At 46.7% G+C, this 143,798-nt stretch overlaps 2 protein-coding genes across 5 annotated transcripts; one reads left to right on the forward strand and one right to left on the reverse strand.

Annotated features, from left to right (window-relative positions):
• The first annotated feature begins 16,536 nt into the window (after nt 1–16,536).
• ATP2C2 (ATPase secretory pathway Ca2+ transporting 2) lies at nt 16,537–83,226 on the forward strand. The gene is made up of 27 exons (XM_016165925.2): nt 16,537–16,737; nt 32,451–32,561; nt 34,526–34,642; nt 40,776–40,865; nt 42,587–42,622; nt 42,727–42,788; nt 46,182–46,290; nt 56,645–56,794; nt 56,883–56,951; nt 57,274–57,349; nt 61,033–61,099; nt 66,480–66,604; nt 66,753–66,850; nt 67,719–67,820; nt 68,910–68,999; nt 71,074–71,175; nt 72,929–73,085; nt 74,402–74,572; nt 75,353–75,450; nt 75,552–75,602; nt 76,660–76,826; nt 78,124–78,192; nt 78,287–78,403; nt 79,771–79,918; nt 81,287–81,385; nt 81,540–81,681; nt 83,078–83,226. Exons 1-27 carry the CDS (start codon nt 16,639–16,641, stop codon nt 83,194–83,196), a joined length of 2,841 nt encoding a protein of 946 aa, XP_016021411.2. The 5' UTR covers nt 16,537–16,638; the 3' UTR covers nt 83,197–83,226.
• MEAK7 (MTOR associated protein, eak-7 homolog) lies at nt 79,722–114,036 on the reverse strand. 4 transcript variants are annotated; one of them, XR_004954254.1, is made up of 12 exons: nt 110,608–110,718; nt 106,905–106,938; nt 102,860–103,037; nt 100,825–101,055; nt 100,326–100,470; nt 96,823–97,248; nt 92,884–93,002; nt 92,312–92,491; nt 84,085–91,816; nt 82,363–83,407; nt 81,337–82,263; nt 79,722–79,999 (listed from the first exon to the last, which is right to left on the reverse strand). XR_004954254.1 is itself a non-coding variant. In XM_016165928.2 (9 exons), exons 3-9 carry the CDS (start codon nt 103,010–103,012, stop codon nt 91,691–91,693), a joined length of 1,380 nt encoding a protein of 459 aa, XP_016021414.1. In that variant the 5' UTR covers nt 103,013–103,037; nt 106,905–106,938; nt 113,850–114,036; the 3' UTR covers nt 87,823–91,690. The 4 variants fall into 4 exon arrangements, 3 of the variants coding, with proteins under 3 accessions (XP_016021414.1, XP_016021413.1, XP_036087419.1); XM_016165928.2 differs by lacking the exons at nt 79,722–79,999; nt 81,337–82,263; nt 82,363–83,407; nt 110,608–110,718 and adding an exon at nt 113,850–114,036 and having other exon boundaries at nt 87,823–91,816; XM_016165927.2 differs by lacking the exons at nt 79,722–79,999; nt 81,337–82,263; nt 82,363–83,407 and having other exon boundaries at nt 87,823–91,816; nt 110,643–110,737.
• Between the last annotated feature and the right edge of the window lie 29,762 nt (nt 114,037–143,798).

Genomic DNA, 143,798 nt, shown 5'->3' on the forward strand with positions numbered 1-143,798 from the left:
ATTGGGACAGTTTGGCGACCCCCTTTGAACTGGATGCCCAGGTTCCTGTCCCAGACCCGGTTACCATGTAAACGGAACCCCTGGCGGGTCCACGCCACAGTGTGGGGCAACCGCTGAGGCTCCTAAGTGGCCAGCCTGCCTGTGACCACCCGCAGGCCTCGGGCTCAGGGACCCGCACACGCAGCCTTTCCGCCCCACAACCACACCCGCTCCTCCTGCTCCCAGGTGGACAGGCTTGTGCCAAGTAGCACACTCAAGCCAGGAACTTGTTGAACAGGTGACTTGAGATGGGTGAGTCGCCTACCCCTCAGGCACTGCCCTGGCAAGGCCTGGGCTGGAGAATGTGTAAGATAGGAATAAATGGGGGCAATTATAATTTCATGAATCATGTACCAAGGTGAGTGCTACGTGTCTAACATCCACTGTCTCGACAGCCCGGTTGGAAAGATGCTATCATCTGCATTGATAGCAGAAAGAATTGGGACTCGAATACTGCAAGGTTCTAGCTCAAATTCATATAGTTACTAGGCAGGGGACCCAGAACTTCTTTTCTCCATGAAATCATCAGGGTTAACTATTAACTCTTTCTAACATAAACAAGGCATAGGAAGTGGCATAACGAACTTCTTTGGACTCCCTAGCCAGCTGCTGTTGTTTCATTTACACCATCGACTTTTTGGAAGGGGAGAGTCTGGAGTGCTTTAAAGTGAATCCCAGTCATCATATACATCACCCGTGAAAACTTCGGAATGCATCTGTAACAGATGAAGACTTATTTTTTTAAAAAAACATAACGATAAGGTCATTATCGCGGGACCACCTGGGTGGGAAACCGTATGGGAACTGCCACTCCACGTGTCCTGGGTGTGAGCAGAGAGTCGAGTCCTGTCCCTCCATGGCGTGGGCAAGTTCACCAGAGCAGTGGTTCCGTAAAGGGTCTCTGGACCAGCATCATTAGCATCACAGGTAACTCATTAGAAATGCAGATTCTCAGGCAGGCCCCAGACCTACTGAGTCAGAAATTCTGGGGTTGGACCCAGCAATTGTGTTTTAACACCCCCTCCTGGGGATTTCGATGCCAGCTCAAGCTCAGGAACTGCTGCTCTAGAGAAAGACGGTCAGTCCAGGAGGCGATTCCATTTTCACATGCTGTCGTTTTAGGTTTTGGCTTCTTCCCGGAAGGATGCTGAGGGCTGGTCTTAAGTGGTATAGTATCGTCTTCTGATTAGAAGCACCAAGTCTGAAGCCCCAAGACAGTGGGTGAGACCCAACTCCACCTCTCACTTCCTAGTAACCCCAGAACTGAAGTCTTTTCACCCATGAAATGTGCAGGGGATAGCACCTGCCTCTTATGCTTGGCTGCGAGGTGGAAACCGGTTAGGGTATACAAAGTCCTTAGAATGCTTCCTGGTGCGTAGCAAGTGTTATGGAAGGACCAGCTCTTCTTACTAAAACAGAAGTGACAGGGCCAAACTGGGTGACCTAATCTATATGCCATTGTAAGACACCTGGGAGTAAGCTCCCAGGATGTTACCAGGGGCCAGATTCTCGGGGGGTGGGCCTCCAGTGGGAGAGCGTGGTAAGGGGATTCGAGGAGAGCAGGGAATTCCACGGACTAGGTGAGGAGGCTGCGAGACAGACCTGGCAAGAGATGGTGAGGGAGGAGCTTGTGGTAATGGGCTCCCCCAAAGTCCCAGAGAGAGGACTGGATGGTGGCCTCTGAACTTTGAACTGCAAGAGCTGTGACTCCTCCAAAGACTCACAAAAGTTCTTGTCCCCTGGGGCTCAAAGGAAAGAACAATCAAGGAGTTGGTCGTGGGGTGGATACTGGGAAGGCCTGGAGGTGGGGGCTGGGTTCCTAGCTAACACCCATGTGACACTTGCCCCAAGTCGGGTTGTTCCCAAAGCTCGGGAAACATGAGAAATCTAACAAGAGTGACAGCTGGTCCTTCCGTAACACTTGTGCATGTATGTGAGGGAAGCATCATAGGATTTACACCTTTGAGAGGATAGAAATGCTAATCAAATAGCACCATCGGGAAAATAAGCTTTGAAGGGAGATGATCAATTGATCCACATGTAGGCATTGTAGAGGTTTATGGTATGAATTAGCCAAGAATTTCATTTTAAAAAATACACTTATATTAGCCCTGCCTCTTGAAAAGGCCTAGAGCCTCATACACGAGGCTGGTCTTGAAATGTCATTTCCCTTTTTTTTTTTTAGTTTTTTAAATTAAAAGCAGAGTTTCTTGTAGAAACAGCTGATTCCAGGCCTGAAAATGTACAAAAAAAGGTTGGATTCTTTTGTTTTCCCAAAAGGCAAGGGCACTGTCAAAGGAAGACTACTCAGATTTTGCCAAAAGAACTGAGAAGTAGCTTGAAGAAACTCCCCGGGCCAAAGACATTTGACAGTTGGAGCTTCAGTAAGGATACTATTGCGATGGGTCGAAACCCACCTACATTTCAATTCACGAGCTCACAAAAAAATGTTTTTAAAAACTAGCAGATCTCCTTCAGAGGATGATGTAGAACTAGTTGGGTATCTCGAAAACTGGTAAAGGGGAGGAATCGAGCAGTGATTCTGCCTTTCCTGTACCAATTGATAACAAACTGTAGATGAGGAGAACATCTCTGTATGGAAGTATTCCAACTAACGAATTAAAAGGAGATGATCGAATTCAAATATCACGGTTTGGCAATCCCCCGTGAATCAGTGGATCTGGACACTGAGCCTCAGCGAGTACTAACACCACAAAAGCAGACCACCGGACATTAGAAGCCTCCTGATGGAAGAGGATGAAGGCTGAGCCCTATCCAGCCTCCGCATCCCACTGCCAGTTCACGGGAAATTCTGAGGACAGAAGCACGTGCAGAACTGCGCCTGGAGTGCTCAGTTAGCAAAATTCCCCAAACGTGGGGAATGCTAGAGGTCAAATGGCCTGGGTTTCCCAACAGATAAGTTGGGGATTGGGGAGAGGAGATGGATGGAGTGGTCAGCAAAATAATGGCCCCAAAGCTACCTCCGTCCTAATACCTGGAATCTCTAAATATATGTCCTGATGTGGCAAAAGGGACTTCGCAGATGTGACCAAGTTAAGGATCTTGAGATGGGGAAATGACCCTGTGTTATCCGGGTAAGCCCAAAGTCATCACAAGGTCCTTGTGAGAGGGAGGCAGGAAGGTTGAAGGCGGGCTGAGGCAGCAAGAGAAAGACTCAACTAGCTGAGGCTGGTTTTGAAGATGGAGGAAGGGACCCAAGGAACGCAGGTGGTTTCTAAAACCTGGAAAAGATAAGAGAATGGATTCTCCCCTGGAGCCTCTGGAAGTAATGTAGCCCTGAAATCCCATGACCTCAGTCCAGTAAGATGGTTTCAGACATCTCACTTCGTTTTAAGCTAGTAGGTTTGTGAACATCTGGTACAGCAGCAATAGGAAATGAATACAGATGGGAAACCTGTAGGTTAAAGAAATGTAAAGGACATATCAAGGGAACAAAATGGGCCAGACCCAACTGGAGAGCCATGTAAGGAAATGACGAACATAGGAATGAAAATGTCAGGAGAATGGGTACACTTAGAGGGAGGGCGAGTGGTGGAGCCCCGGGGGAGGGTGACCAAGCTCCACTCTGTCCCAGTTAGTGGTTTCAAGGGGTTCACATCTGATGATAATTCATTAAACTGTACCTTTGTTTTGTGTAGTTCTCCGAGACTGATTTGTTTTACATTTAACGAGGTGAAAACAATAACAATCTCAAAGACGGTTTCGTGGTGTAGTACCTCATTCTTCACAGCTGTGGAAGACAGAGCCGTTTTTCTTCTGATCTAAGGTTTCTTTCACCAGCAGCACAGGAAATGGCTCGAAGAGAAAAGAAAGACAGGTCTGGGGAGATCTTAACTTCTATATGCAAAGGACGGGCAGAGCAGATTTATCAACAAAGGGAGCATGGGTGTGAAAGTGTTCTGCGTGTGTAATATAAACCTCAGTGTGATAGACAGTCAGTGTCCCTGCCCCTGACCTCAGCATTCAGCTCTCCTGCAAAGAGCTGCTTCCGGAGAGCTGATGAGCCCCCTGGCAGAGCATCTTTCTGGCAGCGTGAGCCTGCTCAGCCCATGGCGTGGGAAACTGGAAGCCCTGCAGAGTTCATGCCCCAGGAACAGCCCTCGCCCAGGAAGGTATGGAGGTTGGTGGCTCAGTATTCCAGCTGCCTCTCTCCTTGGTGGGGACGATTCTGTTCTGCGCTGTCTCCGCAGATGGTTCCCTAGCAAGACTGAGCTCCAGGTGCCAGGATGGTCGTGGCTGGACGATGCCCCCTGTATTTGTTCCCTCCCGCCGCTGTTTCATTGCCCCGCTTCCTCTGCCAGTGTTTCCTGTGGTCACCGCCCAGGTAAACCACTCGCATTCAAATCTTTGTCTCAGGGTTTGCTTCTGGGGGAACCTAAAGCAAGACACTAAAAAAAGCAATTGTTGGGAGACGATGATTAATCTAAACCCCTGGTTGCAGAGAGCACCTGTGGTAGTTTCGCTGGCAACTTCTAACCACCGCCACCCCATCCCTAGCTCCTTACATAGTCTCTGGCACATAATAGGCACTCGATAATTATTTGCTGTGGGGAGAGGTGGATGGACGGGGACCAGTGTCCCACCTCCCATTGGGGAAGTCGAGAAGGACAGCTCTCTCTCCCCTGGCATAGACCTGACAAACCTGTTATCCTTCCACTAAATTCTCTTTTTGCTTGAAATAACCAATCATTTTCTGCTGCTTGCAGCTGTGTGATTTCTAACCGATACAGCCAGATGACGCTCAGCATTCACTGGATGCTAAACACAGCACTGAGTTAACTGACAGCTAAGACAAAAAATTTAAGACCAAGAAAATAATGATATATATATTTTTTTCTTTTTAGAAAATATCCCATGATGCTGGACAGGCTCTGAAGAATAAATAGAATTATGGCTTTAATTTAAACAAATGTAGGAAACATTTAAAACTTGAACAAAATAGAAAGACTAATATGATAACTTTGAGAAGATGGGATTTCTATGGGAGAAGAAGTGTGGTTGGATGTTCAGCTCAAAGTCGCCAGCAGGCATTGGACTTGATGCTTTTGCCTCACCTTGGTTCAGACCATCCTTAATAGCCCTGGTGGTGGGCATGCTCCTTCGATTCTCACTTGTAGGAAATGAGGGTCAGGAAGTGAGGTGCTTTGTTGAGGACTCCCGAGAGCCAGTGGTAGAGTGAGAATTGGCCCAGAGTGAATTTTTCCCCCTGAGTGTCTATGCCAGTCCTTCTGTCTCCTGAAATCCTTCCCACTCTCCCAACCGTGTCCTCTCTACTGCCCAACTTGGCCCGAAGACCCATAGAAGAGTGTGACGCTCCAGGCCCTGCCGAAAGGCACTTGAGTGTGGGGCTCACGCGTGGGTACCAAAGATCCCCTCCCCGAGGCAGGGCTCAGCAGTGGGACCCTATGAGCAATATCAGCTCCCAGAGGCGGCACTGCTACTTGTCCAACCCCCAGCTTTGCAGGGGTTTGAAAAGGACCCCTATTCTCTGCCATGAGCAACTGCAGGCGTGTGATGGGTGCCCCTAGACCTCTGCCCAACTTGCCCAAGCCCGCCTAGCAGCCCTGCTGGATTCTATCTGGGGCTCACTCAGGGCCAGGTAATCCTCCTGCACCCTTCGTGACCACCTGCAAGGTGTATGTAATTGTTCCTCTTTTAGAGATATGCGCGGCCCAGGCTGAGAGGGTGAGGGATATGTGGTTCAAAGTCTCCGAGAGATGGAGAAGCCATCACACTGGGGCCCGGGTGCTGGCGCCACCTCAGGGCCTTCCACGGGAGGAAGTGACTGATGCAAGGGCCAGCGCTGTGGGCGTTTTCTCCGGAGCTGCGACAAGAGCCTGCTTGCCGTGATCACGAGTCCTCCTTCCAGCCCCAACCGGACGTTGTGCAACTGCCCCTCTCCTAGACTGTGTCTCCGTCCCTCCTCCCCAGCCGGGCTCCTCCGTACTCTCTGGCCCCGGCTCTGCATCAGCTCCCTGCCGTCTGAGTCTCCCGGGGAGGCTGACACGTGCTCCTTTGTGCCCCGATTGAGTCCTGCATGCCAGATGACATTGCGACACACGCCACGTGGTTTGCTCCTTCTCCACCAGCCCCAGAGCTCTTGGAGATCAGGGACCATGTCTAAGTCCTCTCTCTCCCGACACTTAGCATGGTGCAGGCACGTAGCAGATCCGGGATACTGAATTGGCGAATGCTCAAATAAACGAGGCTAAGTCTGCCTTCGGAAATAGACTGAGAGCTTCTGAGGAGGGGTCTGAGAATCCTACTGGCCGTCATCGGCTCTGGGCCTGGCAGCGGGGCATGGTCAAGACAGGTTTGTGAATGAGGCAGTGCAGCATGTGGGCTCTGGCATCGGGCTCCAGGGACACAACTTCTGGCTTTCATTCTTCTCTTAGCTGTGTGGCTGTGGTCAGTTACTCAACCAGTGGTGCCTCCCTTTCTGTCCCTGGTCGGGTTCCCCAGAAGCAGAGCCTGAGATATGACTCACGGGCAAGTGGTTTGTTAAGGACATCTTTCTAGCAGCAACTGGTGAGCAGTAGAGGCAAAGGGATCATTTCAGGCCAGGTCCCAGGCTGAGCCTGGCCAGCAGGGAGCTCTGATGGGTGAGTTCCCACTGAATTCTCCTTCCTTGGGGCAAGGGGCTGGGCTTCTTGAGCTCCAGTCCTGGGAAGCCCTGGGGGTAAGGACAGTTCTAGGTACAGGCACTGCCAGATCTGGCCTCCAAAGACCTGTAGCAACTGGATTTTATAAGGGGGAGCCCTCTCCGCATAAAAGATCTCAGGGGATCTGAATGGAAGACCACATCATCTACGATATTCCTCCTTCTGTGATATAGGGTGATGACAGTAAATATAGTATGTGTTATGAGGCTCGAGTGAGATCAGAAATCTGAGCATAGAGCCTGGAGCCAAGTCAGCAGTATTTTTTTCCTAGTTTTGTTATTACCCCGCAGCAAGCAACCCCTCTCCTGTCTGCAGGCTCTTGGTAAATATTAGTTGAATGAATGAACTGAACTAGCTTTCCTACTGGTTAAACTAAGTTCACAGTGGCTGCTCCTTCACTACCCAAACTGGTTCCCAGGAGTCTCTTTGTGTCTGGGCTGGTACAAATGGCAGCAAGACCCAGAGCAGGGAGGAAGCTGACTACTGCAGGAGTAGCTGCAAGATCGAGTCCTGCCACCCTGGGGGAGCCCTGTCTTCCCTGAGGCGCCGTTGTGTGTCAAGGTGGTCATTGTCCCTGGTCTTGCCTCCCTTCACTTCACTGTGGCCAGGGCACTCAGTTGCCTCTGGCTATGACTTATTTATTTATCGATTTGGCACCTACTATTTGCCAGCACTCTTCTAAGTGCTGGGAATAAAGCAGAGAAGATACAGACAGATTCACTGCCTGCCCTCATGGGGCTGATAATCAGGCCAGTGGGGGGAGGGGAGGGCCTGGTGGTCACCATAAACAAATCAATGAAGTCGGTGAACAAAAGCTATAGAGCAAAACAAATCAGGATAGGGGAATGTGGCGTGACAGAGGAGAGCTATCTCTCTTCTTACACTTTTTATTTTGAAATAATTAGATTCACAGAAAGCAACGAAAATTGCCCAGAGAGGCCCTGCGCGCCCTTCACTCAGGTTCCCCCTACGCTTACATCTTACGTTACCACAGTGCCCTGCCGAAGCCAAGGAAAGCGACGCGGTACAATGTGGGCGCGTGGTTTCTATGTCATTTGATCGAGATGCAGAACCGTTTCATCACCACACAGGTCTTTCTCGCTGCCTTCATAGTCACACCCACCCTCCTCCCTGCACCTTCCCTAACCGCTGCCACCCACTCACCTGTTCTCCATCTCCATAATTTTGTCATGTCAAGAATGTTACACAGTGGAGTCATATAATACGTGACCTTTCCAGATTTGCATATATTCGCCAGATTCTCCAAGTCCGTGCACGCATGTGTGTACTCTCTCTACTCCCTTCCCCGCTGTACCCCTAAAGCCTTTAGGGTGCATTTTCTAAAAGGGACATTCTCTGACATCACTAGAGTACAATGATCGAAATCAGGGGATTCACATTGATAGAATGCTAGAATCTGTAGACCTTACTCAGCTCCACCATTGAGCCACGAGTGTCCTTTATAGCAAAAGATAACATTTTTTCTGGGTCCAGAATCTGATCTTGGATCACAAGTTGCATTTGATTGTTAGGACTCTTCAACCTTTTTAAATCTGGAACATTCCGTGGCCTTTCCTTGTTTTTCCTGATGTTAACATTTTTGAAGAGTATACGCCATTTGTTTCCTAGGATGCCCCTCAGTGTGGGTGTGACGTTTCTTCGGGATGGGATTTGTTAAGCACTGTGCCAGGAATACCCCAGAAGTAATGCGGTGTTCTCTGTGGCGCATCGTTTCTGGGGCTACACAATGTCATCTGTCCCATCACTGGTCACGGTCATGCTGTTTCCTTGGTTAATGTGGGATCTGCCACGTGTCTCCACTGTAAAGGGACTGTTTTCCCTTTGTAGTTAATAAGTATCTTTGGGGGACATACTTTAAGACTGTGTTAATATCTTGTTTCTTATTAAATTTACATCTGCTTTTAAATTTTTTTTTAATAGAATTTTTTTATCGAAGCAAAATTTACCTTTAGGAAAATACACAAAGTACACGTTCTGCTCCATGGATTATTGCAAAGTGAACACCCAGCAGGGCAGTGTGAGGATCCTGTGCTGGCATCGGGATGCACGGGTAAGGCTTCCCTTGGGAAGGGTCACTCAAGTCGAGGCCTGACTTGGGGGGACCCTATGAGTCACCAGGGAGGAGAACATTCTGGAGGAGGGATACCTGAGGTTCAAAGGCCAGGCGGCTTGACGGAGCTAAGTTGTTTGACAAACAGCCAGGAGGCTGGTGGGGGTGGGGCTGGCTGGGGCAGGGGGAGTGGGGTGGACAGACAGGGCCAGGTAGCCGCAGGGCCTTGTCGGCCACTGTGAGGAGTCCAATTTTCCTGCGAGTGCTCCCGGATCCCAGGGTGAGATCCCAGTGTTCCTCGGAGTGATCCCAGGAAACAGAAGTAGTGGAACAGGGCAAGTAAGGGCTGTGTTCTCCCAGTAGTTACCCCGGTAGGTGACCAGATCCTGATCCTTTGGGAAAGTCTTGGGACACAGTGTAGACCATGCCTCAGACTACGAACCCCATATTTCTGGCCCAGGGTGCCAAAATACAATCCTTTAAGCAAAAAGCCATAGTAAGCACCCTTCACTTCAGGGTGAGTGTGGATAGGATGTGTGTGTGCAAGCGCGTCTGCCGTGGGAAGCCGTGAGGGCTTCGAGCAAGGGAGCCGCATGCTCTGTTCACTTTTGTGGGTCACTCAGGCTGCTGCATGGGGACTGACTTCAGGGGGAGCCAGGAAGGAGACCACCACCTCTCCGCTTCCTTGCTTGAAGGGATTCCCAGCCCCGTCAGAGATTCTCGGCCCCAGGGAATTGAGAGTGGCTGGGGAAGGCTGCACCAAACCAGGGTGAAGGAGGTCACACCCCATCCTACCAGCTGCCTCCCCCAGAGCTAACCCCACCCCTTCAGGCACAGCCTAACTTGGGAGTCCTGGGGCTCTAGGAACTTTCAAAGGGGGTAACTATGAACTTTGAACTCTTTTTATTATATTAAAAAGTCAACAGAAATTGTACATACAAATTCTGATCAAGCTTCCTGGTTTAACTAAAATAGTAACTCATTCTCCATTCGACAAATACATATTCATTACCTACTTTTAAAATATATCATTATTGAGATAAAATTCACGTAGCACAAAAGTCAACATTTTGACCATTTTAAAGTATGCAGTTCAGTGGGTTTTCATATAGTCACGAGGTCCTGTAATCATCCCCTCTTAATTCCAGAACATTGTCATCACCCCCCAAAAAGAAACTCGATACTTCCAAATTTCCCCATCCCCCAGCCCCTGGTAACCACCAGTCTGCTTTCTGTCTTTATGAAGGTGTCTATTCTGGACATTTCACGTGAATGGAATCCTACAATATGTGGCCTTTTGTGTTTAGTGTCTTTCACACAGAATAATGCCTTCGAGGATCATCCGTGTTGCAGTATAATCAGTACTTCATTCCCTTTTATGGATGAGTAATATTCCACTGCATAGATGGACCGCATCCTGTCGATTCATTCACTGCTGATGGACATTTGAGCTGTTTGCACTCAGCATCTTCTTTTAAGCTCATAAGTGCAATAAATTTACTGTGACTTTATGGAACCCATAGGGACAGTGGGGACCCCCTTTGTAGGATATCCCGTTTGGTCCAGGGATCAGGGGACACTTCTCAGGAGAAGCAACAATTCAGCAGGGAGTTTGGGTGAGGGGGTCGCTGGGGAGCCTTGCAGGCAGAGGGGACAGCTCAGGCAAATGGGGAGAGGAGGGAGCACAAACCTGGGGCCTTTGAGAAGGGAAGGGGTTTGGTATGGCCAGGGCTCTGTGGCTCTTCTGTGGCATGTAAAAGTGTCTGGACTTTAACCCGAAAAAGAGAAGGTAGCAAGGGGGTGACACAAGCAGTCACGGATCTCAGAACAGTGCTGGGTGCGGGGAGGGGCCGCTAACTCTGTTGGAATCGAGGAATTTTCCAGGATGCTAAGACTTTCGGTGACTAGAACTGTCCCGGCTGAACTGGGTGGTTGGTCACCTCCAACAGACCATGGGGAGCATGAACTGGTGAGTTTAAATGAGAAGGTCTTGGGCTTCTTGGCTTTTGACTGGAATTCTCTTGACCCTGGGCAACAGGTCTGGATGCTTTTGAATTTTTAAAATGAGAGTAGATTTCCAAAGGGAATCAAATCCCCAACCATATGACAGCCTGGAAATGGCAAATCTATAGAGAAAAAAAAAGGATAGTGGTTGCCAGGGGTTCGGGATAAGGAAGTGGAGACAAGAGGTTCTCAAGTAGTGAAAGTATTCTGTATAATATGATAATGGTGGATACAGGAAATCGGGATTCGTCAAAACCCACAGACTATACACCACCAAGAATGAATCCTCGTATAAACTATGGACTTTACATATGAAGATCTTGTCCTTCAGCCACATTGCCACTTTTTAGAAGGTTCCATAATTTCCCCCATCCCAAGATCATTCCTTCCTCTTCTGAAAACCTTTTGGTAAATAGGTTTATTCATGTGCCAGGTCCAAAATATTGTTGGTAGCTACTTAAAGTGTAATAAGGCAAAGGATTCCCAGGCCTGTCCCGGCCAACAGGGTAATGTCACCCCCTGCATGAACGGTGATGTCTGCCACAGGTGTAAGAGGACAGGGCAATGGCATCTATGCTAGGCGGTTACCTCTTGAGATTTAACAAATCCAAGGGCACATTCTTGGCGCAAGGTGTCATGTCCCACAGGGCCATGCCTTGTCTTCCAGGTAGATTAAGCCCATGGGAAGCCCAGAAAGGCCCAGAGCTGTAGGAAGTGCTCAGCCAATGTTCCCTCATCATTTAGCACACAGTGACTGACTATCGCAGAAGTGACAAAGAGAGAATGACCCAAATAGTGCCTGGAAACAGGCTCTGTGTGCAAGTGTGACCGTAGTTTTGGTGCAAATGTATGAATTGCTGCCCAGAAGTGGGAATCACTATGGTGATACAAGCTAAGCACATTTTCACCTGGGACCTTGGCTCTTTCCCTTCTCTGTGCATGGAATATTGTCCCGCCAGGTATCCACAAGGGTTACTTCGCCTCTCGTTCAGGTCTCTGCGCAAATGTCACCTCTCTTGACTGCTTTAGCTACAAAAGCGCCACTCACTCTCCCGTCCCCAGTGTGTTCACGTTTCTTCACAGCGTTACTCACTCCACTAGGTTCCAAGCGCCACTGAAGCAGTGGCCACGAACCAGGTGGCTTAAAACAACAGAAACCTGGGCTTTCCCAGTTCTAGAGCACGGAAGTCTGAAATCAAGGTGTCAGCAGGGCCGCGCTCCCTCCAAAGTGTCTAAGAGAGGGCCCTTTCTTACCTCTTCCAGCTTCTAGTGGCTTTGGTGGTCCTCGGCTGCGGCTGCGTCACTCCAGTCTCTGCCTCTGTCTTCACATGGCCTCGTCCTGTGTCCGTGTAGCTCCCCTTCCGTCTCTTATAAGGCAGATTTAGGGCCCACCCAGTTAATCTAGGATGAGCTCATATTGAGATCCTTAACTTAATTATATCTTCAAAGGTTATTTTTCCCGATAAGGTTACATTCACATTTTCTACGGATTAGGGCATGGGCATATGCTTTTGGGGGCCATTACTCAACCGACTATATTCACTGTCTGATGCTGCAGTACACACTGATTTGTTTGCAGCCCATGACCCCCGGTAGGAGATAATACATAAGGGTGCAGAAAAGAGTCTACTGTGTTCAAGGGTCTATCTCCAATGCTACATAGCAGATGCTTCAAAATATTTGCTGAAAGACTGTAAGTAGCTTTACCTCCCTAAACTGCATTTTTACAGTCTAAAAATGATTATATTATTGCCTGTGTGCACAGCCATTAAAAAAAACAAACAGAATCAAGGGTTTATGTAAAGAGCCAAACTTCATAATAAGCTCTAAAATTAAACACACACACACACACACACAAAATATGCCCTTTGTATATTATACCCATTCTGAAAAGGATGCTTTCAAATGCCAACTTACTAATTTGTGAGCGAGGTTTATTGCCAAATAAATTTCAGGTGCTTTGGGATTGCACAGAGTGTATTGCTGGGAGATAATTTATGGGAAATGAATGACACCACTTTCCTGTAGAGAGTGAATGGCAGTTGAAGAGGGTGACCTCATTGCTCAAGGTGCCCAGAGCAGATTTTCAGGAAAGGCTGGATGCTTTTGGCTGAGTCCCACCCTTGACTCTTGACTCTCATGCTGGCCAAAAGCACCATCAGGATCACTCTGAGCAGCAAACTTCAGAAGTTTTCCCAGCAATTGTCTTGTCTGAATTGATTCCTTGAGAGTAGACTCTTGAAGGAAAAAATCTTGAAGTCAGTGGTGGTGACTGTGGGATACAAAGTAACAGAGCTAAGAAAGGATGTCGAAAACAAATATAAATAGCAGGGTATAATTCTGGAAGAAAGTGCGGAAACACAAAAAAAAAAGACAAAAAAAATAAGGGTTTGGGTAGTTAAACTAAATTAATAAGAATAGGAAAAGCAGCAAAAGTTAGAAAAAGAAAAATGAAAATTACAAAATCCTTTACATCTGTAAGAGGACATAAAAGGAGATGCTATAGATATTTGTGTCTATTTCTGAAATGCTTCCAAATAGTTCCTGATAGAATTTTCAATGAGCTATTTATTCTGAAGTCAAAAAGACGACAGCAAATAGCAGAGTGCTTACCTCAGAAAGCATGGAAAAGAGACTCGAATGAGGATGATGGTAACCAGTCTAATGGTAACAACTATTAGAATGTAGACACAATACGTTTCCCTATTATAAAGCAAATACTCTCAAATTAGATGAAAAACAAATGTCAATGATCTGTTGTTTATAACATAAGAGAGACATGTTCAATAAATATTTTTGTCTACTGTGACAGACACTAAGTAGATGCACGACAATGAAGATGCAAGAGTTCCCTGCTCTCACATAACTTACGGTCTGGTAGCAGATGAAGCAAGACAGCTAAAAATAAGATTAAGTACAGATCACACAGATTTAAGACATGGGCAAGAAACAGTGGCAATATTAACTCTACAAAGTAAACTTTAAGGAGTACATTTTAATGAGATACAGGTGGCATTAACCACAAGCGTTACAATGAACAAGTATATCCTATGTACTAACCAACAATGAAGCATAATACAAAAAGCAAAAACTCAGACATACGATGGAACAATGAACAGGAAAGCAATTAAACTGAGAAATATTAAATTCTTCATTATCTTTCTGTGTCAGATCGAGTAGTCAAAAATAAAGACAATACAACTAAAATGTAAGAATAAATATATACAGAACTAATTTACAAAAAGAGTACAGCTTACCAATACCCTTACAAAAAAGAATATGACAGCTTTTCTAGCGCTGTTGAAATATTTACAAAACTTACATACAAATCAGGGACAAAGTATTAATAAATTAAGAAAATTAATTTATCGTAGGCACAATATAGACATGTGTGAAGACTACATCTTCTGATCACAATGCAACAAAAACAAAAATGAACGTAAGCCTAAGGGTGCCCATTCAGCTGTTTCCAGTCATATAACTTATCTCTTTAATTGCTTTCTCTGTGGTCTATTCCATTTTTTTTTTTAATCTCAACAGATCCAGGTGTTTCACAATATCCACTACCCAGAGTTTTCTTCCTGAACGCCCTGGGCGTTCTCAAATCTGATCTGTGAATTCCAGCCTTGACATCTCTGAGTTGGACCAGAGGCTAAGGTGATCAGATCCAAGAGGCTGGGCTTTCAAGGGAGAGAGGGCCAACACATCACTCCCTGGATGTGCTGCACCACCTGGAGAAATGGTACCTGATTAACACCCTTGGGAAAGCAGGAAGGTCTATGCTAACGAGGCATGTTTCTTCTGTGGATCCAGCACTATCTTAAAATAACAGAATGCCAGTTGGAAAGAACCTAAGGAATAATTGAGACTGATTCACATGTATTCTTTTATATTATTAATAGTGAATTTCCTTAGGACCTACTAATGTCAGGTTTTAGTAGGTACTCTAACTATACAAACGTTAGCTCAGTACAACAGGACTGGAGGCGGGTTCCAGATAGCTCCTCTTTGTTCCTACAGACTCACTTGCCACTCTCCTCCCTTCTCCTTTGGGTTTTTGGCCCAGGAGCCTGCACCTGTGGCTTCCGTTCAGAACCTTTTCCCTCTATTAAGTTCTCAGCTCTACGCACCTACCTCCCCCAAGTAACTGCCCTCTCCTCTTGCCTTCCAGGTCTTGGACGGTAGCATTTTTTTCACCATTGCTAATCTTGGGCAATTGCACAATCCCTTCTGGTTTCACTGCATCCTGCCCACACTTTTATAAATAGTCTTTGTCAAACTCTCCCCAAATCACTTGGTTTGAGGGTGCCATCTAGTCTCTACAGGGATCCTGATCAGGTGGGTAGTGCTATCCCACTTTGTGGATGAGTAAACCGAGGTGGAGAGGGGTAAAGAAAGTTGCCCAAGGTCACACAGCTGAAAGGAACAGGCCTGAGATTCAAATCTGGACTGACTCACACCAGAGTTTTGCTTTTTCCATTATTCCTGGGCCTTCGTTGTAATTGATAGGCCCAGGCAGCATGGTGCTGGTAGCCTCTTTTGTTTCTATAAAGGGGAAAGACGTAGGAGAGATAAGAAGGGCCACTAGAACTGCTCATCGGGACAAATGGGGCTGAGTTGGCCGCCCCTTGGGGAACAGTTGAGGTAGCTGGTAAATATTTGCTCAAATGGGCAGCACAATTTAATGGATAAATACACACACCATGTCCTGTAGTCCTTAAGTAACTCCACTCTATAGATGAGGTAACTGAGGCACAGAGGAATGGCGCAGCCTTCCCCAAAGCCACCTCCCTACTAAGCATTAGGTCTTGTTATGGATTCCAGTCCCGTGGGAAGCCGAAGCCCTTATGCTTTTCAGCCCATCCATTTGGAGGCTGGGCAGCTCCTACACTGCACATTCACTCATGTATTTGGGAGGCATTTGTGCCCAGCAGCTTCCCAGCGATGGTGCTGATACCACCAACATACAGTGTGCCACACCCCGCCCTGAGCCCTTCCTCTGTAACACCACCATTAAATCCTCTCCATTTCACTATGAAGGAGGTGCTCTCACGGTGGCCGTTTCACAGGTCAGTAAACTAAGGCTCTGACAGCTTACACCTGGCCGAGGTCCCATGATTGGCAAGCGCAGGAGCCCATTCTAGAGATGAGACTAAAGGGCTCAGAAATCATCCAGGACCACACAGCCTGCTCCTGGATTTCATTCCCGGGGCGCACCCTGGAGGTGAGGTCTTGGCTTTCTCCTTTCACTACAGACTAGGGAACCGCTGCTCAGAGAGGTCAGGTGGCTTATCCAGGGCCGCACAGCAGCGATAGGAGTCTGACTCCGCTGCCCTTCACCATGCTCCCAGCACCTTGGGATTGACGACTCAGCTACCTGAGAGAATCACTTGGCTACTTTAGTCCAGCTTCCTGGCCCAGCCTTCTCCAGACCCAAGGACTCAGGGCAGGGAGGAGTCTGGGAATCAGCATCTTAAACGAGCGTTTGCTTCCCACCTCTTCCCCATCGCCCACTCCAGGTGACTCTCATGATCCGGCAAGTTTGGGAAACAGCCTGAGCTCTGAGATGCAGCTGCAGCCTCCAGCGCCTCACCGGGCCACTGCTCTCCCTAGAGTCCCGGGTGAGCTCGCGGGGCGGGGAGGAGCCAGGTGCTTTGAGTGCTGCCGGGGGCGGGGCCTCACCTGCGGCGGGCAGGTAGGCGGCTCCCTAGTAACCTGGACCTGGCCCAGGAGGTTTGGGCGGGCTCAGCCTTCCCTGGCCTTGCCAGGGACCGAGACACGCAAGCAGGGGCGACCGCCGGCGGGACAGGAGGCTGGGCGAGGGGCCTCCGCCCGCTCACCATGGTCGAGACACGCTTCTCCAGGTTCCTGCAGAAACTTGGCTTCACGGGCGCGGGCCACCAGTACGAGCCGCTGGAGAGGGGCGAGTTGGAAACCTTGGTGAGTCTGGGCGACCCGGCTCGGGGCAAGCGACTGGCTTTTCCCGCCGCCCCCCGCCACCCTGCCCTACCCCACCACACGACCGGGTCCGCGCACTGCGCTCCTCCAACCCGCCCTCCTCCCCCTGGTTCTAGAAAGAAGCCGTCTGCATAGCAACGCCAACTCGCGTTTCTGCTCTGGGCCAGGCGCGCCTGCCACTCAACGCTCCTCCGCCAGCCCATTTTGCGGAGTCGAAAGTGAGACCGAGACAGGTTAAACATGTCCTTCAAGGAGCACACAGCTAGCAAATGAACTTGCTAGGAACTTAACCAAGGGTTCTCCCACTCCGGAGAATTTTAACTTGTCGGATCTTCACGCCTAGACTGCTAGATGAGTTTTTAAAAGCTACGTGAATTGGGGAAAGAAAAAAAAAGGGCAATGTGATAAAGAACAGCAACAGAAAACTGTTGTGCGCATGTTTTAGCAATAATAGCAGCAATAGCGGTGGAAATGAAGGTACTTTTAGTCTGGCTTCCCACATCTCCAGCGCCTTTTTTTTTGAAAACCACTCAGATTTATGTGTGTTTGACTTTGCAACCTTTAGGGGACCTCTAGGATAAACCAACAGGGTTCTCAGGCAGGGAAGTTTTTACCAGCAGACAAAATGTGACAAAGTTGTCCCCAAAACGCCCTTGGAGAAGCCTAATGTGAAGGTGGTGACCGGTGGTGATCCAGCAAGTTTCTCCTTGGCTTGTAAGCAAAACTCCAAGGTTATACAAGAGCAGAGGGCACTGAATTTCTGCAAAAGCATCTCTGGTTCATTGCAATTTCTTTTTCTTTTTAAATCTTAATCAGTCGTTCAAAAATGCAATTCCTAAAGCAGTCCTTTGGAAGTGCTCATGAGACTACATTCCTGCCTTTTGGTGTAGGGAAACTTCAAAGTTAAATTTATTTTTTAATGAAAAAGATCAGCTGGAAAAAAATTTGATTTAAAATATTTAATTTTCCTTCTAAAGAACGACAGCAGTCAAAACATTTCAGTTATATAATTCATAAATATTTGTGCATTTAAAAATAGTAGTTTATAAATGGATGTTAATATGGGAATTATGGCACTAGGGTGGTGGACCACAGGGCTGTAACTAGTCGTTCTTAAATAACCTCCATTTTTCTGAAGTAACGTGTGTCAAGCATGGATTGGACATAGGGTTTGATTATTTTGCCAAAATTCATTTCTCTGCTTATACGCTGTGCAATGTATTCTGTTGAGGGAGTTTGAAGTTAGTTCGCCAACGTGGTTGCCTTTTCTAGGTAACTTTTTTTTTTCTTTCCTTCTTTTGATTTTTGCATTAAGCTGCGTATTTTTCAAACACCCCTGATGTGTAGTTGGTTATGATCAGATTTTATGGGACGTCCACATGTGCCAGGTAGCCCAGAGTGCCAGGTAGCCTGGTGTGCTAGGTACGTGGATGAAATAACATGAATAGAGATGCTGGGGTGAAGTCTACACCAAGTAGACTTCATGCCCCCAAGGCTTTTCAGGGGGGCCCTCTGAAAAAGGGTGAGACGGGTCTTCAACTGTCTGTAGGTATTGGGTGGAAGGGTCTCGCCCACCTGGTTATGGACCAATGTTCTTAGCTGAATCCCTAAGGGGTGTGTGACGGCTTGGCAGTATGGAGTGACAGGGAGACAGGTGACCCATGGAAGTCAGCAGCAGAGGCTGGCTGAGACACAAAGTGTCCTGTCTCTGAAGGTGGCCTTGTGCAAACCCAGGAAATTACAATACAGGCAAATGAGGAGTGTGACGAGGGAGGGAACCTGCTTCCTGCCAGCTCAGCTCACAGCCCGGACTCCTCCTTTGCTCTCACACTACATCCTCTGATCTGAATTTTTTCTTTCAAGAAAAGTTGAGAAAGAAGCAAAATTTGCCCCAGTGACTGTTTCCCCAATAGTCCTCTTCTATGAGCACTTGTCGTATGCAGCATCCTGGGCAGCCTCCAAACCTCCCGATCACTTTGCTGGGTCGCCCCAGTTATAACGATAGTTATTACTATGTCTCCTCCTGGGGCTGTTCACGCTGAGGGAAGTTTTATTGTTATATGAAATAACGATGTCGGGGCTCACAGGTAGGGCCAGGCATGAAGGATACAGTTGCATACAAAACAAAGTTCATGGGAGAGGCCAACAGGCAACGGAAAAATCAAGAGTTGTTTACTTAAAGATCTGTCGGCCTCAGGTATGATGAAGAATAAAGAGTAGTGTGACTGGGCAGGGGGCAGGTGGTTGAGACCGGGACCAGGGTGGACCCAGAGTTAGAAGCATCGGAGGTTGAACCTAAGCACAGTTCTCATGGCTCTGAAGACACCTCATTTTGGCTGCACTTTCAGTGTAATGAAAAGAAAGATGTTCGAGAAACCCCCTTAATTACTGGGAAAAAAGCTTCTCTCTGCTGACCTGAACATTGGTTGGGTAAGAAGAATGTTAGACCAGAAATTCCTGCTTTCAGAATGACTCTGGGGAAGTTATATTGGACCCTCAGGGCTCCCCTCTCTTAACCGAGACTGCCATAGCTCCACCCTGCGCTGCCTTCCTGGTTGGTGAACTGATTCATCTTCCTGGGGCTCTGCAGAGTGAAGACTGGGTTCCAACAGACTTGGTAATGGCAGGGAGAAGGATCCGCTTACAAGCTCTCTTCCTTAGTTGTTTGCAGGCCTCTGATCCCGGCTTCATGGACCGCTCCATAGGGCTGCCTAATGGCTCAGCAGCTGGCTTCCCCAAAGATAAATGATCTAGGAGAGACTGAGAGCACCCATGAAAGCTTGGAAGCCATGGTCTTTTTATAGTCCAATCTTGGAAGTGACATCTCATCACTTCTGCCATATTCTATTCATTTGAAGGAGTTTAGGTCTAGTCAGTTCTTAAAGGGAGGGAATTACAAGGTGTGAATTCCTGCAGGCTGGGATGATTGGTGGCTGTTTTAGAGGCTGCCTGCTATAGTGATAGAAAGAAATGGTTTCTTAAACAAGATCATTTACATAAAAACCAGAACCACACCTGGCACATAGTCTACTCCAGAGTTATCTATTTTTGTTAGCGTTTTCATTAGATTTGAGTTCTAGTCTTTATTTAGATTCTTTTTGATTTGATTTTGATAATGCTCATGCCAAGAACATCTAATTGCATGTGCCTGTAAAAAATGGCATTTAATATATCAAGATTTGTTTGCTAGTTTGGAACAATGAGCCTCGTGCTTAACCACAATTGCCAGGAAGCAGCCTGTAAATGCCAATTTGAAAGGCTATCACTTGATAAACTGTAGAACTGGCTCGATCACTTGAAGATAAGGTGAGCATTGGGCATTGTGGAGAGAATATTTCTTCACTTTGTATTGATTACCATACTTGGTGCTCATCAGCTATGGCAAGTAGCTATGTACAGAGACCGAATTCATGTTAAGTTCCTAGCTAGCAACGTGACGACACTTCTCGATGGTTAGACATTTTAGAGTTGACTTGATGATACCTCAACCATGTGCTGTGTGATGACTCTGTTCTCCTTCCAGTTTTTCTCTCTGAGCCACTGAGAAACTCTCTCCCCTTCAGTGTGTCATACAATCATTTTCACAGATGCAATTGTAACTGTCCCTTGCCCTGTACCTCCCTCCCCCGACACTAGCAGATAAGCATTTGAGGGACAGTTTTGCCTTCATTGACCATTGTATTATAAGATTAGTTGCTGTTTATATACTATTATGAGCCAGAAACTATACATATATTTCCTTCTTTCCATTTCTTTTTCCTCTCATCATAATTTTTTTTCATAAACGGCAATAAAAATTTGCACGACATGAAATTCTCCTTCATTCCTTAAGTTCTTTGCTCCTCCCTTAGTGTGTGCATGTATGGGTAGGCAGGTACTATTTGCATCTAATCAGTTTGTAGTAAATCAGATTACTATTTGGACATTCCTGGACCCTTTTATATACAGTTCTGGAGATGCTGTGGTTAAGGGCACTAGAGTCTATGATCCAGGCTGCCTAGATGCATAGTCTAGCTCTGCCACTTGCCAGAGGTGAGACCTTGAACAAGTTCCTCTCTTTTCTGTATAATGAGGTCATAACCATACACACATCAGAGATCTGTTGTGGAGGGGCATGGTTGCATGAAGCATTTAGGGTAGCACTTGATCACAGTAATTATCATCACATCCAGTTACATAAGTGTCTCTTTTTAAAAAAACATACATGAGGTCATTGTGCATAACTGCACCCTCCCCACCTCTGCAGTATGTACAGATCAAGAGCATTCTTTAATGGCTGTATAGACCTTCTAACCCACCCCAACTGATGGACATTTAGGTGGTTTCCTGTTTTTAATGTTTAGAACAATGTTCCAGTGAACATCTGTGGATGTACCATATTGTTTTGAATCCCTGCAGAAATCCGAGGCTTAGAGAGTATAGTGATTGGCACAGGGTCACATTGTTCTCCTAGGAATTCAGACCCGGGCTACCTGAGTTCCGTGCTTGAGCTCTCTCCTCCTACTGGCCAGGTTTCTCTTCTATAAAATAGTTACTGTTTTCCCTGTTGTAATTAATAAGTATTTCTATGAAGAGACCCATCAAGGCTATGTCAGTAGCCTGTTTCTCAGACCGTTTTTCACTCTTCAGTTTTAGCATCCGCTGATGATCCTTGCCAAGGATCTTTGCCCAAATCAATTACTCTTCCAATGTGCGCTCACTGGTGGTTTTCTGATTCTGTCATTCCTCCTTTCTTTGTTACTTGGTGTTCTGGTGTACGGAAGAGCTGCCCCTTGCTCTTCGTTTAGTCATTTACTTATTCATTCATGTATCATAATGAACTCATGGATTCCTATTTTACTAAGTGTATGAAAATTTGTTACTGTAATTTTTTATTTTGATGCTCAGTTGTCCCAGATTTGGCAGCAGGAGCCCCTTCACATGACGTTTGTGCGTTCTGGACATTTGTTCCGTCATTCTTTGAGCATGTTCCTATTTTCTGGCATAATAAAAAAGTCCAGGCTCATTTGGTACCTTTCTTGCTCCAGCCCTGGAATCAGCCATTTCTCCCAAAGGTTCTTGGCTTTTTTTTTTTTTTTTTTTATTGGAAGAACGGTACTGAGAAATCCAGAGCTGGTGCTAGTTATGCTTATGCTACTGGGGCACTATGGCTTCTGGGCCCTCTCAAAGGAGGGGCGTGTGCATAAAACCATAGATTCCAATCGAATAAATACCACAGGGTCAGTGCCAGCTCTTTCTATATTTGAACTTCCTTCACCAAGTGAGGACGGCAGCTCCATTATCCTCAGTATATTTACTTATTGCACAATCTCCATGTACATAACCCGCCTCCTCACCTTGCCAACCTACTGTTGGCCCTGAGTTGCACTGGTCACCACCTAGCTTGGCTGTCTCTTCACTTGGCCCTGACTGTACTAGCTGCCCATGAACAAGATATGTAGTCTGTATGTCTTTTCCTATTGATAGTTCTTTGCCGCCTGGAGTCACAACACCATTACACACACACCCCCCACAAACAGTACCTAGATATAATTTCAGGGACTGGGAAACACCTCTGAAACCCATCTTGACCTGAGGCTGGAAGTGAAGAAATCCTGCCTTGGCAGTCCTTGGTGTGGGTCTAATTATTCCCATTTTACAGAGGAGAAAGCTGAGACTCAGAGAAGTCAAGAGACTTGCTGAGGATTGCACAGCTGGTAGCTCAGGGAACTGGAATACCAGCCCAGACCAGTAGACATGGGCCTTGTGATGCTCCTTCCATCCAGTTTGCTGCATTTAGAGGTTTCCCTCCTAACATTAAAAAGTACTGGGCAAGTCCTCTTGAGTTCATCTGCGATGGTTTTGCCTGGGATCCAAGCCTCCTGTTCTGTGTGCCCAGGGTGCCGGCCTCCTCTCGGACCCCTCTGGGCATGGCCTTTGCCCACACTGTGCCCTGCCCGGGGGCTCTACCCCTCTCTCACCTTCTTGAATTAACACCTCTCATCTTTCATTTTCGGAGCATCCATTTTTCTAGGATGCCCTCTCCCTTCCTGTACGAGCTCTGCCCCCAGGCTTGGTCAGGACTGGTTTTTCCGTCTTCGAATCATCAGTTCTAACTGTGGCTCACAATTCAATAGGAGTCTTACTGCCTCTGACTTCCAGCCCTGAAGGCCACTCCAGCCCAGTTTGAGGTGTGCCTTATATACAAACAAATACATAGTCATCGTCGTCTTTTTTTTCTTTTAACATAGGCTAATGTCTTACAATATTGTGCACTTTTTTTTCTTCTCACTCTATTAGTCGTGGTGCTGCCCCTTGGAAAAACTGATTGACAGTGTCTACTGTAACTATCAGGCATATATACCTGGGGCCCAGCTGTTCCGCTTCTGGGTGTGTGCCCAAGAGAAACGGGGACTCATGGCTGCTCGAAGATTTGCATGTAAATGTGCAGAGCCATGTAAAATAGCTCGACCTTGACACAATCTAAATGCCCAACCATATGCAGATAGTTGAATAAATCGAGGCACATCCATGTGACGGAATACTTGAAATACTCCATAGCAACAAAAGAGAATGACTTACAGATGTGAAACCATGTTTACGGAACTTGACAGATGAATCTTACTAAGATGGCATTGAGTAAGAGAAACCAGGTGCAAGAATACCTAGGTGTGATTTCATTTACATGGGATTCCAAAACAGGCAGAACAAATCCATGTTGATGGAAATCCAAATGTTGGCTGGCTTTCGCAGTGCTTCAACTAGGAAAGGGCACAAGGGAACCTGCTAGAAGCTGGAGAGTTTCAGTGCTGCATCCGGGTGGGGGCTACTCAAGTGTACATGTGTGCAAAAAGGTACCCAGGTACACACTTAAGATTTGTGCACATGATTGTTATGTAAGTTATACTTCAATATGTATTTAATGTTTTCCATATAGGTAAATAATTTTCATGATCTTATTTTAATGGCAGCATAGTATTTCATGTTATGGCGGTACCATAATTAACCAGACCTTTATTAGTAGACATGTAGGTCCTTACCAATTATTAGTTATAGATAATATTGCACTAAATGACTTTGAACAGATAGCATTCTGCAGGAAGTATCTCTGAAAAAGAAACCACTAGAAGTGGTCCATTTTCAGCTTTGATAGTGCCAAATTGTCCACTATTAGAGCTTGTCCCAAGTCACCTCCCCACCCCAGCCATGAATGAGAAGCTCTCCCTGCCCCACCTCTCCTCAGCACTATAGGTTACTACCTGCTTGAACCTTACCTATCAGATAGGTAAAGTACGGTAAGCTGGAGTCTTAAGTGTGCATCTCTGATTTTAAGTGAATTTGATTATTTTTTTCATGTTTCAAAGCTATGTATCATTCTCTTTCTATATCCTTGGTTCATTTTTTAAAAGTGTGAGCTGGTGGTCTTCATAGGAAAGAGCTCTCATTTGGGGAGAGTCCTCTTCATCAGTGTTATGAGCTGCAGATATCTTCCCCAGTGTGGTTTCCATCTTCGGTCTTCACATGCAGTGCTTTTTTTTTTTTTGCAGAATTCAACCCCATTTTTATGTAGTGAATTTATCAGTCTTTTCCTTCATGGCAACTGGCTTTGTCTTACGCTCAGCAAGTCCTTGCTCATCCTGAGATTAAAAAAAGAGTCCATGTTTTCTTTGGTGCTTCTGTGCCCTTTTCCCCACCCCACTCTAGTCCTAATTATTCTTTTAAATAAACTTGTTTGTATAATTTTTCGATTTAGAACAGGGACTATGCTTTCGTGAGGCAGCAGGCATAGCTTCTTGTACACAGTAAGAAGCCGGTGACCTGAAACTATTATAATATTGAATGTCAACTCTAAATGAAAAATTAAATAAATAAATAAATAAGTAAAACAGTCTTGCAGTTAATAAATACTCAGGTGTCAGCTAAAAAGAAAAAAAAAAAGTTGGCAAATGGATGAGTGAACCACAAAGGATGTTCTAGTGAGAGAAGGCTGTGCAAGGACGTGGGCCGGCTGCACTGGGCACAAGGGACGTTTGCTCAGCTACCTGCAGGAAAAACAGTGTAGCGTGAAGACGCATGTGCTCCGTAACCCACGTCCGTGCCGTCTCATGGCTGCCCCTTGGCTGCCTGTGCATGTGGCCGTTTTTGGCAATGCACCTGCAGCTTACTGCTCCCTCCAGTTCAGATGTGGCTCCAGCACCCATGGGCATTGAGACCTTCTAGGCAGCTCAGCACTTGCTTGTCTTCCATTCTTCCCTCCCTTCCACAAAGCATGTTTAAGCATCTTCTATTTGCCAAGCACTGTGCTGGGCACGTAGGTGTAAGCTAGGCAAGACCAGCCACTGCCCGCTGAGGAAGATGATCCAATGCTGGAGGTGAACAAGTGCAGCAGCAGTGAGCTGGGCAGAGAGAGGACTGGGAGCCTGGGAGCTCAGAGAGTTGGATTCCTTGCCAGGGCCGACGGTGGATGGCGTGTCAGTTTCCTTGGGAGGCTGTAACAAATGACCACAGACTTGGCAGCTTAACGCAACACATATTTATTCTCTCACAGTTGTAGAGACCAGAAGTCTGACATGGGTCTCACTGGGCTGAAATCAAGGAGTCAGCAGGACTGCATTCATTTCGGAGCTGCTAGGGGAGAATCTGTTTCCTTTCCTTTCTTCCAGCTTCTAAAGGCCGCCTGCATCCTTTGGCCTGTGGCTCTTCCTCCATCTTCAAAGCCAGTAACCGTATCCCTCCAGCTTCTGCTTCTATTGTTACATCTCCTTCTCTGACCTTCACTCCTCCCTCTTATAAGGCTCACGCAGATAATCCAGGATCATTTCCCCATCTCAGGGTCCTCAACTAAATCACATATTCAAAGTCCCTCTTGCCATGTAAAGTTAGATATTCATGGGTTTTGGAGATCAGGATGTGGATGACTTTTGGGGACATTCTTCAGGTTCAGCTTTTCTCTGCTCCCCCATGCTCTCCCTCTACTCTGCTTGGAAGACCCAAAAAGTCATGTTTCTCTCTTTTCTACCACCCGCACAAGGCAAAGCACACAAACAAGCTTTCTCATGTTTTTATAGAGTGGTGACTAAAGGTGCTGGCTGGGGAGTTGGCCGGTTCAGCCATTTCTTCATCTGTCAGATGGAGATAAAAACTACATCCGCCTCAAAGGACTTCTGTGATGATTGAAGGACATTGCACAAGTCAAATGCAGAGCAAGATGGCTGATATCAAATGGTAGCTATTATATCTGCTATATCATTAGCATTGATTTCTGTAGCTAGGGTTATGTTGTTTTATCACCATTATTATCCGTTAGCTGTTCTCCACCATCCCTTCATTGTTCATCTCTTTCTCTTGACTGTCCAACTTCTAGAAGGACTTGGGGGCACCTGTTGCCCCAGGCTCCGCCCTTATTTCTCTTCCAGGAAATGGAAGGACCCCATCCTGCCTGGACTCTCACAGCTCTCCTGGGCCTCCGGGCGTTCCCTGCTTGGTGCTTGGCCTGCTGGCCACCAGCCTTTTCTGTCCTCCAAGATGGTGGTCCCTTAAGAGCAGGATCCCATGGAGTTTCCCTTTGAATGCATCTCCCAACCACATGTCCTCAGCTCAGCTCTCACTGCATATTAGAATCACCAGGGACTTTTAGGAATCCTGATGGCTGGGCCCCACTGCTCAGTTAGACTGGGAATAGGCCATAGCAGGTGTGTTTTTACAAGGTCCTAGCAGTTATCCAACTTTTGAATACATCAGAATATCCCAAAGACCTTTTCAAAACACAAATTGCAGGGCCTTCCCTCAGAGCTTCAGATCTATTAGGTCCAGGGTGGAGCCTTAGAATCTGCATTTCCAGCCGAGCCAAGAACCACACTTTGAGAACCACCCGACTTACGTATATCTAGATAATTTACAGATACATGCCTTGGGGAAGAAAGGTATAGGAGTCTTGGGAAGAAGGAAGCCTTTGCATTGAATGGGACTCTGGACTCGAATGTGACCTTAATGATGCCTTCCCAGTTATTCTTGGGTTACCATGATCCTTACATTTTTCCTCTCCAATTGTTTTGATCCTAATAACCGCATCCACCCATATTGTAAAAATTCTCCAAGGGTAGGGACTGTGTGGTTCACTGGCTTTTTCTCTGGCCCTATCCCTCCCTCTAAAACCCCCCTGGCCACATGTCTTGTCACCTCATGGCACTTGGACTGCCTCAGAAGGGCCATTTGCTCACTCTTCTCGCCCTCCGCCCTCCTGTTCTTCCCGATGCCCAAAAGGCCACCTCTCCACTGCCTGGGAATTCACTCCTGCACCCTCTTCAAGACTGCATTCTCACAATTCCTGAACCCCCGCACTCTGAATTGGGGCCCCCACCATCTCCTTTATAGTGAGAGGTGTCCCCACCATGGCATTGTCACATGGTTATGAGTGTCTTTTGGCTCATTCCTTCCCAGTGTTGCCAGATTCGCACAGGATGCCCAGGTGCATTTGAATTTCAGATAAACAGTGGGTCATATTTTAGTATATGTATGTCCCATGCAGTATTTGGCAAGCACATACTGAAAAATGATTCGTTGTTTATCTGGAGTTCAGAGGTAACTGGATATCCAGCCTTTTTATCTGCTAAATCCGACAGCTCTATTTGGAGCGCCGCCCCCTATCCTGGTGTTTTCCGAGATACTGGAGAAATTGGACCCCTGCTGCCCCCATCAGGTGTCACCTTCATTCGTCAGTTGTCACCTTCATCCGTCAGTTGTCACCTTCATCAGTGCTGTTGCTCATGTTTGATTAGTATCTCCTGGGCACTGTATCAGGACTCTCTGTCCATGGTCCTATTATCCCATGCCATGGTATGGAGTCCCTGAAGGGAACATTGAGGCAGTCACGGGGAGGTTTGGGATAAATATGTTGAAGAAATACATGCTTGTATCAGCGATTTAATGGGGAAGCAATCACTGGGGTCTAAGCATTTGAAATGAATCACATCCCTGAGTTGGATGGGAGGGCAGAGAAAGCCAGGTTCTGCCTCAGGAGGCTGGTCCACCCCCAGGGGCCACCTGCTCACTTGCTCTGGGACGAGCTCATGACCTCAGCCAGCTTATCCCTCAGCAATGCCATGTTTTCCTATGTGGTTCCCTCGGAAGCCTCCACTGGGTTATATCAGTGTCAAAAGCTGCCTTTGCTCGGTGAAAATAGTTTAAGATGTCCTTACATTTCATGCTATTTCCCTGGGGCTCTAGAAAGCCCCACTCATCATTGCCAGCCCTGGTACACCAGCGTGGGTCTGTTTGCCATGGGCAAAAGTACTTGGGGGTTGCAAAGCAGGCCCAAAATGTTCCATATAGTATGATTCCATTTGTATGAAATATGTAGAGCAGGTAATCTGTAGAGACAAAAAGCGGACTGGTGGCTGCCAGGGGCTGGGGAAGGCGGAATGGGGAGGGACTAATAATGGGGATGGGGTCTCCTTTTGGGGTGATGGAAATGTCTTAGAACAAGATGGAAGTGGTGGCGACACAACGTTCGGAATGGACTGAGTGTCTCTGAACTGTAGTCTTTAAAATGGTTCACGTGAATTTCACCTTAATCAAAATAATTTTTTAAAAAAAAGACACAAAGGAGAAGGGAGGGGTGGCTCTCCCTGAATCAGGTTTGACAGGAAGTAAGAATCGGGGTTGCCCCGGAAGGCCCCTGACCTCCATCATTACGAATGAGACATACTGTGATTTGGACTGGCAGATGTTTACAAAATGTGTTCTTAAGGAAGTGAGGGGAAGCCCCCCACATGCAGGTAGGGACAGAGGCCACGTGCTCAGTCCCGGATCCAAGGGCTCTGCTTTCCGAGAATGACAACCTCGCAGTGAGATGGAGTGAGCCATCGCTGCTGATGTTTCAGGTCCCAGCAGCCCTGGAACCTGGGAGGGGCTCGGGAGACCTGGGGAAGTGGGTTGAGAAGTGGATGGGGGGTTAAAAATTGCAGACGGCAAGTGCAGACAATTTCTTACCAAGCCTGATTGTGGCACAAGAGAGGAGTGAGTTTGCACATCTCCAGCGAGTAGCCCAGATAGAAGGCTCTCTTTAGGGTGGGAAACCATACCGAAATGCTCAGGGGAGAGAGTGAAGACGAGGAGGTGGGAAGCCACCAGGGGCGGGGCAGGCTGGAGATCGGAGACCTCCAGTTAGTTCAGGGTCGTAGAAGGAGTTCCAATCTGTGGCTTGTAAATGGCTTAAAATGTTTTCTTTATTTTTTTATTTTTATTTTTTAATTTTATGAGGTGAAATTCACATAGCATAAAGTTAACCATTTTAAGGCGAACAATTAAGTGCCATCTGAGTGCCATTACTTCTAGAGGCTTCTAGAATATTTCTGTCATCCCTAAAGGAAATCTCACGTCCATTAGCAGTCACTCCTCCTTCCTCCTCCTATAATATAGCATGTATCAGGACTTCGTTCCTTTTCGTGGCTGAATACTATTCCGTTGTATAGATAGAGCACATTTTGTTTATCCATCATCCGTTGATGGGCATTTGAGCTGTTGTGAATGGTGCTGCTATCACCATCCGTGGACATGTTATTTATTTGAGCCCCTGTTTTCAGTTCTCTTGGTCACATACCTGGGAGTGTGTAAATAGCTTTTATTTACAGAGTGCAGTTGGAGGCCATATACCCTCCCACTTTGGGCTCAGACTCTGCCCCCAGGGTCATGGAACACAGGCGGAGGGTAAGAGTCTCAGCCAGACCCTCCCCTTAACCACACAAGCCTCTTCCAAACACTTGGAAGGGCTCCCAGCTAGTCCTGACCCACAGAGGCAGGGAGGTGGGTTCTCTGATGTTATTGTTCTGGAATTTTGTGCGTGTGTGTGGTAAAATATACATAACGTAACATTTACCATCTTAATCATTTTTTAATGTGCAGTTCAGTGACATAAAGTACATTCACATTGTTGTACAATTATCACCACCCTGTCTCCAGAAGCTTTTCATTGTCCCCAACTGAAACTCTGTCCCCATTAAACACTAACTTCTCTTCCTCCTCCCCAGCAGCCACCATTCTACTTCCCGTCTCTCTGAATTTGTTTATTCTAGGTACCTCATTTAAGAGGAATCATACAGTATTTATCTTTTTGTGACTGGACTGTTTCACTCAGATAATATCCTCAGGGTTCATCCATGTTGTAGCATGTGTCAGAATTTCATTTCTTTTTAAGGCTGAATAATATTCCATTTATGGATGGACCATGTTTTAAAAAACATTAATCTGCTGATGGACTTTTTTTTAAAAAAAAAAAAATAAAATATAGAGAAATTACTTGAGATCAGTGTCAAATGCAAATCAAGGAGGGGTTTTAAAAAATAGAGTTCACTTTTTTCCCGTCTGTAGTTACAGTATTTATTAAAAACACACAGATTCGAGCATTTATGCATCTTCTAGACCCCCTTATAGAATCTGTAAACCCTCAGAGAAACTCGGGGAATATCAGTCCCCAGCAAGACGAGGCCACAGAGAAAAGCCACCCCCTCCAGTGCTGGGGCCACCAAAGCCCCTGGACCCCTTTGATTCTTTAGGTTGCTGGCCCTTTGTGGAATATTTACTGATGCGTCTTCCATGTGTGAGGCCCATTTACAGAACTGGGTGGTTTTTTGTTTTTTTGTTTGTTTTGTTTTGTTTTGGATCCTTTAAAACTACCTGGGTACATACAGCTTATCATCCCTGCCCACAGGGCTAGTCAGTGACAGAACAGGATTTGAACCCCGGCCCGTGCGACTCCAACCTCTGTGCTCCTTTTGTTGCACTGTACTGCCTGCGGCTCTCGAGTTTCCTACACATAGCTGAGCTGTACAAAAAGTGAATCAGGTGTGGTCACAGCAGGAAAGCAGTGGCAAGACCGCAAACAGCTGGACGCAGAAGGTGGTGCAGGCGGGGACAGGTCCTAAAACCCCAGGAAGCCTCCATCTGTGGTCTGAGCAAGAACTGAGAGCACTTTATCAGGTAAAAGGCACCAGATCTTGAGAGCAGAAAAACAAAAACATTCTCTTAAAAAGCATTTAAGAGGAATGTTGTGATGCACAATTCTCCTAAAGGTGGATCACACACAGTGAACATAGTGGCGGCTTAAGGAAAGCTTGTGATGATGACGGAGGAGCCTGTAGAATGATCTGCATTGTCCCTGCCATGTCCTCTGGTCACTGGCAAGAGTGAGGCACACCCCCAGGGATGGGTGTGGTTGGAGCATTTCAAGCAAGCGAGGCATTTGGGAGATTACCTGTTTGTGTGTCTTTGCGGAGGGGGCTGACAAGAAGGGAGAGAGGAATTCGCCACCTTAATTCCAGCTGAAGGAAGAGGTTAGCCAATGCCTCGCTCCCCTTCCTCCTTCCCAGTGCCCAACAATGGGTGGAAAAGGAAAAGATGATTATCATGTCCTGGGTATAGGAATACTCAGAAGAATTTTGCAAAAATACTTCATGTTTTCCTGATTCTGAGGGCTCCTCTGTGTTATCATGTCTTCTCATACCCTCCAGCTGTTTCATATGGCTTCTTCCTAGGCCTTCAGACACTCAGGCTTGGCTGGGCTCTGCTGTGTTCTTGTGTTATTCAAACAACTCATAGAACAAGCTGGGATACCACAGGAGGCACTCTCTCAAGCTGCACTGCATGCTTGACTGAAAATCCCAGAAGTTCAAGGTTCAGGGTTCTAAATATGTACATTGTTGCCCGGCTCTGTCAGCTTTACAAGTTTCTATTCTGTTCAATAAGATCTCTTAAAAACAGATGTATCAGTGTTAGCCAACAACTGGGAACAACCCAAATGTCCATCAATCGTGATATATGGTAGTCCCCCCTTATCTGTGGAGGTACATTCCGAGACCCCCAGTGGATGCCTGAAATCCTAGATAGTACCAAACCATATATAAATATAGTTTTTGCCGATATGTACATACCTTTTCACTTAAAGGAAGCACTTTACAGCTTCTCTTTGGCATATCCGAACTGTGAGCATCCCTACTCTTGCAGTTAGGGGCCATTATTAAGTAAAATAAGGGTTACCTGAACACAAGCACTGCTGCTCAGAGCAGTTGATCAGATCACTGAAACAGCTACTAAGTGACACATCAGTGGGGAGGGTTTGCAGCCTAGAGACACTTGGCAAAGGGATGATCGAAGTCCTGGATGGGAGGGAACAGGACGGTGTGAGAGTTCATCACGCTACTCAGAACGACGAGCAACTTAAAACCTATGAATCGTTTATTTCTGGACTTTTCTATTTAATATTTTTGGGCCACAGTGGACTGTGGGTAACCGAAACCATGGATGACTGAACCAGCGAATGGGATGGGGGCTGCTGGACTAGCAGCCATGAAAATTAGCAAACCATCGCTATCTATAGCATCGTGCATAAACCTCAGTACAAAGTCGAGTGAACGAAGCCAGACATGAACGAGTACGTATTGCACGTGACTGTTTATATACATTTCAAACTCCAGCAAAACTACTCTGTGGTGACAGATTACGATAGGCAGTACTCTTCAGGTGGGCGGGTAGCAAATGGGAGCATCTGGGGGCCGGTATTGTCTGTTTCTGAATTTGGAGGCCAGTTATGTGGACCAGTTGGTGAGCATCTGAGCTGTGCACTTATGATACATGCACTTTCTACATGTGAGTTATACTTTAAAAAGATGCATGAGTACAAAACCTCAACTTGCTTAACAGCAACCTTGCTTTTTCCGCAGTTCGATGAACAATGTGAGTTGAAAGACATCGAAAGAGAGAAGGCAGTGGTCGCTCTACCACCCAAGGAGGCAAGCAAATGTCACAGAGAGGATTTGGCCAAAGTGTTTTACGTAAGAATTGAATCTGCATTTGATGCCAGTTGTGGGAAGATTTTTTAGATGAAGATGAACACAAAGTCGTGAAAGCTGCTTTAGAATTCTGTGCTATAATCGTTTTATCATCATGGTTAAAAGATCCTGTTGATGTTGAACCATTCTAATTCCCCACATGGAATATCATCATCGTTGTTGTCAACAGAGCTCACCCTCATGAGGATTTTACCAGAGGACAGACGCCCCCCCAAACAGTCTATTACATGTTTCTCTTGATCAGAGACGTAGAGAAGCGGTAACCCACGCAGTTACAGGGTAGCATAGCCAAAATCGAATCCAGGCGTTTCAACATCAAAGCTCAAACTCTTACCCATCCCCTATTCACACCCTGCATCCTTTATAAACCATGGTGTTAGCGAAAACAGATTCTCACAAATTTCTCAAGTGAATTTGAATTCCTGGCTAGTTCAAGACTAAAAAAAACCTAAAAAACCTAAAAAATACCCCCACTTCATGAAGTCTTCCTCCGAAGCAAAAGGATGTTGCTTGCTTTATGTTTTTCATTTTCTTTACTTAGAAAACACAAAACGATGTGTTTGAGTGCGTGTGCATTCACTCATAAGCCACCGCACTTGGGGAGAGCAAATAAAAATTCACTAATAAAAGGGCACATGTCGCAATTTCAAGGAAGTTGGACAAAAGTATTTCGTGAATGTCTTTTTTTTTTTGAGAATAATTCAAAAGTCTGTTTAAATTTAAGTCCTGCTCATTAGTATTTGGAGAGGGGGAGAAAATTTTTTTTTTTCCTGTGCGTAGGAATTTTATCCTGCCTAGAAAATGAGCTCGATTTTCTTTCTGTGTTGCCGAGAATCTAGAAATCAATCCAGCTTTCTCTGTCACCTCTACCACCTTTCTTGACAGCTTTTTAAAATCAAGGATACCTTTGCTGCAACCAGGACAAAAAAAGTTTCCTTACATAATTACTGATTCAAATTAGATATATTTAATGTTAGTTTGTATAAAGAGCTTGAAATTGTATCTAGCACAGTGTATGCACCATATAATAATTTTAGCTATTATTGATTCCAAGGACAGGCCTTTTTTCTGTTTTTGGTTTTTTTGTTTTTCAATTTTATTTTTTTACCTGGTAAAATGTACAACATAAAATTTACCATCCTAAGCATTTATAAATGTGCGGTTTAATAGTGTTGAGCGCATTCACGTTGCTATGCAGTCAATCTCCAGAACGCTTTTCATCTTGCGAAAGTGAACACTCTGTACCCTTTAACAATAACTCCCCATTTCCTCCCAGCCCCTGGCAGCCAGCCACCTTTCTACTTTCTACCTCTGTTTGACTATTCTAGATACCTCAAATAAGTGGAATCATACAGTATTTGCCTTTTTGTGACTGGCCGATTCATCCATGGATGGATACTTGAGCCGCTTCCACTTTTCGGTTGTTGAGAATAATGCTACTGTGAACATGTTTTTGCAAATATCTCTTTGAGATCCACTTCCAATTCTTTTGGTATTTCTACACCCAGAAGTGGAGTTGCTAGATCATGTGGTCATTCCTTTTTTTTTTTTTTTTAGGCACCTCTATACTATTTTCCATGGCAACTGCACCATTTTACATTCCCAAGGCCTATCTTTTTTTTCAAGAAGGAAAAGTGTTTTTGCATTTCAGGAATCCCATGTGACATTTGCATGGGTTGAAATTTAGGCCCAAGCTTGTTTTTTTTCTGCTGTAATTGTAGGGCAGAAGTATGGTCTAATTAAAAAAGAATTGAATTGTGGGTTTTTCTCCTCTTTCTGCCCCGATTTGATTGGGGTCTTTGATCAAGGCCCCCCTCCTTTGTGGACAGCCCAATTTCCTTGTCCGTCATAGAAGCAGCTGGCTCCCAGAGTATGAATTCTGTGACTTGGGCTCCTCATTCCTTACTAGCCTGCCAGTTAGCTTGTGCCTGACTGTCTCCCTCCAGGTGGACTTACAGAATGGGCTGTCAGAGTTCTCGGTGACGCAGCGCAGGCTGGTCCACGGCTGGAATGAGTTCGTCGCTGACAATGCTGAACCCATATGGAAGAAATATCTTGATCAGGTAGGTCTGTAGGTGTCATTCTTGCATTAAGCAGTATAACTGGGTAGGGCGTGACAGTCATTCATTCTTTAAATATTGACTGAAGGTGTCCTTGGACCAGTCCTGAGCGTGGGTTGGCTGCACTACAAAGATAAAGAAGGCTCCGCCTTCATTCAGTCTGCTCTTGGCCAGCAGGAAGGGATGGCCACGAGTAGATCAGTACCTTCCCAGGCAGCCATGATCATGACCAGTAGTAGTAGTTCCATTCACGGAGTGTTTTCCTCCTGCCAGGCACCATGCTAAGTAAGTAAGTAAATAAGTAAGCATTAACTTACTTATTGGTTCTCTTAATCCCCAGTCTCAGATGAGGAGGGTGAAGTACAAAAAACTGAACTATTTTCCAAGGCTGTGTAGGGTTGCCTGATTTAGTGAACAGAGATGAGAATGTCCTGTTAAATTTAAATTTCAGATGATAAACAAGAAACAATTTTTTAGTACAAGGATGTTGCCAATGTTGCATGGGACCCACTTATACTTAAAATGTCCTGTAGTTCATCTGGCAGCCGGAGTCCAAATTCACACAGCAGTAAGTGGCAATGCTGGGCAGTGAAGCCAGGCATCCGGCTGCAGAGCCCCTGTCCTTCTTAACCACTGGCATCGACTAGCACTGGTGCTGGCACAGCACAGTGCTCAAAGGAGGGCACACGAGTCAAATGCCCGGAAGCCACCGAGAAGAGGAAAGAGAAATTTGAAGTAGACATGGCTGCAAATTCCAGTCTAGAAGTCAATACCCCCATCATTCACCCAGTACCAGTCCAGAAAGCCCCAGTTAACGGGCAGACTTTCCCAGATACCTGTAGATATTCAGATGACCGCCGTTGCCCTTCCCTGGCCTTCTGCACCCCTCCCTCCATTCCTGACACCTCCCTGTCCAGTCTCTGCCCCGTGTCACCTACAGCTGCTTTGCACTGGCTCAGTGTTTAAAGCCTTCTTGATTCGTCAGTTCAGGGCCCAGTCACAGTGCTCCTCGCAGTATCCTCACCCTCCTCCATTCCCCACCCTGGTCTCTTTGGTCAGTTGTCAGTGCACTGGGGATGTCATTCACTGATGCACTTTGGCAGCAGAATAGACTTCTGGGTATGCAGGTGGCTCTGGCTAGCCCAAACGCTTCCTGTAATCCTAGTGCTGGAAGGAGGCAGTGGAGGTTCCTGGAAGTTGAAGTTCAAAGAAGGAGACTGACACACTGGCTGTGGACTGGCTGTGGGGAACATTCTCCTCCTTCAGCTGGGCCTCCTCAATTCTGCCCTGCCCGAGCCTTCCACCAAGACCCGCTCCCCCATTTCCCTGGCCATTCTAATTCCTACCTCTGCCCTGTCAGAACCTCACACCAAGGGCTGTCCTCCAGCCTCCAGCCAGGGCTTCCCAGAAATTAAATCTCTTCCATTTCTATGAGTGGAGAACATGTTTATTCATCTTATTCTTGTCAGTTCAGGGATCCCTCTCTGGGAATCCTTGCAGGTGTGGAAGGCAGCTCCTGATGGCTGTGTTCTGCCCCCCATCCCCCACTTGATAGTACATCCCTTATTCTTTATGTTCACCGAGCACCTGCCACATGCCGGATGTAGTGCTTCTCCTTCCTGTCTCCTCCAGCGATGGGGGACTCACCCCCTCGAGAGGCAACCCTACTTCTCCATCTCGGGAGACTCTCCGCTAGGAATTCTTTCTACTTAGCACGACCCAAGACACGTGGCCCTGGAATCATATCAGAGTCAGGCCACCAAGTTTCAAATCCCGCTTTCCAGCCTCGTGACTTTGAGCAAGTGACTGAACCTTCTTGAACCTCAATTTTCCCTATGTAGGGAATCGGAGTAATAAACACTTCTCAGAGTTTTACCTCAAAAGAAGAAAACTTAGCAAATATTAGGTGCTTAATAAACATGGTCCCTCCCACCCTATAGCTACAAGTTTGCCCTAATTGGAGCGCAGCAGTTAGGTGCACAGATTCTGGAGTCGGCCTGACCTAAATGAATCCTTGGGCAATTCAGTTTTTTTCCAGACCTCAGGTTGCTCATTTATCAGGCAAGAAAAATAACAGGTATGTGTGCCCAGTAAACACTGGTTGTTTTTATTGTTATCGTTTCTCCGGTGTATCGCCTGTTCCCTTGCACAGTAAGGTTTCGGCAAAACCCTTGCTGCCTGTCGCCTTGACGCCAGGAAGACTCTGATTATTCGTGGCCAGAGCACCACTAGTGGCATGTGGCGTGTTCTTCCCATTGGGCCTATCACCTGCTTGCCGTGTCTCATGGTGACTCACTTGTGTTGGATAGGACAGGACAGGTGCTGGGGACTGTCTCAAGTTGGGGAGGGCAGTGGCATCAGGGTCAGCCTGGAGAGCTGATCAGCTCCAGCCTCAGAAGGGCAAGACAATGAGATAGAATTGAGGTTCAATGCGAGACTCGGTCTGGGCTGGATGACAGACCCGTACCTGGCCCCAGCTCTCAGAGTGCGCCTCTGAGCTACTGCTGAGCCCATGGCTGTAGGGGTCCCTGATCTGGAAACAAGCCCACTGCTCCCAGGGTCATGAGTAGGTACAGCAGGGAGGGAGGAAGGGAGATGCTAGCCAAGGCTGGGAAAGGCAAGGGTGAGGAGCTGGATGGGATGATGGAAGTGACCTGGACAGGTAGACGTGCACCAGAGGCAGGACAGGCCCAGTGCTATCTCCACTCTGCTGTGTGGCCTTGAGCAAGAGTCCTAACCCCACCAAGCCTCGAATTCCCCTAACTAAACACGGGCACTGTTCATTCATTCATTCATTCATTCATTCATTCCAAATAAAAGCCTTTTGCACTTCTTGCCCTGGTCTAGGCACTGTGCATAGAGCAGCAACAAAACCAGGTTTCTGCTTTCGGGGAGAAAGGCAGAGAGCAGCTCCATGTGTAATGCCCAGTGAGGGTGGTGAGGAAAATGAGTCAGGACAAGGAATTAGGACGTGATCACAGGGGTAGCTGTTTTGGACTGGGTGGTCAGGGGAGGCATTTGACTGGTGCTCAGAGCAAGTGATACGTGAGCAGAGACCTGGATGAAGTGAGAATGCAAGGCACGCGAGGATCTGGATAAAGGATGCTGCAGGAGAGGAAGTGCAAAGGCCCTGAGGTAGGAGCGGTGTGGTGCGTGTGAGGTTAACTAGGCTTCAGAAGGCAGCCTGGAGAGTAAAGGTGCCCAGCGCCTGGGGTGCTACGGGTGTTTGGCACATGTTCGTACATCTCTCCTCACTTCTCGATCCAGTCAGACGGAAAGTCTGTGATGGGCTCGAGGCTGAAATGAAATCTTTTTCTCGACTCCACTGAACTGAGGGGTTTTTCTCTCTGTAATAAGTTAAATAGTGTCCCCCCAAAAGTCATGTCAACCTGGAACCTCACAATATGACCTTATTTGGAAATAAGGTCTTTGCAGATGTGATTAGTTAAGATGAAGTCATAATGGATTGGGGGTCCCTAAATCCAGTGACTGGTGTTCTTATAAGAAGGAAAGAAACTCAGACACACGCACACAGGAAAGGACCACATGACAACAGAAGCAGAGACTGGAGTCACATCCACAGGCCAAGAAGTGCCAAGGATGGCCAGCAACTGCCAGCAGCTAGAAGAGGCAGGAAGGATTCTCCCCTAGCACCTCCAGAGAGAGCGCGGCCCTGCTGACACCGTGATTTTGGACTTCAAGTCTCCAGAAGTGTGAGAGAATATGTCCGTGTTGTTTCAGCTGCCAGGTTGTGGTCGTTGGTTATGGCAGCTCCAGGACACTCACTCATTCAGCTGGGCTTTCCTGAGCAGTTTTCCTCTTCTCTGGCACTTGGTCCTCCCTGCATTTACAAGGAAAGGGCATGTCTGCCTTCAGGTGGCGTTTGGCCTTGGCTGTGAGCTCTGCCAGGCAGCTCTGAGTCCAGCCCAAGGACGCTTGATAGCCCCTTTCCTCTACAAGCTGGCCCAATCCACCCAGCTCCAAGCACTTCCAGATCCTCTCAGAACCAACACTGGGACTTCTCTGACCAAAACCTTTTAAAAGATCTTTTATTCAGGAAAATTTCAAAACTATATGTAAGTGGGGAGAATAATAATATGACCTCTGCATATCCATTGTTTAGCTTCATAATTATCAACCTGTTTTGACACATTTTCATCCCCCTTTTTTTCTCTGTAGCATTTTAAAACAAATTTTAGATACTAAATCATTTTACCATCTATACTTTGGTATGTACCTTTACAATTAGAGAACTTTTTTCTCTTTTTCGTCTTTTTTAAAAAACATAACAATAATACTGTTACCTCACTAAACCATGAACATGTCATTAATATCATCCAGAAAACTGGTCCAGAGTCAGTTTTTGTCATGTTAATTTGCTTAAATTGAGGTCTGAACAAAGCCCATCCTTTGATTTTGGATGATGTGTTCCTTAACTTGTTTTAATCCGAGCCCTTTTTCTAATCTATGGATTTATGCCTGTGGAATGGCTTACAAGACTCCCCAAATTAAAAAATGGTTTATTTGAATATTGAAGGCATCACCTTTGGGGAGAAACCTGTAGCTATTTGAATAAAGTCCACCTGGGAAACCTTAGTGCAGGTTTCACCTTTTTGTGGGATGCTCTTCTGCAGGCCTCCCTGGGTTGATGACCTATCATTGTGTCTCCGACCCAAGCACTGGTGCTCACAGGCAAGCTGGCTTTGGGGTGCGGTTCCTTCTGAAGGTGAGATGCCCCCCACCCAGCCTGGGCTCAGCAAGGATCAGTGGGGAAGCTGCCCCGAGGGCCAGCTATTGGATCAAGAGCCCTGATGGGGGGCTGTTTTCTAGACCTCAGGCCACAGTTCCTCCCTTCAACTAATTTTTATTGAGTGCCTTCCATGGTCAGTCTTGCGGTCATCATGGCTACAATGTACTGAGCACCTGCTGTGTGCCAGGCACTGGGCAATTCGCTTTACCCTTTAGTCTTCACTTCAACCAAAAGAAAGCAGAGTCTTGGCAAAGTCAGAAGCTTGCTGGCAGTTTCTCAGTTGGGTACTGATGCAGACAGACTGGAATTCTCAGATTCCCGAGCTCTTGCCTGTCACTCCATGTAGTCAGACCCCGTTCTGGGTCCTGGGAGGCTTGGGGACACCAGGATAGATGTGGTCTGTATCCTTGGAAAGATTACATTCTAACAAAGGATAGAAATAAATAACTTGATACAATCAGAAAAATCGATTGTAGTAGATAGTGAAATCCCGTCTTAAGGATTCAAAATAAATGCTGTGGCTAACTCTGGGCTGCTGGTGAGCTGGCTGCGAAGTGCTCTGTACCTTGTTCAGAGGAGATAAAGCACAGCAATCTTGGGACGGGGGTAGGGGTGTTAAACCCCTCATGCACCGTGCTGGCATGACATCAATGTGCTTCTTTTCGTGAACATAATGAATCATTCATCTGATCACATTTGTCTTTTTGCCTTGACTGCTGGGAAGCTCAGGGCCCAATGTGCAGCCCCATTTTAAACAACCACGACTTGCTTGTTGATATTTTTACTGTCACCTTGATCCTGATCTTTGATCTACTCTTTCTGTTCCTGTTTTTATGTTTGTCCTTATGCTTCCTTTTAATCGCCTGTAACATGAGCTACTCTATCTGTGAAAAGAGAGGGCGAATACCTGTTCTCATCAGGGGTGCCACTGGAGCTCCTAGAAGTAGTTACAGAAAGAGGTTGGTGTGATTGGGACACACAGGATTGGGGAACTGGTGTGGCAAGAGGAGCCCCCTTGGCCGTGCTGGACCAGGGCCAGTGTGCCACCACAGGGGATAGGTCCTGACCTGGACTGTATTGGAGATGGGGCGAGTTGAGACCAAGAGCTCAAAGGCAGAGCCAGGGCTGGTATCTTGACGGGGACAATGCCAGGATGATCCCTAGAAAGCCAGTGTAGCCAGTGTCAGTGCAACCGCAGCGGGGAGATTTCAAGCAGAGGAGGACCGTTGCAGGGTGGTGGCCTTCCTCCCCTCGACCGCTGTAGTTGCTGGCTTGGAAGCCTGGCTCTGAGTGAGGAACTACATCACACATGCTGCACGGCAAGAAGCCCAGCCTGGTCTGTGAGAGACTAAAGAAGAACCCACCCGCCCTGCTTTCGTTTTTCAGTTTAAGAACCCCCTGATCCTGCTGCTTCTGGCCTCTGCTTTGGTGAGTGTCCTCACGAAGGAGTACGAGGACGCCATCAGTATCGCCATGGTGAGTGAGCCTGGGAGCGGCGCCCCCACGCCTGGCTGTCCCAGACTTTCTGAGTGTTTGCCTATTTATTATGCAAGGAAAAAGGAGTTTGGCTGTAGACAAAATGATGATGATGATAATAATAATAATAATGCAGAAAGAAAGGAAAGCAAATCCACATTCTTGTCTGCTCCCACATGGAGGCGTCCTGGTTTAGTCGACCGTCACTCTCCTAGTGGAGACCCAGGTGGCTTCTGTTCTTCGCTGTTGGGAACACTGTTGCAGCGAACTCCTCTCCCTTGACCCTGGATGGAATTGCTCAGTCCTGGCTGTGCATTCGGTACAAAGAAAAATCGCTCGTAACCCGTTACCCAGAGAGAACCACTGGGCACCTGTTTATTTTTTGTTTCGTTTTGTTTTGTTTGTCAATTACAGTTGCATTCAATATTTTATATTAGTTTCAGGTGTACAGCATAGAGATTAGACATTCATATAATTTACAAAGTGATCCCCCTGATTAGTCTAGTACTCATTGGCACTATACATAATTATAATGTTATTAACTATATTCCCTATGACTATTTATAACTGCCTATTTGTACTTCTTAATCCTTTTACCTTTTTCACACATCTCCCTCACCCTACTCCCGTCTGGCAACCATTGTTTTTTTTCTCTGTATCTATGAGTCTGTTTCTGATTTGTTTGTTTATTTTGTTCTTTAGATTCCACTTATAAGTGAGATCATATGATATTTGTCTTTGTCTGACATTTCATTTAGCGTAATACCCTCTAGGTCCATCCATGTTGTTGCAAATGGTAAGATTTTGTTCTTTTTTTATGGCCAAGTAATGTTCCATGTATATATATACACACCAGCTTTCCTTTATCCAATCATCTATTGATGGGGATTTAGGTTGCTTCCATATCTTGGCTATTGTACATAATGCACTGAGCACCTTTAAAAATTGTTTTTATATTTAGGTGCGAATCACATAAAACATCAATCAGTTTTAAATGATCAATTCAGTGGCATTTAGTACATCCACAATGTGGTATAACCGCCACCTCTATCTAGTCCCAAAATATTTTCACCACCCTAAAAGGAAATCCTATACCCACTAGACAGTTGCTCCCCATTTCCCCTCCCTCAGCTCTTGGCAACCACCAATCTGCTTCCTATCTCTGTGGGTTTACCAATTCTGGATATTTCATACAAATGCAATCACAATACATTACCTTTTATATCTGGCTTCTACCAAACACCTTTTGATGGCTATCATTCTGGCTTCCTTCTGTCTGTCAAATACTTTTTTAAAATATAAAAACTGACTCATTCCACACAGTGAAATTCACTGCTTCTGTTTAAAAGGCTGAGATTAGATCCATATCTTCTGATGTGGAATGATATTTACAATATGTTGTTGAGTGAAAAGTCAGATTGTAAAAGAATATGTCTGCATTAGAGAATCCTGTGTTATAAGTGTGTCTATGCAGAAAAATCTAGATTGGTACCTTAAAATGTGAACGTCTGGGTGGTAGAATTTGGTGTGTTTTTTTTTTGTTTTTTGTTTTTTGGTTTTTTTGGCTCATCCCTTTTCTAAGTTTCTGCACAGCACACTTGTTTTGCAAGAAGAAGGAAAATGTATTTTGAAAGACAATGTCATGCCCTCCCCTTGCCTCTCATGGGCTCGCCCACTCACTGGGCAGCTGAGTATTAAAAGCTCTCTCATTTGCGCCCTAGGCCGTGCTGATCGTGGTCACTGTGGCCTTCATCCAGGTGTGTATTTATTTCCTGAGTTCCTGGGTGGGGTAAGCCAGGTGTGATGGGAGCTCTGTGAAGTTCCCACCTTTGAACAGTGTGTTTGATGTGCTTCTTGCCAGGAGTACAGGTCGGAGAAATCTCTCGAAGAGCTGACCAAGCTGGTTCCTCCTGAATGTAACTGGTAAGTCAGAGATCCCCTGGGACCTTCTGGTTCATCAGAGGAGCTGATAGGCTGAAGAGTTTGGCAAAATTTGTATCCCTTTTAGTTTGATATAGGAAAACCATGTCTTACCGGGGTTCTGATTAGTAAATGGATTACTTGTGTCCTCGGGCCTGTTATTTGACCTCTCTGGGCTCCCATTCTGTCATTAGTGTCTAATCAGGGTGCTTAGCCTGTGGGCCATGGATGATGGAAATGACTTTAGCAAGAGGATGGCCCATAAAATCTATCATACAGTGTACAAAGCCGTGTGCATTTGTCCTAGGGAGAGCTTTCAGAGGTTTTATTGGACTCCCAAAGGGTGGTCTCAGAAGAGGCTGAGATGCAGGGCGCTGGGCAAAGGGCGAGACAATGAGAGAAGGAACTCCAGGCATTCGCTCAGCAGCCTCTCTCCTGCCCAGGCATTTCCACGTGGCTGCTTGTTATTACACAGCCTTGGCCAAAGATGTTTTTTAAAAGGTAGAAGAAAAGACAAAAATGTCTGCCAATACCTCATGGGCATTTCAGCTTAGCATAGTGCTGTGCAATAAAACTTTCTGGAACATTCCATAATCTGCACTGTCCAGTACGGCATCAGTAGTCACATATAGCTACTGAGGACTTCAAATGTGGCTGGGGTGACTGAGGAATTGAGCTCTTCATTTTACTTAATTTTTATTTTAAATAGCCACATGACGTATGTGGCTATTGTATTAGACAGCTCAGGCTTAGAGTGTTTGCAAAGGTCACTGCCAAAGGGAAAGAAAGCTGGCAGACGCAGAGGGGAAAATGAGTTAGGCCTGCCTTTCTCTTGATTTCATTTTTATACCAGTAATCTATACATTTATTCTCCTTGTAAAAATTATTTCAGAGAAGGCCAACATCTTCTCCCTTGCTCCTACTGTGATAGGTTGAGGTTGTTTCAGAGTCCTGGGTCTTTCCTAAATATGCATTCCTGCTCAAAATAACGTAGTTAAAAGTATTGTATGATCTGCATTTTGGAAGGACTTAAACATATAGCAACTATTTTCTGAAGGATAATTTAACATGTATTTGGGTATATATGGCACAGTTTAGCCACAGGCTGGGGGATAGAATGATCTAGTAAGATAGTCTCTCCTCTCAAGGAATGCCCATCTGTGTGTGTGTGTGTGTGTGTGTGCGCGCGCGTCTGTCTGTGTGCGCGCGCGCGCGCACGCGCGCGTGCGTGTCTGTGTGTCATAAGGCATAAAATAGTGAATAACAAAATAGAGACAAAAAGAGGATTTTATGGAAGCCTGGGACAGAGTGGGTTCATTCTAGAAGAGTTATTTGTAATAGTAAAAATGTCCAGGCTTAATCATTAGATGACTAAGGATGTCACAAGTCCAGGTGTATGATACGTGACTTAATCATATGAGCAAAAGAATGCATAAATGATTTATGTGGTTCAATGATCTGAGCTTAAGTTTAAATATCAAGTCTCGGCCTTTCAGGTGAATAGTGAGCATCATTGATGTCCTCAGAAGTTTTACTTCTAAAAGATGTTTTATTTTTAAGAACGGCGGTGGCAGGCAGCCTGGTAGAGTTGAAAGAGCATTGCAGGCATTCAGCCTCACTCTCTGAGTCTCTAAGACGTGTTTTACAGATCAAGAGAAACACCTGTGATACAGACCCTTCCTGCATTACTTCCATCTTTTGTGCCGTCATTAAATATTTATTGAGCACCTACTATGTGCTGTGAGAAATAGTGCTAGTCAGTGAACAAATTTTGGAATGCAGCAAGGGCATTAAAGCCAAAAAGAACCCCCCAAACCCAAAGCCACAGAAAACAAACAAACAAGCAAATAAAAACTCCACAGAGATGTAATAGTGACCGGTAGAAGAGTAGGTACAACTTTAAATAGCTAGCAATCAGGCCACCCTAATCTGACATTTGAGGAGGAGCTAACATTTAAGTTGAGGCCTGAGAAAAGGAAGGAGCCAGCCATGGAAGAGCTGAGGAAACAGCAAGTATATATCTGATAGGTGCTCTTGGCTATAAGGAAAGAAAACTCAGCTTTACAAACCATAAGGAATTGTGTTTTCTCATGATAAGGGATCTCAGGTCAGGGGTCAGTGGGGTTTGTTAATTCAAGATGGCACCAAGGACCTGGTCTTTTTATTTCTTTACTCTGCCATCCTCAGCTTGTTGGCTTTGTTCTCTGGCTGGTTCCCCTCATGGTCCCAATATGGCTGCCACAGCTCCAGACATCATAGCCAGAGATGAAAGATCAAACAGAAAAAGAGACTCTGTGTGTGTGTGTGTGTGTGTGTGTGTTTATAGTGTGAGGAAACCTTTCTCATGAGCCCCAGCAAACGTCCACTCATGTCTCATAGGCCAGTGAATGTGCCTAAACCAGTCACAGGCAGAGGATGGGATCACCACAGTGATCTCAGCCAGCCATGACCCAATCCCTAGAGCACATGGTTGTGGAGGAAAGGGCGGATACCCGAACAAGAATGAATTCTGTTGTCAAGGAAGAGGGGAATATCTGCTCTGGCATTCAAGGTCAACAAAGACTTTGACACTAGAAAGAGCTAGGTGTGTTCAAGGGCTGGATTGTATGAGGAGGGAAGAGCAGGCGATGGTGTGAGGAGGCAGGCCCAGGTCAAGGGGGCCTTAGCAGGGCCTCTGAGTTTGATTTCAAGGTCATCGGAAAACCTCTGAAGGATTTGGAAGAAAAGAGAGTTGAGATCTGATTTTTGTATTTTAAGAGCTCTCTACCTACTTCGTGCAGTATGAATTGAAGGAGGCCAGAGGGGTGGCAAGGGTTCAGCTGGGAGCCACTGCAGTGTCAGGAGGAGGGGAGGTGGGCGGTGGGATTCCAGCCAGAGCCTGCGCACAGAAGCCCATGCGATGTCCAGAGGCAGACAGCCATGGGGAACAGTCATGGCCCTGTGGGAAAGGAGGGCTCCTCGGGCATTGAAGATATTCCTTCCGGCTCTGACGAGGCTCTGCCATCCCTGCGTTCTTGAGATGGACTCTGCCCACCAGAGCGGTGTCTCCTCTTAGGACAGAAGCTACTGGCTCCATTAAGGATTAAGGAAGCTTTAGAACTGCGAATTTAGACCTGCAGAAGCTTCCAGAGGCCATGTGGCCCAGCCTTGTTTCCAGGCAGGGTAAACAGTAGGAGCCCCATATTTCTGATGAATCCCAATGTCACCCAGAAGCCACACTCTTCCCAAAAGTCTTGTAGGATAAGAGAATTTAAAAAATAATAAAACCATAAAGGCACAAAAGTTGGTTCATAACTGAAAGAGAAAGCATTTCTATAATCTTTGCTCAAATTTATCAATGCATAAAAATGAGATGCCAACCATGGGTGCTTTTGCCTTTTACTTTTTCAAATGCAGCATAAGAGAAGGAAAACTGCAGCATCTGCTTGCACGAGATCTGGTTCCCGGAGACATTGTGTGCCTCTCCATTGGAGACCGAATCCCTGCAGACATTCGTCTCACTGAGGTGAGGGGCCCCAGACCCTGGTCTGTGGACACGCAGACATTCAGCTTATTGGAAGCAGGCATTCTTTCTCTCATGCACGTGTGCACACAACCAAGTCAGGGAGTTGGCAAACAAGCTAATTTTAAGCACAAAGCCCCTCAAATCATATCATAAATTATTTATTCTTGTTTTAAGTATAAGCCTAACAAATTTTGGTTGTGTAATTTCCTAGTTTCCAGCAGACAGCAGCAGCAAATTAAAGCGGGGCGAGGTTGAGGAATGAAGCAAATGTTCCTTCTAGAAACAGCTGCACTGATGTCAAAAAGAAGTGATAATCGGACTACTCAGGAATGTGGAGAGAATCAGAACCAGGGAAGACATAAAAAGTAGCCCGAGCTTTTACAATTGCTCGGTTTGGGGACATTAGATGTGGGGCAAACCGTTTCCTCAACCTTTGTGGGCATCAGGGTATCACAGCTTCACAGAACAATACCTGAGGCTCTCTTAGGTAATCCTGGATTCTTGACAAAAGGTTGAATTAAGTTCAGAGGGATCTGTTGATTGGAATGATTTATTCTATGATTCCTTCCAAGGATACTTAAGGATTAATCAAAGCTTTTAGTGATAGAGGATTAATTCCTCAGGAATTAATTAATTGTTAAAGGGTGGGGGAGGGGTGGAGAGAGGCGAAGAGGCCAGGAGCCACCCCTGGGCCCTACTTCAACAACATCCCGGCCAGTCTTTGAAGTAGAGGCAGGGGCCGCAAGGTCACTCAGGCTCTCCCACCCCTCTGCCCTGACTTACAGACCTCCAGGTAGGACGGAGACCAGGGTGACGGATTGGGGGCGGGGCACTCCCTCTCAGGTTCATGCTGGTATTCCTTCCCGCACCAGAATAGGTTCCTCACCATCCGCTCCTCCCCGCACCAGCATTCAGCGTCCAAGTCTCATTAGAGAAACCATTGTCCTCAGAGAAGGCTGAGGAAGCCGGTCTGACATTGCCCACTTCTCCACTGAGAGGGCCTCTGCCTCCCAATGTAGGGGATTCCAAAGGACTTGGGTCCTGATGCTGGGTGGCCAATAAAGACACCACTACAGGTGCTATGGAGAAGCAGCGTAGTCCAGTGGCCAGTGCCCTGGGCCTGGGTGTTAGCCTGAGTTTGAACCCGGGGCCTGTCATTCACAAGCCGTGAGACCTGCCCCAAGTTACCTAACCTCTCTGTGCCTCAGTTTCCTCATCTGTAAAATTGGAGAGGAGGGTGATAATGCCCATAGTGTGGTTGTAAGGGTTAAATGACTATATAGCTGCAAAGTGCTCAGAACGGTGTCTGGCACGGGCGAGTGATGGGCACATGATCGCAGTTAGAGGGCCCGGGGTTTCAAATCTCCACCCAGCATCTCCCAGCATGTGCTGTGAGGAAGGGATTGGCCTCTCTGAGGGTAACGTTCATTCCCACCTCGCAGGGTTACCGTGAGGAGGGAACAAGTGAGACCGGCAGCCTGCTTGGCGCGATGTCCGACGTGGGTTAGCAATCAGCGAGTAGCCGCAACTGACCATATTGTTTGTCATTACCTGTCTCTACCACAGTTCTTTGAGATTTTTTAAACCCAAATAACTCCTTTACTCCTTAACTGGTTTTCTTCCTTCATTGCTTATATTAAATTAAATTGTACCTGGTTTTTGATACCACAGGGCTTTTTTTTTTTTTTCCCCCAAGCTACCAGCTCAAATGTTCTACAGATTTTCTTTTCGGTATTTTGCAACTCCACTGAACAATCAATAGCTTTCTTTATTCGCAGTGAACTCTTTTTATCAGCTCTGGAGCTCTGAGATCCAGGAGAGCTTTGTATACATTTTGAAGCCACTTAGGGTTGGGAAATAGCAAGTTCAAAGAAGTTCTTAAAATAAGCAACCCAAGCACTAGCCATTTTTGCATAGCGTGTGGGGGTCACAGAACATTATTTTCTGTTGCCACAGAAAGGCCAGGGCCCCGGCCAGGGCTTGACCCGAGACGGCCGGCAGAGCAGGACCACTGCTCTTTCTTTCGTCCTCCCCTTTCTAAATGAAAAGGGGGCTAGAATGGGATTTGTCAGGACTCCAAGTACTTGGAGTGCTTGGTCTTGGGGGCGGGATGCCTGCTGGTGTGAGGAGACAGGAAGAGCTTTCGTCTGCACCTGAGTGGGAAGTGACAAGGTGCTCCTGAGACCTCAGTTCTGCCCCTGTCTTCAGACCTAGCCACCTCCTTGGTGGCCTCTGGTACTGTGCAACTCTGAACAAATATTTCTTGAGCACCTGCTAAGTGCCAGGAACCGTGCTGGGTGCCGAGGAGACAGTGGAGAAAACAGACCTGAGCCCTGTGCTCATGGGCTTGTCACCCAGACTGACGGACAGACGTCTCCTCATGACAGGTAACTGTTCAATGACTTCTGGGGGGGCTTGAGGAAAAAGTACAGTGCATTCCGTATGTCCCAAACAGGACAGACTTGCATAGGCCCAATGCAGTCGCAGAGGGCTTCCTGGAGGCAGTAGCTTTTGAGCTGACCTAAAGTGGACACAAATCAGCTGTTGCAGGCAGAGGAAGCCCAAGGTGCATGCCTAGCCCTGCCCTAGAAACCAGATGCATTGCTGCTTTCAACTGCCTATGGTGTGTCTCCACGTGGGGGGCCACCGCACAGTAGGACCGTTTCTGCCCCCTGAAACCTGCTCCCAGCATCATGACTTAGCCTGTCTCATTCTTGAGGTCTCAGCTCACTGTCTTCTCCTCACTGAGTTTCCCTGAGCTCTTCCCTAAGGGGCCTCCGCCGTGCCCCGCCAGCCCTGGTATTCGATATTCCGATGTTTGTTTGCTTTCTGTTTATTGCCAGCCCCTCCGCTTCCTCCTCGACTAGAGTATAAGCTCCATGAAGGCAGGGAGTCTGTCTTCCTCGCTCATTGCTAGATTCCCAGTGCCCAGAAGAATGCCCGGCCTGTAGTTGGAGATGGATGGGCAGACAGCCCACCTCCGATCGAATATGTCCAAACCCACACCCACCTCGCCCACCGGCATCCTCTTCTGTTCCCAGCTCCCCCTTCCACCCTTTCCTCCCGCTTCTCTGGCTAGCTTTCTTGAGGGGGGTCACCTTCATCTCATTTCTCTCTTCCTCTCCTCATTTTAAGAAAAATCAACTTAATTTTTTAGAACAGTTTTAGATTTACAGAAAAATTGAGACAATAGTGTAGAAGATTCCCATATATCCCTCAAATGGTTTCTTCTGAGTTAAGGTCACATATTAGTATGGTACATTGTTACAATTAATGAACCAATAATGATTCATTAGTATTATCAATAGCAATTATTGTTAATCATCAATATGGTTGTTACATTACTAATTAACATCTTTAATGTAACATACTAGTTATGACATATGTTTAAATATAAATATATGTAAGGTTCACACTTTTTACACATTACTGTAGTTTTTCCCTACTGTCCTTCTATCCCAGAATCCCATATTACATTTGATCATCATGTCGCCCTAGGCATCTCTTGGCTGTGACAGTTTCTCAGACATTTTTCATTTCGATGACTTTGACAGATTTGAGAAGTGCTGGTCAGGTGTTTTGTAGAATGTCTCACAATTGCGATTTGTCTAATTTTTTTTTTTTTCCTGATTAGATTGGGGTTGCGGGTTTGGGGGAGGAAGAGCATAGAGGTACATACAGCACCCTTCTCCTCACATCATATCAAGGGCGCATGCCATCACCGTGACTTATCACTGCTGATGCTGCCCTTGATCACCTGGCTGAAGGATATTTCCTCATCTTGCACTGCGTTGCCAATTAATAGTGGTTCTTTCTGTGAAAGATGCTCTTGCTCGGGCGACCGCTGCTGTCACTCCAGCCAAATCTCCTCCCTGTCTCATCCATCCATCCATCCCGCCCTCCCTCAGAGGGTCTTCTTCCCAGGCTGCTATGTTCATTGGGCCTCTTACTACCCTGGATCCTGCAATGGCTCCCTGCTCCGCATGCATCAGAAGTAAACTCTGCCTCTGACCACTCACAGCCTGGCCCGACTCACTTCTCCAAGCCAGACTGTGCTGAAGAGAATGGAGAATGCAGCAGGATCTGCCTTTGACACTTCCTAGCATTTGGGCTTTGGGAAAATTTCCTACACTCTCAGAGCCTCAGTTTTCTCATCTGTAAAGTGGGAATCAGAACAGTCTTTTCCATGGCATAATTGTGAATGTTTCATGAGAGAATACAGGCCCTCAGCAAATGTTAATTATTATTATCATCTCATCAGCAACATTTTTTCTCCTCTGGATTTCTGTCGTACTCTAATTTAACACTATCCTATTTAGCACTTAATCAGAGTCTGACTTAAAATTCTTTAGGTATATCATAGGTATCCACTGATGTCTTATCAAACTGACCAATTAAGAAAATGGGTACCGGTGGTTGCCAGGGAGGCAGTGGGTCGGAGGGCTGGGTGAAAGAGGTGGAGGGATGATGAAGTCCAAATTAGTGGTTACAAAACAGTCGTGGGGATTCAGAGTGTAGCAGGAGGCATGTAGTTAATATTACGGTAATGGCCGTGCTGGGTGGGTGCGAGAGTAATTGGTGGGAGCACTTCAAGGGTTATATAAATTTTTTAAAATTTTAAAATAAAAGAGAAAAAAATGGGTGAGCAAGTCATATTTTAATTAGTCTTTCTTTAATAGCAAAAGCCAAAATTAAACCGAGTTTTGCTTGTGTGGTTCTTGGTGTGCTTGGAGGGGTCAGCATTGGAGCAAGAAATAACCCAGTGACCTTCCAGCCCAGTGTGTCCCGGATTTTGCTCCATGAGATGTTCCGAGTGCTGTCGTTCTCGCTTGGAGTGTCGCCGCCCTTATTTGCTCAGTGAAGGCTCTGAGAAGTCCTGGTAAAGAAAACCGGCTCGCTGGGTGTAACCCCATGTTTCCCAAACTTTTATCACTGTGGTACCCTTTCTCCACAGAGTTCTAATGAACTTCCTACAAAGGAGGGTTCTGTAAAACACAATTAGAAAGTGGCATTCTAACTCCCCACTCAATAGTTTTATAAATGGAATAACTAAATTTTCTCATACTGTTACAAGTGCGAACATGATTTTTTAAAAAAATAATAAACTCTCATGATGTCCCTAACCATCCTGGGTCCATTAGGAACCAGAATAAAGATACAGGGGGCTCTTGGACATGCGGCCGGAGCATTCAAATAGTCTTGTACAAGTGCAAGGACTGGAATTTGAAAACAAGAAAATCCGAGGAAGAGTTAAGGCTCATGTCTTGGCTCAGAGGGTAGAGGTGTTTACTCAGCCTTTGACCAGTTAGAGTCCTGCCCGTTCCCAGTAGACTTTAATGAAATGTAATCAGGATCAAATACGTGGATTTTTAAAATTCAGTTCTAAACCTTGGTGGCCTCTGCCTACTTCCGCATGCCCAGTTAGTTCCAGGTGCTGCCCGTTCTCCTCTCGTTCTTTCTGTCTGGCTCTTCCATCCGTGATGGTTTTCTCTGCCTCACTTGGGCTGTATATTTTTGTCTGTAGGCTTTCCTTCCCAAGGAGACTAGCCTATCACTTCCGCTATCTAATATTATTTTGCACATCTCACCCACATCCCTTCCTTCTCTGCTCAAGACTTTTCATGGCTCCTCACTATTTACAAGTAAGTAATTGGGTGCCAGCCACACCTTCTACAAGTGCTCTGCGTCAGTCAAGCTGGTCCCCACACATGTCCCCAGATGGACCAAACCTCTCGCCTCTGCCCTCTCATGTTGGTGGGGTCCCATCCCCCATTCTTTGCTCCCTGAGGGCAGGGCAGCTCTCCTTCCAGCTGTGGTTTCTGCACCCAGAATAGTACCCAGCTCTGCCCGGGCTGCTCGCAGCCCCCTATTTTGACTTCCTTTGAGTGCGGTTATCTCCTTAATGCTTAAAGATGGTTTCTGGAGCTCTAGCCATGATCATAAAAGCCCAGGCTGAGAGAAAGAAGAAAGTAAGAAGGGCAAAGGGGGCCTGTCAGTTGAGTTGCCTTCAAAGATCTTCCTCAGGACTATGGTGACTTCTCCTTCCATCTCCTTCTCACGTTGTACAGACATTGCGAGCTGCAAGGGAGGCTGGGGAAAAGGATCGCGTGGCAGAGCGCATCGCCACTCCCAGCACTGTGGGGTTCTGTTAGGGAGAAACAGGGGAAGATGGGCATCACTTAGGCAAGTGGCAGCTGCTTCCATCTCGGGAACTGGGATCCTATGGCGGTGGGCCTATTTTTATATTCATTTTTATTTTTTGAATTTTCTTAGACATTTAACTAATCCAGTACCCATTTGACACTGTGCGTTACAGTATTATTGACTATATTCTCTACGCTATACGTTATATTCCCAAGACTATTTCGTAACTGCCAATTTGTACCTCCTCATCCCTTCCCCCACCCACTTCTCCCAGCCCCCCAGTTCCCGTCCCATCTGCCACCCATCAAAATGGTCTCTGTATCTATGTGTTTGTTTGTTTGTTCATTTGTTTTTAGATTCTACATATAAGTGAAATCATATGATATTTGTCTTTCTCTGTCTGACTTATTTCAGCATGATACCCTCTAGGTCCATCCATGTTACAGATGGCAAGATTTCAGACTTTTTTTATGGCTGAGTAATGTTCCACACCATATACATACCACTTCTTTATCCATTCATTTATTGATGGACGCTTTGGTCACCTCCATATCTTGGCTATTGTAAATAATGCTGCAACGAACATATAGATGCACAAGTCCCTTCAAAGTAGTGTTTTGGGTTTCTTTGGATAAATACCCAGAAGTGAGATTACTGAGTCCTTCTTTGTCTTTTGTTACAGCCTTTGTTTTAAAATCTACTTTGTCTGGTATAAGTAATGCTACCCCAGCTTTTCTACTGTTGTTTTTATTTTCATTAAATATTTTTTCCATTCTATTGTTTTCAGTCTGCGTGTCCTTAGATCCGAAGTGAGTCGCTTGTAGGCAGCGTATGTAAGGTTCTTGTTTGCTTATCCATTTAGCCGCCCTAGGTTTTTTGATTGGAGCACTTACTTTCATTTACATTTAAAGTAATTGTCAATAGATACGTAGTTGTTGCCATTTTATTATTCATATTTTTTATCTTTTTTCCTTCTTCATATTCTTAAAAAAGTCCCTCTAACATTTCTTCTAATACTGATTCAGTGTTGATGAACTCCTTTAGCTTTTTCTTATCTCGGAAGCTCTTTATCTGTCCTTCGATAATGATAATAATAAATGATAATCATAAATGATAGCTTTCCTGGGTAGTGTAATCTTGGTTGTAGATTTTTGCTTTTCATCACTGACTATTTCATGCCATCCCTTCTGGCCTGCAGAGTTTCTGTTGAGAAATCAGCTGACAGCCTCATGGGAGTGCCGTTGTAGATAACTAATTGCTTTTCTCTTGCTGCCTTTAAGATTGTCTTTAACCTTTGGTGTTTTAATTATGATGCGTCTTGGTGTGGGCCTATTTCAGTTTATCTCATTTTGGATTCTCTGTACGTCCTAGCTTGTATGTCTATTTCTTTCTCCAGGTTAAGCAAGTCTTTCATCATTATTTCTTTCTCTCTCTTCTTCTTCTGGTATCCCTATGATATGATTGTTGGTACTTGGTGTTGTCCGTGGGGTCTCTTAAACTATCCTCATTTTTTTTTTTTTGCTTTTATTCTTTTTGCTGTTCTGATTGGGTGTTTTCTGCTACCTTATCTTCCAAATTGCTAATACGATCCTCTGTTTCATCTAAATGTACCGTTGTACTGTCCATCTCAGATATTGTATTCTTCGTTTCTGACTGGTTTTTTTTGTTTGTTTGTTGTTTTCTATCTCCATTTTTATGTTTCCTATCTCTTTGTTGACATTCTCACTGAAATCATTGAGGATCCTTATAACCAGTGTTTTGAACTCTGAATCTTAGAGATTGCTTGTCTCCATTTTGTTTAGTTCTTTCTCTTAAGCCTTGTTCTGATCTTTCATTTGGGATATGTTACTTTGTCTCCCCATTTTGGCTACCTCCCTTTGTCTGTTTCTATGTATTAGATAGAGCTACCTTGTCTCCTTATCTTGGTAGAGTGGCCTTATGTAGTAGGTGTTCTGTGGGGCCCAGTGACATAGTCTTCCTGGTCACCTGAGCCAGGTGCTTCAGGTGTGTCCCTTATGTGTCTTGCATTTCGCCCTCCTGTTGTAGTTGAGCTGTTGGCACATCAGTGGGAGGGACTGACCCTTAGGCTAAGTGGTTATGAGTACTGGCCATGACTACAGTGGAGGAGCTCTTGTGCAAGGGCTTACCCTAAAGAGCAAGATTTCCTTTAGTGTGCTTCTGGTGCCTGCTGAGTCTGCCTTTTGGGTGTGTCATTTATGCAGGTGTTTGGGTGGTGCTCTCGTGTGGTCACCTGGTGTATTGGTTCTGGGGGCTCTTGGGAGGGGCTCTGGTGTAGGCCGAGTTTAGCTATTGCCTGTACCCTTACTGGTGTCACTTGATATAAGCTACAAAGTGACCTGCAGACTTATGGTGGGCTAGAGGTGCCTGGGACATAGGCCAAGGCTTAAACCAAGGCCAGCCGCCGCTAGTGCTGGGCGTGGGGCTTCTTAGCAAGAGGTACGGGGCCTACCAAGGCCGGATGCTGCTTGTTTAGGGTCTGTGAACCTTTGAGAGAGTTTAGAAAATCTGCAGCATGAGCCAAGACAAGCTGTTTGTATGGAAAAGACACTGGAAGTGGCTTCAGTGAGCCCATAAGTTGGGTGGAGCAGGGTTTCGGAATCATGAGAGCAGGGTGAACGATATTGGCTAGGTTGTTGGAGAATCACATATGGCACTCACTTGTGCATTCAGGCTGGATGGTAGGAGGGCTCAATAAAGGAACAATGACTTCTACCTGTACTTCTATCTGGAAGAAAGATCCGAGCTGCTCCTTTAGTGCTGGAGCTCCGAGTGAGTGAGTCTGTCAGCAAGTGAGTCCATGCTTGGGCCCTTTACAAGGAATTCCTGGGACTCTAGCTGCCCTCTGTTTCACTCAGGCACAGTCTCCACTGGTTTTTATAGCCAGAAGTTATAAGGACTCCTCTTTCCAGTCCTGGAACCCTGGGATGGGGAATTTGGTGTGGAGCTGGTACCCCTTGCTCCTCAGGGGCAACTCCTACAGCCAAGATATTCCGCTCAATTTTTAACCACCACATGTGAGTGTGGTACCGGCCCATTCCACATCTCCACCCCTCCTACCAGTCTTGAGGTGGCTTCTTCTATATGACTTTAGTTATAGGATTTCTATTCAGCTAGACTTCAGAAAATTCTCAATGTAGGTTATTCCGTAGTTTAGTTTATAATTTTGAGATGGTTGTGGGATGGGGCAAGCACAGCATTTATCTACTCTGTCATTTTAACCAGAAGTTACCCCAGTCTCAGTGGACATATTTTTAAAAGTCTATTATTGAATTTAAAAAATTTGAAATCATAGAGAAATCTCAGGCTTCTGTTTAAGAAAGGCCTATCAATTCTCTTATGAGTTTATAGGAAGATGGTGTTCAGATAACAAGGTCCTAAGGGAGAGGGCCCAACTTAGAACCCTGATGTCTTCAACAGTATCTGTTATAGTTCTGGCCACAGGAGATTCACCTTTTGAGTGATACCTACTGGGTGTGTGGTCAATTTGGAAGATGGTTAAGAGTGCTGTTTTTGGAACCAGAGCCTTGTTTCAAACCTCTACTCAGCCACTATATAGCTGTATAACCTTGAGCAAGTTACTCTCTGTGCCTCAGTTTCCCCAAATATAAAATAATAGCATCTTTAATGGAAGGCATGAAGATTAAGATATAAGCTTTGTGACATGGTCAGCACATGACTTGGTGCATAATAGGTATTCTAAAAATGTTGGCACCTCCCCCTCTTTTTTCTGATGCCTGTATGTGTGTATCTGTGTCCATGTTTCTGGTGTTAACATAACCCTAGCCTGTCATTGAATAACCTGGCTCAGTGATGTTCACACACACAGATTACAGGGGCATCTCCAAGGTGAGCAGCATGTGGAATGTCAGGAGAAAGATACAGGTGCTTTTGAAAGGTATAGTCTAAATTAACCATTACCTATTTTTTTTAAACATTAAAATTTTAAATAATATTTAAAAAAATGTATGAGACTTTTATGTTTTTCTAGAGGGGCTGCACATTCAAAGCTTTTCTGATTCTCAAGGCATCCGAGACCACATTCTGATACTTGTTCCTTGATTTTGATGTGTTTCTTGTTTGTTGTCTATTGGCAGTTGACATTAAGGAGCTAGATACTGCTCTGTGCTTTTAAAACCAGTTTATAGGGTGAGAGGGTAGATTCCATTGTCTTTTCCTTTTGGTCCCCTAGGTCACAGACCTCCTGGTGGATGAGTCCAGTTTCACAGGAGAAGCTGAGCCATGCAGTAAGACAGACATCCCATTGATAGGCGAAGGTGACATCACCACCCTGAGAAACATCGTCTTCATGGGGACTTTGGTGCAATACGGGAAGGGGCAGGTAAGCCCTGGGGTTCCCGGTGAGCCTTGACTTCCTTCACCCGTAGGCTTCCAGACTCAAATCTCACACTTCTCTCTCCTGAACATAGGGAGTCGTGATTGGAACAGGGGAAAGGTCTCAGTTTGGAGAAGTGTTTAAGATGATGCAGGCTGAAGAGGTAAGGGCCAGTGGGGGCTTTGGTTTTCTTATAAGCTGGAGTTTGAGATTATTCTTGACTAATGATACTCCTTAGGAATGAGGATAATGCAAGTATACTTTTTTAAATTTTATTTTTATGTTAAGACATTTATTAGGATCTTTGTTAAGATATAACTTATAATAACAGCATGCAATGATCTTACATGAAAAAGTTGATGAATTTTTAAATATGTGTACCCCTGTGTAATTGTCACTCAGCTCAAAATATAAAAGAGCCAGGCAGAAGCTGCGGGTTGCTACTGGGATCTTATCTAACAAATCCACTGTTCTCATTCTTTCAGACGCCTAAAACTCCTCTACAAAAAAGCATGGACAATTTGGGGAAACAACTGACACTTTTCTCATTCTGCATCATTGGTGAGTAAAACGATTCCTGCATTCACCCTGGGGATTAGAGAGAGTTGTCCTGAGCAGCCACAGACATTTCTCAAATACCTTGCTGCTCACCTGGGTAAAGATCGGGGGTTGGGATTGGACACTCTGACAACAAGGAAGGGTTTCCGTATTAGTCAGAACGGGCTAACTGCTGTAACAAGCAGCACTAGCATAATAAAAGCTTAACATGTTTAAGGTTTATTTCCAGCTCACATCACGGTTTCTGGCCATGTTCTTGGTCAAGTGGCTTTCCTGGATAGCTCACCTCCACACACTGACTCAGGGGTCCAGGCTCCTACTGTATTATTGCTGTCCTTTCCTCTTTATCCTTGGAGGCTGGTCACGATTCTATTCAGCCAATAGATAGAGAAAGAGAGAACACCGAGGCTTGTTTGGGAAATTTTAAAGCATGGACCAGGAAGTGAAGTCATCACTTTTGCTTATGCTCAATTGACCAGAATGGAGCTACATGGCCTACCTAACTGCAAGGGAGATTGGGAAATGTAGTTTAGTGATGTGCCCAGCCAAATTTCTATGCCACTAAGCAGGCTGTACCTGGGCTTGTGCCTCATGGTCTTTGGTAACACACCAAAAACAGCATCAGTGTGATGCTGCTGTAGACCTAAATTCAAGTCTTACACCTGAACATTCTTGTGGGGCTGCCTTGGTCTCTTCACCTGCTTCTTCCTGCTGTCTCCAGCTCTGGATTTGATTCTGTGTCCTTCATTTCCAGCCTCAGGACCAGCCTGGCCCATAGTAGGTTCTAAGCATTTGTTGAGTTATTAGATTAATAAAGAAGCAAATTAAAACCACTGCCCAAAGCACAAGCAGTGACAAGAAGAAGTACTCGTGAGTCTGGCTAAAACAGTGGAGCCAGAGAAAGTTCTCGGTAGAAACCACTGTCCCTCCTAATAGCAGTGTTGTGCCTTTGGACACCCAGATTGCATGGATTCATTAAGTGAGTGTTTCGTGACACACTATGCCCTGTGATAGGTTCTGAGTCCACCAAGATGAGTAAAACACAATGTCTACCCTTCAAAGAGCCTCAGGCAAATAGAGGAGAGACACCTGAAAAAACATGTCATGTAAAGAAAGCAGAAGGTTCCAAGGAAGAGGTGATACCAAACTGGGTCTTGTAGGATGCGTTTGCCAAGTAAAAAAATAGAGGATTGGGCATTTCAGGCAGAAGAAAGGGGAAAGGCATGAAAGGTATCTCCCACTGCTCTACAGCTTGTAGGAGGTGATAAATTTAGCAAAGTGGTTGAGGATGTGTGCTGGAGTCAGGGCTCTCAATTCTGTTGTGCTGGGGACAGACCTCTCTTTCCCCTCCCTGGCCACCCCTCCCCAACATTCTAATGTCTAGTCTCCTTTCCGAATTTCAGCTTTGGATTTATGGCTCAGAGTTTGCTGAATCACTAGATTTTCTGTTTTTCAGTAGCTCTATGCCCTCTTCTCTCCTCTTCACCCTACTTTGATGGATTAGTGGTGTCTGTCATGGACACAGGGTGGGAAAGTGGCTGTGAATCACCATTCATTTGCTGTCCTTGGAATTGCATTTTGATCAGGCATCAGGACAGACTAGAATGCCCAGAGGCCTCTAATGCATTCTAAAACGGGGATTAGAATCTGACTCCCAGTCCAAATTGGGTTCACTACCTATTTTTGTATGACCCACAAGCAAAGAATTTTTACATTTTTAAATGATTGGGGGGGGGGAACAAACAAAAGAATAATATTTCATAACATTGAAAGTATATAAAAGTCAAGTTTCAATTCAAATTCAAATTCACATTTCAGTGTTCATAAATAACATTTAACTGGAACACAGCCACACCCATTCGCATATTATCTATGGCTGTATTCATGCTAAGGTGGCAGAATTGAGTTGCAACAAAGATTCTATGGCCCACAAAGCCAAAACCATTTACCGTCCGGCCTATTATAAACAAAGTTTTCCAACATGTGCTCTAACAATTGGGGTGACCAGAAGGAGACTGTAATGAGTACTGCTTTTCCTACCCCAGTTGCCCCGAGAACAATCAAGTAGATATGCTTTAAGGCGCTGTCAAATAGAACAGCCCTTTCCACAAGGTGAAATTTGTTCATAAAAAAAAGATAAGTTCCAAGTCAGGAGTCCTGCAAGGGCATTACCTTGTATAAGCCATTATTCCTCAGTTAAATTAGAACTTAGTTAAATTCGTGTGTTCATGACCAGACCACAATACCACTCAGACCTCTTACCTTATAATAAATATTTCAAGGACTATTTTAAAAGAGCGGGAGTTTTGAAACTGGGTTCCGTGGATCCCTAAGTACCTGAGTGGGAGATGCAGGGAAGCAGTGGTGTGCTGATAAAAGTTTAACAATGATTTTCCGGGGACAAGTTGCGTTTGCCAATATCTGTGGTGTAAATACTCTCAGCATTGTCGATTTCAAGCTACCAATGTGAAATTACCAAACTTGGATTTTAGAGGTGTGCACAAATCTACTTGTGTGAGCTCCTATGAGCAAGTTGCAGCCTTCTGCAGCAAGGTCTGAGGGATGTAGCAGGGTGGAGGTGGGTCCTGGTTGTTGGGGCTCCCGGCTCACCACCCCACCCTTAATTTCTTACAGAGCTTCCTCCTTCCAATCTTTTGCATCTGGGTTCATTTGGGTTCCAGCTAAGATTTCATTTGACTACTGAGTTATGCAGCTAATTATAGTGTAGGGGGGAAAAAAAAACCCCTAATGAATCAGAGCTTGTGACACACTGTCCCCTCCCCCAGCACTACTAATCAGCATATAACTTGCCCTGGCTCCTTGTTTCTGAGGAAGAAAGCTGACAATCTTTAGCAAATCCTCCAAGGTGTGTCAAAAACAACTCCACTCACCTTCCCACTTCCCATAATAATGGCAACAGCAGTTAACAACTGGGAGTTGTCTGTGGGCCAGGAGCCATGCTATGCACTTGGGTGTCACATCTTAAATCCTGAAACGACTCCTTAAGGAAGGCATGATCATTATGTCCACTTTACAGCTGAGCAAACCGAGGCCACTCCTAGTGGCCCCAGAACTTTTCCCCATTGCCAGAACATCTCGTGAACTTTCATGGGTTCCAGAGTGGCTTGTGCCACTTCTCTGCCTTTGAGGGTCCACTCCTGACCTTCTCCGTGTGCCTCGAGCCCTGCACAGTGCCTGTTGTTTAGCAAACACTGGGTAAATGATTGACGAAGGGGAAAAAAATGGAAAAGGGAATGTATTTAATCACGAACACAGCGGAATAAAATATTTAAGAAACAGCGGCCCATCTGTCCATCATGGGAGCAGCTGTGGTCTGCCACATCAGACACCTCGGGGGTTGTCCTGGAGACATAGCGCATGGGAACGTTTGGAATAATCTGAAAATATTTACAAATAGCCCAAAATAAACTAGTTGTTTCTTTCTTTACTTGTTCTGGCTTGATCCTTTCCTGAAAAAGTAAAACCATTCTTTTTTGTAGGTATGACGGTATCTTCCTTTAAAAGGAATGGTTATAAGTCCTTGAGGTTATTAATCATTGTCCTGTGTCTACATTCCTATAGACTCTTTAAGGAAATCATTTTGAAATGCCTTCATGCCTTCGGATGTGGGAGAATGTATGTGTGTGTGTGAGTGTGCACAAACTTGTTTCTGGTCTCTTTCCCAGGCGTAATCATGCTCACTGGCTGGCTTCAAGGGAAGCACCTTCTCAGCATGTTCACGATTGGGGTCAGGTAAGGGTGCTGTGCTTTCCCCCCACTCATCATGGCAGCAACACAAGGCGGGGAGATTGGGGAGCAGGAATGGTATGGGGAAGATGCATCCTCCTCACCCCAAAGCCGCAGTCTCCCAATATCATGTTGTCTGACAGGTGGGAGTGCCCAGTGAACGCTTGCAAAGCAAATGAAAGCATAGAATTTGGAGTTCCTGTTCCCATCACTCTTTTACTCATGGGTTTGGATCTTTCTGACTCAGAGTATGGATTCCAGAGTCAGCCTGCCTAGGGTTAAATTCTGGTTACCACTCGCTAGCTCTGTGAACTTTCTATGCCTCAGTTTTCTCCTCTGTAAAATGGGAATGATGACATAGCCCCTCCTGGAATTATGATGAGGATGAGATGAGGTAGCATGTTCTTGATCATGCTAACTCATCCTGCCTACGACAGTGTGGAGCACACAGTGCATGTTCCTGTTATTCCTTTGGAGCTCAGTCTAGGTCCTTGTTTTATGAAGGAGGCTATAGGAGAGGACAGAGGACATGTCACCAAAGCCACATAGCTGATGGTAGGACTGGGAATCATGGTCCTTGACTTAAAGCCCAGGGAACCTGTCCTTCGGCTACATGGCGATTCTAACATGTGACCATCCCACACTTGGGATGGCACAGAGATGAGCAGGGAGCTGGCTCAGTACGGTGGCTGGAATTACCCAGCTTTTCCATAGCTTCTCGCCAAGCCGAGGGAGGCAGAGTACCAGGGACTATCACTAACTGGGTACGTCCTGGTGGAAGACTGGCTGGTGACCCAGGACACAGAGAGTCCAGCACATGTCTAGGTCACATCAAGTCCGTGGTTTCCAGAGGACAACCCCCAATGTCGTTGCTGTTTGCAAGATGCTTTATGCAATATGTGAAAAAATGTCTGTGCGCAAAAATACAAACTTAGTACATCAAACCCACAATGTAAACAAGCCCGTCAACTAATGATGGATAAACAACATACCGTGGGGTATTATTCAGCCACAAAAACTAGTGAAGCACTGACACAGGTGACAACCTCGGTGGCCCTAGAAGACATGATGCTGAGTGAAGGAAACCAGACGCAGACAGGCGCATGTTATATAACTTCATTTATATGACGTGTCCAAAGTAGGCAAATCCATAGAGATGGAAAATAGAGTAGTGGTTTCCAGGGGCTGGGGCGGGAAGGAGGGGTGACTGCTAAGAGTTACGGGGGTTCTTTTGGAGGTGACGAAAATGTTCTAGAATTGATTTTGGTGATGGCTACGTAATTCTAAATATATTAAAACATACTAACTATACTAAAAGGGTGAATTTTATGGTATGTGAATTATAACTCAAGACAACAAAAGAAGGCACAGAGCAGATAGCTCAGAATGCTGTTATCAGTAGGATCCCTGGAGACTTTCTGATTTCTGTATAAAAAATAAACTGTGTGCAAACACCCGTGGTTTAACTTCATCACAGTAAATTACAGTGACACACCTCGCAGTGGACCAGGGCACCCTTGTATGTGCTGGGACATGGAGGTTGTAGGGGGTGCTTTCCCAGTGCTGACCAGTATGGGCAGGAAAACCTTGCTTCGAGGGTTGGGCGTATGTGTCTCTGGTACATTTTCAGGCTTGCCCATGTATAAATGAAGGAACAACGCCATTATCCATCAATTAGCAACAGTATAGATTCAAATGCAGGTCTTTAACAATTCCAAATGCCTTGTTTGTTTGTTTCCACTCTAGGATAAGTTTTGGCAATTTATTCCTGGGTATTACGCTTTCTTCTACTTCATCTGCAACCTTTTTTTTTTTTTTAAATTAATTTATTTTAATTATCCTCAAATGTCTTGTTTTTTTTAATCGCACTTCACTTTATGCATTAATCGAGGGGCAGGTCAGCAAACTCAGCATGCAGAAAGGTGTGTGTCCTATTACAAAAGTGGTTCGGGAACTGGTTTTTGAGTAAATGGAGATTGGGAAAGTCTGTTTGGTTTTAGACACTTTGCCTTTCCGTGTACTTAACAAAAATTAATGCCCAAATCCTGGGAGCATGAAAAAAAAAATACTTAAGAGAAAAAAGTGGAGTCGGTTTAAATAATACTATGCAGTTAGAATACATAAGACACACACATGTCAAAAGAACAATACAAATGACAGACATTCAGTAGACCCCCAACTGAGACTAATTCCAAGCCAAAAAATAAAGTCCACCTCCTCCCTTTAAAATGAACCGACGTCTTTAAAAGATAATTCTCAGTATAAAAAGAAAAGCTGCTTAACACTTAATTATCTTTAGGGTTTCACTTTATATAATCTAAAAATAAATGGATTAATACCAGAGTTGGAGCTTCCCCCTCCCCACAAACTCTTTGGAACTATGAAAATAAGGTCATTGCTGGATTTCATGCCAGGCTCCTCATTGCATTCTGCTAGTGGCCATGAGAAGGGGCTTGCTAAGCTCTAGACCACGCAGCCCAAAGTGTTCTGAAAGTTCAAGGTAATAATCTCATGTGGATTGAGATTTCCTGACTTCATATCCTAAGCTAGGTGCCGTGAGGAGTATAAAGACAACCATAAAAACCATGTTTACAGAGCTTTCAATGGCCATTTACCCTTCTGTGTTAGAACTGTGATACAGACCACATGATCTAATTGTATTATTTCACTGAATTCCTTCTCATGTTCAGTACACCGTGTCGGAGATCAAGGTGTGGGCAGGGCAGCGCTCTCTCCGAAGGCTCTGGGGGAGAGTCTGTTCTAGGCCTCTAATCCCAGCTTCTGGTTTTGCCAGCAATCCTTGGTGTTTCTTGAATTGTAAACACATCACTCAAATCCATCTCTGTGATCACATGGCCTGTTTTACGTGTGTCTATTTCTGTATTCATCTCTGTGTCTCTTCTCCTCTTCTGAGAAGATAGGATACCAGTCAGCACGAACCATAGCTTGTTACAGATGAGAGGGAGGAGGAAGCCGTGGGGAGGGGCGGCTGGCCGAGCTGTGGAATGCGGAGTTTGAGGCAGGGCAGAGTGTCCTGGGGAGTGAACCAGTGCAGAGCAAGGGGTCTCAGACTTTAGCCTGATAACCCCAGGATCCCTGGGAGAGCTCGTGCAACACAGGTTGCTGGTGACCAGACTCAGTGGTTCTGGGTGGGGCCCGAGATGCTGTGTTCCTAACGAGCTCCCAGGGGTGCTGATGCCCCCACTCAGGAAGCCCATTCTGAGCAGTGAGACTTCGACTAGAAACCGTCCCAGTCGTGGTGCCAGCAAGAGGCAGGGCCAAGGAAGAAGGATGAACCCCTGAAAAGGGTGCTCAGGTGACTAAGCCTTCAGAGGCAGGGATGGTGACAGGGGTACAGAGAAGCCTGAGTGCTCAGATGCCATAATGCTTAAGAACCTCCCTGAAATAATAATATGTTTCATTCCCATCTTATAAACCATGGGAAGTCCCATGAGCCAAAGAAACAGTTAAATATTTCCCGGTAAATTAAAAAGGTTCCCGTGTGTATTTCCACCCCACCTCCCCAAGGTTATTCCTCATTTCTTGTCTAATGGTCCCTTTCGTCTTACCTGTCCCACTTGATGCTTGGTAAACTTGCAGCTGAGAGGAATGAAGGTTTTCAGTTTTTAGCAGCATTAGTCCCTCAGAACCACCGAATTAGAATATAGAAGTGGCAGGATAGTCAACGAGGAAGAGATTCTCCAAAATAAATGAGAATTATTCTTTAAACACTGTATCCTAATTTTTATGCCTTGCGTAATACAAGATGATCCAAGGTATACTTGCTTCTCACGGCCTAGTCTAATCTTTATTAGTGTGTGGATTCGTTTTTTATTATGGAAGTTCCGGGTACATGCCAAAACGCCCTTTCCACACCATGTGGGAAAGTTCCCCTCGCAACCCTTCGCAAATGTTTGCTTAGCTGGTCTTGTCAGCCTGTGCCATAAAACCAAGGAAGCTTTCTTGCCGTCACCATAGAAACTGGACACAGTCCCTTGACGAAATTCAGTAATCGTGGCTTATATAACCATCCCTGAATGCTCCATTGTCCCTGGGTGAAAGGCCATCATTCATGCACTGCATTTCTTTGATTCTTACATGCACATCCTTTTTCACACTGTAACTTCTTTGAAGTCAGACTTCTTATAAGTGACGTGATAAAGTACTGTTGATTAATTGGCAGTATTTGTTTCTTTCTTAGTGATACACAAGATAATGGTGCCCTTCACGAGCAGCAGTGTCTTACATTGGATGAAATTCACTTGATTGGGCATCCTCAGCCAGGCTTCGTGATTATTAACCAAGCCATGTAGAGCACTCACTGTGTGCTGGGCCAGCACGGGTCTAAACACCTGCCATAGGTTCACTCATTCAGCAAATATTGACTGAGCACCTGCAGGACTCTGCTGGATGTTCTCGTGCAGAGGGTGAACCATGGTGGGGTGAAGCATGATGATGCTCACTGTGCAGCCCTGCACAAAAACACCCTCTCATGAGCTCATCCCAGCCACCTGTCCCCCGCCACCCCCACCCAGCAGCCCGAGGTTAGCAGAAAGTCATAAACCAGCCCTTAGCCAGGCCCGCTCAGGAATGTGGAATGGGGGAGCAGTCAGCCCCAATGTTCTGGAGCCAAGTTGAGGCAGAAGGAGTCCCTTCTTGCCAGCCTATCACATATCGACATACTGTCCACAGGAAAGGGATGTGTGTGCTCAATCCCAGTTCCTATTCCTGAAAAAGAGAAGCTCATTGGTTCAGCTTGAGTCACACGTTCTCCTCTAATCCAGTCAACTGTGGCTACGGGAGAGCGAAGTCACACAGCACAGGAAGAGTTGGAGGAATAATAAAGAAGCGAGCGGATCCCCTAAAACAGATCTGGTACAATAGGCAAAGGCATAGCTGTGTCACTTTACTTTCATTTTAATTTCCTCGTCTGGCTGTCTTACCAGAAGTGTCTAAACCATTAGGCCAATGAAAAGTGTAATTCAAGGGAGGATGCTTTGAACCAAAACATTTTACTTCATACTTATTGCCTGATTCTGGAAATTTCTTTCCTAGGGCCCAGAGACTTTTCTCTCTAATAAATGAGAGCAATTTAAGTGCAAATACACGTAAAGAGGCAAAACAACTGCCAGACTAATTCACACTAAAGTGTGGATGTCTGAGAGATGAGTTCCCTTCCTAAGAATAGGGTTTTGCAAAGGGAGAGCTCAGAGCAAAGGATGTTGAAGAAGGAGGCATGTGTATCATGGAATGGGGAGCAGAAAATAAAACAGGGACTTTGGGGACAAAGCTTCACCAGATAAAAGTGTTGCTCATCCCAGTAGGAATTCAAATCATTCTTAAGTGCATATTAAAGGTGACTGACCTATGTGGCCTTTCGATCCAGCCTGGCTGTGGCCGCCATTCCAGAGGGTCTGCCCATCGTTGTCATGGTTACGCTGGTCCTGGGAGTCCTGCGGATGGCCAAGAAGCAGGTCATTGTGAAGAAGTTACCAATTGTGGAGACTTTAGGTGAGGGATTCCAACTGGTTGGATTCTTATAAATTGGATTGAATGGATGCTTTGGTACCGTGTTAATTCAACCTAGGTATGTCATAAGCCTGCGAGTTGGCGGTGATGACTGATTTTTCCTGTAAACTCTGATGTTTTCTTGTGCCAGGTTGCTGCAATGTCATCTGTTCTGATAAGACAGGGACTCTGACTGCCAATGAAATGACTGTCACTCAACTTGTAACGTCTGATGGGTTCCATGCCGAGGTGAGTTCCGTGTGAATTCACAAGGTGCGAGATAAAAGTGTGCCCTCCACACCCTTTTCTTCCTAGAGAGATAGAGTGTTTTCTAGAAATCAATAAGGAGAAAACAGATGTGCAAATTTGTTATATCGTACAAATTCCTTGTTACCACTAGCTGCAAGGAACATGACTGATTTAAGGTAGCCATCTTTATTTTTTATTATCTTTTAATAATAAGTGCATTATAAAATTTTAAAACTAGAGAATAGTTCTCCATACTCTCACCACGATTAGTCCATTTGTGGTTCTGACTCTCTCTCCTGTGCGTGTGGCAAGGTCGTAAGCTCCCTGAATGTGTGACTTTGTATCTCGCTGCTTTTTTTCACAAAATGCTCCACACCAAGGGGTCAGCAATGACAGCCCATGAGCCAGTGACTGTTTTTGTAAATAAAGTTTTGTCATCACGCTGCCACGCCCTTCTGTTTCCATGTTGTCGACGGCTCCTTTCAAGCCACAACAGCGAAGCTGAGTTGCCGTGACAGAGATTGCATGGGCTGCAAAGGCTAAAATATTTGCTCTCTGGCTCTATGAGAAAAAGTCTGCCTACCCTTGTTCTAGAACATAAGCACTCTTAGCTTTCGTAATCATAATTTTTACTGGCTGCAGAATATCCCATTGACCAAAATTATTGCAATTTACTGACACAAGGCACTTAGTGAGGTATTCTGATTCATACATAGTCCTGCAGGGAATATCTTCATGCTTGAAGCCTTATTTTGGCTAGGATTTTGTCCTTGGGCTGGATCCCCAGAAAAGAGATTGTAGATTAACCAGGGACAAGGGGTGTATTTTTGATGCTTGATGACACCCTTTCCGTCTCTTTGCCCTACAGGTCAGTGGAGTTGGGTATAACGGCCAAGGGAAAGTATGTCTTTTACCATCAAAGGAAGTCATTAAGGAGTTTTCCAACATCTCAGTGGGGAAGCTAGTGGAGGTAAGTGCCAAAAGCACCACAGTAGAAATGGGCGTTAAAAACCGAGCTGATGGGAATTCTCTCAGAGAAACAGTTGTTGGACTCACTGGTTCTTGGTGGCTATAAGCCATACCCCAGGGGTCAGGTTGTCCCAGTGGCCCTAAAACAGATGGAAACATCAGATGGAAGAGAACCAGAACCCTTCGTGCGCCTCCCTGCCTACCGGGAAGGCTCTAGAGCCACTGCACAGAGAAGGTGCTCAATGAATGCTGGACAATAAGGACAATAAGCGTGTGATCAGTGTTGCTTATTGTCATTGCCGAGGCTTGCATTAGGTGTACTCATCCTCCCACAGAAACCCATGTGTCCTTCCCACGTAGCGGTGCCCTCAGTGAGGTCTGAACACAGCCGTCTTCCTGTGTGGCATTTAGCGAGCACCCACTCTGCCCAGGTCCCACCTCCAGGGTGCCACTTAATTATCACAGCCACCCCGTGAGGCCCGTCCTCTCATCTCAGTGTGCAGATTAAGAAACGGGCTCAGAGAGGTGACATGAGTGCCCAAGATCGCCCAGCCGGTGAGGGAGGGAGGCTGGGACTGACTGCATGCCTTTTTTTGTGTGTTTGTTTCGACATTTATTTTTATAATGACTATTTTAAATGGAAATATAACTCATATACCACAGAATTCACCCTTTTGAAGTGTACAGTTCGGTGGTTTTTAGTAGATTCACGAAGTTGCACAGCCATCACCACTGTCTGATTCCAGGGCACTGTCACTTGGAGCAGAAACTCCACGCCCGTTAACCGTCACTCGCCATCAGCCACGCTCGTCACCACCAGTCTCCCTGACCTACCCCCTGTATTTCCTTATGGTGGTTTTAGGACAACCACCATTCAACAGAGTCAGTAAATATTCGCTGTGCTTGTTTCGAAGAACAGGGACTCTGATAGATTTTGAAGAGTAAATCCTGTTCCTTCCCCCCAGCCCAGCTCCAAAACTGGGTCCAGTCTTCAGTGTCTGGCTTTTTCATGTGCCTGAGTGCACCTAGGACCCTGAGGGGTACCAGCTCCAAATACTAACTGAAGACGTTCGGAAACCCCCCCTTTCAGGCAGGCTGCGTCGCCAACAATGCCATCATCAGAAAAAATGCTGTGATGGGGCAGCCCACGGAAGGTGCCTTGATCACCCTGGCAATGAAGGTGGGAAAGTTTTTATTTCCTTTTAATACATTCGATTGATTCCAGGGCTCAGTGGTTAGACCCTGAGCCCCATGACTGGGCAGAAATGTTCCCCATTCTGTGCCCAGTGCCCCACACAGAGCGGCTGCGCACGAGGGTTGAAGGGGTGGGGTGTGGGTTTACGGGTATGGCTCTCTGCTTCGGGGGGACAAATAACAGAAGAGGTCTGAGCAGATCCTTCCACTGAGGGAGAAGCCCCCTTGTGGGTGCTTGTCCTGCAGGAACTGACCCTCTCCCTCCTCCCCAGCCACTTTGCTCCCTGTTATGGCCTCCTGTGCTATGACCCTTCCCTGCCCTTCCTGTCACTGCTCCCTCAGATGTTGTTATCAAGGTCACGGCAGTTTCCACCACCGTAGACGCTTCTGCTCACCCAGGCACTCCAGGCTGTACACATCGCACTGTCCCGCATCCATGTGTTCACCTGTCCCTCCCCCTGCACGAGACTCCAGCCCTCTGAGCTCTGCCTCCCGCCCGCGGCACAGCCCAGAACAGTGCTGAGTGGGAGATGGGTGGGGAGAAGGGTTACCCTTTCAATACGTCCCTGGAAAGGTAAACCAGGCACTTTAAACCATTATGCCATATTTTCCTTCCACTAACATAAAAAAATTCTCTCCAGAGTGACAGTAATACCAAAAGAAATTTATTTCCCCCTTAAAAACAGTGCAGGCCAGCCCCACTCAGCAACTCCCACTGCCCACCAGGGAAGGGACAGCTGGCCTGGCTGTCACAGCAGGAGTGAAATCACGCTCCCGCTGCTCGCCACCCATGCAGCCTAGAGAGGGCAGAGGTTCCAGAACCCACTTTCCTTTGTGTGTAAGGGTTTTGCTCTTTTGTGCATCTAAACTATCTGGGAGCCTGGTGGGGATTTTAGAGTCCACCTTTGAGAATAAAACAAATAACAGCCGGCATATATTAAGTCCTTCCCCGGGTGACAGGCGTGGTACTGAGCCCTTCACGTTTTTTATCTTTTATCCTCGAACTTTTCTTCCTCCATCACTCCCTGCATTCGTTTCCTAGGGTTGCCAAGACAAAGTACCATAAACTGCAGGCTTAAAAACATCAGAAATTTGTTCTCGCACAGTGTGGAGGCTAGAAGTCCAAACTGGAGGTGCCGGCGGGGCCGTGCCCCGACTCCCGTCTGCCGGCTGCTGCCAGTAATCCTAGGCGTTCTTGGTTTGCAGACACGCCACTCTGATCTCTGCCTCCGTCTTCATGTAGTGTCCTCCCTGTATGTTTGTCTCACGTGGCGTCGTCCTCCTCTTGCGAGGACACCAGTCATGTTGGGTTAGGCCTGCCCTAGTGACCTCATCTTGCCACGATTCTAGCTCCAAAGACCCTACTTCCCAATAAGATCCCATTCACAGGTGCTAGGAGGTTAGGGGTTCAACACATCTTTGGATGGTTACAGTGCAACCCATAATGCCCTCCTAATGAGGCTTTTTAGACTGTTTCCCCTAATCCTACCTTCAAGGAAATTTTAATATCCCAGAGATATGATATATCTGTCCGTGTACTGTATGCATGTCTGCGCTCTTTATAGAAAAGGAGTCCTTTTGCCCCCTAAAGACCTATTTTCTTGGGGGGAGGGGCAATGGGATGCACAGGTTAGGACTGGTTTACAATTGGGGAAACTGAGGCTCAGCTGTCCAGTAACTGGCCTGAAAGCCATCAAAGAGCAAACGAATGTCAGGCCTGGCAAGGGCCCCAGGCTGTGAAGCAGGCTTCCCTGCTCACCTGGGGTTCCTTTTGGGGAAATTGCTACATCTTCAAGTCCTTCTGGCAGAAACTCCACAGGCTTCGGTTTCCAAGCAGGTTTCAGCTAGAAGCTGTTGAAAAGACCATCTGGTTCTGCCGCTGGGACAAGAGAAAAGAGGCATATGTTCCTGGCTGGGACATTCGAAAGCAAGTGGCCTTTCTCCATGAGCGAAATGCTTGGATTTCTCATCTGACCGAGATCGTTTGAATAATGAATAATTTAAATGGACCGAGGTTGATTTAGGATGGTCACTGAAAGCATGCCATTTTATTCTCCTAGATGGACTTAAATAATATTCAAGATTCATACACGAGAAAACAAGAGATTCCATTTAGTTCAGAGCAGAAGTGGATGGCAGTAAAATGCAGCCCCAAGAATGAGGTGAGTCGGCCTCTCCGTCCCCTTTACCCCTCCCCCCCAAGCAAAACGCAGAGATCAAGAAGAGTTTAAAGTTTTTAGCTACTTCTATGAGAAGACAAATATGTAAAAATACAGTTGATAGCAATTAAACCTTTGACTATCTTGGGTCTTCTGAGATTTTCACCTACATCCCTGGTTCTCAAAGTGGGGTCCCTAGACCAGCACATAAGCATTACCTGGGAAGTTGTTACAAGTGTGGGTTCTCGGGCTCCACCCTAGAGCTTCCGAATCAGAAATTCCAGGGTGGGGCCCAGTAATCTGTGTTTGCTGGGGATTCTGATGCATGCTCACATGCGAGACTCACTGACCTGTAATATTGATTAATTACTACTCGAGCAACTGCATGCTCTAACTGATAAAATTGACGGCCATTGCTAATTTGAGGGTCCATCCTTCGCACCCCCGTGCTAAGTTCTTAACTATCACAGTGGAGGAATAATCCTCCATTCCCGAAGGGTGGTCCACCACAAATGGTGGAAACGGTGAACTCACGTGTACACACACACACATGCATTAACACACACGTGTGTGCACGTGTTATAAGTGACTAGAGGAATATATACTGAGCTATTAATGTCTATCCCTGGGTAAGGACTCAGCTGACATCTTTTTTTTCTTCTTTATAAATTCTCTGTAGATTTTCAGATTTTCTACAAGTGAAAAAAAAAAAATTTAAGAGTTTTTTATTGCCTTGCACCTTTTCTCCAGCTTTACCTTTATCTCCCACCTTTCTGGAATCTATCACCTCGTGTCTATGCTAAGATTTTTCATCTCATTCAGGGCAGTGGGCAACTCAGCTGAGCTTGTCAGTCTTTGCCATGAGTGGATGGGCATATAAATTCTATGTGCTTAAAAGAGGTTATGGATTTTTAAAAAATGTTTTAATACCTTCTAATCTTTCTCCCCCCACCCCGCCCCGCCAAAGACAATGTTAATACATTCTCATCAAAAAAAAAAAAAATTATAGGAATGTGACTTTTAAAAAGGAGGTTCTTTATAATCCTGCCCCTCTTCTCTCCTTCCACACCCCTCAGCCAGGGTCACTCCCCTTAACAGTCTGGGATAGAATGTTCCAGATTCTACATGTGTAGAATCATAGGATGGTGGTTGCAAAACAGGGCCACGCTGTATATAGTATCTGTAATTTGCTTTTTCTCTTAAATGATGTCTTACGCATCTTCCCATGTCAGTTCATACAAGCTCAGTCACTGCCCGCCGTGTGCGGGCAGGCGTTGTGCTAATACTGGGGACATGGCACGACCCACATTGGTGGCACCTGCCAGTGAGTCTAGGGGGAGACAGAGCCTAATGAATGTACAGGAAAATAGCTACTCATTTGGGCCATTCTTATGTGCCAAGTGCAGGGGCGAACAAAATAGAAATGGTGCCTGCCTTTGGCGACAGTCCGACTGAAGCTTAACGCTGACTGAGATATGACTAATTAATGAAACATATGGGATGCTCGAAGTGACAGTAACAAGGTGACTTAATGAGGAGTGGGGGATGCTGCAAGCGGAAGATCGGCCTCACTCCTTTCATGGGCCGTGTGGTGTGCCATCGTGTAGATTTCCTGTAACTTATCTGTCCTGCACTGGTGCACGATGACAGTCCACTATAAATAACCCTACCATGAACACCTCTGTGTGGGTGAGGTGACAGTCACCAAGAGCTGAAGCATCCGGTGATAGATGTTTTTCCTTCTGTCTTTTTCAAGGAGCAGGAAGACATTTACTTCATGAAGGGAGCCTTCGAAGAAGTGATTCGTTACTGTACCATGTACAACAATGGGGGCATCCCCCTGCCCCTGACTCCCCAACAGCGATCCTTCTGCCAGCAGGAGGAAAAGAAGATGGGGTTGCTTGGCCTGAGGGGTCAGTACCTGTTGCCCCAGATCCGAGCTTTAAATTTGTCCCTAACACTGACTTTTCCAGCGCATTAATGCCAGGTCCTTAGTAGTCAGGTGATTGGTCAGAATGGCAGCCAGGCAGTGTGCTCATGAAGTAAAGCAAGTGTGGAATTTAACGATGAGATGAAAGATAGGATGTCCCCACTCTATCCCAGCCACCAAATGACATCCATTAATCCAGATCCAGCTCATGTGTGAGAAGAGGTAGAATCCTCCCTCCTGAGTTTTTTAAGATAGGTGAATGGTACGCACCAGAAGTACTGATTTTCCTGATTGGTTTTCTTGTTCATTGCTTACTGTCAAAAAAACCCAGCACTCCTTTAAATCAAGGCAGACATTTCATTCCGTGGCCATTTCTAATTTTCTGCACAGGATCAGCGCCTTCCCTGATGGGCTGCACATTAAAAACTGCATTTCCCATAGCGTCATTTGTCAGCCTGTCCATTTTCAGAGAAAGTGTTTAAAAACACTCTGGAACTCTTGTATTCCCTCAGGGGAAAATGAGAAGCACTGGGCTTGCCATATTGGTTTCAATTGCCTTGGTTTTCCCTTTCGTGGAATAGAACGTAGACATTGCTAGCAGCTTGCCGACAAGCGTACAAGGTGAGGCCGTCATAGCTTACTGGGGCAGGTAGCACCTATGTCATGGGTACATGGCACCTGCAGCATTGGCACAATGATATGACTGAGAATGAGGAAAGCACAGCTGGAGGCCTCTGGGCCTCAGGCCCCCTCAGTATCAGTAAGGTGGCAAGGTAAGGTCAGCTCTCATGCCTGCCCCTCTCAGAGCACTCGTCCCCAGGAGCTGGGCCTGGCTTCTGTGCCAATGAAACAGAGTCAAGGCCACGCCAAGCCATCGGAGTCCTCTCACCCGTGTTGGCCTCCTGCACATTTTTCTTAACCTCTGGCAGCTGCTATCCCCCGTCTGTTGGAGGTGACAAAATGAGAGCTGAGCAAATTAAAGACGAGAAATCTCAGAAATGTCCCATCGTAGGCCATCTCACAGACTTTCTTGGAGGGGCGGGTGTTATACCACCAATGGACAGAGGTCTTATTTTCTGCCGGGAGAGTCGTCTCTAGCATCTCTCTCTATTTGGGGTGATAAGACTCGTTGCCTGCACAGGCCTGATGACTGAGGCAAAGGCCTTTGCCTTCCCTTCATAGCTCAGGAACTCAGTGCCCAGGCCCCTTAGAGAAGAGGATCTGGGACATGGGTGGGGGGTAGCTGACGAGGGATAAAATCTGTTCTTGGCCCCCAGTGATGCTTCTGTCTCCCCTCAGTGCTGGCCCTGGCTTCTGGGCCTGAGCTGGGGAAGCTGACATTTCTGGGTCTCGTCGGGATCATCGACCCTCCGCGGGCTGGTGTGAAGGAAGCGGTGCAGGTTCTCTCTGAGTCCGGCGTGTCTGTGAAAATGATAACGGGAGATGCCCTGGAGACGGCCTTGGCCATAGGTAACGGGGAGGGGAGTGGTGGGTGAGGAGGAGAGGACCTGCCTTCCTTTACGTTGGGATGGCTACCATTGGTTAATCCTGGATGAGCCCGGTCAGGAGCGCTGTCAACTACCTTCTCAATGCTTAGGACAGAGTCTGAGATTCGTGGACCAGAGCTCCAGTTTTGAAGGTTTTTCTCTCTCAAATGTTTGCAGATTCTCCAGAAGGAGAAAAGACCTCATTGTATAATGAGAACCTACTACGTGCCATTTCATCGATGATCTCACTTCATCTTCACAGGCAGCATACATTCCAGTGTATAGTCCCAGCCTGGTTTCTGCCACCGGCTTGTCATTGAACCACTCTGACCCTCAGGCTCTTCATCAGCAGAGGGCGAGCAACCCTGTGCCCACTATTCTTGTTATTGCCGTGAGGGTTGTCACACCTTGGTTTTCTTGCTCTTCTGTCTTGAGGCAGCCTGGCACTGTAGAATCAGACAGAACGCTGTCAGGTCCAGTATTACCACTTACCGGCTCTATGACCTTGGAGAAGTCACTTCGCTCTCTGTTTCCTGATCTTTAGAGATAAGAAGGCATCCGTTGTAGGTTAATTCCTGTGGATGGAATTAGATCATGTAACATAGTTGGTTGCTCAGCAAACAGTAGCTGTCATGGTTTTTTCCTTGTTCTCTGTGGCCAAGGCAGGGACTGATGTCAAGTAGATGGAGTGAGGGGTGGGGACGGGGTCCACAGGTGCAGGCCTCGGAGCAAGCCCTCAGAACGGATTCTCCACACCACGCAGGAAGGAACGTCGGCCTGTGCAACAGGAAGCTGCACGCCATGTCCGGGGAAGAGGTGGAAAGCATGGAGCAGAACAAGCTGGCTGAGCACGTCGGGAAGGTGGGGTCCTCCCAGGGGCTCGCCGGGGCTGCGGGGAGGCGCCGCGCCTCCAGCTTCACAGCTCACTGACTCTCTCCGCTCTTTCGTGCCTCTGTATGCAGGTGTCTGTCTTCTTCAGGACCAGTCCGAAGCACAAACTGAAAATCATTAAGGTAAGCTGTGCGAGGAGACATTCTGCCTCTCTTGTCCCTCAGGTGCGGTCCAGGGTGGCAGCGGTGGCTCCGCTCCGCAGAGTGGCCCAGGGCCCGCGCTGGCTGGAGCCTCAGCCATCCTCCAGCTGTGGCTTTCTTCTCTAGGTCCAGGGCAGCTGCGTCGTCAGCAGTTGCCTCTCCCAGCCTCAGGGGAGGGGGAGAACTGGGCGCCCTGTGCCACGTGCACCAAAATCAGGGAGCAGGTACTGGGTGGTGCGAAGGGAAAAATAAAGAGGCGAGCCTTTGCTAGTCGAGTGCTCTTGGACTTATTCCTGTTAACTCCGGGCCTTAGTTTTCTTGTCCGTAAAGGGGGGATGAGATGAATCACATCAGCTAATTGACAATGTTGGCAAGAAGATTAAAGGAAGCCAGGCCTGCGAAACTCTTGGCACGGTGCTTTACACACAGCAGGTGCCAAATAGAGTTGATGTGGTTTTTCTGATCGTGCATCACAAAACAAAAGTGCTGGAATGAGAATCCTGCGAATGTATCTGGTTTCCCACACACGTATACGTTGAAAATTTATTCTTTAACTCTATTTATAGTGTATTTTTTCTTTTATGTTATATTTTTACAGCGGGATGGGGGGGAGTTATTCTACAGAGTAACTCTCTATGCAAGTTATTCTTTGAAGAAAATACTACTACTGGGCACCGGATGGTTTCAGGGGGCGAGTTGATCGTTATTTATCAGTAACTCATCTGAGCCTGTACTATTGCTGGGCACTGGCACACTCGTGGTCTTGGTTTGGGCCTCACCACAGCCCTGAGGAGGGACAGTTGCTCGCATTTTGGAGATAGAGAAACTGAGGTTGAGAGGTTCAAGGCTTGCCCAGTTTCCACAGCTAGTGCAGGTAGAGCTGGGATTCAGACTCAGGCCAGCTGACTCCAGTGCTCTCCAGAGAGTGGTCTCTGCTGTTGGCCATGCAGTGCGAGAGGCAGAGTATCGAGAAGGAAGGAAGGATCTAGAAGGGAAAGGCCTCAGGCTGCCCACCTCTACTCACCTCCTCTTTCCGAAGGCTTTGCAGGAATCGGGGGTGATTGTGGCCATGACGGGGGACGGGGTGAATGACGCGGTCGCCCTGAAATCAGCAGACATTGGGATCGCCATGGGACAGACAGGGACGGACGTCAGCAAAGAGGCCGCCAACATGATCTTGGTCGATGATGACTTCTCCACCATCATGTAAGTTTCCCTTTAGGGGTTTTATTTATTAATAGCAAAAATGCCCAGGGTAACCAGCTGCCCCTGGGATCTGCTGTGCTGGAGACACCTGGGATGTCCTCAGGCCCACACGCCACTGAAAGCGGGGTCATGGGGGCCACCCCGTGGTTAGTGGCAGGCAGCACCCAAGAGAAGGTTACAGACACGTCCCATAGGACCGTAATTTGTGCACTGATGGAAAAGCCTGGGTTAGCTGTGCAAAAAGAGGCACGTGCTGGTGTGAGCTGCAGCGCCACGTACAAAGAAATGCTAGATCACCCCGCGTGCCAACAGCAAGAGGCGGGAGTACTGCATGGCCATTAAAAATTATGTTTTGAAGAACATCTTAATGACACAAATGCTCACACTGGGAGAACGGTTCGAGTCCACTGCTGCGTTTGCGTTGGCATGTACATTCACGCACCGAGAAGAGACTGCATAGAAATGCCCGGGTCACTAACACCGATGTGAGCTCTGGGCTCTAGGGTTGCGATAAACCGTTTTCTTTGTTTCACTTTTGTTTTTCTCTTAATAAATTTACCTTCCCTCTAGATCTCATTTTAATTAGCTACGATTAAGACTTTACTCATAGGTAAATCGCAATAATTAGGGATAGGAGAAAAACTTAATCTTAAGCCTGATATCAAAAATCTGAACGAATATTGTCAACTTTACAAAAGGAGTCTTTTCTTTAGAAATGGATTCACCATAGGATTTCTTAAAACACTTCATCTTAGTTTTGAAAAAATGCAACGAACATCTAGCTCTGTGCTTTTAGTTCTTTTGCAAAAATTTAGCAAAAAGGAGAGATTACATGGTTTTCTGCTGTATTAGTCACTCAAGGACTTTCACAAAGAGCCTCTGAAAACCTAATAGATGATATTTTCAACCTCAGTTCTCTCCCTTCTTCCTGTGCCCCTGGACCTAATTGCCAGATGTAATTGGATTTGCTGTGCCACCTGTCACTGGTGAATCACCAAGGTGCACTGGGCACTTTGGGAGTCCTGGGTGAGCTTCGGAGCCCCTGGGTAATTTACAGTCTTCAGACAGAAGGGCCACCATGGCTCAGGGACCTGTCCCCAGTGGCTGAGGGCACCTTTTAGAACATCAGCCTCCTTTACCGGAGTGTCCCATGAATGCCAGGAAGGGGAAAGGAGCAGGGGGCGTCCAAGCATGGGGTCACCCGGAGGCTGACACCATCACTTCATCTAGCAACTGGTGGAGCCGGCTGAACCTGACAGGCCCTCTTCGTGAATAAATGCTTTCTTCTCTCTTGTAGGAACGCAGTGGAGGAAGGCAAGGGGATCTTTCACAACATTAAAAACTTTGTTCGATTTCAGCTGAGCACGTAAGTCGAGGCCGGAGTCTCTCACTGCTGTCAAGGGCTGCATCTGGCGAGCAGCTATTGACGGTGCCCTCTGTCTGCCACTTGCGCCCTGCAGGAGCATCTCGGCTTTGAGCCTCATCGCCCTGTCCACCATGTGCAACCTGCCCAACCCCCTCAACGCCATGCAGATCCTGTGGATCAACATCATCATGGACGGGCCGCCAGCACAGAGGTAGGGCACCGGGCTGGCCGACAGCTTCTGCCAGGCTCCACTGACTGCATCCTGCTCTGTGGACTCTGGGGCTCCAGAGTTGGGCAAACACAATCACTGGCTGTAAGAAGTACCAGAAAACTGAAGTGTGGTGCACTGGGGGGGGAAGACAGTGAGTGGAATGCACTGGGCACAGGGCGAAGAGCCTAGGCAGGCAGGGTGGGTTGTGATGGAACTTTGTCCCCACTGCCTGGAGTGCTCTCCCAGGGCCAGCTGCAGGGCCCAGTCCCTCTGTTCATTCAGGTCACTGCTTTTGGGGAGTCCTCCCTGATTACTCTAACTGTAGCCTCCACTCTTAGCCACCTTACCCTGCTTTAGTTTTCTCTAGAAGAGAAAATATATGTTTCCTTGCTTATCTGATTATAATCCATCTCCCTATGGAATGTCAGCTTCACGGAGGCGAGGTTTTTGCTTTGTCCCCTGCGGTATCACCAGTTCCTACAATGGTGCTTGGCATCTAGTAAGTGCTCAGTAACTCATTGGCCGAATGAATAAGAAGGGAGTTAGGCTAGCTGAGTGATGCAGGAGAAGGATGAGCTTTGGAGCTAGAAGACTAAAGAAAGCAAGGCACTCCACGGCCTGAGCACATAGTAGGTCCTGTTTCAGATGTAGCTAATTTATTGCTACTATTGATTTGATCATTGCCAGTGACAGCTGCTTCCTTGTCCCCTCCCATGCCCACAGAAAAGGCTCCCTCTTCCACACACTCCCCCTGAGAACAGAGCTGAGACCTCAGCCATATCCATACAGAGTAGGGCCTCACTCAGCCTGCTCCCTCCTTGGTACCCCCACACCACCTACACTGTCTAGCCCCAATTCCGTTTGAGTGGGCTGAAGGCAGGTGTCCATCTGTGGAGGATCCCGTTTCTCCTGGCCAGCTGGGACAAGGCCAGGCCTGACTTTTGGGGACATCCCTGTGTGATGGAAATTAAGCAGGAGGATGACTGGGCACAGTTCCCAGACAGGGGTGTGGGATGGTCCAGGTGGAGGTCGGCAGGCATGAAGGTGGAGGTGTGTGTGCCTGCCTCAGAGGTTCAGGCTCTGGGGGCTCCTCGGAAGGAGCTGAGGGGCTGGGCGGTTAGGGAGGGGTCGGAGGATGGGAAGGACTGGCTGCCAGTGAGGACCGGGGCGGGATCCGGATCCGCATGAGACTGAGAACACTCAATGACGTGGAGGCATTGGCCACCGCCCCATCCTGGCTGTGCCTTCAGGGGTGACTTGAGCACATCTCTGAGTCAGGTGTCCTCCTTTGTAAAACCATTGCACGCCTTTCCAAAACTACGGTTTTCAGTGGTTTATTTCAAAGTGTCCTGTTCTGTTCCGAGCAGCTTGGGGGTAGAGCCGGTGGACAAAGACACCCTCAGGCAGCCGCCGAGGAACGTCAAGGACACGATCCTCAGCAGAGCCCTCATCCTAAAGATCCTTCTGTCGGCTTCTGTCATCATCAGCGGGACCCTCTTCATCTTCTGGAAAGAAGTGAGTTCTCACTGGCTCATTCAATGCCTGGGTGGTGGCTGATGCAGGGCTGGAGTGTGTGCAAAGCAAGGTGGACGGTCCCTGCTGGGGGGTGTGGGGGGGGTGGTGACAAAATCAGACCCACAGGGCAGCGCTGGGGAAGGAAGGTGGGCGTGACTAGGAGTTGACTTGGCAGAGGGATGTGAGGCCTAAGGGGCAGAGAAAAGAATTCAGACCTCTTTCTAAATAGGAAGCGTGCCTCTACTTTGTTGTCACCAGGAAGCAATATGAAATCTACTAAAAGAAACTCCTGTCTTGTTCCCTGGAGGTGACTGTTGGCAGGGTCTCAGTAGGGGTCACCTTTTCGTGGCCCGTAGGTTCAGGGCACCCGTGTCTGGAGACATCCGCTGATCTAGATGAAGAATAGGCAGGTGACCTGTCCCGACCTTTAACCCCAATCACCCATGTGTGGGAAGGGGAATGGGACACCAGCCCGCCACACCGCCATTCTGCCCCACGAGGAGCGGCTTTGCTTCTCCCCGCCACCAGCCCACTGCCAAATCCGGCCCTGCCCGGGGCGGTGGCAGAGGCCCTGCCTCTGTCCAGCCCGTGTGCTCAGCTGGTGCAGGGACAGACACAGACCTTCCTGTTTTAACAGTCATCCTCAGCATGGGGTCCTCATAACAGCATCAGCACCCTTGGGACCGTATGAGAAATGCAGATTTTTAGGCCCTACCCAGGACCCCCTGAGTCAGACTGTTTTAATAGTCTCTCCCAGGGGAGACTGTGTGACCCTCTGGTCCAGCAGATGAGCTCAGGTAGGAGTGGTGACTGCCACCTCTCATCAGGCAGAGGGATGTTCCAGGAGCACGCCCAGAACCTTCTCGCCTTGGGCGGCAGCCCAACCCCCACAATGTCAGCCAGAACGAGATGGTTCCCACAGGAGTGCCCGAGCCAGGCAGGGGTCTGTGGCTTCTTTCATTCAGCCTCACAGGCCCTAGTTCTTCATGGGGTTGGTGTCCTTCTGCCTTCCTTGTAGGAAGCAACATTCTGCCACGTGGATGTCACTGGACAGGTGTCGCCTCCTGGGAGGCAGTGTTCCATTTAGGTGTGCAAGGTTCCCGTACCCGACAGCAGAAATTCCAGAGGAAAGGCTAATGGCTCCTCCCAAGAGAGGGGCTGGGTCCTGGGGTGGGGGTGGGGGGTTCAGGAGACACACTTCTGGGTTATACCAATTGACTCAAGACTGAAGGGAGGTTTCGATCACTTCCTAGTAAAGCTAAAATACTGTGGCCTGGACACTAAGGCCTGCTCCATCCCTGGGCTATCAGTGGAAGACAAGTTTATGGCGGGGGGCTGTATCTCCTCCTCCCGTACGCTATGTTCCAGATCCCCGAAGACAAGGCGAGTACCCCACGCACCACAACGATGACCTTCACCTGTTTTGTGTTCTTTGACCTCTTCAACGCCCTGACGTGCCGCTCTCAGGTGAGACCAGTTGCCCTCAGGCCGTCGGCTTCCTTCTCTGTAGAACCGAATCGTGCTCTCAGTGAGAAACTGAGGTCCCTGCCCGAGTCACTCAGGGGCTCTCGGACACAGGCAGCCTTGTCTGAGATGGCGGTCATGTGCCCTTCTCCTGCAGACCAAGCTGATATTCGAGATCGGCTTCCTCCGGAACCACATGTTCCTCTACTCAGTGCTCGGGTCAATTCTAGGGCAGCTGGCTGTGATTTACATCCCACCTCTGCAGAGGGTCTTCCAGACAGAGAACCTGGGAGCACTGGGTGAGTAGGGGACCCAAGATGGGGTCACTAGAGACCAGAGCTATCACACGCCTGGGACTGGTGCCTGCACTGGGTATGGGCCATGTCATGGGGGTGCGGAGAACCTACGGAACTGCAGAGAAAAGGCTCCTCTGGCAGAAGGACCACCCAGGACAGAAGGGGTCTTGGCATCTGGTGAGCCCCCCAACCCCGGCCCCTCTGGCAAGGAGGCTCTGAGCACAAATGGGTACAGTGACAGTCTGGCTCAGCCTGGAACATGCTGTGTACCCCAGCTGAGTGAGTTAGTTTGCCATGGGCAATGGAGGATGTTAACAGGGGCCAGTGTGGCTTGGACACCTGCTTACCTAAAGACAGGGAGTTGGCCTTCTAGTAGTTCTTGCTGAAAGGGACATGATTTAATGACCAGTTCTCTGGGGACCGAGCACACACCTCCTCCGGGGCAGAACTTTTCGGACCTAGGCTTCCCACAGATTCTCATTCTTCTTTTGGAAGCTACCCAGGGTGGCTTGGCTTCCTTTGCCCGAAGCTGTGATGACAGTGACCAGAACTAGGAGGGCTGGGTCCTGAGCAGGAGGAAGTCACCTGGAGAGCAACAGTGACCACAGTGACTTGGAGGGAGCAGGGGCAAGCACCCCTTCTCCTCCCTTCCTCTGGCCCAAGCTTCCCACTGGCCACGTTTACCCCAGGGCAGGCAGGCTGGTGAGGCAGCCCCTAGCTGGAGCATCAGGTCTGAGGCCTTGGAGACAAGTGCACCGGAAACCTCCAGGCAAGCCTGGGGAACATGAGAACCTTCTTCCTAGAACAGACAAAACAGTGTCCACGTGGGACGCCTGTGAACGCCCTGTGGGTGCTGACCAAAGAACCCCAAAATGTTTTAATGAGATGTGTCCATCCATGGGGAATTAAGCCCACTTACCAAATCTGAAGGAGACACTGTGACTGCATGTGGGCACCATGTGTCATGAATTGTTGGCAATAGGAGACATGGGTCCGATTAATCAGATACAGCAGGGTTGTGAGGGTGGGAGACTTGAGGAATTAACCCACTAGAACAGTCGGGTGGGCTGGACTGGGGCCAGAAGCGATGGTCAGGGAGCATCTGCCCTAAGGAGGGATGGGGGGGCTAGCATCCATAACAGCTGACCTTGCTAATGTGCCCCTGCCTTGGTAATGTGAGCCACCTAGAAAGGCTGTTGGTCCCTGTGGAGGTGGCTCAGGGAGACCTCTGCGCCCTCGCCTGTCTGTAACTCCGGATAAGGCGGCCTGGGGAGCAGAATCCCACACAGAGGTTCCTGAGAGCCGTAGCCGCCACCATGCTGCCACTGCCCTGATTCTGGGAGGCTGGCGACCCAGGGGGTACAACCTGTGCTCTCTGACCCCTTTTCTCTTTTTACAGATTTGTTGTTTTTAACTGGATTGGCCTCATCCGTATTCATTTTGTCTGAGCTCCTCAAACTATGTGAGAGATTCTACTCCAGAGCCAAGAAAGCCCAGATTCACCACGAGGATGTATAACGGTCCCGACCAGTGTGAAACCCCGAAATCATCTGTATTTTGATGTGACTGTGACCCTCCCCCAGCCCCTCATCAAAGGGGGTTTTTAGGCCTCTCTAGCATTAAGTCACTCACTGCCGCTTTCTCCTTGAGAAGCCAGCAGAAAGCTGGGGCCCAGGCTCACGTCCATGCCTCTCTCTCCTGCCAGGCTCTGGGACAGACTGTGAGGAACCTGTACAGAAACACCTCGCTATTTATTAAATCACAATGATTTTTATTAACCACGTCTGCCTGTGTATTTGTGCCATAGCTCAATGCTATGCAGCCCACTTATGAAGAATGCGTGAGTACCTCGGGGAATGGGCTCCTGGCCATTTCTCTGCCCATTGTTGGCCCTTCTGATGCTCCACACAGTGGGGGTTTGGGTGTTTTTGTTAAGTGCTGTGCCAGGGGCCTGGTTATTATCTCGATGTATTTAGTGTTTGTTTCTACAAGTGGCCAGGTTAGAAACCCACAGCCTTGTGCTCATCACCACGTATGTGGTTAAGAGCAGTCACATCCTGACTGGCCTAAACAAAGGCCCCAGCTTTCAAGATGAGCATTAAGGGGTCTTTCCCTCCGGAACCAGGAACATTTCCCACCTGCCTGAGAATGAGCCTTATTTCCCACTGCCCCCAAGACTGTTCTTAAAACATATCTGCCCTTCCAGGTGAAATGTGGTAGGACAGAGAGGTCTCTTATCCCTGTCTGCAGCCAAGCAAAAGCCACCAGAAAACCAAAACTGAAACTCCCATCTTTCATGAAATGAGGCTACAACTCAACCCCTCCCCCACCCCCGCCGTTATTAGCCAAGGTTTTCTAGAGAAACTGAACCAACAGGACGGAGAGAGATTTAAGGAATCGGCTCACGTGCTAGTTGGGGTTGGCAAGTCTATCATCATCTCTGGGGCAGGCCAGCTGGCTGGAGGCTCGGGAAGGAGCTGATATTGCAGCTCAAGTCTGACGCAGTCTCAACTCTGGAGGCAGAATTCCTTCCTTCCCGGGGGATCTCAGTCTTTTCTCTTAAGCCTTCAACTGATTGGATGAGGCCCACTCCCGTTATGAAGGTAATCTGCTTTATTCAAAGTCTACTGATTTAAGGTTAATGCCATCTAAAAAATACCTAACAGACATCTAGACTGGTGTTTAACCAAACAACTGGGCACCATGGCCTAGCCCAAGTTGACACATGAAAGTAACCATCACACCCAGCCACACTAGCTGTTAGGTAGGCTGCCCAGGATGGTGACACCTGGGCCAGATCAGGGTGAAGGTCAAAGTGGACCCCTACTACTTGCAGTGAGTCCAGATTCTTCCAAAGTAAGACTCACAGTCTGTGAGTGGGGGCGGGGGTGGGGGGTCACTATGCTCCTCTGCCCCTCCAAGTGACACCAGAGCTAAATGGGGAGATGCACGCATGCCACCCCTGTAATAAGAATATCGAGGGGCCCGGCTGGAGAAATCTCTTGGGCAGATGTGATATCTGCCCAGCAGCTACCAACCTTTGGCGACTGCTGAGAGGTAAAGTCCAAATCATTTGTCACATACAACCTGCTACGGGGCTTTGCTCGGAGCCAGGCATATTTCCCGCTGCGTCCCTCCCTTTGCAGGACCTTTTGGCAAAGTGCTTGCCCAAGAAATACGCTTCCCCTTAAAAAATAATCAAACAAAACCAGGGTCAATTGATACTTGCAAAGAACAGAGTCCAGAAATAGCCTCATACAAATACAGCCAATTAATTTCTGACAAAATCCAAATGGAATTCAATGGAGAAAACAGTTATATCAATAAATGGTGTTGAAACAACTATAAGTAAAAATGAACCCCTTGACCTAAAACTCATACCTTCTAAAAAAAAAAAAAAAATTAACTCAAAACGGGCCATAGACCAATAAGCAGGAGCAGGAAAAAAATCTTCGGGATCTAAGGTTAGGCAGAGTTCTTAGACATGACACCAAAATTTGGTACTATCTATAAAAGGAAAAAAAATGATAAATCCAATTACACCAAAATTAAAAAGATTTATTCACAAACATTACTGTTAAGAGAATAAAAATACCCCACAGACTGGAAGAAAAAGATTTTCAAACCACATATCCAACAGTGGACTTGGATCCAGACTATTAGTTTAAATTCAAAATTTTAACACTTAAAATTTTCAGAAAAGGAAAAACCTTGAACTGACTCTTCACCAAAGAGGACATATGATAGATAAAAATATGAAAACATGTTCAACATCATTATCCAGGAGGGAAATGCAACCTTGGCTCACAGTAAGAAATACTACATACTTATTAAAATAGCTAAAGTTAAAAAAAAATACTAAGTGCCATCATGGATACATCTGGAATCATAGATACTGCCGGTAGGGATATAAACACTACAGCCACCCTGGAGGACAGTTTGGCAATGTCCTGTGAAGTTAAATCTATACTTACCACATGACCCAGCAATCCTACTTGTAGGTGTGAATCCTAGGGGAGACTTATGTTCATACAAAAATCAGTACATGAATGTTCATGACAGCTTTATTTGTAAGAGCCAAATCTTAGGAACAACCCACATGTCCTTAAGTGGGTGAGTGAATAAAGAAACTGCGATCCATCCACACGGTGGAACACTACCCAGCAGTGAGAAGGAACACACACATTGTAACTTGGATGGGTCTCATGGGCATTATGCTTAGTGACAGAAGGCTGTCCTAAAAGGTTGCACACTATGTGATTCCATTTACATAACATTCTCAAAGACACATTTGTCATGACGTAGAATGGATTAGAAGTTGCCAGGGATTAGGAGAGTGTGACTATCCAGGGTGAACAAAAAGGAGTTTTGGGAGTGATGGAACAGTCAGTATTGCACCGGATTGTAGTGGTCGTTACATGAATCTAGACAAATACCAGAACTACACAGAACTTGTGTCAGAGTCCCCACAATAGCTCTTAGGCTCAATAATCTACTGGAAGGACTCACAGGCCCAGGATGACGAGAAGCTCTGTGTTTGGAACCCCTTCATACCCTGCCCTTTTGCAGGTTTGTATCCTTTCCTTGTAATAAGGATTACCATCATTTTAAGAGGTGTCAGAGAGTTCTGTGAGTCTATCTAGAGAATTATCGAACCTGAGGGTGGTTTTAGGATCCCTCCAAACTTGCAGTTGGTGTCAGAAGTCCTGAGCTAGAAGACTGTGCTCTTAGCTTTGAGTCTGCCTCAAACCACATGCTAGGTAAAAACTGATGAAGTTCAAACAAGGTCTGTTTCGTTCGTGGTGTTACAGAAATGCCAGTTTCCTGGATTTGATAACTGTGCTATGGTTATGTAAGCTGTTTTCATGGGGAGAAGCTGGGTGATGGGTACACAGGTACTCTCTGTACTGTTTTGGCAACTTTTTTTTATCAGTCCAAAGTTATTTCAAAAAAATGTTTATATGAAAAAAAGAAAAACAGGCTCAGAAAAATTGAACACAAATATACCAGGTAAATGCAAATAACGTACACAACTGGGGTGATAATGTCAGACAAGAATAAAATCAAGGCCAAAATCATTAAGTGAGACAGAGAAGGGAATTTAACAAGACATAATCACCACGGAAAATCTGACAGGCCTGGGTAGGTATCTATGCAATATCCACATACAGAGAGTAAACAGGACAGGAAATTTAGGGAAAACAGGAAAATTCATGAGACTCTAACTGGCCATAAGGAAGAACATTACTAAGACCTTAATTGATTCCAAGAAGTAGATATAATACAGATAACTTCCCTAGGCATGATTCAATAAAACTAAAAAATTTATGGGAGAATTATCTAGCACATCAAAATTTTAAAACCGTTGGGTAGAAGAAATCAACATAAAAACTGAAGAAAATCTAGAAGCTAACTATGAACATATATCTAACAGAATCTATGCAATGCTGCTAAATAAAGCAGAGCTCAAAAAGAAAAGTAATAGCTGTATATATTCATTCGCTTTCATTCCTTTTGATTTAGGAATTTAGCAATCGACTCCAAAAAACTGACAAACAAAAATAAGGAGGAAATAAAATTAATTTAAAAACGAAATTGGTAGAATCTAGGAAAAATGAAAACGAGAAAAATCCACAATTACAAAAGATCTCAAATATTTTAGTCAACTCTATACAAATTAATTTTAAGACAAATAAAATAAAAATTTTGTAGGAAATAAGAAAATCTTCAAAATTGATCCCAGTAGAAATTTAAAGCAATCCAGATAATAAGAAATGGATACGGTTACCAAGAGTTAACCCTGTCCTCACCCACTAAACCAAAAAGTACCACATGAATTTTACCCAAATTTTAAGGAATACCTTTCAATTTGCATTCTAGAACCCAGCTAAGGGAAAGGTTCTAAATTATTTTTACAAAGCCAGTACAACTTTAAAGCATAATTTACATAAAATCTGACAAAAACAAAACAAAAAACTACAGAACAACTCATTTACACACATTGCTACAAAAGTACCAAACATAACCCAACTGAATTACCACATTGGAAAAGTGACCATTAAAATACAAAGATGGCTCAATATTCGGAAACCTATTCCTTATTAACTCTGAAAAAAGAAAAACAAATGCTAAAAAAAATAAAACTTTATGAAATTCAACATTTACTTTTGATAGGAACCCTTCAATAACAAACACAAATGGAAATTCCTTTACATGAAAATATTTATATATTTGAAATATCAAAACAGCAGCCAGTGTCATGCTTAATGGTAAAAGACTACATGCATTTCCATTACAGTCAGGAATGAGAAGGATGTATCATGACTTTTAAAGTTCTCAAAGTATTTGCTGAAAAAAATCAATCAAGAGAAAAAAAATTATAAGGTCTAGAAATCAGAAGGGTAGGGAAATTATCCTTATTTCCAGGTACGCAACCATAATAGCTGCAATCACAACTTAAACTTACACAATGTTATATGTCAATTATATCTCAGTAAAGCTGGGGGGTGGGGGCAGAAACAAATCTTGCAAGCTGAAACACAACAGAAAGACATCTTTAAAGTGGCAAGGGAAAAAAAGTCAAAATCTTTCGAAAAGCAAAACAAAGCAATCCTTTCAAAATAAAGGCAAAATAAAAATTTCAGACCAAAAAAGTAATAATCATCCTAATACCTGCAAACTCCCAGAGAACTCATTTTTTAAAAAAATGAACAGCAGTGGTTCTCCACGTGAGGTCCCCAGACAAGCAGCAGCATCACGACCTGGGAATTTTATTAGAAATATAAATCCTTAGGTCCCTCCCAAACCTACTGAATCAAACTCTAGGGGGGTAGCCCCACAATCTGCATTTTTAAGAATCCTTCTAGATGATTCTGATGTAGGCTCAAGGTTGAACACCACCAGGTAATTCAGCAAGGTAAATGGGTACAAAACTATACAGGAAAGTTAAGAGCTTTCCTATGTTCAAAGAATCAATTAGAAAAAAAAGAGTCCACTTACAGTGTCGGCAATGACAACAAAAATTTATCTACCAAACTTAGTCCTGTTATTGAATAGGAAGAATCAAATTTTTAGCCAGATATCAGCTCTGCCTACTTAATCTATACTTAATGCTATCTCAAATGTGCTACCATCAAACTTTTTAGTAGTCAAAGAGCTACCAAAGGTCACAGGGGACTAGCTCGTACATCTTTTTTTTTTTTTAACATAAAATTAATTCAGTTGATGAGAAAGTAGCATTTTAATTCAGTGAGAAAGAGACACACCATTTAATATAAAAGGTACTGGAATTTATTTTGGAGTAAGACTGAGGTCTATTTTTAAATATATCTTGAATGGATCAAAGATTCAGAAGTAAAAATGGAAAGCACAGTAGTAGTAAAACAGATTTTTTAAAAAACCTCAGAGTAGAGAAAAGCTTCCTAGGCAAACCATAAATCTCAGAAGCCTTAAGTGGAAATGTTGGCAAATATGATGCAAAATTCATGTAAAGAAAAATAAACACTCGAACTGGAAAAAAAAAAAAAAACAGTTACCACACACATGGCAAATGCTATTTTGTCCTATTCAAAAAAGCACTTTTGCAAATCAATAAAACCACACCCTTAACAATAAGATAGAGGATATAATACAGATGGCGTTTGAAAAATAAAGCTGGTCAGTGTCATTCATAAAAGAAAAATAAGTTACAGTTTTCATCTATCAGACGAACAAAAAAATAAATGTTAATACAGTGTTCATGAAAACATAGCAAACCAGCACTCTAGTATGTTAGAAGTATAAATTCGGCTCGAAGAAGTTTGTTAATTTGTCAGTATTTAAATAAAAACCACATACCTTTTGATCCAATAATTCAACTTCTAAGAGTTTATCCTCCAGACAAAAATCACACCAAGACACATAAAGGATATTCACTGCAGCCACGGTTAGCAGCTGGGGATGGCTGGACCTTAGAAATGACGGCACATCCGTACCATAGGACATTATGCAGTCAATGACAGCAAAGAAGGACACAGATGGATAGACGTGGAGCCATTTCCCCCAAAAAAGTGAAGGACATATTAGTCTGCAAAACACAATTATTCTAGGTGTACAAGGAGTTACTTCTGGAAGGTCTAAGTGGCTTTTTGTGAGTAGTTTCACTTCTTGGGAAGGAAATGCTGGAAAAAGGGCAAGAGGAAGGCTTCCCCTTCAAGGTATATCCTTTCGTATTTCGATGTTTTATACCACGTACACATATGGTAATTTTTTTCATTAGGCGGGGGTGGGTAGAATAACGATAGACACTTTTCTACCACGGACTGCATTTTGTCACCTCTTCCTCCTAGCCCCTTTTTGGGCGCTGATTGGTCTTCACTTAGGGAGACCGCTGATCCTTACGACCAGAACCGTTATTCCCATTTCGTAATGGAACAAACTCATTCGTTAAAACTAGCATCGCAGGTTTCCCAGTCCTAGGTAGAACATGGTGCTACAGGCCAGTGGCCCTGGCCATGGCTGACGCCCTAAGCAGATTAGTGTGCTTAGCGTCGCGCACCCGCCAGAAGGGCGGCGTCCCCTGAGGTTACCGGCACCTGGTCTGGGGACCCCTTTCCTCGTGTAAGTGCGTTATCTCAGGAAACAGATCCATTAGAACAAGTGCAAGGCAGAAAGCAAGCGTGAGGGCAAAGTCGAAGTCTCTCTAACAGCCGCAGAGGCAGCAGCAAATGGTACTGGAGGTATGGATGCCAAGGAACCTTTTACTAGTGAGGTATTTAATTGCATTTTATACGTGTGTGTGTGTGTGTGTGTGTGTGTGTGTGTGTATTTTTTTTTTAATTCCACAACAAATTGAAGATTTGAGACCTAATTCTTCAGATGTACGGTAAAGACATCTGAAGATTCCAATATCCTGTAACTAGACCCCATCAGTGAGGAAGTAGCACAATGTACCTGAGAAGCTATTAAGAAACTGGCTTTTTATAAGGAAAATCAATCATGGCTGAGTCTGTGTGTGTCACATTGCTGCCTCTCCGTGCACCAGGCATGTGCTTTTCTTTTGAAGGCTAATTTATAAGGCCTTCTGTTTAGCCAAGGGCCTTGCTAAGTGCAAAGTTTGGTGAGCCTCCTAGAAGAAAATGCAGAACCTGCAAAATGCAAACAGCTCAGTTTGCTATGGCTTATAATCAGGGCAAACTCTATAATAAAAGGTCAAAGTTTACAGCAAAAGACAAGAGGACGAGGTGTATGTCTGAGAGAGGGGCCCACAGCACCTTTAAGGAGGGAATTCCTGGTGTGTTTACAGTTGCTCCAGGTCTGGGAGGTGGCAGCTCCGCTTGGAAGCCCAGCTCACTGGTGATATGGACAGGAGTGCCACCAAGTTACCACTAACTCACGTAAGAGGTCATATGAGGGCCTCCAAACGTCCCCCGCATTTAAAATAATAACAGAACCACAACTTTGCTTCTCTGTTAATCTCATTTTCTCATTTGCTCACAGCTGAGAAAGGCAGATGTGGAAACTTACGATAAATACATATCGAGGGCTCATGCCACTATTATCTCCAAAATCTTCAGCTGTCTCCCTCATTAATACACTGTGCTTTTTTATAAATATAGCAATTCCACATCATAGAAAACTATTGTCAGAAAGAGTCAAGATTCACATCCAAACACTGTCTTTTACCAGTCGAAACGGAACATCAAGACACGCTTTAACTGGGACACCCCGCAGAGGTCAAGTGACCCCCAGTGGGTGGAACCCCCTACACACAAGAACTCACATGCTCATCAAATGCTGATTCCAACCAAGGTCTCAAAGGTCTCGTATCTTTGCATTTCAGCAATATGAAATAAACAAAGTAAAACTGAGTTGCTAATTTAACACTCAGGATTTCTGGGAGATAGACCCACCAATCAATAAATGGCATGAGAGGAATTTTACTCTTCTGATTAAACACATCCAGGACATCTAGACATGACCGGTTAAAGTGAAGCCCCAGCAGGCCATGCGCTCTGTCCAGGACGACCCGACCTCAGGGCTTCTCCTCATAGTTGTCAGGCGGCTCCCGGAGCCCTTGGCTGTGGAGACCCCGCCCACTGACCGTCAGCAGGATCTGAGCCTCGGGGTCCACATCGAGAATGCTCTTGCCGCTGTTGGCCTTGGGAAGAAGGGAAGGGTGTGTTCAACAACCAATGATGTGCAGCCGAGAACAAGCTGTGCTGTTCTGCTGGTTTCAAGATCATTAGAGTGGATCCATATCCTCCTGGTGCCACAGGGAAACATGGTGGGGGCTCTGGCTCCCTCACTGAGGTCCCTCCACCTTGGCATGCCATCGTTGGGAGATGACAAGGCACAGAAGGCCAAACGATGACTCATCATGGAAGCACAGAACTAAGAGCAAACCCAGCCCTCCTCGTCTTGCAGATGGACCACCCACCCACCCCAGTTCCCACCTTGGGTAGGGCCCTGCCTCTCCAGGGCCGTTTGTTCTGCTACCCCATCCTCTACGGACCCCCACAACACTCTGCACTGTGCACCAATTGGCACCCCTCTGGCCAGCAACAGCTACTGCAAACAAATTTGGAATAAACTATCTCTAGATGGAGCAGTAAAAGGGATAAAGCCAAGAAAGTAGAGAAATGCCGATGCTCACCAGGTTCAACTCTGAGGTATCTCCAACCGCCCACACCTCCATCTTCTCGAACCGGAAGTCTTCTTTGGCTGACAGCTGAGGGCTGTTGTATGTGGTACACGTGGGCTTGGCCTTGCTGTGTCCTTTCCCAAAGTCAACATCGATCCACAGCCCAAAGTAATTGTGCTGTCCTCCCATGCCCTGCGAAGAAAAGATCAGCAGCATTGCCTCAGCCTGAACATCAGACCCTAAGCCCACATCAGTCTAAGTACGAGTGTGAGATGAGAATGGCTGAGAAGTGAATGTAATTTTCTTCTATTTTTTTAACTCTGAAATATATAGATGGGTATAATTTACATATCCTATTACAAGTTACTACAATAATCGTTGAGGTGTCTGGACTCCTACTCCTGTCACTCATCAGGGTCCTGAAGCCCAGCCAGAATGAACAGAACACAGCATGCTTGTGTAAGTGAATGCACACAGCTCCCCCTGACACGGCGGGAAGTGTCGGCCTGGGGATATCAGGATCGATTCCACCGGGGGTGGACATCACGAAGGCAGGACGTCCCCAGCCCTTCTGCAGTCCTCACCAGTCCATTTGGGATGGTCTGCTGCCCGTGATTCAGGTACATGTAGTGGTTGTTGTAGCCCGTGCAGGTGTGCACAGCCATGTTGGGGGAGATGGAGAACAGGAAGCATTTGTCATCCCCTGCAAGTGACCAGAGTGCAAGTCAGCAGGCTCACTGGTCTGAGCCAGGCAGAGAGAAGCCAGAATTGCAAACAAGCCACCACTCAGAAGGCAAAGGAACAAGGACTGTCACATGAGTCTTTAGGAGCTCAGACATCTCAGACCGGTGGGCAATTCCCAGGACTCGCAGAGGACAGGCCCTGTGACTGCCTAGATCCTCAGAGTATGAGCTAAGGGTGAGCGGGTGAGAGGGTGAGAGTGACCGCTAAAAAGGAATGTGACATATGCTTGCTGGGGACACCTTTTAGCTCTCACCAGGAAAGCAGAGATGGGAACTCTTCCCGCTGTTCACCAGAAAAATGCATCCAAGTCAGAAAGGGCAGGTGCCTTTTACTTTAGGAGCAAGGAGGCAGGCGGTCACTCCAGGTATTGATTTGGTGCTGGCAAGGCCTCAAGTCAGCACTTGACACTGCATAAGGCTGTCCCCAGCCTAAAAGAGCACCTCATCCAGAGGGGAGAGAAAACCTGCAGACACACAGCTGCCCCACAGGGAGGGAAGGAAGGGGACAGGCAATGAAAGGTGACCATCTACCTTCATCCAAAGGCATGAGTGTGACCACAATGCCACTGAAAGAAGGTACCAGACAAAACTGTAGAAATGACAGCTCCCTTTTTTCCTTGATTCCTTCATTCCAGAAGCACATTCAGCATCGGGAAGGGGGATGGAGGCCACGCCTGGCCCCCAGGGGCGACCAAACCAGAGATGCCCCCATCGCTGTGAAAGCGTGGCCCAAAGGCCTGCTGACATCGTGAAGGGCACCTGATGTCAAAATGAGCCCCAGAAGCCAACACGAGATCCAGTTCATGGTACTTTGGGGTCAGGCCATTCGTGAAGCGGAAAGGAAGGATCCAGGAAATAAATGGGGAACACGAATGGGGAGGACATGCAGGACGGACTCAAAGGGGTATTCGAGCCCCAAGGAGAGGCTAGCCCTCAGCAGAAGAAAGGCCCAGGCACGCAGAGTTAGGCAAGCGAAGCTCAGGCCTCGAGCCAGACAGATCCGCGGGATGCAGTGGGGGGGTGGGGGTGGTGCCTCCCAGGCTGGGGCGGGGAGTGCGGAGATGGAGGCTGAGGTGAGAACCGCTCCCTGGACGACGGACCAACAAGGACAAGGCGCAACGGGGACCCTTCTCCCTACTGAAGAGTTTGTGAGCACTGGGGTAGAGAAAGAAGGGAGACGAGCCTGGAGAGGTCACCTGGAGCCATGTGACAAGGGGCTTTACTCTAGGCTTGAGTCCAGGGACCTGGGCAGCCCCCGCAGCTTGGGGGCAGTTTTAGACATTATGAACTGCCCCGGAGCTGGGCATAGCAACGCTTTGGTTTGCAACCCAGAGACTATCTTTCGACCAACATTTACGGGCTCCTGATGCTAAAAAAGGGGACAGGCCCACAAAGTGGAGGCCCCTTGGCTGCAACAGACCCCACTCTAGTCCATCAGGGAGGCCATGTGGGGAAAGGTTACTCTCTAGGACGCAAGGACCCAAAGAGTCAGTATTACCAGCAAAAAAAAAAAAAAAAAATCATGCCAATAGCAAGCCTCCCCGTCTAACTATCTAACTCTCACAACGATGGTACTCGACAACCACCCACTGCGACAATTTATACACTGCTTTCCCACAGCGCCATTTCACATAATTCTGGGGAATCGAAGCCCAGAGAAACCAAGCACCTTGCCCAGGACACGAGCTAGACTCACGAGGCTCGGTGCTCAGTCCAACGTCACAAGCCTTTCAACTGCACCACAGAAGACAGAGCAAAACTGAAGAAGCCAGTGGCTGTCACTTTACTTCGAGTCTGAGACATCGGAAGTGATCGTTTCTGGGACAAATGGACAAGAACTCTCTCTCTCTCTCTCTCTCTGAACTTGACCAGACTCGATGATGCAAAGCTGCCCTCTGCTGGAATTCCATTCTCACATTTCAGAACAGAATGAACTCAAGTTGGAAAGCCTGGTAATTCATTTCTCTGCTGTTCTTCGGGAAGATTAATTCTGCTTGTTAAAAAAACATTAGACCCAGCAGATCCAACTTGAAGTTAATATTAAAGGAGCTGGAAGCAGCAGCTTTATCCATAATAAAACTGTTCTGTATCCTCTCACAGTAATAAATCGTAGCCATGAGGACAGCTATGGGCTGAGTCCGTGAGTCTTCCTTGCGGATCACTGATGGGTGGATGGTCTTGGGGACTCCTGACATGGTGGGGAAAAGCTGGTAGCAGCACCTGGATTAATGATCTGGAACATTCTAAAACCAAGATAAAAAAAAAAAAATCCTAGAAATAACAGGATCTTGGGGATAGAGGTACCCAACCTTAACCTCATGATTCCTTCCACCCACCCCCGTCGCTGCTAAACCTCCCCTGTGATGGCAACTCTGTACCTGGACATGGCTGCCCCAGTGGCAGAAGCTCGGCCTAGCAGAAGGAAGACGGGAACAATTCCAGAGGTATGCGGTATGACAGAGGGCCACAGAGAGCACGTGGCCCTCGCATGGTTGGGAAGGCTTCCTGGAGGAGGTGACCTGGGCCGAGTCCAACAAGAAGCTGGCTACGCAAACAGGTGGAAGAGGGAGAAAGCAGCATGAGCCAAGTTTTGAGACGAGAGGGAACGCGGCCTGGTCTGGAAACCACGGGAAGTCCTGTGAGACGGAACACGGAATGCAAGGGGACAGGAGTGGGTCGTGAGGGTAGAGATAAAAGGTGCGCCCTCCTGAGGGCAGTGGGGTCTGTTCAAGCACATCGGGTTCTCTGGGATGTGGTGAATGGATTGGAGGGACGAGGCTAAAAGCAGAGGGCCAGTGACGAGGCAGCTGCGTAACACTGCTGAGAGCGAGGGGAGCAGAGGCGCGGTGGGGGGCAGGGGTGCGGCAGAATGAATGAGAGCTGACGACCGTCTGGTTCCGATGTGCAGCGTAGGGCCTCTCTCCTCCCTCTTGCATCTCAGGTCCTCCCTCCCACTGACCCAGCCAGGAAGGGCATTAACCTCGCCCTCTCAATGGGAGGGACCCTCCCGGGAATTCATTTCGCCCATGGGAGTGAGAACAGGCCGTATCTGGTCTCAGAGCCCCTAGGAAAAGCCCTCCACTTCACAGCCATTCATTCTCGAGGGTTCCTACCGAGAACACAGACTCGGGCAGCCGGGCCATGCACCAGGGAACACGCAGTGCCACCAAACCCTGGGAAGACAGTTTTACCCCTGGGTAGATGAACCATCCACTGCCCAGCAGACAAGTGTTTTCAAAATGTTTATCAGAGCATTCTTTGAGGAAGGGGAAGAATTTACTGAGAGCCATTTATCTGCTGCATTCACGATCCCACAAAGAACTTCCAAACTCCAGCAAAACCACAAAGCTGAAAAACCACAGGAGAAGCAGCAAAGCAGACACGCCATGGGTTCCAGGAAAGATGGTCCCATGAGAGAAAACGTCCCATCTGAAAGAATCGGCATCTCCTGATCCCTTGTGAGGTACCCACAGCCCAACCTCTCCCATGGCCTGGACCTGGCATCATTTAATAAATCTTAAATTCGAGGTGAAGATACCTGTCCTCCTGCTTATCTGGCTCTAACATTAGAATCAAAAAAGAAATCCATGAAGCATTAAACCACTACATTTCACTGTCCTCCAAACGCATCTAGAAAACACTTAGAGGAAGAGATGGAAGAAACGCTCACATGCTTTTTAACACTCACATACTTTGTGGGTGCCCAGAGGTCTCCACACCACAGCTGTCTGAACAGAACTTATAAGAAGCTACCAGCAGAGTTTTGTTGCCAAGTCTTACCTTGAAACTGAGGCTTGATCTCCCAGGAGCAGGAAGCAAACCCGCCGAACACATAGCCGTCGTGGTCCTCGAGGAGTGCCACGCAGGGCCCCCGGTGTGGGATGCGGCCGCAGAGCTGGGCGAAGCTGTGCCCATGGAGCTCGGTTGAGAAGAGCAGATGCCAGCGGTGCCGCTGCTCCCTGGGCAGGTGGGAGTTGACAAAGATGACCGACAGGACATCCAGGACACTCTCAAACTCCTGCCCCTGGTCAACTTGACGCTTAGGGACCAGGGTGGTCAGACCGAGGGACAAGCGCAAGAGAAAGCCTCTGTGGATGACCACACTCAGGAACGTGGCCACGAGGTGGGTCCTGAACACCCAGTCCTCGATCATAGCTTGGTCACAGTCACAGTCCAGCCACTGAGGCCCCAGCAGCTTCTTGCCGTCTAGGAGAGGGAAAAACAGTATTAGTGGATGGTTACATCTCCTTACGTCTGCTCGCCTAAACCTGTGCTGTCCAACGTGAGAGCCACATGTGGCTTCCGAGCACGCGTCGTGTGGCTCATCTGAATTGAGATGTGTGGCAAGCGTGAAATGTACACCCGATTTCAAAGACTTGGTATGAAAAAAGGATGTACAAAATTGCAATCATTTTTTCACATTGATGGCCAATGTTAAATTATATTCTGGATGTATTAATAAAGTTAATTTCATTTGCTTCTTTTTAATGTGGCTACTAGAATATTTAAAATTTCATGTATGTTTTGCTTTGGTGCTTGAATTATATCTGTTGGACAGCATGAACCTAAACAATTCAACATCAACGCTCTTATCTTTTTCTCTACAACAGGCTGCATTTCAGAGGCCCAGGTGGCAGTCACAGCCTCATCCCAGGACACTCTCAGCAGTTGCTCTTGATAGCGCTACACCAAAAGCCACTCGTCCAGGGCTTCTGCCCTAGCAAAGTCCTTTGGAAAGGACGTAGAACCGGGCTGTTCTCCAGCCGAGGCAGGGTAGTGGCTGGTCACTTATTTGGTACTCCTATAGTGTATCTGGAAGAAGTTTCATTAACTACAAATTATGCTTAGTTGTTTCAGAACAGCATCTATAATCCTGCTACGATTGGAGATGACATGGTGGTGACACCAGAAGACAAACTGCTGGTTACATTTATACATATTGTTATACACTTATACATATACATATATAGTTATATATTATATTTTGTTATTCTTTCCAATTTCTAAATACCTCCCTTAAATTAATTTTTGAACTATAACCTGCTTTCAAACTCCATTTTTAAACCCGGCTTTATAATAAAACAGTAATACCTTTATAAGTCTGCTTTGCAAAGAGATCCACCATGAGGTATTTTTAAATCTCAAGTAAACTTAAATAGATACTGTTTCTCACTCAACAATAAGAATGCACAAGTTCCTCAATTGTATGTGAAACATTCTCCAGAACATATCATATGTTAGATCATAAAACATGACTCAATAAATTTAAGAGAATTGAAATCATACAACATGTTCTTCAACCACAAAATAATAAGATTGCAAATCGGTAACACTATAATTTGAAAAATGTACAAACATGTAAAAATTAAATAATGCACCTCTAAATAACCAATAGACCAAAGGAAAAAAATCATAAGGGAAGTTAGAAACTACTGAGAATGAATGAAAACAAAAACATGGCATACCGAAAGTTATGGGATGCGCTTAAAGCAGTACTTAGATAGAAATTTATAGCCATAAATGCCTGTGTTGAAAAAGAAGAGATCACAAATCAATAACCTAATCTTCTAGCTTAAGAAACTAGGTAAAGGCCTCCTGCCCTGGCTCCATCAATGGGCCTGGCCACGGTCAGGTCAGGGTACAGCTCGGGGTACCAGTGGAACCCACCCTGCCATGGGTGCAGGCCTGGTAGTTGAATGAGTTTGCCGACAACCCTGAACAGCCCCACCATGCATTCAGGCTGGAGCGGCTGCACCATCCTGGGGTCCTGTACTAGAAGCTGGATGCTGACAAATATGGGAATGATCCAGAATTAGAAAAGATTAGAAAAGAAACTACTCCTGGATAGACATAATAACCATATGCAAAAATAAACTGCCACATTATGGAGAAAATATCAAAATGGTGTATGAGGAGCATCTACATTTGGATGATGATATCCTCTACATTCTGGATGGCAGCAGGTACTTTGCTGTGAGAGATGACTAGGATAAGGGGTCTGCCTCTTCGTGGAGATGGGAGACATAAGCACCCTACCCATGGGGATCTACCATGGCTTCACACTGATGAACAGAAGTACGGGAAGGTCAGGTGGCTGTTTGTGGGAGAACAGGTGTACGAAGCAGCCAGTTAGGGGGAGTACATGGCATTTTTGGCTCAGACGGCATAACAGTGCTCCCTGGGGGCCAGCACACCCCTTCACCCACTGTGAAGGTCCTGAGCGTGAGAACTGTGTTCTCCTCTCTTCTATATTGTAGACAAGACTAGGGGAGCTTTCCTTTGCTAGATTATTTGATCAGAATATGTTTTAATGAAAGGAGCTATAAAACTGGTTTTTACACAGAAGCAACTGTGGAAATGTGGACGATCACATTCCTTTCCTCTGATTCAAGATCAGCACCGTTCCATAGTCCCATGTCAGCACATGACTTTCACTTGAACCTGGATGAGCTTTAGTTCCCCGAGTGTAGCTGTTTAACTGCCCCCTCTGGACCCGATTCGGCAGCTTTAAGTAGATTCTAGTCAATGCCATGCCTGCCTGCCTGCCTGGGAGTGTAAGAGTGGATGACAGGACTGGCTGGACACAGCACGCTCCTCTCCCGAAACATGGAAGGGAGTGGAGAGGGAAGGGCGAGATCTCAGATCAGGGAGACACGCTCAGTTGCTTATGCCACTTGTTCAAAACAAAGTAGCTGCCTTAATTTAAAAGAAAAAGAAGGGAAGGGGAAGGGGAAGGGGAAGGGAAAGGGGAAGGGAAAGGGAAAGGGAAAGGGAAAGGGAAAGGGAAAGGGAAAGGGAAAGGGAAAGGGAAAGGGAAAGGGAAAGGGAAAGGGAAAGGGAAGGGAAGGGAAGAAACTAGATAAGGAAGACCAAACTAAACCTAAAAGAAGCAGAAGGAAGGAAAGACAAGACTTGGGCAAAGATAAACGAAATAGAGCCTAGACAAACAGAGAAAATCCGCAAAACCAAAAGTTGGCTCCTTGAAAATATCAACAAAAAATAGACAAAACTTTAGCTGGACTGACCAAAAATTAAAAAAAAAAAAAAAAGATTTAAATAACTAAAATCAGAAAAGAAAGTAGGACCTTGCAAAATAAGGATTATGAGGAAATACTTTGAACAATTGTATGCCAACCAATTAGACAATCTGAACGGTCCTCCCAACATGGAGACTCACCCTTTCTGATTTCAAAACTCTACTACAAGGCTACAGTAATTGAGACAGCACGGTGCCACCCTACACCGCCAAGGCCTCCATGTGAGAGCACACACAGGGCACTTGCCTGCAAGCTTCATCTCGGAGAACAGCTGAGCAGCCAGCACCTGCACCCTGGGCGGGGGGCCCGAGGCTTTCTTCTGAGTCCAGCCTCTCAGCTCCTGTCTGTGGTTTAGCACATGCACTACAGAGCCAACCAGATCCTCTGTAAACTTGAAGATCACAATTTTACCATTAATAATATTTCCACTGTGACCAATGACCTACATCATATCAACAAAGGGAAGGGGAGTTTTCTCTCTTTAATGCCAACTACAATGTCATAATGTAAGAAAAGATGATATAACTTAGGTAGCTATTCATTTTTCTAATGATACCCTTGGCTGGTCTAGTTTTGCCCAGGCCTTTATCCAGAGCTCTGACCTCAACCAGTTATGTGGTCTAGGGTTTCCAAAGGGCAGACATCTCCACGATGTCCCCACCAGCTGTTCGGTCATCCAGAGTCCCCCACCTAAGGACACTGAGACTGCTTGGGATGGCCGTGATGGGCCACATGGCCTCTCTACCTTTTGAACGTCTCTTGCCTTCACAGGACCTTCTGTGACGGAACTCATATTCAGGATCATGAGACTCTTCTCCTCGGAGTTCCCTTTCAGCAGGTGGGACATCGAAACCGTGAACTGCTCCTGGGAGATGCTCTCGCTGGGCCCCTTAGCCTTCCCCGCTGGGTCTACCCTCCGCATGCCATTGTACAATCTGGTGACCATCTCTGGGGGAAGAGCTTCTCCAATGTGGCTCTGTTGGGGACAAGCAGGAGAAAAGGCTAGACAGGGAACCAGTTAAACATGGTAGGATCCCAGAAAAATAAACAAGGGGACCAAGACCAACCACTGCTATGGCATGACGCATCCACCTTCCTGAATCCCAACATATACCACTCCTCTCCCGTCTAAGGGTATCACACTACCCAAGGACCCACACACCTAATGTGTCTTGGCCTGTGGCTCATCTTGGCCATCAGACTCTTCTACAATCTGTTCCCATCCCTCCAAACTTCCCAGTCTCCCCAGATTGGCCATGTCATTCCTGACTGGCCATCATCTGCTCCTCACTCTCCTAAGAACATCATCCTCATTCTATACTCTGATAGCTGCCATTTACATGTCTGAATTTATTAGCATATGTCTGTGTATAACTAATTTTGCCTCCTATATATTAGGGACTTCCAAATACATTAGCTAGCTTTCACTTCTCATGCAATTCTTTGTGCTCAGCATGCATTTTTTTTCAATATGCATTTTTAGTTAATTTTTATTTAAATTTAAAATCTAGGTCTTGATTAATGTCTTGCCAATAACATTCTTTAAATATTGTTTTCTTTTTGACTCCAACATCAGATCAGATTTGGTCCAGGGATTACATATAAATGGCAAGGGAAAGCAAACCATGAACTAAATCATAAACTACCATCATATAGTAGGATCTGCAAACTGGATTCTCCTGTAACAACTCACTCTGTCTACACTATGACAACACTGTGATAATAATATTGTAAAGCAGATTCCCACTCCCCTGTTCAAAATGAGCATATCTATTTCTGTCAGTGTTTTCAAAGTTCTATGAGGAAAAGCATCCTTGAATTCCTTCCCAAGGGAAACTTGATTCAGTTGCCAAGGTTTTCTGATCAACTTTTAACCATAGCTATCTTGATAGACACTTGTGAATGCTGCCACCCACTCTGCAGTCAAGTCCTTAATTGGCCTGTCTGGTTCTGTCTGCTCCAGCGTGGTGGGTCACCTGGCACACGGGGGTGTTTTTGGTCTAGTGGAGACACAAGTGCACGCACATGTGTGTACACATGCATGTGCATATATGCCACACAGCTGTGCCCAGATAACCAACCTGGCCAGTTTCCTCATCTGTAAAGTGAGTATGCTGGGGGATCCCCAATGCCCCATCACTCCCATTCTAGAAGAGGAGGCTGTTAGATGCCTTCCAGCATTGCCTTTCCTTCTGCCCACCCTCATCCCACCCCAAAAGATGGGCTGATGTTGTCTCTTTGTCAGTGTCTTGCCTCAGTCTGAGAACTCAGACGCGGTTAAAAGCCCCAAAGAACAGGGCAAAAAGATGGGGAAACAGGAAATTTTAACTCCTTGTCAGGTGAACCTTGATTTTGAAACATCATTTTGTTAGAAGTACCATAAAACTCCTAGGACATCAAAAACTTACAAATCCTAAAGGCATAGGAACAACTGAAACTTTGTGGTTATTGGACCTACAAATCTTGCTAAGGCAGTCTGTCACCCAGAGGCAAATCAAGAGACAATAGTCAAGAGATGGGAAGCAAGGCTGGCCCCTTTGGTCATTGTCAAATTAGAGATGTCCCCAAAACATCATAATATGAAGGCAGAGCAGAGTAGGTGCAAAAGAGACCAAAGTAGCCCACAAAGCTGAAGATATGTACTATTTGACTCTTTACAGAAAATTTTTTAGTGTTCCCATATACCTGTCTTACAAAAACAGAGAGCTGATTTTGGCCTGGGACTGTCGTTTGCAGACTCCTGCTCTGGACTAAACATAACTGATGATGGTTATTCTTGCCTTTAATGCCTTCAGAGAGAAGGATCTGGGTGAGGTACTTGAGCTGCTTTTCTCCGATGACAGCGTAGCAAACAATCTCTCCATCTCAGCCCGCTCTGCGGGAAGAAACTGTGAACATACATTCTGCCCTGATCGGCTTCTGCTATTTCCCATCTTTCCTTAGACTTGGCGGGATTTTCTGCAGAGGGAAAAGATACCAATTAAAGAAAAAAATCGACAAGTCATAATCATAGAAAATAAATGTTGATAATTATATGATCTGGTTGATAAATATTGATTTAGCTGCAAAATTCGACTAAAGTGCATCAGAGCAATGTAATGTTATCTCAAGGTCGTGGAACTTAACAGTTAATATAAATAATTGTGAAAACCCAGACCTGATTCCTATGATATCCGAAAGCATGCTCATAATTGCCAGTCTGGATTTCTTTATTTGAAAACATAGTTCCTAAGCTGATATAATTATAAGGTGAAAAAAAAATCAGTATTTTAGCCTAAATATTCATTTTTTAAAAAACTGAGTTGAAAAACAGCTCTAAGTCTGGACGAGCATGTCAATCTAAGAAATATCCAAACCCGTAGAGAATTTTTATCAGTTTATTCAAGCCAAACTGATGACAATTGCCAGGAAGCAAAATCTCAACGGAGAAAATGCTCCAGAGAATGGCAGTTTTGCAGTTCCTCTTACACATGAGAATCAAAGGAGGAGACGTAAGAAAAGCCACGTGAAATCTGTGGGAGGTAGATTGAGGGAGTGGGAGAAGGCAAAGGAGGGGGGATCTCTGGGATTGGATAAAATGTAAAACGAAGAGACACATACTTCTTTTACATTGGTGGGTACGGGAGAGTTAATTAACATTTAAAGCATATAGAGATAGTAGTATTCAGGGAACAAGATAATAGTGAAGGGTTCTGTGTCCTCTCTGGTTGTGCTCTGAGGGGTCTGGAAAAGATTACACTGATATTTCAAAACTATGTTATCTTAGATGCAAAAAAGACAGTAGAAAGCCTCCCTTAATGTAAAAATTGACCTTTGTGACGGAAGCTACAAGCCTAGGATGTGACTGCCTGCCATGACACACTTTTAATTAGGGATTTTTATGATCAGACCATTCTATATGGTTACTTTCAGTCTCAGTTTGTAAGGCCTGCAATGCAGGTCTCCCCTGAGCCTGTCAGGTTTAGGATGCGGCCCCTTTTTCTACCCACAAATTACATTAGTTGAATAAAATCAACACCTTGAAAACATCACCAAGAGAGAGAACACGCTATTTGACAAGTTTTCCTTTGTGATCCTGGCTCTGCCTCCTACTAGCCGTATAGCTACTGAACCGCTATGCCTCAATGTCCTTATTTCTACAATCGGAATAATAACAGTCCTACCTCAGAGATTGTGATAATTTAACAAGTTAATTCTCACTCCTGAGATTCCAGCCAGTGAGTTTAGGAATATTTGCAGAGACTAGTACCCAAAGGCAGGTGACCTTTGGTGACCTTTGTTCACTATCACAGACCTCATTACAGAATGGGGTCAAATGCCAACAGATCCATGGATTCAAAGAAAAAGCAGTCAGATTTTAAAAATCTCTTTAGAGGCAAATGTGGCAACTTCTTAATTCCTGTTCTTTATCTGGAAACTCAAGTTGGTGAAATTGCTGGAAAGACAAGCACTCCATAAACTAAGTCAAACCAACAATCAACAGTCTTTCACCAGGTCAGCAACGGAGGGGCAGGCCATCTCAGCTGGCACCAGGCCTGGGTAACGGGCCCATCAGGTCCCGGCTGTTCAAAACCTCAAGGGGAAATTGGGTTAAGGTTAGACTCACCTAACATTAAATTCACCATGTTCAAGTGTACAACGTGGTGGCATTTAGCGCATTCGCAGTGTTGTGCAAACGCCACCTCTGTCTAGTTCCATCACTGTGACCGCGCCACGGGCTTTGTTTCTTTAAGAAAGCTTTTTCTGATTCAAGCAAGCTTTACCTCGTATAACGGCATTATGACTCACTTGCTTTTTCTGCCCTGTGTACCCATTCCCTCAACCATTGAGTTAGGAGATAAGGTTCTGGCCAGTGTCAAATCTTTTAAGAATAAAGCTTCATGCCTATTGATCAAGAGGACATTAAGTTTCGGTTAAACTAAGGATAATATCTTGGCTTTAGGTGTGTTTCTGCCCCAGGCCTTTGGAGGGGGAACAGCCCCACCACCATGGGACCAGACGGGATGATGCCGTGGCTGATTCCAGAAATGGGGGTGATGATTAATGGCCCCAGCCCTATCCAATCAGTAGCGCCCATGACTCCAATTCCCTGAGTTTCCATGGCTAATGATTTTTCCCTATATACTCTATCCCCATGAGACACCTGGGGTGAGGGGATGGGGGGACTAGTCTTTGAGTGGTAGTGTGCCTGTTTCGCTGGGACTTGCAACTCTCTAAAATAAACCTTTGCTTTCTTTGCTACAAAACCTGTACGTGCACAGGCAGACGGACCCCTTCGCTCTGGTAACATCATCTCAAAAGAAACCCTGGGCCCATTAGCTGTCATTCTTCATTCCTCTCCCCACAACCCTTGGCAGCCACCAACGTGCTGCCTCTGCAGGACCTGCCTACACTGGCTATTTCACGTAAATGAAACCATTCATATGGGCTCTTTTTTGACTGGCTTCTTGTCACTCAGAAGATTTTTCAGCTTCATCCATGACATAGCACGTGTCAGCCTTCCATTCCTTTCTCGTGGCTGACTTATACTCTAGCATACGGAGATACCATGTTTGGTTTATCCATTTATTGTTGATGGACATTTAGGCTGTTTCCACCTTTTGGGTATTGTACACACATGTTCGTGACAGCACTCTTCACATGTGCTTGAGTCCCTGCTTTCAAATTTTGGGGGTACAGACCTAGGGGTGAAATTTCTGGGTCCTATGGTAAAATCTGATGTTTAACTTTTGAGGAATCACCAACCAGTTTTCCATTTTCTATTCTCAGCCGCAGAGCACAAGGTTCCCATTTCTCTATTTCCTCTTTAACGCTCTTGTTATTTTTCTGCCATTTTTATCACCGCCATCACAACAGAGGGACCCATCTGCCCGGGATAGGAAGGCTCTTGCAGAGGGCTCTTTGGAGTCAGACTGTAGCACACGTGCAAAGTCAGGCTGGAAATGCGGGCTTACGCAACCCAGTTTGGAGCTGTCACTCACGGGCCATCTGATCTGATTGCTTCCACTCCTCAAGTTTCTCAGCAGCATAAGAGCCAAGAAGGAAACCTCCAGCCCTGGGCTCAAGGTCCAGTCTACGTGAGGCTCTCCTCATCTCTAAGACACAGGGGATGGCACCAACTGGCACCTGGGCCCCTCAGGGACACAGCGCAAGCAACCACACCAAGGCAGGCCCATCCTCTTCTGTCAACTCTTCTAAGGATCCCAAGAAACATCCTGATCATTTAGGACTCTATTAGGGAATGATCCAACATCATTTGATTTTTAAATACCCACTGATTCCAAAAGAGAACAGGAAAGAGTACAAAACAGAAGAAGAGGACACTCACATCATTGCTACGGCAGTTAATTTCATATCTTACGTGCTGCGTGCATTATGAAGTGGCCTAAGGTAATGCCCAGAAGAAATCATAACAGATTGTATGACCATGCTCACTGGCTAAAGTCGAGCAAGAGCCTGTGCGGTCAATGCCACGTTTCCAAGTTGCTGCAGCGAGGAAGCGTGGGGGTCTCAGTAAAAGTGTGTGTGAGGGGCGCTTGGGACAGGATTGGGGCTGCCTTCTTGGAAGGCTCAAAGGGAGGGCTCAGATTGGATCGAGGGTGATTCATGGCCTCGGTATCTTAATTTTCAACAAAAGTGCAGGAAGAACAGAAAGGGGTTCAAGTTATAATTAGGAAGAACACAGCACTGTATTAAATGTATTAAAATGCACTCTAGTGAATTCATTTCATTCTTAGATAGGGTCTTCCTACCAAAGATCATCCAGCTTTTTCACTCTCTCTAGAAAACCTTACAGTGTGTGACATGAGAAGGCCCATGACTTACCTCAACACTGGAAGAGATGAAGTCTTCCCAATACCTGAGAAGGAAAGGTTTTTGAGACATTAGTATAACTTCACTTCAGAGCCAAACTCTCAAGGCTATGCCCACCCCAGGAAGACTCCCAAGCTGGCCTCATGGAGGCAAGTGGTCCACTTGGGACATCAAACACCAGTCCTTCTGGGAAGTTTTTTCTGCCCCTTGTCTGGCTCAGAGGACCCTTGCTGTTTACTTTGCATCTCACTGTCCTACTCAGCCTTTGGGTTCCAAGATCACCCAGCATTGTGACTTTCCTAGAGCTGACTATTGCCTTCACTTAAAAGGAGACGGGCCCATCCTCACTCACTCTGCTTGCCCCACCCCCCCACGCCACCCCATCACCTCCGGCACCCAGGTTCATGCCTAATTGGTTGGCTAGATTCTGAAAGTCACAAAAGAGACTGTCCTATGGCCATCGGCCCAGCACCTGAGCCAGCCTGGCACACCCAGGCACAGAGTGTGTCGTTCATTGTTGGCCTCTCAGGTGGACCAGCTCATTTTCCACCACCTTGTGGGCTCCCACGTGCAAATCCCAGGAGGCTGGACTGGCCTACATCCTGAGAAGCCCCTAGCCCTTCACATTCAGCTCCCATGAAACTCACACCCAGATGCCCATAGCACTCAGGAGCCCCTTGATCAGTGCCACTCACTCTACCACCCACGATGGGTCGCCTGCCCAAGAACAGGCCCCAGGAGGGCCTGGGCCACAAGAGGGACACAGCATATATGAGGAAGAAATGCACTCAGCCATCCCTGCCCAGAGAACGAGCCCAGAAGCTACCAGAGAGAGCTGACAGCAAGGACGAGATCTCGAGCCAACGCCACCTCTGGCTTCTCCTTAACAAAGACATCTGAATGCTGCAACTCTGATTCCCAGAATCCTGAGACAGCTTCTTCCCTGCTCAAAACCCAAGGAATTGCTCTATGAGGGGATATCAGCTTCTTTAAGGGGTTTCTCACCCTCTGCCCTACCGACCTTGGCTGGGGCTAAAAGGCCACCAACATTTAAATGCCATTCCTTGAAAGTTTCCACATGTTCCATGACTGAGGACTCAGGGGTCGTACCACTGAGAGGGCATGGTTACTGCCTCCTGCAGGACACTTTCCAAAGTCGGCACTCAAATCTATTCCTTCAATACATAGCTAAGCATCTCCTGGGCCAGGCCTTATCAGAGAAGCCTCAGGCAAGCCTAGACCTGCAGGAGCATCCTGTCAAACAGGGAGAGATAGACAAGCACTGTGGGGATCAGACTGAGAACACAGGAGTCAAGACATGGTCTGGCTGGGTTTTCAGGCACCACAGGTGGTTCACCTGTGAAGTGGGCACAGCACACATGATCAGCGAGGTGAGGTCTACTGTGGGGAAGATACCAGAAGGGGCTACAGAGCAAGGGGGGCCCTTGTCTGCCCCTCGCTTCCAGCCTGCCCCACCTCCTTCTCTGTCCTAGTAGAAACAGCTTCCTCTACTGTTGTATGAAAACAAATCAGTGCAGAGCGGCCAGTACTCCAAGGTGCCCAGGGAGGAAGGAGCAGGCTGGGCAAGCAGCCAACAGGGAAGGCAGAAATGCACAGGAGGTGCAGACCATCAGCATGGGGGTGGGAACAGGTCAGCACCAGGAGACCTGGGAAGGCCCAGAAGCAGGGCCCCCTGGCAACGCCAGTTTTTCTTCTAGTGGGAGGGAGAAGGGTGTGTGGCTGCCTCAGGTAGGAGCTTCAGGCCTATGGAAGGAGGGGCAGCCTCTAACAGCATGCCCCTACCCCCTGCCCCACCATCGGCAGGGCACTGGTGAAATGACACACCTCAAAACAGCTCCAAGGACAACCCCACCTCCTTTTAAAGAGCTCCTGCAAGGCCAGATGAAGTAATGGCAATGGTACAAGGTGTTCCCTGGTTCATCCGTCCTAGCTTCGATCGCTTTAACCACACCAGAAATCTCTAATCAACTTCAGGGAGGACATGAAGGACTTTGATGTGTCCTTACCTCTCCCCATACTCAAGTTCCTGAACTTTCTTTCAGTCCTTGCAATGGTTTTCTCATGAGACTGTCCTGGGTATAGCTCACTATGCAGGATAGGCTTTTTCCTGGCAAACTGTGCATAAAACAACCCTCTCCTGGCCTGAGTCTTCTATAGGTTTACATATATCAAGTTCTCTTTCAGGAGGACACACCTCAATGTTACTCTAAGATTGCTCACACCAGTAGTTCTCAACCAGGGATGGTTTTGTCCCCCAGGGAACATTTGGCAATAATTTTTGGTTGATGCAACTGGGGAGGGAATCACTGTTGGCAAATGGTGGGTAGAAACCAGGGGTGCTGCTCCATATCCTACAGTGCACAGGACACCCTCCCACACAACGCATTACTTGGCCCCAAATGTCAGTAGGGCAGAGGGTGAGAAACTCTGGCTTCCAAGGATGTGGGATCATGGGGCAGGGTGGCGGGATCCACAATGAATGGCACTGAATCATTTTGGGAACACTCCCCTCTCAGAAGCTGTAGTATAAGCAAAGATGGGCAAATCTGAGTTCAAGTGCTTACATTTGTTGATTATATGACTGGGGGAAAGTTACTAGGCCTTTTTGAACCCTTAATAAAATGGGGAAAGTGCCTCCAACCCCGTAATGAGGTGGAAAGGATTAAATGAGGTAACGCGGCATTTAATTCTGCTTTCTGGAGCCAGAGACAGAAACAGATGAGCCCACAAGAGGAGGTTGAGTTCTTGCCTTGGAACAGGAGAAACAGCCCAACTTGGAAGCAACAAACTCTCTCAGTGCTGGGGAGGGAGCCAGGAGCCCTTTTTTGTAAATTGGGGCCTGCAGTTCCAGCTAGCATCCTAGACTAGCTCAGCCAACCCCTTCTCAGAGCCTCTCCACTGGCTCCTATGCCAGGGGGGCTCTCCATGCTGACCTGCCAACCCCTAACCCCCAAACTCCAAGGGGCCACTGTCCTGAGAGTGGTGACCTGGCCCTCAGTCACGCCTCTCTGAGAAGAGTCCAACCACTTCCTCTGGACAGAAGCACTTAAAGCCCTCACCTCCAAACCAACAGCTCTGTTGCAAAGGGTCAGCTTGAGCCTGAACCAGTTTCAGGCAGCTCAGAGTCCCTGCTGGCCAGAAGGTGACCTGCCCTGCCCAAGGCTGGCTTCCTCCCTCCAGGGAACCCCGCTGGCTCATCTGCAGAGGTATCAGCCTACGAGGACTTTCTTTTCCTCTCTCCTTTACCCTGAATTTAATGATCAACTAACCTGGGGGAAAGCTAATAGATTGTGATCAGAATACAAGGAGGAAGATTCCCCCTATCCTCACCCCTCACCTCTCCACACACACACTCCGGCATTACCCAGGACACCTCCTCTCCCTACAGATGCTCCTCTGTCCCTCCCACATCTATACCAGTTTTATTGCTCTCCCAGACAGCTGGCCTCCAACCTAGGGATGGCACCCGCCGGGACTCTCATCTCCACCACACAAAAGACGGAAGGTACGGGGTGATTCCGTGCTCCGACTGACCGCTCAGGGAGACCCTCCCATCCTCACGGCTGTCCCCGCCACCACCCCTCATCTTCCCCGACCCTGGGGTCGAAAGCATAGGCAGCCAAGGAGGCACAGGGCCCAGGCGACTCCGGGCACCTTCGCTCCCAGGACCAGGGCCATCGCCCCTGATCCTTACCCTTGCTGTCCGGCCAGCGCCTCCACTCAGCTCACCTCTGGCCTACGATAGGACGGACCAGGACTCACTTTCCGGTCAGGCTGCTCAAGGTTTTCTTTTCTAAAGCAGCCAGCCCCGTTGTTGGGCGACAGCGCTGACGGATGGCCATCTGCCCCAATCGCAGAAGTGGAAATTGAGGGGCGGAGTCCTATAAAGGAGTCAGCCAATGGCAATACACGTCACGGGCGGGTAAGGGCGGGGCCGTGGGCTGGGACTGGGGGGTGGGGGGATGTGGGTGGAATAAGCGTGCTGCCCGCTGGAAGAAGCGGCTGGGACTGCGGGGTTTATGCTGGAGCAGCTGAGGAAGAAACTGGAAAAGAGGTTGGAGACAGGCTGGGAAAGAGAGAGGCCGATGATTCAGGTGAGAAACCAGGGAGGCCAGCTTGGCAAGGGAACGGGTGTCTCGGCTGGAGTGGAGAACAGTAGCTGGGCTGAGAGAGAAGCAGGGCTATGGCTGAGATGTGTGGCTGGAATGGGGAGTGTGGCTGGGGTGGAGGTGTGGCTGGGAGAGGGCTGGGACTGGAAGGGGTGTTGCTGGGAGGGGTGTGGCTAGGGTGAGGGAGTAGATGGGGAAACAGGCTGCACTGGGGGCTGAAGATAACCCGAGGAGGAGGGTGGGTCCGAAAGAAAACAGTAAAGAGAAAAAAGAGGCGGGTAACTCAGCTTCAGGACCCTCCACTGCTGAGTCCCCAGTGTACTAAAACCCAGGCAGCTCTCCTCTGACACCCCTCATGCTCCCCACCACTGGTTGTGGAGGCCCCTCGCACCCTGAAGAAAGTGTTCCCTCCTAACTAGAGCTGGGGCTCCTGTCCTTCCTCTGTGACCTCTGCCCCGCAGCCCGCCACTTACTTCCCCCTGTAACGGTGTCTTCTGCCTGCATTCTCTACCAGTCCTTCCCAGTAGCATTTAAACGGGCTTAAGCCTCTCCAGTCTCGGTAAATAAACGTTCCTCGACCCTCATGCCCTTCTCTAGCTATTACCCACCCCACCATCACTCCAAAATGTCTCACGACGGTTGTCCCCATACCACTGAAACCTGGCCCCAGGGGCACTGTCACTTAATCTAATGGGCATTTGCAGCCGTGATATGCAGTTGGAATTCCCACCTTCCTATTAAAGCCCTCCTCCCTGGGTGTCCAGGTGGCTGGGTTCCTGGCTTTTCTCCCTGTCTCTCCCTACAGTTTTCTCTTAGTCTTTCTTGGCTTCTGTTCCACGGGTCCTCATGCTGTTCCCTATGGCCATCCCACTCCTCACCTCTCCTCTCTGGATAACATCCTTCCTCATGAAAACCTTCCCTTTGACTTCAATTCCTGCTCTTCTAGCCTGCATTTTGACACATGTCCACTTGTTTATCAGGCATATCTACAAGGCCGCACCTCAAATTCAGCTGAACACAAACCCAGCCTCTTCCCTCCAAAACTGCTTCTCCTGTTTACCGCCTTCCTTAGTGCAGGTCACACCACCTTCCATGCCCGAGTCGGAGACTTGGAACCAGCCTGGATGCCTCCTCTTCTCTCCTCATATGCCATTACTTACTAAATGTTTTACCTTCAAGATATGTCCTGCATCCACCCACCTCCCTACGAAGGTCCAGGCTAGACCTAGACCTGATACCACAAAGACGGCCTCCTTCCTGGCCTCTTTGCTTCCTCCAACCCACCCCTCACACTAAACCCACAAAGATCTATCCTGCCCCTAGACTGAGAGAGAGGGAATCTCAGCATCACCTGGACTGTTCATCAGGCTAGAATGACAAACACACACAAAACTAGCTACAGAGTTCACAGAAACAGTACTTCTCAAGGACCCCTGGCTGCAGCTGTAGTATTAAAACAACCCCCTTCTTAAAGTAATGACTTTTTACTCAAAAAGGACTTTGAACTCTAAAGTCAGATTAGCAGAAACTTCACTATTTGAAATTCCATCAGTAAGAATGAAACTTCCAACTCCCTCCTGGAGGATGTAAGTCACTTTGGCAGAGAAGCATCTGGATTTTCAGCCTGGGTGCAGAGCATCAGATGGGGAATTTCTGGACATAACCATCCCACAGCTATTTTGACTTGTGCTTCCCAAGCGAACAGGAGCTGGGTCTACTTTGCAGCCCAGACCTGATTCTGGCCCCTTCACATATGGCCCTGCTTTGCACCAAGCTTGTCAAAACACCGTTTTTGCATCACCTTTCACAAAAATCCTATGAAAACTCTCTTTACTTTTGCCCGGCGAACTGCCCAGGGTTCCCAGTGCAATGAGTTAACACCCGATTTGGCAGACTATGCAGCAGTCCCTAACTTTTTTGGCACCAGTGACAGGTGCTCCTATGGGAATCTAATGCCTGATGATCTGAGGTGGAGCTGAGGCGGTGATACTAGCACTGGGGAGTGGCTGCAAACAGATGAAGCTTCGCTCTCTGGCCTGCTGCTCACCTCCTACTGTGCAGCCTAGTTTCTAACAGGCCACAGACTGGTACTGGTCCGCGGCCCAGGGGTTGGGAACCCCTAGACTATGGGGTTGACCCTGATAATCTTAGGCTTGTGGGGATAGGACAACAAGGTCCAAAGTGGCAAAGGCACCTGTCCCTCCAGTTGACAGGTACATATTGAGCATCTACTACATGCCAGGTGCTGGCGACACGGCAGTGAATGACAAAGCCCCTGCTCTCATCACTCCCCGCTCCTTGAATGAGTTGACAAATGAGAAGTAAATTAAAGGGAGAAGGTGGACTGGGGCTGCTAGCTGTGGATGAGAAGTCTGGAGAAAGATAACAGGAAAACAAATGAGGACAGGTGAGGGTGAGATATAGCAGGAGAACAAGGTGAGATGTAAAGAAACAGACAAGGATTTCCAGGCTAAAAAGAACTCAGAGGCAATCCAAACATTTCTTTTCTTGGGTCAGAGTCTGCTATCTTTATGAGCAATTTCTACCCATCTTTGTCCCTACCCTCCCTGCCAATCAGATGCTTCCTGGCCATTTTCCAAGTTGGAATAGAAGAGAGCCCCTTGCTGCCTGGCCCTGCCTGAGGGCTGTGGACTGGCTGATGGCTTGTAAGGCATGGCCCCTCATGGAGCAGATGGTCTGAGCACTGAGGCCAATGGAAAAGAAGAAACAATTCCATGAGAGCAAAGTGTCCCAAAGCCCAGCCAAGCCCACCCTCCTGTTGGCTGGTCACAGGAGTGAATAACCCCAGCTCTTCACTTCTACTCACTCAAGTTAGGTTTCTGCCACCTGCAGCCAAGGCAGTAGAAGGATTAGATCCCCTTGTACTTCTCACACGCTGGGGTCTTGTGTGTGCACTTTCAATAATACCCGAGGCGGTTGCATTCCACACAAAGAGGCTGTTTCCTGTGGGCTGAAGCACACCAAGGACAGTAGGGGGCAGTAGTGGCCATCCCAGTAGTTGCAGGCACTGGGGGACAGAAGGAGTGTCCGGGCTTTAGAAATTAAAACATAATACAACCAACTAAAAATCAGTCTGCTTGTTTTACCAAGAGCTGGCACGTCTAAGCAACATCAGTGATGTAATTCTCCCTGAAAAAGCCCTTTCCAGTTGTCACCCAGTATCTATGGGGGATACATTCCAAGACTCCCAGAGGATGCCTGAAACCAAGGATAGTACTGAACCTTATGTATGCTGTTCTTCCTATACTTACATATATACCTATGATAAAGTTTAATTTATAAATGAGGCACAGTAAGAGATTAACTACAATAATGAATAATAAAATGCAACAATTAGAATATGCAATGAAAGTTATGTAAATGTGACATCATTAAGTAAAATACGGTTTCTCGAACACACGTTATACAATACCTCGACGGTCAACCTGACAACCCAGATAGCTCCTGAGTGACCAATGGGCGGGGAGCATCTACAGTGTGAAGATCACGTCCAGAGTGGGATGGAGCAGGACAACGTGAGATTTCATCACGCTACCCAGAATGGTACGCAATTTAAAATTATGAATTATTTATTTCTGGCGTTTTCCATTTACTATTGCAGACTGCAATTGGCCGCAGGTACCTGAAACTGCAGAAAGTGACAGCGCAGATGAGGGGGCACGGCTGTACTGATCTGAGCACCAGCCCCTGCGCTGGCGGGCTTTTTCTGCGAAAGGCCAGAGAGTAAGTATTTTAGATTTTTCAAGCCATATGGTCTCGGTCACAGTGACTCAATTCTGCTGTCATCACACAAAAACAGCCGCAGACGACATATAAACAATTGAACATGGCTGAGTTCCACTATGACTTTATGAACACTGAAATTTGAATTTCACATAATTTTCACATGTTATGAAATATTATTCTCCTTTTGATTTTTTTCCAACCATTTAAAATGTGGAAATCATTCTTAGCTCGCTGGCTGCACAAAAACAAGCAGCTGGTCAGATTTAACTCTTAAGCCACGGTTTTTTGGCCTCTGTTCTTAACAGTTATTGCTGTTAACTGTTAAGTTTTCATAACACTTATATAAGGTTCAAATTTTCACAATTTTATTACATATCCTTTAAAAACTGGGTTTATTTGGAGAACTCCCAGTTACGGAGCTGTCTTCCAACACACAGGCATTCATCTCGAGAATGAGTTTGAAGTATCCAGAATTTTCTGAGCTCACTTGGGGTCCAGCGTGGGGTCCCCAGTCCCCTCCTATAATGCCTATTCCTGCATTAAAAGAGTAGGTTTGAAAAATGATGGAAGTACAGCGATTGGAAAGTCCAAGAAACAGACCTCGGCTACTTCGGTGCTGTCATTATATGCCCACTTAGGGTTTTTATGGTTACAAATTTCTAGAGCAACTTAAAAGCTTTTAGAATTAATCTCAAAGATACAAAGGCTTGAAGAGTTTTTTAGTTTCCGGAATGTACTATGGAATGAAACTCATATGAATCTGTCCAACATAGTCTTATGTTTAAGGCTTTTTCTATTTGTATAGTGTTGCTTCATGAAAGAAATGTAGAAAGTAAAATTAATAAACATGTTCATAATATATGTGATTGACTATATAAATGTGAAAGAGGAGGCAAATCTCCTTTTCAAAAGAACCCCAATATTTATGTAGATACTCTGCAGTCAGGGAGGGGGACTGTAACTCCCCTCTCCTGAGGCAGGGCTGTGAGTAGTGACCGCCTTCCAAAGAGGACAGGCTGGAAATGGCAGAGGAGGATTAACTGTCCAGTGGAAGAACCTGACAAATGCTGCCTTAGGCAGGTGATCAAGGTCAACAAAGGTGATCAATGACGTTCATAGTTTAGGCCTTTGATGAGATAAAATGGAAATGGGACTCTATCTGTGGGGTCTTCCTCTCCAAAACCCATAACGCAAGCCTAACCATGAAAAAAGCAGACAAACCCCAAGCGAGGGACATTCTACAACCTTTCTGACAGCAATGCCCAAAACCGTCAAAACGTAGAAAGTTCAAATAACTATCACAACCAAGAGAAGCCAAAGGAGGCTTGATGACTCAATATAAAATGGGATCCTGCATGAGATCCTAGAACAGAAAAAGGGAAATAGGTAACCGGGAAGTCTGCATGAATTATGGACTTTAGTTAACAATGTGGGAATAAGGATTCATCAACTGTAACAAGGGTACTATCCTAATATAAACCATTCACGCTATGGGAAACTGGGTGATAGGACCTCTGTACTAGCTCTAAAATTTTTCTGTAAATCTAAAACTTTTCTGAAAATAAAGTTTATTTAAACAATATACATGTTCTTCCATCAACTATTGGGAAAGATAGACTGACACATAGCTATACTATTAAACATGCATATGCAAAGAATTTCAATTTTGATGAAGCAACTGACAAATTTGCAGTTAAAGCTCTAAGCAGAAACCGTAATATTATCCTTTATTACCAATGACCAATGTTGTTTCAGGGGTCTCTGAGACCACTCACACACTCAGTGATTCACTAGGATTCAGGGACTCAGCATAAAGTTGAGCTCATGGCTAATTTTATTACAATGAAAAAATAAGATTGTCAAAGGAAAAAAAGACATTGGTGGCATCTGGAGGAATCCACACCCAGGCTTTTCCACACGTCCCTCCCCAGGAGGAATCACACAGAGCTCCCTCTTCCCAAAAGTGAAAAATGCCATGCCGTGTGCAACATTTCTACCCGGGAAGCCCATTAGATACTCAGCACCCAGGGTTTTTGCTAAGGGCTGGTCACATAGGCACCCTCTGCCTGGCACCTACCCAAATTCCAGACTCTCAGAAGGAAAGCAGGTATTACATATAAGCCATATATTGTTTGTGCAAACGGTCTCGGTACAGTGAACCACCCTTCTCAGAATGCAGGGAACAGCGCAAGTGCCACGTTCCCAGGTGCCTGTCTGCCACGGGTCAGCCTTGTCAGGTTGAGGGTTAACTATAAGGAGGCATTTCTAAATAAAGTAGTCTCAAGTTCGCTATGTTAATTAACCCTTCCACACAAATATATAGGTATTTTTTCCTCTTTAAAAAATACATTAATCAAAATTAATCCATGATCTTCCCCCCTTTTTATACTGTAATATTCTTCATTTTAAAAGTTTTTACTAGAATGATTAAATGTACAAAACTCAATAAAAGAACATTTTTACCCTCTGCATCTTTTCCTGACCATTATAATTATTCATTCCATGATGATTTCTGAAAATTATTCTGTTAAATGGAAGAGGGTGCATCACAAATGATCCATCTCAGGTGACGATGTACCAGATACATCACTGCCTATAGGCGGCATAGGTGTTTAAATGCAGAGAAAGGTACTGTTTGCCAGATACTGGAGCAGTGTCACTCTGTGGCCAGAGCAAAAAGAGTTTATGATCCTATCTGCTCACTGGTTTGGAAGGTATTCTGGATTTTTTTCTTTTAATTGGGGGAAGTATATGTTGAAATTCTACATATAAAGTGAGACTTTGTCGTCACATGCTGGGATATCCACCCGTTAAGCTCTTTCAAACAGTCATGGCTCCCTGGGGAGCGGTGCCCTCTCCTTCTGCCCCTGGTGGCCAGCTCCTGTTTTGCTGTCAACTTTGGGTGTTGATTCCTCCTTAGAACCCAGGGGTCCTGACCAGGCTAACCCTGCCGCCTGTGGTGGTCTCTGCTAGTGACACCCCACCAGGTCTTCCAAGTCCAATTCTGACACCCTCACAGAAGAATCAGACTTGCCAGGCACCCTCACAACTGGACATTTGCCATCTCTCGTCCCCCCACACTCCAGGGCCCCCAATTGTCCCTGTCTGGAACATCCAAGGAACACCACAGTTGGGTCTACATGGACTAGCTTCTGGGCAAGGCCCTTAGGAGGCCACCACCAAGCAGGAAAACCCAGCAACCATCTCTCTGTGCTGGACCCTGCTCCCTGCCCTCAGACTGATCCTGGCTCTCCCAGGTACAAAACAGTAGCCACTGACTGTTGACTCCAGCATGCTCTGTATGAGCTGCCATGAGAGAGTGACCATGGGGACAGCTTACGAGTCCACAGCACTCACTGTGTTCTAGGCACTTAAGAGATTCATTACATGGTTGATTCGTTACATGGACACCCACAACAACCTTACCAGGTAAGTTTATCTTCTCCCTCCATTTTACAGATGAGGAAACTGAGGATGGAGGATGAATTGGCCTGGCTGCAGTCAGCCAGCAAAAACATAGCTGAGCTGGGACTTATGCCCAGGCCCTATGACCAGAGGGCCCCTCTGTGACTATTGATGAGAACACATTTGGTTTGGGGAGCTCTCTCCCAAGCTGACCGTATCTTTTCCTGCAACATAGCACATCATGGACCCAGAAAAAATAGCTCAATCTATCAAGCTGGTCTCTAGGGCTATGACCCTTGACCACCTGGTCCCATCCATGCTTCGGCTTTCTCTTGGGACCTTCTGCCCATTTCCTGTCTTTTCCGGCCTCACCAAGCTATTCTTTCACTGCTCCATGCCTTTCAAATGCTGTTCCAACTGCCTGGCATACCCTACACATCTCTACTCCGAGGATTAATCTCTCCCAGAATGAGATTGTAAAAGGGTCAAGGTTGTAGAGATGAGGGGCATCTGGGGAGAGACTTGTGGGAGGGCTGAGTCCATTTCCCCAAGAGTAGGTGGGGCACCTGCCTCTCACCTCAGGGCCAGTGCCACATGGGGGCTTCAGTGGCACCTGAGAACTCCAACCAATGTCCACGTCACATGGGTAGTAGCTGAGGAGTAGGGTCAGCAGAGTGGGGTCAGCTCCTGTCACTGACCACCCTGTCACACAACAGCTGGTCAGAATCTGAGACAGGATTCAGAACGCACAGTGGGCACAGCCTCCAGGAGTCACGGTGGCAGGGACTCTCCCTAGGGCCCAGCAGTAACAGGCTGCAGGAGTGTCAGCCAGCCAGGGCGAACTGGGGGCCGCCAGCCAGAAGACAGTCACTGCCTGGTCAAGGGAGTTGCTGTGGGCCAGCAGGCCTCCTAAAGATGGCCAGAGGGGGCATGAGCTCAAAGTCAGCTTGAAACTGGACCCAGCCCAGATGACTGGAAGCCAGCTTGCTACCTATGGGGGGCTGAATGACAGCCCTCAAAGACTTCCCAGGTCTAATTCCCAGACCTGTGAATATGTCACAGTACATAGCAAAAGGGACTTTGAGAATCTGATTAAGGATCTTGAAACGGAGAGATCATCCTAGATTATCCAGGTGGGCCCAATGTCATCACAGGTCCTTATAAGATGGAGACAGGAGGTCAGAGGCGGGGATGTGGTGTCAGAAGGAGGGCAGGTGAGGAGGAGGAAGGGAGGGACTGGAGGACATGATGCTACTGTCTGGACAATGGAAGGATTCCTAGAATCCGGAAAAGGCAAGGGAAGAGATTCTGTTCCCGTACCTCTAGAGGGAAGGCAGCCCTGCCAACACCCGGATTCTAGACTTCTGAGCTCCAGAACCGTAAGAGAATTAACGTCTTAAGCCATGAAATTTGTGGTGATTTGCTACAGCAGCAGTGAGAAATGAATGGTCCACCATACATCAAGTGAAAACTTCCCGCCCACCACCACCCCTCCCCGCTGCCTCTGCCACGAGCCTGGATGCGTCAGAAATCGGCTTGCCAGACGGAACGAGGAGAGACAGCACACCCAGTTAAATTCAAATTTCAGACAAATAATGAAGAACGTTTCAGTATAAATAACCCCCAAACATTGCACGGTACATACTTACACTCATAATAAAGTATTCGTTGTTCATCTGAAATACGAATTTAACTGAACATTCTGGTTTTACATGGCAACCCTCGCCAAAAACAGCAGCTGTCGGGGGAGAATGAAGCAAGGGAGAAAAATAAAATGGAAAAGAAGAGCACTCCCTGTGCTGTCCAGAGCGGGCTCCAGAGGGGAGGGGAGATTTCACGTTAAATCAAGATCCGAGCTTTATTAGCTGGGACTGGATGTTTTTAATTAATGAATTGAGACACCACTCCCAACCCAATTTCCTAAGAATGGACATAAAAAATCATGGGGAAGATTGGGGCTTTTCATCCAGGGACAAGAGGGCAGGCAGTTCTCTCCCTCCATCGCCCCTGAGTGGGCTTAAGGGGCAGTGGGAAATAAAGGTGATACCATGATTATACCCCAACAGGGCTCCCTTGAACCAGCGACGGTGAGATAGATCAGCTCAGTCTCTAGCACAAGGGAAATGTGCAAATAAATGCCAGCCCGATGAGTCCTGCATCTGCTTCGCATCCCACGCTCTCCACCCTGCCCCCTTCCCGCCCCCACCACCACACACACAGTAGGAGCCACAGCAGGCCAGGAAACTGGCCTTTTCTGTTTCCCAAACCCAGAGTCTGTGACCCTGCCTTCTGGTTAGTTTCTGTGCGGACTCGTCCCAGCTAATGTAGCTGTGTGCCCACAAGGTGGCGCTCACGGTTGCCACAAATCACTGGACTAAGGTCAAAGCTTTTCAAATAAAAATTTTAGTTTTAGATTCATAAAATTGTTGAGAATACGATACAGAGAGTTCCCGCATACCCACACTCAGTTTCCCCTATTATTAACGCCTCACATTAATATGGTGCATTTGTCACTATTGAACCCATATTGATCTCACGTTACATTTAGTTGTCCTGTCTCCTCAAGACAACTCTGGGCTGTGAGAGTTTCTCTTTCATGACCTTGACTGTTTGGAGGCATGGTCAGGTGTTTTGTAAAGTCCCCTCTACTGAGATTTCTCTGGATTAGACTGAGGTTGTGGGTTTGGAGAATGAAGAACACAGAGGTAAAGCGCCCTTCTCATCACGCCGTACCCAGGGCGCATGGCATCACCATGACAGCGCTGTCGGTGTTGACCTTGATCACCCGGCCAAAGTCCTGTCTGTCTGGTTTCCCCACTGTACATTCTTTTCCCTTCCCTTTTCCATCCTATGTTCTTTGGATCCTATTTTTTTTTTCAAGGTTTGTTTTCCTTTTTTAAACCATTGCCTGTCACCTCCAGGTCAGTTAGGACAGTGTGGAGGACAGGGAGTCCTAGTCACATGGTGTGAGAACAAAGTAGAGACTTGCAGCCTGGCAGTTTTTGAAATTTCAGGAATAAAGTTACTTGGGGCTCCTGTCTCTTCCCACCTCTCCAATTATCCAAGAAAAACATCAGTCTCATGAAAGGGGCCATAGGAAAGGGAGCCCAGGGGAGGACGGCCAGAGAAGAGCAGTGTGAGAAGGGCGACGGGATGATGTCAGGCTGCCCTGCAGGCAGCATCAGGATACAGCTTCCCTGAGAGCAGGGCACTGTCATGTGTCCCCACGCCTGGCCCTGCACCTGTCCAGAAGGAGGTGCTCAAGAGACGGCTGAATGTTGGTTGCATTCGCTCTACCCATGCCAGCTTCCTTGTAGTCATCAGTGAGACCCTCCCAAGTAAGTCATATCACACCTCTCTCCTGCCGGAAAACGCTTCAGTGACTTCCCACCATGCCAGGTGGCACCCGAAGCTCCCCACGCCTCGGGCCTGGCCATCTCTCCTCACACGCATGGCTGTTCTGTTCCGGGAGCACACCAATTCCCCAGCTCAGAGCCTTCACACAGAACAAGCGTCCCCACTCCCTAACCCTTCAGGCCTCAGCTGCAAATTCCACTTCCCAGATACCTTCCCACCCTCTCTCTGCCCCTTCTCAAATGCCCAGATGAAGAAGTAGAGGCAGGGAGGCGCGAAGTCCTTTGAAGAGGGAGCAGGGTTCAAGGGCAGTGTGGGAAAACCTAACTTAGTGGGAGGCCAAGAAGGCCCCAAGGATGAGCCTTGAGGTTCAGGAAGGGTGTGTGTTGGGTGGGGATGGGGGGGGGGGTTATACCCCATCCATCTTCCCCTCAACTGAAATTCTGCAGTCGATTCCTGTGATTGCTTCTCGCCACCCCATAGTAACCCTGGGGGCACACAGCCTCCTTCGGGCTATTTTGCAAGCTGCTTGCTGGCAATATTACCTTCCGGTTTTGCAGTGAAGTGTCGCTATGAGGTCAAACCACTGTTTCTCATCACGATAAAGCTCTGTGTTTCTGCTTTTGTGGTTCACAGGTTTTTCTTCTTCTAAAACCATAAAAGGCGTCAAACTCTCCTCTTTGCTAAGATCCCTTGTGCACATCCTCCGTTGGGAGCGCCTTTGTGGCCTAGCTAAGTGAGGCCCCTGCCTGCAGCTGCCTCACCTGGCACCGCCTTGTCCAGGGATGGCCTTATATGGTGAAAAGCAGCCTTCTGCTGCAAAGTGCAGCTCAGCACCTATGAAGGAAGTTCTCAGTTTCGAAATCAGCTTTGCGTAGATCTTTGCTGAAGGTCTGGCCTCCAAGCCCCACAGCCAACTCCCTACATTTCAGGAAGGGGCAGTGTTTCTATGGGCAACCAGAAGTGAAGTGCCAAAGATACACGGGGGATGTCTTCCTACTTCCTGCCCAGCAGCTAAAGTGAGAAGGGATGCTCCAATATGTGTTGCTTGGGGAAGACCAGCAGAGAGAGGCAGTAGGTATTGTAACATGAAGGGTGCCAGATGAAGCTGCCATTGCATATTCCAAATATGGCAATCCTTATAAATGCTGGGCTGCCTGTGGACTATAGGCCAGGCCCTAAGTGCCCAAGGTACAGGAGCTCATTTAAAGCGCACAACACAGATTCATGGACACAGGCAACAATTCAGTGGCTACTGGGAGGCGGGGGGTGGTAAATAAGGGTGAAAGGGGTTTAACTTTGGGTGGTGAATACACAATGCAATATACAGGTGATGTTATAGAATCATACACTCAAAACCTATATAATTTTATTAACTAATGTCACCACAATAAATTTGTAAAAAAAAAAAAAAAGCTAGACTCTCTGCAAAAAGTTATAATTAAGAAAATAAAAATAAACCTCACAACAACTGGGTAGGATATGGGCCATTATTAGTCCTGCTGGACAGATAAGAATAACTGAGGCTCAGATGAGGGCTGTAACTTATGTAAGGTAAGATAAAAAACTTATCTACCAGACCACCAGAACAGGCCTCCAGGAATCCACCTCCGAGAATGCTGTACTAGAAGGAAGGAGGCCACAGCTGTGCTGTTCACTGCAGCAGCCACGGCCGCGCGTGGCCGGCAAGTGCTTGAACTGGTCCACGCTGAGATGTGCACACCGCAGCTCAGAGGTTGGGTTTTTTAGTTTTGAGTTAAATTACTTTGAGTTGTAAAATACCTCAAAACATTGAAACTTCATTCCAAAATCATTATAAGTTCACGAGAAGTGGCAAAGATAACACACAGAGATCCCAGGTCCCCTCCCTGCACTCGGTTTTGCCCTGTGGTGACGACATCTTACATGATTATTGTATAAAATCAAAACCAGGAAACTGACATTGGTACATGTGTGTATGATTCTTTGTCCTTTCGTCATACCTGTAGATTTGTATAACCACTACTGCAATCAAGATACAGAACTGTTCCCTCCCTACAAGCATTTCCCTCATAACAACTCTCCACAATTTTAAAATAGGGATAACATGTTAATATCTTGGCTATATTGGGTTAAATAAAATATATTAAGATTAATGTCGCCCAGTTCTTTTCACTTTTAAAATGTGGCTACTAGAAAATTTAGAATCACATATGGGGCTCACATCCTATTTCCACTGGACGGTACTGGCTTAGAAGATCAGAGCCAGCTCAGCTGTTTGGGACGGGTCACCCGAACTCCCCGAGCCTGGGTCATCTGGGTAGCCCAGGCCTTTAGAGTAAGTGTACAGTTGCTCATTCATTCAATGCATTTACCATGTGCCTGCTGCGGGCTGGGCCTTATGCTAAAGACTGGACATAGAAACAAAGACTATAGCTCAGAACTCAGGTGGTCCCCAGCCCTCCAGAGCAGGTATACCAAACAGGGGGTTCTGGGAATCCCACCCCCTTCCTGATACCTCCCATAACTCACTCAGAGGCGAACGGAAGTGACAGTAGTAGAAAAATAAAAATAAAGTCCTGACACACGGAAGGCCCTGCTGCACACAGCTATTGTTCCCAGAGAATGCGGGAGCAGCCCCTGGAACCCAGCAACCAAGGGTCCCCTATCCGTTCGCGCGTCCATCTGTCCTTCCAACCATCCCAGAAGGACTTAACCCCACTGCACTTCAGAGTTACCTGGAAAGCTTTAATGAAAAATTTCTAACATGAAGAAAAGCAAACTAATAAAACAAACCACCGTATGCCCAACACCTAGATTTAACAGTTGTTACCATTTCACCGTATTTCTTGTTGTTCATGGGAGTATCTGAAAGAACATGGTAGTCATCCTCACGTTGCAGCCTTAATATATCATCTGCATCTCAATGTAAAAGGACACTTCCTTACCCAAACAATCCCATGATTACACTTAACAAAATTAACAATAACTCCTTACTGTAATCTGACCGATAGTCTGAACTTAGAAATGCAGTCTCAGGCCTTGCCCCAGACCTGCTGAGTCGGAATTTACTTCTAAAGTCCTCATATATAATCCGTGTGCACATTACAGTTTGAAAAGCAAACTTCATGCCCAATCTGGTATTTGTTGAATTATTTCCTTCCCCTCAAAATGCACATGTTGAAGGCCTAACCCCCAGGACCTCCGAATATGACCTCATTTGGGGATCGGATTATAGCAGGTATAATTAATTAGTTCAGATGAGGTCATACTAGAGTAGGGTGGCCCCTAATCCAATGTGACTGGGTTCTTATTTTAAAAATTAGGCACAGAGACAGACACACGTAGAGGGAGGATGACATGAAGAGATAGAGAAGGTGATCGTCTACAAGCCAAAGAGGAAAGTCTGGAACAGATGCATCCCTCAGGAGGCACCAACTCTGAGAGCCACCTTGATTTTGGACTCCTGCAAGAGAATGCATTTCTGTTAAGCCTCCCAGGTAGCGATACTTTGCTACAGCAACCACGGGGCATACGTGCGCAGTCTGTATTCAAAGTTCACCTGCAGTATTCTTTAAATGCCCCACAGCTGAGCCCACATTGGAAGATTCTGATGTAATTGGTTTGAGGTGGGTCTCAGGCACGGGGCCTCTTAGCACTGATTGAGCTCAGCTGCAGCGGGCTGGACACCCTGCTCTGCTTTCACGAGTAAGGTAGCAGGTCGGTGAAGCCCCACCTGCTGCTTGTCGCTGTGTGGAGAAGGGCGAGCAAGTTACCTGGGAAGAGAAATGCCCAGCACCAGAGCTGGAACCCTCAAAGCTGTGGTCCTCACCATGGGGTCCTGGACCAGCAGGTCAGCATCACCTAGGAGGGTGTGAAGGATGCAGGTCCTCATGCCCCAGATGGACCTCCTACGTCAGAAACTGGGGTGAGACTCAGCCAGCTGTGTTTTAAGGAGCCTTTCTAGCTATTCAGATGCTGCTCAAATTTGAGAAGCAGAGCCTCGGAGGGGTGAGGGCCCTGGGCTCCGTGTGCCTCCTTCTGAACCAGCCTGCGGAGGTTAAGAGCCATCAGCTCTCTTCATGCTGAGATGCCAAGGAGCAAAATCTCACATCAACAGCCACAAGCTGGCATTTCCTTCTTTGACCTCCCAACTAGCATCGCCACCTAACTACGGCCCCAGCAGTTGACTTGGTTAATTAACTTGTTTGTTGAGACATGAATGCATACACACAATAACAAGTTCAAACAGTCCAAGAGAGGATGTGATAAAAAGGAAATCTCTCTACCTTTGTTTTCAGTCCTGCTCCCCAGAGGCAGCCACAGCCAGAAGCTTCTTGTGGAATTTCCCAGAGCTCTGCTCCGACTCCATATTCACATCCTTCCATATCCTTTAAAACACACTCCAGAAGCCCACTACGGCGGACTTGGCTTTTTCCTCCTTTTAACACTATATTATGGGGCTCACAAACCTCTTTTTTCACAACATGTCACTGTCTGAGAATATAAAATTGAGCCAGTCCCCTATGAATGACCATTTCGGTTGCTTCCCATTTTTTGCTTTTATGTGTAATGCTACATTTAATATCCCTGTACAGAGAATGCTGAGGTTTCCAGATATACGGATTTCACAGACTACTTAAAATGTCAAGGGGCTTGAAATGAGGCTGTTACTTCTTATTTTATCAACTAAGGACATTAAAAATAATGTATTTATCGTCGCCTGTTTCATAAAATAAAATCGTTTTAACACCTAAGTCTTAGATAAGATTAAAAAAAAAATAAGTTGAATGCATCATTTTGTAGAACACTCACCTTTCTGTTACTACACAGCTGTGATGACTTCATCTTGGACTGGGTTTCAACATGATTCTTCAAGAAAAGAAGGGAGCAGGATCACACGCATGCACCCACCCCTCCAGGTCCCTTCGCTCACCCACCAGCATTCCCCCAGGGTGTCAGTTGGTAAAGAGGAGCTCTACCAGGTTCTCCCGCTTCTGTTTTTAATTACAGAGCCCCCTCGTCTCAGATGTTTCTAATGTAGAGTGAGCCTTCCATTCTTGTTCGGTGGGGCAGTTGAATTGCTTGAAGAAGATAATTCCAAGCAGGTGCCTAATGAGATTAACAAGGCAACTGGACAGCTGTTCCATTTTCAAAGAAATCTGTTAGCAGGTGCTCACGACTCTTAGCTCTATTAAATGCCAATTGCTCTGTAATTCGATTGCTCGAATGGTCTCAATTAACCAGGTGTTAAAATGGCTGGAAAACAGGATGCCCCTGCCTGAGGTCTGGCCCTGCCCCACCTCCCCAAGGTGCCCGGTCTTTCATCTCTCATGCGTGTTTCCAGATGGCCCTGCAGGTGGCTCTTAATCCATGCAGTGGGTGCTTCCTCTGAGGGCAACAGTGTCATCACCTGGGAGCCAGGACCCACATTTTTACCGGGTGATTCACAGGCACATTATAGTTGGAGAAGCGCTGGCCTTAAACATATATCTGTGGGGACCCAGCAAGGTGGGGACAGTCAAATAGCGTGAATTTGGGGGCAATGCGTTGTCAGATAGCTAGCTGTGGATCCAACTGTGCCATGTCTATTTGTAGGACACTAAGTTGCTTCTTCTGTCTAGGCCTCAGTTTCCCCATCTGCAAAATGGGGGTAAGGATAGAAGCTGCCTTCTAGGAGTTGCTCAGAATTAAATGCACTAAGGAATTCAAGGCCTTCTATCACAGGGCTCAGCATAGAATAGATGCTCAAAAAACGGACTCGGGTCTTCCTCAGGGATCACGGTCTTCCCAGCCCTCACCACCCCAGACACACAAATCCAATGGTTGTAAGGCTGTTCTGGGAAGGTGGTTAGATTCCAGGGCTCAGTCCCAGAGTCTGATTCTGTATGTCAGGAAGGGTGCCTCGAACATTTCTGTTCTTCACTCAGCATCCCAGGTAATGCTGACATAAATGGTCCAGGGCGTGTCACTGCTCAGAGGACCAGCATCACCTGGGAGCCTGTTAGAGATACAGGATCTCTGGCCTACCCAGGATTACTGACTCAGGAGCTACATTTTAATAAGATCCCACACCAGGCATTGCTCCTAGGGTGTCTCCCAGCCTAGGGTTCCTAAAGACAAAATGCAAGGACACAGTAAATGTGTGTGGTGCCTTCCTACCTGCTACCTACCCAGAAAACAAGTGTTAGTATATCATCCCTCCAGTGTTGAAGCCTTATAATATTTTCTGGCAGTGCAGAACTATGGTAACTAAGTACAATAAACCTGGAGGCTTAAAATGACAGAAATTTATTCCCTCACAGTCCCAGAGGCCAGTGTCCAAAACCGAGGTGGTGGCGGGTTGGTTCCCTCCTGGAGCTGTGCAGGAGAATCCATTTCGGGCCTCTCCCAGCTTCTGGTGGCCGCTGGCAATCCTTGGTGTTAAGGGACTCATCAATGGATAACTCCAATCTCTGCTTCTGTCATTACTCAGCGTCTCTGAGTGAGTCTGTGACTTCTTTCTGTTTCCTATAAGATACCAGTCATTAGATTTAGGGCCCCCTAATCCATGATGAGCTCAGCCTGAGATTTTTAATTACATCTGCAAGGACCTTGTTTCCAAATAAGGTCACAGGTGCCAGAAATGAGGGCTTGGACAAACCCTTTGGGGACCAGCACTCACCCCATCACAGGCCTGTTTTGTGGCTCACTCCTTTGAGTATTTAAGTCGCTGTTCTCTCAGGGGTTTTACGTTCATTAAGTCTCCTCTCTCATCTAAGAGGAAGAAAGGCTGTGCCCTCCTTAAAGAGATTTCAGTCCCCCGTAAGCTGGTGAAGGAGGCTGACAGGTGGCTGACAGTCTCGATTTCGGCACCACCAGTAGCTGTTCACACTCGCCAGAAAACTGGGGCCAGAGAGGGGCAGCCAGGCAGCTACAGAGCCAGCACCTCCCCCAGGGGCAAAGATGCAGCCTTGAGACGTGGCCCCATCTGCGAACCTGCAAATTTTATGGAATAAACTGGGGCATCAACACCCAGGAGAGGCCACCAGGGAACGACCTGGCCCCAAATAAAAGGATGTTCATCTGACAATGCTTTTTAAAACATCTAACATCCGACACTAAAGAATCTTGGTTTCATAAGATGCCCTAAATGTGAGCGTCCCAAGGCCTTGAAGTTCAGGCACTGGAGGTCATCTAAGCTGGGACACGTGCATGGACGCACAGTTGGACTGGCAGTCTTTTGAACCCAATAGGCAGTTGAGTCAAAAGATCAAACTGCCTGTTGCTCTTGCTATAGACCAGTGGCTCTCAGCTGGGCTGCACATTGGAATCTCATGGGCACCTATAGAAGTCCTGACCAAGTCAGAAGATCTGGGAGGCAGGGCTCAGACATCCGGGGTTCCAATGCATGGCAGCATTGAGAACCGTGGGTGTGTAACCACGAGCTGTTGCCATGCTGGCTGAGGCCTTGTAGGGGGACACAGGGCCTTGTGGCTCCCTGGAGCATCTTTGAGAACCTGCAGGTAGAGGTGGCGGCCCACGTGACAGCCTGCTCGAAACTGCGCTTCTGCCTCCATCCCACGGGGCCCCCTGCATCCCTCATCCTGGTACCCCCTTCCCACCTTCTAAGTGTGGATCCTGCAGAATCCACCCTCTTTGGGGCTACTCTGTGCTGTTGGATTTGTGGCAGAACTCCCTCCAAGAGAGAACCTGGAAGCCTTCCTGTTCCCATTCCAGCCCATGTGGGGCTCCTCCAAGGGGTCACCTTTGCTCTGGGGATCCCCGATGGCCTGGCTGAGACTTCCTACTGGTTGAGAATGTTCCTGCCCAACCCTCCTTCCTATCGCTTCTCCTTTTTCGGGTGTCGAACCCAAACAGTGCGCAGAAGGTTCTCCCCAGATCCATCACATGGTGTCACACCCTGTACATCTCTTGCACGTCTAATATTCCAACTGGCATCTGTTTCCCATGGGACCTGAACTGGAATAAAGTTCAACTTGGATTCTAGCTCAGGACTCATCAGGTGGGTGTGTCCCAACATACGAGAACAAGATTCAAGTGACATGGGTGGCCACAGCATGACAAGTGCCCTCCGTGCTCAGATCTCAACCCAAAGTCCCACCGTAAGTGGCCTCTGACCTAATCTCTCTAACGCCCTTGCTTGCTCCTCTCTACCTTCTCTCCCCTGTAAAGTCTCTTCTCCTCTTTCCTGCATCTTTTCATCTTTTCTCATATAAATGTGACCCATTTCCCTAATCAGGAGTATAAAGATCTGAGGGCAGGCCGATTAATCAACCCTGCCATCAGGTCCACTTGGAAAGGTGGAGAAGGACGTGCATACTCATTGTTAATATTTTTTCCCTCTCCCATGGACACCACCACCTTAATTACAACACCCTTCCTTAATAACTCACTTTTGTGTTGCTACTAAGCATTCCTTACATGTATGTAAAACATGAAAGTTGAGACATTGCTTACCATTTGCCCGGAGGGACCTACGGAAGGCACTCCCTACCCTGACCCATGGGTGGTCCTCAGACCACACTTTCAGGAGCTCTGCCTTAGAGGTGCCCATTCTATGTTTAACCCCGATCCCCATCACCCCCTCTCCTGAGCCCCACCTTGGAAATGAGACGACAGCAGGTGGGCAGCGCCCCCACCCCGGCCTTATGCGTAGAGAGGCATCTCAGCCCCAGGCATCTCCCCTGCTCTTCCCTAGCCCCTTCCTTGCCTCGCTGCAGCCATGCGGGCCCCGTGGCTCTGCTTCCATCCTGTGCTCAGCTGCGCCAGCCAAGTTGCGAGCATAAGCGGATTCCATGTAAATCCCCCTAAGAGAGCACAATCCAGCCTCCGTCAGCCCAGCCAGTCCAAGACCCAGACCTTCCCGGACCTCCAGCTCAGGAAAGTCATGGGACGCCCCAGAGTAGGAGTGGCCAGAGGCCCAGCGCATTTGCGGTGGAGGCCACGGGCAGAACGTTTTTTTTTGTCAGGACTGAGAGTTCCTGATGCTCTTTCAACACCACAGCCAACCCCACCGTGGAGATGACAATTCTAGCTCCTCAGCAGCCCATGAGGGGGAAAACAGGAAAAGTAGAGGCAATAGTAATGACCCCAAGGGTTCTCTAATGTGACATGTGCCGAGCTTAGAAAAACACAATTACTTCTCTGATGTTTCATTTGCCTGTGTGAATCTTAGATAATTGGTTATAGAAAAGAGACTCTTGGGTCCAGCCATTGTTTTTAAGCCATTATTTTTTGAATGTTCAGGAATCTTGTGGGGAAGGATGACACCTGATTCTACAGATGTGAGAATTGGTGCCCAGAAAGAGCTAGTAACCTGTGCAAAGTCACATGGCTAGTAAGGGCTGGGCCAAGGCTGGAGCTTTAGTCTCCTAGTTCTAAGCAGAGCAGGGAGTTTGTCTGACCACCCAGCCACTAATTAAAGGAATTTTCCAACCACAGTATTTTCTTTGGGCAAGTGTGTTTTGTCATTGTTTTAAAATAATAATATCAAGCACAAAAATCACATTCACTCCATGCCAGGTACTGATCTGAGCCCTTCTTAGGCATTGACTCATTTAATCATCTCCACAATTCTGTGGGGCAGGCTCAGGCATTATTTATTACATCTGAAGAAACTGAGGCACAGAAAGGTTGACTTGCCCGAAGTCACACAAGGGTGTCTGAGCATTTGGGCATTTGCTTCTGTCATCGACATCCCTAACCACTGCCCTCAGAAACACAAAGAAAGGAAAAGTAGGTTTGGCTCATGAATGGGATCGAAACTCACTGAATTGAAGGGTATAAAAATCCCCTTGGTTCGTAGCATCCAATAGCTGATTGAGATGCAGCCCCCACTGCCCCCCCCCCATCAACCAGAGACAAAAGAGCCTCCAGGCAAAGAGAAAGGGCACGGGGCCAAGCTGTGCAGATCCACCAGCTGTGTGACCCGGGCCAGGCCCTTCACTGTCTTCCGTCCGCCCATCTGTGAAATTGGGGTGCTGTTACCAACCTCATATTGAGGGTGTTAAATGAGTGCAGCGCTTAAAACAGTGCCTGATTCTTCGTAAGTGCTAACAAAGGTTAACTTTTGTTATTCCTCTTTCTGCTTGATTCAACACTCCCACCGAACCAGCACCACCACCTCACCGCTCTCAGAAAGCTGGAGTGAATTTTTACAGGGAATATAGCAGCCCCCGGCTCAGAGCTTCCCAGGCTGACTGAGCAATATCCATGTGTGGTCCACGGCGGCTTGTGATTTACAACTATGACTTCATAAAAAGTCGTAAAGGATTCGCAACTGTGTCTGTGGGTAATTTCTCTCATTTCAGCTCTGGATATGAACTACCTCAAAGGGAAAGCTACTGTCAGCTCCTCCCTACGCTGACATGATATAGGTTTAAGAGCTGCAGACTGAAGGGGCTTATGGAGAGCCTATTTCACTTACTCATTAGTTCATTCATTCTTTCATTCGACGACTGTTTCTGAAGCATCTACGTAAGCCAGGACTATACTGAGCACTGGCACACGGCGAACATAGTTACTGACTCCAGAACATTCTAAATAGACACACGCCATCCAACCACATATCGTGCACACAATCCCTTAATTGCAAGTGACGTGAAGAAGAATACAATAGGGATAGGAGAAAATGTAACGGAATGGGACCTGGTCAGGCAGACCAGGGGGCATCCCCAAGGAAATGGGAGTTAAATCTGAGGGGTGGAAAGAGGAAGATGGACAGTAGGGAGAGGGGGGAAATCAGTTCAGATTGCAGGAAGGCGGAGGGTTGGAGCTGAGGAGAGAGGGCCGGGTCTGGGAAATCGAAAGGAAGCCAAGGTTAGTTGGAACAGAGCAGGTCAGAATAGATGGCCACAGACATGAGCAAGGCCAGGTTATGAGAGATCTTGTGGGATGATGTTCTTGGAGCAATGCGAAGTCAGGAAAAGGTTACAATGGGAAGTAACATGCTAAGATTTGCACTTGAGAACCTTTACTCTGACTGCTGTATGGAGAATGGATGGGAAAAATGCAAAGTCACGAGGTGGAGGATGGCCGGGGCTTGAACTTGAGTGGTAGAAATAGAAGTGAGCTGCTTTTATTACGTCAACGGGACTTGTGATAGATTGGACATCATAAGGCTGAGGGGGAGGGTCAAGGATGCCTCCTGAGTTTATGGTATATGCACCTGAGAATGTGATATAGTCTTTCACTGAGAAACAAGGTGTAGTTTGGCAGCTTCCTGTCTACTGCAAATATTTTGCTCTTTCTCCAGTAGTCATCAGACGAGATGCAGCCAAAGCCACATAAAGTAGTATTTTCATCTTCTGCACTTTATTTAAACCATCAACATATGGAGACAGTTGCTATGCTTCAGCATGGAGGTGGTGATTCAGGACTGGGTCAGGAATATATTACAGAGGACTGGAGGTCTTATTATTTGGACGATAGGACTCTAACGTGGATTGCTGACACTTTCAGCTGAACCACTGTCTTCAGCTCTCAACATCAGAAACAAAGCCTTTTTCTTTTCCCAAAGCTTCTTTCCTGATCAGCAGGGTTATTATAAGAGACGGTAATGTGCATTATCTTTTTGAATGTTTGCAACAACTCTATAGGGAAGGTACTATCATGTGTTCCACTTTACGGTCATAAAAACCGAGGCTCAGAGATGATAAGTCTCTGGCCCAAGACTACCCATCTAGTACGCAGCGGATCTGGGATTCAAGGACATGCTATACTGATCATTCTCCGAATCCACTTTCTGCCCTGTGGCCCAGGAAGCTGCTGTCCGTGAGCTCATCCCTCAGGTTCCTTTGGATTTGGCCAATGGGAAGCATGGGCAGGAGACGAGAGGCTGGGAGGAGAGAGAAGCCAGGGTATTTACGCCCCTTCCCCCAGCTCTGTGCACACTGGGCTTGCTTTGGCAGTGAGTGGCTTCCTTCTTTGGTCATGTCCATAGCTCCGATCGATCAACCTCTCTCCGATGCTGCAGCACTGGTAGATGCTCTTCTCTTCCCCACTCAGGCTAGGGATTGCAATGGCTCCCTGCTGCAGCTCGCATGTGTTTCTCCGTCCTGTTTCGGTTCCCTCTACTGTCTAATCCTCTATAAATAGCCCCTTCATTACATTCCCTTGAGGGGCCCTTTGGGTGCACTGCCCCTTCCTGCCGACCCCGACCGACACAAATGCAGCTCGCCTTGACTCCACACTGCTCCATGAGCCCCATCACACCCGGGGTCTACCAACAGCTCTTCACCTGTCCTCACTCGCACTCTGGTCTCTACTTTGAAAACTTCATTACATCTGTCACCTTTCTATTCTCACCCTCTATTCCAGAACTGTATGTCCTCTCACCTGAATTGCTTCAATAATGTCCTAACCCTTTTCTCCTTCATTCTGTTTGCCCCAGATTCATGCTGTCCACCCTGTCCGATTAATCTTTCAGTCCTATGCCAATCAGAATGCCATCTGGCCACTGAGAAACCTTTAGTAACATGGGAGAGTAAAGGGATTTGGCATCAGACAGACCAGGGTTTCCTTGCTGAACTTCAGTTTCTTTGTCTGTGAAATGGGTACAGTAAGAGTTGAGATCTTCTTGTCACTTAGAGTGTGCTCATGGACCAGCAGCATCAGCATGGTCTGAGAGTTCGTTACAAATGCAGAATCTCAGCCCCAACTTCCGGACCTGCCGAGTCAGAATCCGCATTTTAATAAGATCCCCCAAGGAATTCATACCCACATTCAAGTTTGAAAAGTTCTGTCTTACCTCACAAGATCCTTCTTTGGAGTAAATAAAATATAAAGGTCCTAATACATTATTGACTTAGATAAAGATTGGCTTCCTTCCCCTGTCCTTTTGTGCCTAAGGGAAGGTGAAAGCTCCACCCACCTCAACATTTGATCACGATGAACCTGGAGGAACTAGCAGTTAACAACGTGCCTGCACTCTGTATGCGTAATCTCCTTCCACTTTCACAGTACCCTCTGAAGTAGAAACTATCACCACCATGTTATAGAAAAGGAAACAGATGCTCAGAGTGGTCCCATGACCTGCCCAAGTTCACAGTGGTCAAGGCAGGCCAGGGGACTAAGTTTGACACCCCAGCCCTTATTCTAACCACTATGCTCTCCCTTTTTCACTCAGCTCGCTACTCTTTGGGATCCTAGGCTGCATTTCTGAGAGCCACGGCTGCTTGGGCTCTCGTTCATTCTCTCGTCTGTCCACAACTTCCACAGACTGGGAGAGGCACCGACCAGTGTGAATGCACCCCCTCCGCATCCCAGGCCAGTTCTGGAAACTCCAGACAAATGCACCCTCTAAGCAGACAAGCCAGAACTGAAACAAAGAAACATAAAATGTTACTAACTTGCAAATTTATGGGCAATCTGGCTGCTGGATTTGCATTTTTGGCAAAGTGTCCTTTTGTCCACTCTGCTTGCTGAAATCACCCCATTCTGATTCTTTCACTCAAGAGCGTAACCAGGACAATCATTGGGACAGTGAATGTGACACAAGCAGTGACCTTTCTGAAAAGAATGGCCAGTCACCTCAGCATTCCTGAGAGGAATTCCCCAGTAGTGGCTGGGGATTTTGGTACCAGTTCTGGAAGCAACTTCCTCAGCTGCTCAGATCTCATCTCTATATTTGGGAGTTCTGGTTTCTCGTTGCATGCACACTCAGTTCCCTTCCAGGGGTGAGCCCTTACTCCAGGATACCCCAGCCATTTCCTGCTTGCAGTCCAGGGAGAAGAGGCAGGGATGGGTTCTAACAATCTCATCATGAGGAGGGATGCGGGGGCCAAGGGCCAGGAGCAGGAAGGAAGCCACACAGCTGAGCAGCTGCTGGAAACTGCCTCTGTGGTTGCTGCACCAAGAATGTGATCTTATCACTGGAATAGCATCATAGCTACGTGTTCATTTAACAAAATTTTAAAGCATATTTATTTATTCCTTATGAAAGTAATATAACTACCTTCCAGAAATGAAAAGCAAGAAATCGAAAACTCTGTTTCTCTCTCTCTTTCTCTCTCTCTCCCTCTCTCTTACACACCACACACAGACACACACACACACACACACACACACACACACACACACACACACAGTGTTAGAGATCCCCAAGATCACCTCTATGGTCAGAGATTCACTAACAGTACTAGAATTTTCAGCATATAGTTGTACTCATGGCTAAGATTTATTTCAGCAATGGAGTCAGGATACACAGCCAGATCATAAGGAAAAATCCCCATAGGTGGAGAGTTATCAACTGAATGTTATGTCCCTTCCAAATTCATGTATCGAAGCCCCCCGCCCCCATTATGATGACATCTGGCGTTGGGGACTTGAGAGGTTTAGAGGAGGTCAGGAGGGTAGGGCCCCCATGATGAGATTAGTTAGCAAATTTTAGTTTCTTTCCCTTATGAGAAGTAACTAGAGCTTCCTCTCTCTGTCTCTCTGCCATGTGAGGACACAGGGAAAAGGCGGCCATCTGCAAGCCAGGAAGAGGACCCTCACCAGGAGCCGAACCTGTCTGCCTGCACCTTGATCTTGTATTTCCAGCTTCCAGAATGGTGGGAGATGAACGTCTGTTGTTTAATCCCGCCAGTGTGTGGCGTGTTGTTATAGCAGCCCCAGCTGACTGGTACATGGTGTCTAGAGGAATCCATGCTGTCCCTTCCATGAGGGGTGGCACAGGACACACTCTTCCCAAAGCAACATGCAAGCAACGTTACTGTCCAGGAAGCCCCGTAGCGTCTCAAGATTTTACTGGGGCCTGGTCACGGAGGCACGCTCTGCCCAGCATGAACCAAAATTCCAGATTCCCATTAAAAAAGCAGCTGTTCAGTATAAACCGTATTGTTTATGCAAACAGACTAAGCACAGTAAAATATCCTTATCGGTTAGAGAATGCAAGAAATGGTTCAAGTACCCAGTTCCCAGACACTAGCCAAGGGTCAGCCTTACAAGCAGGCCTTTCTAAAGAGAGGCTTCTTGGGTCTGCAACTTTTTTCTGCACCTACACACACAACCAGAATGTGGCCCCAGCTAGCACGGCACGCATTGCCCTCCTTTCAACGCCAGGCAAGATTCTAGAATGGATGGCCTAGGAACATGTGGAAAAGAAGTAGTTAGTGTTTATTAGGAACCAGCACAATGTAACAATGACAATCATTTGCATCACTACATGCCAGGTAACAACCTTGTGAGACAGTAAATATTATTATTCCCATGTTACGGCTGAGGAAAACTGAAGCTCAGAGAGGTTAGGTGACTTATCAAGGTCACACAGCCCTTAGGTGGAGATGCTGTGATCCACATCCAGGCATGTCCTCCGCCTAAGCCAGATCTCCTGACCGCGACCTGAGGGCTTCACACCAGCTCACTTCCTTCCCAAGAGAACTCACAAGGCCATAAATCAGGAAAATGCAACAAACAGGGAAACCGGATATGAGCGACCCCATGATTTCCTTGTCATTTAATTCAATCAAGTGGACTTCAAATTATTATAAGATGGCTTTCCCTGGGAATTTACTGATTCATGGGCAGAACTGATGGCACCTCAAGGGGGTGACATGTCACACAGGGCTGTGGGCTTGGTGTGGCCCTGGTCAGCCAGACCCCTGACCCCCTCGCAACCCATCAGCCCCTGACATGACGTCAAGAATGTGAGGTAAGCCCCAGGCGGCAGAGATAAGTCAGCTAAGAAAGCCCCTGTTATGGACACTGCTAACCTCTCCGTGATCACTCAAGCCACAGCAACTAGACTGCTACACACAGACGGGTTTGATCTAATTCGGAGAGTGAGGCACGATAGTTCTTTTGTTAACTGGAGATTTTATAAAGGACTGGATGGGATTTTGACCTCACAATGGAGAATAAGAACAGCATTCAGTTAATTGTGAAGTTAATTAAATGTAACAATAGAAACCAAAAGGCAGATGTGCAGATATATTCATGAGAGGTGCCAACGGAGCTTTGCGGCCCTCCCCTCTGTGCACCAATCTGGTCAGACTCCCTTTCACTGCGTTAGGTAGGCCCTTTGGGGGTTCTTGGGCTGCACTGCTCTGCCCTGGAGCGTTACCCCCTGGACTCCCGGCTCTGTCAGCACTTGCCCCAAAAGCACCACATTTAAAGGAGTTTGCAACTAGCTCCACCCCACCCCAGGGCTCTCTGCTCGATATCTGAGCTAGGAATACCTTTTCTCTCATTTTCTTTAGTGGTCATGGACAATTTCTGTCCTCTCAAATTTCCTGGCCTGTGGCTGCCTCCTCAGAAGCAGCTCTAGGAAGGATTTTGAAATACCTTTCTTTCATGTGAGAAGACTGCCTTTCTGATCGGTCTGTCTCGCTCAAGGTTCTCTGGTCACGGGGCCCACAAACACAGCGCTGGCTCCATGGGCCACAGCCTGTGCAGTCACACAGGGCCTGGCTTAGAAGGAGTCCCCAGTTGGTTTCATGCTCTGCTGGTGTCACCTCGAAATTCTTAAAAATTTGAACAAGTGGTCCCATGGTCTCCTTTTGCACTAAGCCTCACATGTTATATGTAGCTGGTGCTGCATGACGAATGTGGTTGGGCCGCACAGGGCCAGAGGCCGGGCCTACAGAACCAAAAGGAGCTCAGAAAGCTATTTCTCTTTCTCTTTCTCTCTCCCTTTTTTTTTCTCTTTCTCTCTTTTTTCTTTCTCTCTTTCTCTCTTTCTCTCATTCTCTCTCTCTCTCTCTCTCTTTCTCTCTCTCTCCCCCCCCCCTTTCTCCCTCCCTCTCCCTCTGTCATGGAGTTCTCATTTCTACACCCTGCTGTATTTTCTCTCTGAGACAACATGGATGCCAGCTCCACCTAAGATCCAGAATCAGTCCCAACAGCAATTTCATAGGACAGAGACTGTAAGTGGCCCAGCTCGGATCAGGCGTCCGGCCCTGGTGCAATCAGTTCTGGCCAAGGCGGCAGGGTCCCACAGTGCCAACACGGTTTCCATGTAGAAGCAGAAAACAGAGTCAGCAGTTGGCAGAAAACAAGTCTGCCTTGAAACTTCCTGTGAAACACATTCAACGGCCCCCTGGCTGTACTGGCCCAGAATTTACTGCTTAACCATCTCATGCTCACTCTCCCATGAGCTTCCCTTCCAGGAAGGAGGTCCATATTAGGTGATTGATTAGTTGACCTTTGACCTTCAGTCCATTTCCAGTTGAGCTATTGATCCCAGGGAAATTCTATCTACTCTCATCATTTTCTTTCTTCTCCTGTTTAAAAACAAATAAAACCATGTATATCAACTATAATTGAAAAAAAAATTATTATTTTTTAAATAAGTAAATACAAACCAAACCAAAACAAACAAACAAAACTTCATAAAGAGGCTGGGAAGTGAACAGCACAGTCACCTATGAAGATGGCCAGTCTGGACAGAAGCTTTTCTCTCTCTCTCTCTCACACACACACACACAATAGAACCTGTATTTTCTAAGATGCTATAAGCAAGCTATATATCTTTGGCCCTTTAAAGTCTGACCCTTAGTAACTCATCGCAAAGCATTCTCTGGGGGCATTGAGAGTTCTGTGCGGGACAGATAGCAGCCTCTCCAAAGGAAGTTGATTAGACTCTGGGAGATAAATCTTCTTCCCTTCCTTCCTCTCTGAGATGATTACGAGGAAAGCGCTCTCGCAGTCCTCGCCAGGAACAAAGGCCCTGTGTCCAGTGGGGCACCCCGACCTGACCTCTCATGCATTATGAATCGCGACCTCATGATCATGTCGTAAAGCTTTCCATGCTCTGAAATGGCCACTGCCCCTCTGCGGCTGCAACATGCAGCAGCCCCCTCAGCCCCTTTAGGCTGCTGTCCTCCCACTCCCCGTCGCCAGCCTCAGGGGACTGCCAACCCCCAACCATAAATGCCAGCCAGGCCTTCTGCTAATGCCATTCTGACTGATGTCCAGAGTGCAGGGTCCCTTCTCTAAGAGGCTCTTCATTTTGCTTTGACAATCTTGCCCTCCCTGTCTGAGGGGGCCGAGCCCTGCAGGGAGGCCAGGGACCCTAAGAGAATAATGAGCACTGGCTTCAGGGGCAGTCACAGCAGCCTTCCAATCTGCCCAATGCCCACTGCCAGCTACCATGCAGGAGGGTCACTTCCAAATTCCCTGACTCTGTCCCCTTATCTGCCAAGGGTGGTGATGACAATTACGCTGATTTCATAGGGGCGGTGACAGGTTCAATGTGATCACTTGTGTGAAGTGCTTGGCAGAGGGCCTGGGCCACAGTAAGTGCAGTGTAAACTCTAGCCAGGACTGGTTATATAATCTGTAAGCCCATGGCAAAATGAAAATGTGTGGCCCCTTGTTCAAAAGGCAGGAAAAGTCTTTTCTTTCTGTGCTCATTCCCTCTCTCTCTCTCTCTCAACTTCTAATGTTGTGTTTTTAATTTGTTATATAATGACACGCTCCCATGGGCACAGGATGTTCACAGGATGAGTGGGTGATGAGTAGCAGTGGTTGCAGGGGGTGGTGGCAAGGGAGCAGGTGGCTGAGAACTCGTTCTGGGAAGCAGGGAGGGGGTGGCAGACGGGACCACCAAGTTCCCAGAGCATCCTTGGTTGTCACCACACTTCACTGGCAAAACACAAATGCAAAGATAAAAATTATCGGGAATTTCAGCTACCAGAACATTAAATTCCTAGCATTGGCCATCTGAGCAGAGGGCCGATTGCCTGTGAGGTGAGCCCTGAATTTAGCTATTATTTCGATTCATCCTTCACCCTGATTCTTTGACTCAAGAAAGCCATTCATCGAATAAACATTGTTTTTACCATTTGGGACTATTGAATAAAGCCAAACAGAGACATAAATCATAAGCTAGGGATTTCACTCCTCAGTGTACACCCAACAGGAATGTGTCCATGTTTGAGAATTTGTACTGGAATGTTCTTAGCAGCACAACTCTCAAGAGCCCAAATGCCCATCGACAGTAGAATAGTTAAATAATAGTTAAATAAATGTGGTCTATCCATGACGGAAAACCACGCAGAAGGAAGACTGACTTGCAACTACACACAACAACAGGGCTGTATCTCACAAACATCACACCGAATAAAAGAGGCCAGACAGAAAAGATCAACAGAGTGCGCTTCATGTATAAAAGCAGGACGATGGCTCCATGCTGTTAGAAGTCAGGATGGAGCTTACCATTGGAGGGCACTCACAGGTGGCACGAGGTGGGGCTGGGGGCCTGGTAACATTGGGTTTCCTGATCTCAAGGCCAATCAAGTGACTGTGTTCAGGGTGTGAACATTCGTTGAGCTGCACATCTCAAATGGCTGTGCTGCTCTGTATATGTTATGTCTCAATGGAAAGTAAAAGTAAAACATTATCATCACCTTCCCCAGGGGCTCACTGTGAGGACCATTTAGGGGGTTAAGAAACTGACTCAGGCATGTCCCCCAGTGCAGCACCCCACCCCGAATTCTAGGTTCCCTTTGCCTCATGCATAGCTTCTTATGCTAGATGTGATTTCATGACACTCAGAACATCTCTTGGGGCGTAACTGTGGTAAAAGAGAACCAGCAGTTTCGATGCCGTGAAGTACAGTGACTCGGCATCCTCGATTTTATGTATAGTCCTTGTTCCAGTTCAGCTAACATTGGATGAGCATCTACTATGTGTTGAGTACTAGGGACACACAAATAAGGATGTCCCTGCCCTCAAAGAGCTCCAGATCTGGTGGCACAGAAAATCCCAGTGGCTCAGGATCAGTAGGCCTCCATCTACAATGGGCATCCTGAAATGCCAGAGTCGGGGGCCCCGTCACTCGCGTCCTCGGAATTTCTGATTTGCAGTATAGAAAGAGTCACGCGAGAGCAAAGCTTGGATGCCAGACTGCTCATTGCACTGTTTAAAATAGTGAAAAAAATCCAAACAACCTACGTTCTCAACAATGAAAGATTGATCCAAAGAATGATGGAAAAGCGAAATGAGGGAAAACTAGAAATAATCACTGGAAATAATGCTGGAGAAGACTTCTCAATGACTGCAAATGAGCAGAGGCTGTACGTGCAAACCAACGAGTTAGCCAGCATGTTCCATGGCAGTTGGCAAAAAACACAAGATTCCTGAGTCAGAGACAAAGGACTTTACTACACACAGCCTAGCAGGCAGCGTGAGCTTCAGGTTTGCATAGGCTGCCCTAGTCCCAGGTTCACAGGAGCGATGTAAAAGGACCCATACAAATGTCACACACACAGTATGTTCCTTCCTGCTAAGGAACCCAGACCTTGGGGAACCCACATCACTTCTGCTGGGTCAGAAGCCTACCTAATCTTTGTCCTGAATGGAGGCTTGGCATTACATGGGGCAGAAAACAATCTCCCTTTGCTCAGAGGGAGATACCATGTCTCAACACCAAGGCCATTTGTTACACAAACATCCTTGAAAAGAAGACCAGGGTTTCTACTTCGAAGACATGCAGAAACCTGAGAAATCCATGGAGAACTGTTTCTCAACAACTTAGAGTGAAATTTGGGGGTCACCAGGAAACAGGTTACCAAACAGTCTCTATGTTGCAGTTGTGAGTAATGGGTACACACGCATGCATATTACATCAGTACTAATATAAGAATGGAAAATAACACCCAAAAACATTCACAGGGGTTCTCTCTGAGTATTCTAAACTTTCTATGATGAACAAGTATTGCTTTTTTTATATGGGGAAAAATAAACATAAAAAATAGTTATCGCTATAGCTAAGAATGAATAGCTAGCCCTTGGTACATGTTTGTAAAGTGCCAAGTCCTGTTCTAAACACATTACCTGTACCACCTCATTTAATCCTCACAACAACCTACCAGGCAGGTACAGTTTACTATCCCCATTTTCCGGAGAAAGCAAACTGAGGCCTGGAGAGGTCCCAGAGTGGGGAACTCAAACAGCCGGATTCTGAACCCAAGCGGTGTGGCTATAGACATCATGTTCCTAAAATCACTTTTGTGTGTGCCTCAAATAGTCTTATCATTACAAAAGAAAAAGCCTAGTTACCAGTAGCTTTTTTATTTTTAGATGTAATAATAACTCTAAAAATAGAGACAGGAATTGTTTTCTCTCCACCCAGAAAATTAAACTAATCGAAAACCGATCATAATTGAATAGGAAGACTGCATAATAACATGCAAATACTATGATTAAGTCAAAAAGGCAGGATATATAATGTTTGCAGAGCAATATTGCAAATTTATAAGGAAAACTACATCTATGCACAGAAAAAAAAAAAAGCATTAGGACACAGTGTGCAAAGATACTTCTGCGTTTGCTTTAGGGGTGATTTTTTTTTTTCTTTTTTTCGTTTTCTGAATTTTCTATAATTTGGTCATTGTTTTTTTTGTATTGAAAAGCTATAAAAATTTAAAACACAAATGAAGCTAATCATAGGCTAGGACCACTAGTAGAGAATGTTAAGTCCAATCTAGACCGAAGGCCAGAAATGCCACCAGCAGGCCTAATCTGCATGAAGAATACTTTCCTTAGCTGAATTCTTGTTTAAACAAATATCCATGTGTTCTGTCGTTATAAAATTAAGAGGTTTCAGGTAAAATTCATCTTTCTCTAAATGCTTGCCTTCCCTCTCGCCTCCTCCTTACATTATTATGACCCAGCAATTCCACTCCTGGGGTACATTCAATAGAAGTGTGTTCATGTGTGCACCGAAAGGCATGTTCTAGAATGCTCATAGCAACGCTATTCATAATAGCCCCCACAAGAAACCATCTAAATGCTCCTCACAGTAGTGACTAAGTAAAATGTGGTATATTCACACCATAAAATGTGGTACAGAAATTGAGAATGATTGACAACTTCACCTAAATTGTATGCATTTGACACATATTGTGGAGAGAAAGAAGCCAGACACAAAAGAGCACCTTGTAGGCAAAGTGTTAACATAAACCAGCAAAGCTGATGCCAGTGTTAGAGGTTAGGACAGTGACCACCTCTGGGGACGGAGTGGGGATGGGGGCAAGGTAGGATTTGAGGGGCCAGGCGTGCTCTGTTTCTTGACCTGGTTGTCGAACTCCGTGTTCAGTTTTCGATAATCCATCCAGCTTTTGACTTGAACTCCTTTGGGGGCATAAATGTTATACACTAATAAAAAACTTAAAATGACAAAAGTGAGTATGATAAAATCTTGACTTTAAAAAAAAAAAAAATCCAAAGTCTGGTTTCTCTTGAAAAATCAGAAGCCCTAGAAACCCAAGCTCTTGTGGTAAGGGCGGGCTGGCACCTGGGTGGCCCAGGCTGACGGAGCCTGGGAACAACCTCCCTATCTGCT

The sequence above is a fragment of the Rousettus aegyptiacus genome, unplaced genomic scaffold (assembly GCF_014176215.1).
Source record: "Rousettus aegyptiacus isolate mRouAeg1 unplaced genomic scaffold, mRouAeg1.p scaffold_m13_p_14, whole genome shotgun sequence".
In the NCBI taxonomy this organism is placed as follows: domain Eukaryota; kingdom Metazoa; phylum Chordata; class Mammalia; order Chiroptera; family Pteropodidae; genus Rousettus; species Rousettus aegyptiacus.

Excerpts from the sequence above, each read along its gene's own strand:
- ATP2C2 (XM_016165925.2), top strand. The coding sequence starts at position 16,639 with ATGGTCGAGACACGCTTCTCCAGGTTCCTGCAGAAACTTGGCTTCACG. Across the intron at positions 67,821-68,909 it reads CAGTGGGGAAGCTAGTGGAG|GCAGGCTGCGTCGCCAACAA; the intron begins GTAAGTGCCAAA and ends CCCCCCTTTCAG. Across the intron at positions 75,603-76,659 it reads ACAAACTGAAAATCATTAAG|GCTTTGCAGGAATCGGGGGT; the intron begins GTAAGCTGTGCG and ends CTCTTTCCGAAG.
- MEAK7 (XM_016165928.2), bottom strand. The coding sequence starts at position 103,012 with ATGGGAAATAGCAGAAGCCGATCAGGGCAGAATGTATGTTCACAGTTT. Across the intron at positions 97,249-100,325 it reads CTCCGAGATGAAGCTTGCAG|ACGGCAAGAAGCTGCTGGGG; the intron begins GCAAGTGCCCTG and ends TCCCTCTCCTAG. Across the intron at positions 92,492-92,883 it reads AGACCATCCCAAATGGACTG|GGCATGGGAGGACAGCACAA; the intron begins GTGAGGACTGCA and ends TTTTCTTCGCAG.